General features: G+C 40.9%; 4 protein-coding genes across 6 annotated transcripts; 3 read left to right on the forward strand and 1 right to left on the reverse strand.

Annotated features, from left to right (window-relative positions):
• The first annotated feature begins 31,754 nt into the window (after positions 1 to 31,754).
• Positions 31,755 to 86,190, forward strand: nlk2 (nemo-like kinase, type 2). The gene is made up of 12 exons (XM_042338566.1): positions 31,755 to 32,088; positions 32,473 to 32,532; positions 56,357 to 56,486; positions 58,316 to 58,371; positions 70,426 to 70,532; positions 73,923 to 74,008; positions 76,095 to 76,304; positions 77,347 to 77,448; positions 81,717 to 81,803; positions 82,316 to 82,514; positions 83,185 to 83,278; positions 84,067 to 86,190. The coding sequence occupies exons 1-12, from the start codon at positions 31,877 to 31,879 to the stop codon at positions 84,119 to 84,121; spliced, it is 1,398 nt and encodes a 465-aa protein (XP_042194500.1). The 5' UTR covers positions 31,755 to 31,876; the 3' UTR covers positions 84,122 to 86,190.
• A 7,414-nt stretch (positions 86,191 to 93,604) lies between these two features.
• On the forward strand, positions 93,605 to 97,280 carry tmem97 (transmembrane protein 97). The gene is made up of 3 exons (XM_007900705.2): positions 93,605 to 93,809; positions 95,789 to 95,933; positions 96,712 to 97,280. The coding sequence occupies exons 1-3, from the start codon at positions 93,690 to 93,692 to the stop codon at positions 96,963 to 96,965; spliced, it is 519 nt and encodes a 172-aa protein (XP_007898896.1). The 5' UTR covers positions 93,605 to 93,689; the 3' UTR covers positions 96,966 to 97,280.
• Positions 97,281 to 97,550: 270 nt separating this feature from the next.
• ift20 (intraflagellar transport 20 homolog (Chlamydomonas)) lies at positions 97,551 to 103,877 on the reverse strand. Its single transcript, NM_001292838.1, is given in 4 exon segments — positions 97,551 to 97,962; positions 98,592 to 98,695; positions 99,568 to 99,653; positions 103,512 to 103,877. Coding segments are annotated over 4 exon segments (393 nt in total). The 5' UTR covers positions 103,633 to 103,877; the 3' UTR covers positions 97,551 to 97,880.
• Positions 103,878 to 105,209: 1,332 nt separating this feature from the next.
• Positions 105,210 to 114,989, forward strand: tnfaip1 (tumor necrosis factor, alpha-induced protein 1 (endothelial)). 3 transcript variants are annotated; one of them, NM_001292842.1, is given in 7 exon segments: positions 105,210 to 105,238; positions 109,224 to 109,568; positions 111,161 to 111,330; positions 112,038 to 112,127; positions 112,373 to 112,425; positions 113,293 to 113,488; positions 114,185 to 114,716. In NM_001292842.1, coding segments are annotated over 6 exon segments (960 nt in total). In that variant the 5' UTR covers positions 105,210 to 105,238; positions 109,224 to 109,354; the 3' UTR covers positions 114,422 to 114,716.
• The last annotated feature ends 7,015 nt before the right edge of the window (positions 114,990 to 122,004 follow it).

Genomic DNA, 122,004 nt, shown 5'->3' on the forward strand with positions numbered 1-122,004 from the left:
GAGTTTAAAAAAAAAAGTAAGAAGCCTCTTAAATTATACCTTGCAGCCAACGAGACCCTCTGATCCCTATGTAAATGGGTCAAATGCTGACTGAACCTGAAACGATATGAATTGGCCTTAATTTCTAACATGCCTGAACCAGGCTCGTTTGGATGACCTTTTCGGGACTGGCTGACTGGCTTCAACTCCTGGTTCCTGCGAAGCTTTGGGGATCGCTCGATCTGTCCATTGCTCTCATCGTTAATATCCACCTCATGTTGTGCAACAATAGGGGGGAGGGGGCAGCAAGAGCAGAGTGGGTGCGGGGGATCTCCCCTGTAGTTTCCGATGACTACTACCTTGGACTGAATTCACAGCAGAGCTGCAACTGCAGGAGGGAGCGAGTTTTTTTTGTTGAGTACATTACTCGGGAGGAATTGAAAAGTAAGTTCGTAAATCATTACAGAGGGAGGTTCGAACTTTAATACAACAAAACAGCCAAAGTTAGTAGCGATACAGCCACAAAGGGAGAAAAGAGCTGCGGCGATGTATATATTCTGTCTGTTTGCTGAGCATTGCAAATCCCATTACAACTACTGCTGACAAATCCACTTAACGTCAGAGGCCTGACTGCCATCCCAAGCCTGGGCCAAGCGCTGTTCAAATCATTTCTCTTTGGATCTCACGCTTGTCAGAATGTAATAGCTTCTAATACAACTGGCAGATTTCAGCTACATTGTGCGAGGGTTTTGCCAGTCTGGATATTTTAATATGGCTTCATTCCCCGGCTTGTCAATTTAATAATACTTAGCCCTGGCAAAGAGGATGTCTAGCGCTATTAAGCAAGACAGTCTTCATAATTTTATTCTATTTTATTGTACGATCATATTAAAAAAATCCAACATTACGTACCCTCATCAAAATGTGCACGAAGAGAGTTACTAACCTCAGTTCCTTTAAAGATTTCAGAGCCGTTTAAAAGAGAGCGGTGAGTTTTATAAATCATAGCTCTTTAATCCGTAAAGGCACCTTCAGGAAAGCTTTTATTTATCCCACAGATAAATAAATGTACAATGTGTGGTGCCTTTAAAGAATCCACCCCTCTCAAGCCTTTGTATTGTAATAATCAATGCTGACCTTATTGTTTCAGAGCAAGTAACAGATCCACATTATTCCCAGACGGAGAGTTCCATATATACCATTTGAAATATACAGTCAATTCACTTTACAGTCTATTCTGTGAAGCGCTTTGAGACGTCGAGAAGACGTGAAAAGCGCTATGTCAAATGCAAGGATTAATATTATTATTACACATGGAGATTCCCATGTTTGCAATTTGACATCGTTGTTCAATCTTCTTACATAAAATAAAAGGTGTTCTTTATCAAAGAAAAGAAAGTCATTTTTAATTCAAACTCTGGCCTTTCTCAATTTGGAATCGACCTAATGCCTTGGGATGTCCTCCCGACATGAAAGGCACTATACTAACGTCATTTGTTATTATTTGTTGTATAATGTCACAAAAACTGGCCATTTGGCCCATCGAGTCTGTGCCAGTATTTTTTTCTCTATGACCCACCTAGTCTGATCCCACTCTCCTGCTTGCTCTCCATATCCTTCAATGTGTTTTTTTCAAGCATCTCTATCTAATTCCCCTTTAAGTAATTTGAAACCTTCATTTTCAAGAACTTTTTGTGCCAGAGAATTTTCATTTCGGCAAGGTCCCAGGATTGATTTGGATGTAGAAAGACTCTTCGGCCATTCAATCTTATCCTTCCAGAAAACCTGGCCTATTATCCCCTCAGTAGCAAGCTGCTTTTTAATCCTTGCATTTGCATTTGATATAACATTTGATCACGTCGTTGAGACATCTTAATGCATTTCACAGAATATACTGTAAAGTGAATTGACTGTATATTTTCTGGGTGAAACTTGACAGCCAATTGTGCACAGCAATGTCCCACAAACAGTTGTGGATTGAGTGACCAAATTAATATTTTTTAAGGGATTATTACCCATGGAAAGTGATCCGCCAACAGACTAACAACCGGGTTCCTACTTACTGTTAGGTAAACAGAGGCATGTGGAGTTAGAAGACTTACCTGAGGTTTCACCCTGCCCGGGAATTGAACCTGGGGGTCTTCTCGCTTGTGAGGCGAGTGCACTATCCACTATGCTACAGGACTCCTCAATTTTTAAATGAATCCTTGTCCTCCTTTAAATGCTGCTGTGTAAAAAGAAGGGCAGGGTCGCTCGTCTGTATATGTTGCAAATAACTGATACCTGAAGTGAGCAATTCAGTGTTCAATGGAATCGTAAAGCACAGAGCAAAGTTTAAAGAGGTTTTCAACTGTTCGTGAGATCAGATTACAGCTCTAATGTCACTCCCCCGCTGCTATCTATAGACTTTTTGTTTATCGAGTTTATTCAGTCTTTCCTGTCTGCAGACTATCAATTTGAATGGAAGCTTGCTGTGACAATCCAAAAAAAGGTATCAAAGGGGATCATGTGTTATGCAGGCACTTCCACTCCACATTAAACTGCAGTGCCTTACTCAATAAAGAGAAGAAAGGGATTTTCTCCAATGTCCTGGCCAACAATCCTCCAGTTAAAATTGTTCGTTTTCTTCGTGGCAGTTTGGGGGACATTGCCGTGCGCAAATCGACTGCTGCGTCGCCTGCAAATGCACAGTCGCTACACTTCGCAGTCACATCCCGTCAAGTGCTCCGAGACACCTCGACAATGTACACTTGACAGGATTATTATTGTGTTCTCCCAATCATTTGCTTCTGAATTCGTTTTGCCATAAAGTTGGCTGCATTTTGACTCGGACGACAGTCCAGGAATGGAGCAAAACACACCGGTCCTTCCACAAAGGGGGGCAAGACGGTTAATCAGTTATTTTAATTTCCTCACCGTTTAAATTTTTTTTCAATGATCGACATGGACTGGATCCCCCTTTCAGTGGGTTCCAGCCCATGTCTCATTTTAAAGAAACAATCAAAAGATACTACATGCTGGTGCAATAGGGGGGTATGTGACTGGGGGTTGTTTTTTATCATGGCAGTGTAGGGAACGCCTTATAATGCACCTGACCCAATGCAGTAGATGGTCTGAGCTCTGTCAGTTATAGATAAAGTCAGTGGATGTCAAGAGGGGAAAGGGCTTGCTTTCCGCAGCAGTGTCAGTCCTCAATTTAATGATCGGAAATTCAGAGACTAAGAGCAGATAAAGAAGCCACACTACGAAGATCCTTGGGTTATGATATATCACCCATGAATGGGCTGACCTGATAACACCAGGCCATACACTCGGGATTGAGTTATCAGGTCAGTGTCACGAGTAGGATATCAATCACATTCCTCAGTATGTATTCTTGTTACACCGTAAATTATAAGTCACCCCAGTTTTNAAAAAATTGTTAGCTAACGTTAATTCCCCTTGACTTGCTCCCTCCTTTGTCTCCTTCAAGGAACGTCTCAAGAACCTTCTCTTCGACAGCGCCTTCGGCCACTCTCCTACCCTCCCTACCCTCCACCCACCCCAATCCCAACATCCTCCTCCTCGGGTCCAAATCTATGACTGTCCAGGGCCTTGGGACATCCTCCCGACATGAAAGGCGCTATACAAATGTAATATTGTATTGTAGTTAACAAGGTAACTCTGCGTGTTCCTTTGTGGCTGGGTTACTGGTCAGTGTCAGTCCCAGTTAGTCTCTTGTGTGCGACAAGGATGTTCAAAAAATGCTAAATATTTGTTTCAAAACTATATTTTCGAAGGAAAAAGAAATCGTTCCAATGATTCTAAGGTGGTGAACTCCATCGCACTCCTCTTGTAAAGGCATTGCTAAAACCATTTATAATTCATATTATGGGTGAGTTTTTTTAGCAACATAGCACCTCATTGTTATTCCTTATTAAGTATAGAACCATTTAATTGATAGAGGGGAAAATGTGCTTTTTTGCGGCAGCATTAAAGAATTCTTTTCAGGGTCAGTTCACATCACGATAATTGTTGTCAACGATTCAGAAGCATAGCCATAGTATAAAAATGGCAATCGGAATTTAGACCTGTGATGATGATGATAATAATCCTTGCATTTGAAATAGCACCTTATCACATCATAGGATTTTACTGTAAAGCGCAGTGGCTATGTATTTTGTAGCATTTTCGAACGTGACAGCCAATTTGCACACAGCAATGACCTATGATTAACTCTCAGGTAATAGAATGGGGCATGGAGAGATATTCGCTACAGCGCTCATAACTATGTTCAGAATAAAAACTGGTATGAAAGTGACACAAGAAGTGAGGATTACAGAGAATTACATCGAATTACATATTATATACAGCTCAGAAACAGGCCATTTGTCCCAAATGGTCTATGCGGTGTTTATGCCCCACAATGATTAATGGTATTCGGGTTTCAAGCTGGAATCCACATCCTCTATATTCAGTAAAAATGTGCTAATCATTTCATGATTGTGTGCTACATGTGTAATAATAATCCCTTGTATGTGGTAGAGTGTTTTATCACATCATCGAGACGTAAGGATTCACTTTACGGTATATTCTGTGAAGCTCTTTAAGACGTCTCAATGACATGATAAGGTGCTATATCAAATGCAAATGCAAGGATTAAAAAGCACCAAACACTGAAGTGTAATGAGTGTGCATTTGTAGGCAGACATAACGTTAGGACATATGAACTTAGCCCAAACAATTTCAGCGAGTGTAACTTAACTGGGGTTATATTCGCAGTAACCTATCCAGTAAGTGTCCAGCATTAGGAATCCCAGGATCTCTGAAACATCAAATGTGTTCAGACAGAGAGAGTCTCTCATAAATTTGAAAATCATTACGTGTGACTTGATCTTTTAAGTATACGTGCGGTATCTGAGCCAAGAGGATCTAGCCCTTCACTGGAAAGCCATTCATTATAGTACAGTGTTAACATGCAAGAAAAAGCAATTACTTGCAATCAATTTGTAATTGACCACCACCACCCCCTCCCCGCCCCTCACCCCCCCCCCCCCCCCCCACACACCTCCATTAAATTAACCAGGGGAGGATTTCACTAAAAACTTCAGAATTCCTATGGTATGTGCCATGCTGAAAGTATGGCTATTTTCAAAGCTGCGATCTGCACTTGTGGGAAATTGGATGGGTGGCCAGGATAGATCATTAATCTACTCCTAGCTCAATGTATTGTAGATAAAATTTGATGTATGCATGAGGGAGAAGGAAATAGAAGGGGATATGTGAAGAAAATCAGAGAGGTGGGAGTTCTTGTGGAATTTTGCTCAATTGGCTGCCACGTTTTGCCCATAAAATATACAGTCAATTCACTATACAGTATATTCTGAGAAGCTCTTTGAGACCTCTCAAAGATCAGGCGCTATATGCAAGGATTAATATTTATATTATAATTTAAACACTGGCACGGACTAGTTGAGCTAAATGGCCTGTTTCCGTGTCATGTCATTCTATGTAACTCAATGTAACCTCAAATCATTACAATGTTTAAATGGAGATAAAGATTGGGTGATAATAACTCAAGATGAGCTGTACAGGATTCATTAGGATAGGCAGCATCTTGTACAAGCCTTGTACAATCCTTATAATAATCCTTGCATTTGATATAGTGCCTTCTCATGTTGTCGAAATGCCTAAAGAGTTTCATGAGATTTACAGTAGGATGTAGTGACTGTCTATTTTTGTAGGTGAATCGAGCAGTTAGTCTGTGAGACAAGAATGTCTCACAAACGGCCATGGAGTGAATGACCAATTTTATCTGGGGGATTGTTAGCCAGGAGATAGTCCTTCTCTTTTGAAATAGTGGCATGGGATCCTTAACCTCCACCTGAATTGGCATCCATCCGAAGGGTGGAACCTCCAACAATACACAACCCAGCAATGCATTGGAGCATCAGCCTAAACTCCGAACTCAAAGTCATGATGTGGGGGTTTGAACTTACTCTGGCTCGGAGCTGAGAGTGCTACCAACTGAGCCAGGCTGACACACGGCTTACACCAGACTTGATTTCATTACAGTGAGTGTGGGAAAGAGCTGGTCGGACATTATTTATGAGAGAGGAAAAGAGCAGAAATTCAGAGGACCAGTGAGCATACCCAACATCAATACGATACGATTCAGAGAGTCGAGGCTAGCAGGCTTACCTATCAGGTGACATTCCTTATCTTCTATCCGTTCATGAATGGAAGAGCAGTTGCCAGAAAAGCCTCCCCAGATAGAGAAACTGTATTCAAGTAGCATCAAAGAATTCTTGCAGATTAGCAACAGGGAATGTCCTGCTGTTTCTAACTCTATGCTGACAGCTCCTTATGGCCTCTGTGTTCATGAGATGAATGTTGATAGCATCCAGTAAGATACTCTCCAGCGCTTTTCTCAACACTGATGTTGGACTAATATTGGTGATGAAACCTAAGCAACGCTTCACTGAACCATCCAGAAAATTCCTAAAATTTCTAAAGCAAGGAATAATATTCGGCCACTTCAACATCACAGGGTTTTGTGGCGAGCCTATTTAGTGTTCGCACTCCAATTCAATCTCACTAAAACTCCTAAATACAGGGTGACCAAAAAGTTGGGATACCTACCCTATTATCTAAAAATAAATCATGATTTCTTTAAGATACATTTCTGTAATGGTATCACGACTTTTTGGTCACCCTGTATTTATTGCCAAGATAATTAAGCGCCAATTTAAATTAAGTGCTCAAAGTTGTTATCCTGTGTGAAGGATACTATACAAATCCACTTTGTTGTGATTTTTTTTTGGGGGGGGTTGGGGGATGGTGGAAGGAAGGCTATATGAAAGTTTCCGGAACAGGTTGCCAGGAAGAATGATTGCAACCTGCCTTCACCTGCAAAAATACAGAGTCACTAGACTTTGCATTATATCCTGTGAAGCGCTTTGAGACATCCTTTGAGAAAGGAGCTATATTAAATGCACTTATTATCATTATTATTATTTATTATTATTAATTTATTATTATTTGAAGATTGAAGCATTTGTCCAGATGCCACTAAATAATGCTTTGTGTTCCTGCAGGTAAGATGTCTTGAAGCTCCTTGGGACGTCCTCCCGACATGAAAGACACTATATAAATGTAAGTTTGATGCTAATAATAATAATAATCATAATAATAATTCTTGCATTTGATACAGCGCCTTATCATGTCTTCGAGACGTCTCAAAGCGCTTCACAGAATATACTGTAAAGTGAAGCCAATTGCGCACAGCAGTGTCCCACAAACACTCGTGGATGTTGTTATTGTTTTGCATTGATCTTTACGTGTTCTTATGCTCTAAAGAACACGTTTAGCCTGTCAGTGAAAGAGAAACTCATTTTTTTTAAGACTTATTTTCTGTGCAACTTCGCAACCAAGTGACACCAGGCAGAGTAAGTGCCTGTGTGACAGTGGGAGGTTAATTCCTACATCTCTCTATTAGTTGCTGGCTCACCAAAGCTGTGTCCCTGTGTCACTGGCAGCGCTACTGTTTGACAACTCAGGGATTAGAGGCTGTAAAAAAAAAATAGACTTGCGTTATAATGTGCAGGAAATATCCCCCCAACCCCCAGGATAATCTACTTGGGATACAGCAGGATTAGCCAAAAATATTTGCACTTTGTCACTTCGCGCTCTGCTCTGTCAGTCATTGCTCTCGCTGTTGTGTCTCCTGTGCTGGGTTCCTTTCAGTGATCTGAACAATGTGCTTCTGCTGAGGTTTTACAACAGGAAAAGCCGTGAGGTGCAATCATGTGTCGAGGTTAATGGCAAAGCTTCTGGCTTGAAGAGAGATCGTTTAAACCCACAACAATTTACAAGCGTTGTCGTCATTCAACTCGAAAGAAAGCAAGAGTGTTAAACAAAGAATTCAGAGTACAGTACTGAATGTATTGATTATATATTATCGTTAGGATAGAGACTGAATTTGAGGTATTTGAATAATTCTGTGCCGCCTTAACATTTCAATGCACAATGGTGTTTGAGAATAAGACTAGGTAGAATTTTTGGGCCTCTCCTGGAGAACTAATAGCTGAAGAATAACCAGATGAAAATGCTCAGCTCAAACCACTCTGCCACCACCCTGCCCTAGAAATTAGCTGCAGTTGACTGTTTGGGTTTATTTACTGTTCGGAAGGGTGGTGATGTAGACACCGTTTCCTTTTTGACTTATGTTTATTTCCAGAATCCTATCTACAGCAAAGCTTTCCCCAAAACTTTACCCACTGCTTGTGAGGGAACCTCGCATTTCTCAACGTGTGTGATCTTTCTCATTATTCTTTCCCCTTTTAAGTAGGTGGTGAATTTGAATAGCTTCTTCCCAAACTATTGTATGTTACAATCAAAGTCAAAGCCCCTGACAGCATTTCCTCCCATGCTGTGTGTTTGCAACTTGGAAACAGTGTGAAAGGCGCAATATAAATCCAAGTTGTTGTTGTTGTACCATATTCAGATATTTTACCAATAGAGTTACAACGGAAGCATAAAGCCAGTTGAAGTACAATAATAATAACTATCCTTGCGTTTGAAAGAGCGCCTTATCACGTCTTCGAGGCGTCTCAAAGCGCTTCACAGAATATACTGCAAAGTGAAATGACGGTATATTTTGCGGGCGAAACTTTGCGATGTTAAATTAATTGTAAATTAAATAAAAAATTTACAATGCTGTTGGAGTAGATAGCTTGCTCGTAGATTTACAGTTAAACTGAAGTCAGGCACCGGTGTGCTGCTGTTTTGTATTCAGCTGGTTCACTGGTAAATTTCTAACTGCTGCAGGTTTGTGCTGTAAGCACTGCAGCTGCTGTAACAGATGGTTATAAAATGTTTTGATGTTACAACCTTGCTTTTCAACTTGTGTCCCCAGATTACTGCAAGTACAGAAAACCTCACATTAGTTGAATCAGTTGGGACCATACATTTAATAAGACTAATGCAAAATAGTCCATAGAACATAATATTAATCCTTGCATTTTGATACAGCGCCTTATCACATTTTCGGGTTGTCTCGAAGCGCTTCACAGAATATACTGTAAAGTGAATTGACGGTCTGTTTTGTGGACGAAATGTAGATGTCGGCAGATGTACGAACAAAGCGAGTATACAATTTATACAGATAACGACGACAACAACTTGCATTTATATATCTCGGAGCGCTTGAGATCAGACTAATGCAAGCTTTCCTATACCAGTTTGACACTGTCACCTGCTTTCAGATCACCGCACACGCACACTGTGAACTCTAATTCCTGCAGTCACGCAGCCTTTCAAACAGGGCGAAGGCGTACTTAAAACTTGTAGGTAAAAATACTGTAAGTTTGCTCACCAGCTCCGATGGGAATTGTCAGCTCTTTTCTAACATTAGAAACAAAGGTCATCCCTGTACTTTTTTTGTGTGTGTTTTACATTGAAAGAATTGGCTCCGCACCACTTTTTCTTAGACTACATTAGCAGCGAAGCTGAAGTAGATTGGACTTGCTTCCTGATCGTCTCGCAAGCCAACATCCTCGCGCGTAGGGCGGCCCCATCTGAACAAGTAACAACAACAATTAGCTCTTGCATTTTTTTTAACACTTCCACATAAGATAACATGTTTAAGTTCTTTACAGTGTTGAGGCCAGACAGCAAGCAAGCAAGGGAGGGGGGAACAGGAGGGAGGGGGAAGTGACTATAGCCGTGCTTAAAAAGTAGTTTTTTTTAAGGCAGCGCTTCAAGAGGAGGGGGGGTGCGGTGAGATGAGGGGGTAGAGGGAGGGACAGAATGGAGTCCTGTAGTTCAGTGGTTTGAGCACTTGCCTTGCAAGTGAGAGGACCTGGGGTTTGACTCCCGGGCAGGGCGAAACACTGGCCAAGTTTCCTTACTCCACACACCTCTGTTTACCTAGCAGTAAGTAGGAACACAGTTGTTAGTCGACTTTCTGGGGGTAATTATCCCTTGAAAAATAATAAAATTTGGTCACTCAATCCACGACTGTTTGTGGGGCACTGCCGTGCGCAATTGGCTGCCGCGTTCCGCCCACAAAATATACAGTCAATTCATTCTGTGAAGCGCTTTGGGACACCTCAAAGACATGATAAGTCGCTATATCAAATGCAGAAGGCAGGAAAAGGAGAAGGGGTGGGGGCTTGTGTGGAGTATAAGCACCAGAATGGACTAGTTGGGCCGAATGGCCTGTTTCCTGATCGCATCACTCTAAGTAACACTATGAACACACCGAGAATGATGCTATTCATAAGAGCATGCATTCAGCAGATGCGCTTCAAACAGGGGAGCTGCACTGAGGAAGCCAGAGAGATACAACTGAAGAACTTCACCCGATTCTGGTGTTCACATGGTGCCTGGGAGCTGGCCAGTGTCTAAACCCTGATCCTATTGAACCTGACTGTGTCTCTGTGCAAGCAGTAAAGACAAAGAGGTGACACTTGATTTGCTACCGAATCAAAGTTGATGAGTCGGTTGTCTGGCTGGATAATGCTCTTTTAAAAGTTATTTGTGGGAGGGTTTTCTTTTATTCTCTTTGTCCTTTTTTATATGGTTTCTCCATTAACGTTTCCTGTTCCCAGACGGGCACCTCATTTTCCAGGGGTGTAACAAGGCCACGGGGGCCATGGAGTGACCAATCTTATATTTGGGGAATTGTTGGCCAGGACACGGAGAGAGAGAAACTCCCTTCACTTTTTGAACACTGCCATGGGATCTTCAACATCCAACTGAACAAACACATGGGACCTCGGTTTACCGTCTCGCATGGAGGAAGGCACTTCCGACAATGCAACCCCCCCCCCCCGCCACTCCCCCCACCAGCACTGCATTGGAGAGTCATCTTAGACTACATGATTCCAGTCCCGATATAAGGCTTTTACCCTCAAGCTTCTGACTCAGAGGTGAGAGTGCTACCACTGAGCCTGAGCCTGGATGACACACTTCGTGGGATTGGGCACGACTGCACTACCAGCACCATTGTAGTTACGCCTCTGTGGTTCTCTGGTCGACTGCACAGAGGCGACCCGGGGGCAGTCGCGCTGCCCATTCTTCTTCCCTGCAGGAGAGCTACCTGACTTCCCACTTAGCTTCTCTCCACGACAGCACAGCTGGGATCGATTACCATGCGGGGATTTGCAGGCACGGATTTCCATCCCACCAATCTCCTTGTTTTCCAAAGCACGTGGCATAACCATTTCATATCATTCATAAACGTTCGCAACCCCACCCCCCTCTTTCTTCCCTCCTCTCTACCCCCCACGCCGCACCCCCACATACACACAAACACAGTACTTTTTATCATCAGCAATCGGCCATCAAGGAGAATCCAAATCTTTGTAGTGTACATCTGAAGTTCCAAATTTCTGTAAGCATTCAGCATTAGCAAAGCTATTTGCGAGAGTCTTCTGAATAAATAAGGAAGCCATGCCCTTTGGGATTAATTGTTTCCTTTTAATTAATATATTGTGCATGACATGAAATCACCAGTTTAAATATGGTTCTTCACTTGTGCATGTCTGGGGAAAGTTGGAAACCTCAGAACATCTGTCTTCTGCTCTACCGGCAAACAGCTACTCTGTGAATTAAAAAAAAATTATAATGCTTTGAGATCTGTTAAAATAATGAACAATATTGGGATACAAGTCAACCATGGTATGTGAATAAAATTGCCGTTCTACACAAATTAACATCTGCATTGAATTTAGTGATCATATAGTCTTTTTGGATGAGTCATTAAACTGAGAATCCATCTGCCCGTTCAGGTGAACGTGCAATATCCCATGGCACTATTCAAATAGAGAAAGGGATTTCTTCAGGTGCTCTGGCCAACAATCCCCCAGATAAAATTGGTCATTCACTTCATGTTTATTTGTGGGGCATTGCTGTGTGCAACTTGGCTATCGCGATCATTTGTAAATATACAGTCACTACACTTTACCGCATATCCTGCTTAAGAGTATCCAAACCAAGCTAAGAAGTCCATGCGTCCAACGTTACCCATGGAAATTCCAGAGATAGATTGTTGGAATGGAATGTGTACTCTCTCTCCCTGGAGGGACTCATCCTGCTTACATAATTCAGGAAAGTATTAGGCGCAGATTGGCAAGAGCCAAGGCTTGGGGACCCCAGAGTATGCGTTGGCGGTAACTGCTAAAACCATACAGCTTGCCATTGATAGCACTGTCTGGCAAGCTTTCCCGCTGCTTGTCCATCTAGGACCACTCTACCCGTTAGGCTTTGGCTTGCAGGGTTAATAGTGATGGAACCAATTCTGGCAAATGGAGTGCCCCAGACTGTCAATTGACTGCAGGCTGGAATTTATAGCATTCATGAAGGCATCAGTAGATCAGACCACTGCACCCTCCTGGCTGAAGGAATTAGAGTGACAGTGAGAGGCAGCAAACTGTAACAAAAACACAAGAGAAAGAGAATTGTATCTGGCGACTTTGAAATGCATATTATTTAGCTAAAAACCAAGTTGTACCAATCAGTTTGTGTGCGGTCCTGAATGTGAGGAAAAGAAATCAATAGTTGAATTAGCATGGATTTTGCACGCCGTGATGTGACACAAGAGCTGAACCTGTTCTCTCATTGGGGAAAAGCATAAGATGTGATCCAGGTCTTGGAAATGTTGAGAGGTGATTATGGACAGATGTGGGACTTGAGAGTACTACTGGATGGGGTGGGAGGGCATGGGCTTAACATTAAAAAGCCTCAAGTGGGTTGTGGGTCAAGAAGTGTTTTGTTGATTTGATTATTTTTGTGCTTTTGCAGAATCATGTAGAATTAAATTTGGCCTACTAGGCCGTGCCGATGGTGTTTATACTCCTCATCAGCCTCCGCTCACCGATTCCCCTCTCCAAGACTTCTCCCTCTTGTTGGCTGCCCCGTTTCACCCACAAAATACTCAGTTAATTCACCCAACAGAAGCGCTTTGGGGTAATAGAACTTTGAGAACACATTGTACTTCACAAAAGTCATGTAGCTATAGACAAAGCCACTTCACAAGAAATCTTTTAGCCCAACCCTGGTCTTTCAGTGTTCATTGTAAGTGAAGTTTGAGCCAGTGCCTTCAGAGTGAAGGACCTAAATCCAAATTAACGTCTGACATGCTCAAGTCTATTCACCTGGCAACTTCCATTTTTTTTTAATATGAATGAAGTCAGTTCCAACACCTAAGGGTTTAATAGCACTCTGCGAAAAGCTAACGTATATTAAACCTGTCACATTTGGCAACAGGATGTGCAAACACTTCTGCAGGACTCCAAGGGGATTTTTGTCCTACTTTTCTGCATTTATACTTCCAAACGTGGTGTGTAATGGGTTTCAATTAAAGACTGCTGAGGAGGAGAACTGTAGATGAGTCTGTACACTATGCTGGTAGCTAAGTCTCAATTTTGTATCAATACCTGAATGTTTGTGTGATATCTGCTTCATAGGAGGCATTTTGCACCTCTTCATAATAATAGTAATAATCCTTGCATTTGATATAGCGCTTTTCACGTCGGGAGGACGTCCCAAAGCGCTTCACAGAACACACTGTAAAGTGAATTGACTGTATATTTGTGGGCGAACGCGGCAGCCAATTGCGCACAGCAATGTCCCACAAACAGTCGTAGATTGAAAATGACCAATTTATTATTGCTTTGTTTTTTTTGGAGGGATTATTATTAGGCTCAGTGTGGAGTAAGGAAACTTACCCAAGGTTTCACCCTCTGCCTGGAATTGAACTCAGGTCTCTCACTTGCAAAGCGAGTGCTCTAACCACTGAGCTACAGGACTCCACATAGGTCTGTGTGTGTGTGTCAGACACCCGTCTTTCCCCCCCCCTCCCCCCCTTCAAAAAATGCTGTCATGTTCCACAACAGAACCTCATTTCAGATGTTTGCCTGGATTTACATTGTATTTTTAATACAGATTGACAAATGTTTGACGAAAATGGAACATTTCACACCTCAGTGAATGGAGGAGCTTTTACCGTAGCAAGTGAAGCATTTTTTGACAATACACCTACAATAACAACTTACATTTATATAGCGCCCTCCACTCAGGGTAGCGTCTCAGAGCGTGACTCCGAGCCTGAGGAGGTGGGGGAGTGGTGGGGGGACCATAAGCATGGAAGAAAAGGAAGGTTTTCAGGCAGGACGTTAAAAAGGGGAGAGAGGGGGCAAGACAGAGGGATTGAAGGAGAATGTTCCACAGTTTGGGGGCGTAGTGGCTGAAAGCACGACCTCTGATGGTGGGGCTGAGGGTGTGAGGGACGAGCAGGAGGCCGGTGCCAGTTGAGCGGAGGCACCGGGTGGTGGATTGGGGAGTGAGGAGGCCGGAGAGGTCGGGAGGTGCCAGGAAGTGAATGGATTTTAACATGAGTATGAGGATCTTGAAGTCGATCTGTTTGGTGATGGGGAGCCAGTGGAGCCTGGGCCAGAACTGGTGAGATGTGGGTACGGAATTTGGTCCGGGTCAGGATGCGGACGGCAGAGTTCTGAATGAGCCGTTTTTTTGAATAGTGGAGCTGGGGAGATCGGCGAGGAGTGCGTGTGAGTAGTAACAAACCCATGCACGAAGGTTTCAGCTGCATTTGGGGGTAAGATACGGTCGGAGGCTTCCGTCTTGACCACATTCAGCTGCAGGAAGTTTGCACTCATCCAGGCCCTGATGTCTGCCTAGAATACATCGCAGGAAGCGAAAGTGTTTCCTGTTACCTCCCCACCGAAGGGTGGTGAGTGTCTCCTTTACTCTGCACACCCAGTATTGTCACTGGCTGTCAGTCCTGCTTTGTCCTGCTTTCCGTACAGTGGGTCGGGTGAACTGGGTAATGTAAGGCTCTGTGTTGATCCCTCATCTTTGGTGATGCTGCAACCAAGTGGGTTCAAAGACCAGTCATAGGCCACTCTCTTTTTTGGGTGGGGGTGGGGGGAGGGTGGAAAATCGTTCTCTAATGTTTGGCTAACAGTTGTATAGAAATGGAGAGGAAGAGATTGAACATGATCCATCTCTAGACAGATCTATCTGCTAATTGTCTTGCCCTGAATCTTACTCCTGCAGAGCAGATCCTGCAGAGTTATCTTGGAAATAAAAATGCCTTGTAGATAGAATATAAGACGCTACCCCATGTGAAAGGCGCTATATAAATGCAGGTTGTTGTTCAATATTGAGGAATCCATCTCAGGACATGTTTCGGGCTAAGTACAGTACTTCCCCTCAGAGAAGCCATTAATGGTGTAATGGATTCATTTCTCAGCGAGTGAAATGATTACCACTTCAGGGGCAAAATGGCTGTTTGAGTTTCACTGTAGGTTCGTGTCAAGGCAGCAATTGTAAACAGAAACATTAAGACTTTGTGATATAGACCAGTTAGAAAGGTAGTATTTGCACTGGAGAAACCTGAAGTGACACCTTGCCTGTGGGCAACCATAAACAGTGATTGCATGTGAGATTCTACATCTCATCGGCTCAGAGCCTGTTGTGTTTGTCTCATTCCCGGGTTTGAAGAGAGACCAACTTTGTTTCCGTTAAGAAGCTGTGAGCAGTACTAAGATGAATATTTTTCTGATGTGGCCACACTCCGCAGAAGTGTGCGTGCGATATCTGTGCACTCTGGCTGACTTCAAAGCGAAATCACTAGAGACAATCAATCAGAAAGGAATGGTTACGAATTTGCAAACGATCTGCATTTATTCAACAACCGTATAAACTCAGAGAGAGAGAGAGAATACTGCATCTTTAATCTGACTGATTGCCTTTATATTTCCACCAAACACCTCTAAACCTTATTTGCATAATTTCATGATGAATTTATCACCTAACCCATTGGTGCCTGGCAATTTAGCTCAGTTTTGATGCAGGGCTTTGTGACTGAATGAAACTACTCCTTTAAAAGCCAGTGAACAATGAAGAGCAGCCAGTTCTGACACAACGTCAACCTGTACGCAGTTTAATAGCACGCTCTCATCGCATTTAGAAAAATAATCCCCACACTGTTTTAAGTACTAAACCTTGACATGAATAGGGTTTGACTTTACTGTTACTTGAACGTGTATGTGTGTGTGTGGTATATTCTGGTGTTTTATGGTTGTTATTCCGGTGTCACTTTACATGCAATTGTATCCTGCTGAAAATCCTTTTTGTGTTTGTGTGAGACTATGTACCTTTTAAGATTGTGTGTTAATCCCCTGAAAAAGGCGGAGATTTATTTTCAAAAGAGCGGGCTGTGTAAACTGTGTAAAGAAACGTGTTCTTGCAAAGTGGTGGATACCGGGCACTGAAACTGCAAGGAAATCAAGAAGTCATAAACAGCGACTCCTGATGGTAACAGGCCTCGCTCTACACCGGCCTATGGGAACCCCAGTGCACTCCAGTGCTGGGCGCCAGGCTTCGTATAAGACATCGATCTGCCTGTTAAACCTCCCGTGGCACTATTCTAAAAGAGAAGAGTTTTTCCAGGTGTCCTGGCCGACAATCCCCAGATAAAATTGGTCACTCGCATCATGGGTGTCTGCTCAATTACCTGTGCTCAAAGTGGCTGCCACATTTACACACAAACACACACTTTGCAGTAAGATCCTGTGAAGGGCTTTGGGATGTTTTGATGAGGTGCTATATCAAATGAAATGATTTTTAACAATCTATTGACCAGCAGGAGGTGCAATTTATGACCACCTGTAACGAACATTGTGTTTTAGATCCCGTTTAAAAACACTCCCCCTCTCACTCCAGGTCACGTGTGTGTTGGGGATCTTTAAACTACCCCTGTCTGTCTATCTGTCTTCTGACTGTAGAAAGATTTGTACACACAAACTTGTTATTACTGTGCTATCGTTTTGGTGGACTAATCCAATCAGAGTCTTAAGACCTCTCCCAGGAACGCTGTGACTGTCTGCACCTGCGATTTCCCCAGTCTGTCCTTGATGGATGCTGTGCTATCTCAACCTCCTAATAACGGCATTCCCTTGCTCTCTTTAGCTGGAGGGCAAGAAAAGGAGAGGGAACAGTATTGAATCCCAGTCCTGTTATCATCTCACAGATGGGCAAGCTGAGAATTGAAGCCCAGAGGCATGTGGGAGCAGCAAGTCTGCTGAGGGACACAGGTGTAGGGGAGGTGGGCTGCAAATAGCCTCCAGTCATCGTTGTGGCTGGGTAATTGTGGGCTGACATTATTGGCCCCTAGTGTATATAACAACAATGACCGTTATTGTCCTAGACAAAGACCATTGGGACCATCACATGGCAATTGGCAAAAATAGAGACTTTTGGGGGTTATTTGTTTAAAATGGAAATCCCACCACGTACAAGATTATTTTATGTAATTAACCCCTGATACACGCCATAATGAAATCAGGGAAAATTGTGTCAAAACATTCTTGATTTGGGTTTTAAATCTAAAAAAAATACTATTTCAAATAACAGTTTGCATTTGATGCAACACATTATCATGCCTCAGAATTTACTGTAGACTGCGTATTTGTAGGCAAATGTGGCCGCTAATTTGTGCAACAGGTCACCACATACAGCAATGAAACAACTGACCAATCTTTTTTCTTTATCTTGGAGACTGTTGGCCAGAGAAAGTCCCTTCTCTTTTCAAACAGCGCCCCAGGATCTTTAACATCCACCTGAACAGGCAGATGGGTCCCAAGTTGAATGTCTCAAACTGTTTTTTAGTAGGAAAGCCTGATCTACGTGTAAATGAGGTGTTGCTCATGGAAGGAAAGAAAAAGCAATCCCCCGTATCCCTGTAATGTGTAAAAACCCCTAACACACTTGTCACTTTTTCTACACTGTTACGCTCGTCACACAGCAGCTTTGCTGCTTGTTACTCAGCACAAATCCAAAAGAAGATTGGAGATGGAAAATACCAGCTGCCAGATCACCGACTTCTGTGAAATGAAAGGCAGAGCAATTCACCGGCTTATGTTTAATGTCAGTCTCCAATTCTTCATTCCTTTTTTTTTGTGTGGAGTCCTGTAGTGGTTAGAGCACTCGCCTCGCAAGCGAGAGGACCTGGGTTCGATTCACGGGCAGGCACGTTTCCTTATTCCACACGCCTCTGTTTACCTAGCAGTACATAGGAACCTGGATCGCTTTTCCGGGGGTAATAATCCCTTCAAAGAAAAAATAATTTAGCCACTCAATCTATCACTGCTGTGGGCATTGACTACCGCGTTTCACCCACAAAATATACAGCCAATTCACTTTACAGTATATTCCATGAAGCGCTTTGAGACGTCTCAAAGACGTGATAAGTTTCCACATCAAATGCAAGGATTATTATTATTATTGTCATTGTTATTTCATGAGTTTCTTTGACTTATTAATTCACAAAGAAAAGATCCAGGAACAAATTTCTTTTTTTCAGGGGAAATAAAATTGACATGAAGTCATTCGAACAGCCCCACAAATTTCCCGAGAAAGCAGGAAGGCTTGTCAATGTGAATCTGTAATACACTTAGATTGTGATTTGTTCCTGGAACCAAGGGAGATGAGATTTCCCCTATTGTACAAAACAGCTAGACTCGCATCTCGTGGTTCCCCTTGTAACGTGCATGAAATGTGTGCAAACCAGAAAGGGCTTTCCAGTCTTGCACATTTCTGAAAATCGAGCATCTCCTTAAGCAGTGATTCTGCTGATTCATTGTTCTCTATTACAGCCAAGTGTCCAACTTTATGACTGTAGCTGCTTTACTTATAGCATTCCCACTCAGTTGTACAAGTTCAGTAAGTCTTAATGAACAATGGGGATTACTGGGATCTGCTTAATCACATCCGGGGCAAATATGTTCAGAACCAGATTCTTCACCAAGTAGCTCAAACCCTTAAAAATGCTCTGAGATACTACCCTGCGGGGAGGGCGCTATTTAAGTGCAAGTTATTGTTATTGTTGTTATACGTAAATCTTATTGTTTAAAACCTCATTATACCTCGTAGAATTCTGCAACGCTACAGGACCATCTCTGCTTCGAGAGGTAGGATACAGGAATTTATTTACATAGTATTAATAATATGGCAGGCACTTCATCTGATGTTGGGCTTTAAATATATTTGTCGAATTTAAATTCAAAGATTGATTGCTGTATTATCAGGCTGCCTCTTTCTGCATAATTGTAACATATTTGATCACTCTCAACTTTCGGCAGATGTACATAGAAGGAACGAGGTTTGACTTTACTTAACTGAAGTGTACCTTGACAGAAACTTGTACCCAAACCACGAAAGAAATTGAATTAAATATCGACCATTTAAACAAAAACTTTGAAGGCGAACGAACGTTAATACAAAGAGAAGCAAGAATACATTGGGGAAAAAAACTAAACTGTTTTATTGTATTCCATTGTATTCTTGCTTCTCTCTCTCTCTCTCCATCTCTCTCTCTTGCTCTCTCCCCTCTTCTCTGTCCTTTGTTCTTATTTTATCTTTACTTTTATTCATTCTGCCTGTTCAGGTGGGCGTTAAAGATCTCATGGCTCAGTTTCTCCCAGTGTCCTGGTCAAAAATCCCCCAATTCAATTAACTTCATGGCTGTTTGCAAGACATTACTGTGCACACATTGGCTGCTGCATTCACCTACAAAATGCACTACACTTTATAAAGAATCCTGCAAAGCGCTTTGAGACGTCCTCGAAGTTAAAGGCGCTCTATCAAACGCAATTTCTTTTGTATATTTTACTCATATAAAATTGTTTTTAATCCTTGCTTCCAGTTCCCAGCCTTCATTTTGGAATGTGAGAAACTATTGGAAAAATAGTATATTTTTTGACGGACTGGAAAATTGTTTCACAGACATCGAAGGGGTCAGCAAGCACTAATGATTGATTTTCACATTAAAGGTTGATCTGGTCACATCGTTTGTGTTACTAGGTCAGTCTTTAATGCGAAAATTGCATGAGGAACAGGAAGAGGAAACGGTGAATGTGTAAACTGTGTGACAGCCCTCACAAAGCAATCGCATTTGGGTGAATTAACTCATTTGTGGCACTCTGAAAAGGTCAAGAGCTGACAACGGCCATTGTTAATATTTGTCTCCCTTCCAAAAACCCGCACCCCCAACCTGTAAATGTGTACTCCTTTAAACACTGTGTAAATGGACAACTCCAACAATCTATAAACCAGTATAAAATTCCTAAACATAATAAGAATTAACTCATGGAATATTTTTCAAGCAGTTTTATTTTACAAGTCTGGTGAAATTCTAATAGTGAACATTGTACATAATAATAATAACTTGCATCTGATAGAGTGTCTTATCGTGTCATTAAAACATGTCAAAGCGCTTCACAGAATAGACTGCAAACTGAATTGTCTGTATATTTTGTAGGCGAAACCTGGCAGCCAATTGCACGCAGCAGTAACCCACAAACAGTCATGGATTGAAAGATTTTTTTTTGAGGAATTATTACCCTCAGAAAAGCAATACCGCCTAGTTCCTAATTACTACTAAGTAAACAGAGGCGTGTGGGGTAAGGAATCTTGCCCACAGTTTGCCCTGCCCGGGAATTGAACCTGGGTCTTTTTGCTTGCGAGGCGAATACTCTAACTAATACGCTACAGGACTACATGGTCTGAACCCCTCGTCCAAAGGATGGCAATTCCAGCAATGCAGCATACCCCCAGTCCTACATTGGAGTTGTCAGCCTAGACTTGGTATATCTTGCATTACACTCAGCGTAACAATTAGTTCGGATGTCTAGAGAACGGGGTGTGCACTTCTAACTGGCTATTAACTGTAAAAGCACACACCCACACTGATTACATCCACACTGATTATATTCTAATATTGAAAGTCCCTGCGTGAGAAGTTCAATCCTGCCCTGAATCATTATTAAATATATGATGACACCTGCCTATAAATTCTAACTTTAATCCTTGCTAATGAGATTTTCAACCCCCAAAAAAGCCGACGTAATCTTCTCGAGAGAAGTGAAAGCTGTTTCACAAAATGAGATGGGAGGTTCTGAAGTGCCTTGTGCATTTACAATACCACACAGGCTGAAAAAAATATAACAGCGGGCACTCTTGTAATGATTCTTGTCTGTGGAATATACTGACGGGACATAACCAAGTTGCATTTGAATATTGCCCACCTATTTGTTCATGGGGATAAACCCCACATGTAACTTGTGAATCATACTTTGTGCCTCTGAGCTTTTCCTTACCGGGGGAGTGGTTGGGGTGAGGATGGTGAGCCATATTCAATTTGCATTTTATTTTATTAATTTTTTTTAATTAAAACTGGAAGCTTGGTACAGAAACATGGCTGCAGTCGTTTGTTAACTGTTCCAGTAATGATATTGCAGTAAAACTCGCATAGGTCTTATCTGTATAGATCGTAATTGTACATCTGTCCAAGTACTGTTCAAGATTTTATATTTTATGCAAGTTTGACATAACTCATACAAAGCATACATCATATCAAATGTATAGTCCCAACTGATACGACTTATGTGAGGTTTACTAACAAGTTACTATTGGAGCCCCGTAGAGTAGCGGTTAGTGCGCAAGCGAGAGGACCCAGGTTCGATTCCCGGGCAGGGGAAAACCTTAAGCAAGTTTCCTTACTCCACACACATCCGTTTACCTAGCAGTAAGTAGTAATTCAGTTGTTAGTCAATTGGCAGATCGCTTTCTGTGGATAATTAATCCCTTCCCCCCAAAAAAATGGTCACTTAATCCACGACTGTTTGTGGGACACTGCTGTTCGCAATCGGTCTTGCGTTTTGCCCACAAAGTACACAATCAATCCACTTTTACAGTCTATCCCGTGAAGCGCTATGAGATGTCTCAACAACGTGACAAGGCGCTTTATCGAATGCAACGATTACTATGACTGAGTTACCAAGTAACAGGCAGCGTTTGAAGTGATTATTTAGTAACTGAATTGTTGGCAAGGTCTGTGTTGTTTGGTTACCACCCACCCGGCAGAGGTGCTGTGAAGCCATAGAAGACCCTGCTATACCTCCCAACAAAGGCATCGTGTCTTAAATTGCTTGTCACTGAGCTCAATGCAGACAGCATTGCCACCAAGGTGGTCCATCCACAGACACCGAATAAAAGGAAATCTGCCGTCATAAATAGCACATTCTCTTCCACAGTTACAAGTCACCTCTTGTTTCAGAGCCAGGTAGAAAAGTGGAAGGACTTAAACACAACACGCACACACATTTATAATCCTACCCTAACCCCCCACTCCCCCACCACCCCATCCCCCCATATTACAACTCAATAAAACCGAGTTGAGGCCAGATTTTCTTTACATTGTTAAAGGCATTGTCGCCACCAGGGTTGCCTCAAGGCTTTTTTTGTTTGTCGGCGAAATTTAAGGTGAATTTCAGGTTTCACTGGAGTTACCGCTGCAATAATCCTTGCATTTGATATAGCGCTTTTCACGTCTTCTAGACATCTCAAAGCGCTTCACAGAATAGACTGTAAAGTGAATTGACTGTGTATTTGTGGGCGAAATGCGGCAGTTAATTGCGCACAGCAGCGTCCCACAGACAGTCGTGGGTTAAAGTGACCAATTTTATCATTGTTTTTTTTCTTGAGGGATTATTATCAGACATGTGGAGTAAGGAAACTTGCCCAAGATTTCGCCCTGCTGGGAATCGAACCCAGCTCTCACTTGCGAGTCAAGAGCTCTAACCGCTGAACTACAGGACACTAAGCCTCTTCGAACCGGGAACTGTGTATTTCTTCTACTTTTCAACTCTTTTTGCTGTGTTAAACTCAGGTGGTTGAAATTAAAGCAATGCAAAGCACAGACAGACATCAGTAAAAGAAATCTAAGACTCTCTAAATTGCTTCTCCCCCTTATATATAGAACGTCGCTCGCTTCACTGTTTGAACAAACAAGAAGGCTTAACAGGGCTTAATCTGTGAATATTGGATCACATCTTGTTCTAAAACAAACATGTTTTTAAAAACAAAACACAGTTTGGGGTAAGTATTTAAGATTCATGGCGTTTTTTCCACGTGGAGTTGTCATATGTCTTGAAAAAATGTCACACAGGCTATTTGCTCTTATTTTGTTGTTATACTGTATGAATGAGTATGATCCGAAACAGGACTGCTACACTGCTACAGAGTGGGATTATTGGCAGGGTCAGTGCCCAGGTGGGTATATTCAAAATGCAAAGTTTGCCACACACATAAATTGATCAGCATGTGTCTGGAAATAATAACTCAATAGCAATGGGACACAGTCGAGAATGTATTGCTGTTTGCAGACTGCTGCTGAACGTTGGTAGCACTAACCACTCCTGGTACCGGTGACACTGATGATGCCACTGCATATGTACATAAAATCTTACCCACCCTGTTCCTCATTCGTTTACCAATTCATGTCACGCGTCGCTTTTAACTCACCTGGACAATGCTAATGGGAGAGGTGAGGTGAAAAGCAAAATCCCGAATGCTGTTCTGTACGTTTGAAGTCAAAACGTACATTGGAGAAGCTCGGTGCACGTTTCTAAGCATCCAAAGGTTACTGTGAAGGAGTACCTGTCAGAAGGATCGGGATTACTTTAGTATAACTGCTAGTGGAGGAAGGGTAAGAAGTACATAGCTGTAAGAAGTACACAATACTGTTAGATTTACAGCTGACAAAAGAAGGTGTAAGACTGATCAAGTGTTAACTTTCTTTTACAGACCCTGCGAGGTTGGGTTGATTGACTAGAGTCGACTGGTTCTGTTGAGAATACAATATGATCATCAATCATGAATTGGATGTTGTAATTTTTTGGTCACAGTGACAGGAAAATGGATTCATTGACCTGCTAGTTGGGAGTTATCAATAGTCAAACATTCAAGACTTAAACTGGATCATTGTTAATGTTCATATGGACTGGAGAATGGGTTTGGAGTAAGACTGGCAAGTGGCCAATTTACCAGGAAAGGATTTGTGCATTGAGTTGGATTGGAGAGTGCAGTCAAATTCAAACTGAGCTAATTTAATCCGTGACCCTATCACCCCATCCTCGCCCGACTCCACTGGCTTCCCATCACTCAGAGGATACAGTTCAAAATCCTGGTCCTCACCTTCAAAGCCCTCCATGGCCTTGCTCACCCCCTACCTCTGCAACCTCCTAACTCCCTACCATCCTGTTTGCTCCTTCCGCTCAGCGGGATCCGGCCTGCTTCATGTCCCCCGCCACGCCTACCACCCCCATTGGTGGGCTGGACTTCTGCCACTCTGCCTCCACCCTCTGAAACACAATCCCGCAGTCCCTCCACCTCGGCCCCTCCATTGCCTCCTTCAAGACCCATCTCAAGACCCTCCTCTTCGACCATGCTTTCGATCACCCTTCTTCCCCTCTGCCCTCCACCCTCCCCAATCCCAGCTCGGGTCCGAAACACTGACTGTTCAGAGCCTTGGGACGTCCTCCCGACATGAAAGCTGCTATACAAATGTAGTGTTGTTGTTGTTGAATATTGTAAGTAAAACATAAGTAAAGAGGAAAAGTAACTCTCCTATATTCAGGTCTACAAGCTCAGCATCAGGGTGGTTCAGGTAATGCTGCTTTTGTCCAAAAAATATATAGTCAATTCACTTCCTAGTATATTCTATGAAGCGCTTTGAAATGCCTCGAAGACATGATAAGGTGCTATATCAAATGCAATGATTATTTTATTATAAGACAGTGTGTGCCACAGTTTCTCACAGTTATGTTAGCCACGTACAGGGCAGGAGCTGAGCTGAGGACAGTAACCTGTAATGGATTTGCTATATATTGCGAAGATGTTGAAGTTTAATATTGCAAAACTCAATGTCAGGGATAAGTGAATCACATGGGCTTGTGCTACTGACCTCTGTCACCTTTTCATGCGTTCATGTGAATCACACAGCCAGAGCTCGAGGCTGGAGAGCGGAGGTCAATGAGTTGAGTATACAGGTCACGCCGTGTTGAAACTGATCCCTTCCGTGAAAAAGAATGAATAGTGTTGAGTGGCTGAAAAAAAATGACAGGTGACTAAGCCTCTTTACTTTAGATGGCAACTTACATTTTGTAAGTGATAATAAATTAAATTAGCATTAAAATGCACTCATGTGGAGTATAAACAGCAGTCAGACACGATGGGCCAAATGGTCTGATTCTGTACTGCACCATCTATCAATCTCTGAAAATTGGTTCAATTAATGGGTTCATATTTGAACAGGAATTGGGGCAGTCCTTACTCATCATAACATGTTGGTTTAAGTTCAATAACTCCAATCTGTCACCTTCAGTTTTATCTTCACCAAACTTGGGTGTATCATGACAACAGCTGCTCACAAGAGGAGGGAAGAGCAAAGGAAATAAAAGGCGATGCTGATGGTCATATCTATTAGCTTCATTGTTCGGCTACAAGACATCACTGAAGTAGGGTCAGGTTGGGGCAGAGGGCAACCTGCCTGATAAGAACATGTATCCATGTGGAAAAAGGAATAATAAGTTCAATAACTCCAATGTTTGCATTTGATATAGCGCCTTATCACGTCTTCGAGGCGTCTCAAAGCGCTTCGCGGAATACACTGTAAAGTGAATTGACTGTGTATTTTGTGGGCGAAACACGGCAGCCAATTGCACACAACAGCGTCCCACAAACAGTCGTGGATTGAGTGACCAATTTATTGATTTTTTTGGGAAGGAATTATTACCCCCAGGAAAAGTGATCCGCCAATCAACTAACAACCGGGTTCCTACTTATTGCTGGGTAAACACGGACGCAGAGAGTAAGGAAACTTGCCTAACGATTTGTCCTGCCAGGAATAGAACTCAGGTCTCTCGTTTGTGAGGCAAACACTCTGAACACTGAGCTGCAGGACTCCACTCGAATATTCCGAAGAGATCAGTTCAAAATAGAGACTGCGCATTTTTCTCACACAGAGACGGTTGCAATGCCATCACAGACTAGCTGCTAATACATCTACGTTGATGAAGCAAGGCAGCCTTCATCAAATTATCACAATGGCAGTCGATTTTGAAAGCCCAGGCTACTCCTTTGACTTCAATCCAATAAAGAGCCCGTTCAAAAGGTTAAAGCATTAGCAAAATAACACAATACAAAAGCAGTTTGCTAATCTGGCCTGTGAGGTAGTCAACACTGCAGTGCCTAGTTCTCATTGTGTCATGTTTATTAGAAAGACGTTTTGAAATGTACACCACTGGAAAGCTGCAACACGCAGTAATGTCATTCAATTACAATACTAAGAGAAACTGAAATCTGAGCACTCTTATTTCATGCAACTCAGTTACTATTAATAACGTCAACAACAACTTGCACTTCTATAGCGCCCTCCACGCAGGGTTAGCATCTCAGAGCGCTTATAACAGTGGCGGAGCCTGACTCTGAGCCGGGGGTGGGAGGTGGGTGGCTTTCAGGCGGGACTTGAAAAAGGGGAGAGAGGTGGCAAAGCGGAGGGTTTGAGGGAGAGTGTTCCAGAGTGAAGATACTAAATATGTGCCCAGGGCTAGTCCAAATTGTGTTCCTTCTTACCAGCCATCCACACAGGTGCACTTTGCGGTCTGTGTGTGTGTTGTGTGTGTGTGTGTGTGTGGGGAGGGGGTGTCACTAATCAGAAAATGAAACTTTGGTTGAATTTATTTCACTTTGCAATCCCAGGGCACTGAAACCGAATGAAGTGCCCAAATAGGTAGCTGGTTACTCAGACCAAAGGTCGTAGCCTCAACTTTCCAATCTGTATATGCTGTTACCAAAGAGTTATCATCAGGGATACAAGGGTATGTATATTTCCATGTTGTTTTATCAATAAGGCTTGTACAGACAAAACTACTGTAATTACTATTACTTGTGCTCATTCTCCACTGAGCAACTGCTCTACAGCTTCTAAGCTTTCAACCACAAATCCAGCATTGGGTAAAATCACTGCAATTATCTTTCTTTTGCTTTCAATGTACCTACCCCCCTGCTGCCACACTTCCTCCATCAAACAAAGGGGAAGCGTGAACTTTTCTGGAGCTGCCTGTCATTACTACTCCATGACCTGCATTTGCATTGGGTGGTTCTGTTCAATTTCTGCTTCATATGAAAAGGAAGCCAGGTTGAGTACTGAAAAAATCATGTCCATTTGCACCTGTCTCAAAATCGATAAACACCCCTCAACATTTTGTGCGTGTGTGTGTGTGTGGAAAGTCTCCCCTTCTATTTCTGTGTCTATGGAGAAGAATCCCCCCTCCGCACACACACCATGTAGTTCAACATCAGAGTCTTTATTTAATTAAGCGTTGGATTATATGATTAGGTGTGATTAGGTGGTGAATTATGCAGCCACTTTGATTATTTTTAACCCGGTTGCTACTTTCGATGTCCCCCAAAATAGGGATATTGGGAATATAATTGTTCCCCTTGTGGGCAAATAAGTGTCCATTTCAGAGGTTTAATCATCTTTTGATCGACTTGGATCCAAAATATATTTTAATACTTCATTCCAGTACTGCATTCTTATTTTGATTGTCTATGATTATTTAGGGCTGAGAGCTTGCAAGATAATGCCACATCATATATCCAGTCTTCATCTCCATGTTCAAACTGTGTTTGTTAATAGAAATTTCACAATGTAAGATTATTTTTAAAAATGGAGCTACTTATCTGAAAAACTTACTCGTGTAGTACAGAAAAATATTTGACTGCAGAGCTCACATTGGGATGTGCCATTTTCACTTAATTAGCGAAACCTAAACAGTCAATTTGCTGAACTTCACAAAAATGTCAATTTCATCTATATTTTCTCACACTAAGGAAGTAAGATTAAGTAACAATAAACTTCCCCCTATACCAACCTGGGTATTGAGGAATATAGATTGATTACTACCAAACTACCTTTGCACAGGTGGTCAGGCACAAAAGGACCTGTTTTGACTATCAAAATGCATTTTTCTAAGTTAAATTAAATTAAACTAAGTTAAATGTATATACATCTTCCATCCATGACTGTTTGTGGGACACTGCTGTGCACAATTGGATGCCATGTTTATCCCACAAAATACCCAGTCAATTCACTTTAAAATATATTCTGTGAAGAGCTTTGAGACATCTCAAAGATATAACAAGGGGCTATATCAAATGCAAAGATTATTATTATCCCCCTCCACTTAGTTTTTTCCCCAATCTTTTTTACTGAAGGCACTGATTTTTTCTGGGGTTCAGTTCCACAGGCACTAACCAAGTGACTATTCTTGTGAAGTATTGTATGTGTCACCAGGGTGTTTCATGCTATAGGCTTCAAATCTGAGCCCAGTCATATCGTCGCTACATGTCGGCACATGTACACTTTCCAGTAACAGGTGTGCGTTCAGGAGTGGGAAACCTATCTTTTTTCTCCTCACTAGCCCAGTCTATTTTAAAAATATTTTAAGCGCTTATGATAATTTTGCAAAGAGGAATTTTGCATTGCTCTTTCCACAGGGGAAAAAAAGGTTTTTATATGAAAGATCAGTCAATGGACTTTTTTTCCCTTTTGTTCCCCCCAAATAAGTTAATTTTCACCCCAGGTGTTAATTTGACTTATTTGGTATGATGCCCAACTCTGGGTCAGAAACCACACGTCGGCATTTGAATTTATAATCTAGGCTGACACTTCAATGCCCTCCTGCGGAAGTATTGACTTGATGAATTCGCCACACCTTTTGGATAAGACATTAAACTAAGATTGGTTCCGCCTGTTCAAGTAGTTATGAAGAATCCAATGACACTTTTTAAAAGAGAAAGGAGTTTTTTTTTCCACCAATGTGCTGGTTGACAGATTAATTAGTCATCATCTCCTGGATGTTTGCTGGGTCTTGCTGCCACAAATGGCTGTGATATTTGTAAAGATAGTCACTACACTGCACATTTTAAAGTGATAAGGGATTATAATAATGTAAGCTATTTCTTCCTCTACAAGAAACCTTAACTACCCTCAGTCTATAACCCTCAGATCCACACAACCCGCTCAATGCACATTGCAATAAGCAATACCTTTTCAAACTTCCTACTGTAACAGGTCTAATGCTTCAGGCAAACATTTTGTTGCCAGGTTATCCTTGTGGATATTTATTCAGTTCTTAATCCCACTGCCACCTCCAGTAATCAGAATCAAGATATATTCCCTTTGGTAGATGCGGAGCTTCAGGCTGATAATTATTAGAAAAATATGAATCTCCAGCTGTTACAATCTGAAAAGTGAAGCTAAATATGTATCCCGTCAGTGAAATGTCATGGTGGCGAGGGAGTATGGGGCAACCTCAAATACAGATGTTGGAGATGTGATGTTGATACCTCTATTATATTCTTTTCAAGTGAGATGAAGGTTAGTGGTTGGGTGTAGAATTTTTAAAGGCATTTTTAGGAAAGGTTTTTTTCTTTTTTCTCTATGAACAAGTTATCAAACTTTCCTTCTCCCCTCCTTACCTTCTATATAACTTGATGCGTTCTCAATTGTAGATTTTTCTTTGATGTAAACAATTAAGAAAAACTACTGAGTCTGATTGCGAATAGATGAAATAATTGTACTAGCAATAACACTTTTCTAAAAAAGACTGCTCTATAATATTATTCCTTTATTTGCCATTGCACCTAAATGTACAACTATTTCAATTAGATATTTTACTACACAAAAACAATAACCTGTAGTATTCTGCTAGGGGTCATTTTGCATGTGGATAAGGTCAGTCCCACAGCTGTAGACTGGTGCCTACCTGTAGACTGACCCAGTTTCCCATGCAGCATATGGTACAGTGACAGGTGCAATCGTCAGCTGCCCTGAAAATAGAGTTGGAGGTCGGACTGGAACAGACTAAGGGGTTGATTCCTCAGTTGTTAACAGCGCCATGAGCGAAGCTAAGCTACATTTTCTAAAAACAAAATTTTCAAATGTATTTTTAACTTTTGTTGGTTGCACTTGGGTCAATATTTTGGAGCGTTATTCCAATAAATGTTACCTTAAACAATCCCAAGTTTAAAATGCATGGTTTTGAAAAGTTTAGAAGCATGCACTGACCCTTCGAAATGATGCTCTTGCACAAAGTATGTAAGGTAGATACCATCCATGTTCCCAAGTTTATGTTATGTTTTATTACAGTGTTTTAAAAATTGCGTTCTTTTTAAAAAAAGTGCAAAAAAATTAAAAAGTCTTCCAACAAGAGTGGAGACGGGAGGGGAGATTAATACATAATAACAATCCTTGCATTTGATACAGCGCCTTGTCGCGTCTTCGAGACATCTCTCAAATCGCTTCACAGAATACACTGTAAAGTGAATCGACTGTAGAGTTTGTGGGCAAAACGCGGCAGCCAATTGTGCAAAATCCATCCGAAAGACCCCTCCGCCCCCGTCCCCCCACCCCCGGTCCCTTTTTTCCACTTTGCGCTCTTTCTTACGTGATTCCCACAAGGTACCAGTCGAGGATCTCATTGATAACAAGGCGGTGACCTCTTTGTGCGTGTGTTTGTGTGTGTGTGTGTGAGGGTTGGTGGGAGCAGGTCCAGCTCACGTGTCCTTTGGCTGACGAACTCTCAAGCCGTCTCAGAAAAAAAAGTGTCGCTTGTCCTTTCCGTTAATAGTAATAATAATAATAATAATAATCATTGCCTTTGATATAGCGCTTATCCTATAGCCACTCCCCAGTCCTCCCCGGGCTCCGCCCCCTCCATCCCCAGGCCCCGCCCCCACCGCGACCCCGCCCCCTCCCGGGCCCCGCCCCCTCTCTCAGCCCCCGCCCCTCCCCCCCCCCCGGACCCCGCCCTTGCAGCACGCCCGAGTACCTGGACGCGGTGGACGCAGCGCGACTCCCCGCCCCCACGGCCCTCCGCCCGCCCACCTCTCCAATCCCTGCCCGCTCATAGGTCGGCGGCGCTGTCGGTCGAGCAGGGCGCGCCCCGCCGATTGGCTAGAGGTCGCTGTCAATCAGTCGGGGGGAGGGCGGGACAGACCCGGGGCTTCCGACCAGCAGGTTTGGTTTGCGTCCGGCAGAGCAGAGCGGGCGGGCGACAGACAGACAGAAAGAGAGCGGAGGGATAGTGGCGGCAGCGGGGATAGAGAGGGAGAGCGGAGGAGGGGTTCTCGCTTCCGAGGGTACCGTGTTGAGTTTCTCCGGCTCCAGCTGGGGAGGGAGTGGAAGGGAAGGGGCGGGAGGGGAGAGACTTTTCGGATGTCGGGGCTGCGGGGTCGTCAACCAAAGCGGCGAGAGAGAGGAGAGAGAGAGAGAGAGAGCAAGAGACTTTTTTTCCCCCCTCTTTCCCCCCCTCCCCTTCCCTCCCTCTCTCTCTCTCCCCTTTCCCCTCTTCCCCCCCCTCCCCCCACTCCTCTCTCCTTTCCCCTCTTCCCCCCATCCCTTCCCCCCCATCTCTCTTCCAGATATGTGAATATATATATATATTGACCCGACACCGATGCGCGGTGTAAGTGAAACTAGTGTGTGAGGTGGTTGTCGGGGGGTGGGAGAGGGGGGAGAGAGAGAGAGGTTTTTTTTTTTGTTTTAATTTTTTGTTTTTTTTTCAAAAAAAATTTTTAAAAAAAGAAAGAGGGAGAGAGAGAGAAAGAAAGAGAAGCTCTGCGCTTGGAGAAGAGTTTTTTTTTCGGCGGCGGTAAAGAAAAACCTCTCGAGGACGAGAGAGAGAGATTAAAAAAAAGAGGGACCGTCAGTTGCTCGCTCCGGTTTTCTTGGAAAAATGGTGTGAAGAAGAAAAAAAAAGGAGAGAGAGAGAGAGAAAAAATAGGAGGAAGAAGAAGGGTGAGTGAGAGAGAGAGAGAGAGTGTGAAAGAGAAAGAGAAGGAGGGGAGGAGGGGGTGGGGGGTGGGGGGGAAGAAAGAGAAGCGGCCGGAGGAGAGGAGACGCTGAGGAGACCGGTGAGGGGAGCTCGAGCGCCCGAGGCGGGAGGCGCGAAGCCCAGAGCGCGAGGCGCGACCGTTGGCCATGGCGTTGTGCGGCACCAGCGCGAGCCAACAGCATCAAAGCGCCGCCAAGCTGATGGCTTATAACGGTGCCGGGGCCCACCACAACCATCACCACCACCACCATCACCACCACGGCGGCGGCAGCAGCAACAGCCATCACCACCACCAGCCGCCGCCGCCGCCGCCCCATCATCACCACCACCCGCACCATCACCACCCGGCTCATCTGCACCCGGGAGCAGCCGCCGCCGTCGCCATCGCCGCCACCGTCGGCGTCGGCGGCGCTGGGGCAGGAGGCGGCGTCGGAGTCGTCGTCGGAGGCGGCGGCGGCGCCGTGGGAGCAGCGGGCGGCGGCGGGATCGGTACTGCAGTGCACCCGGTCCAGCATCACCATCACCCGGCCGTCGTGTCCGGTGTCGGCTCTGTCTCCTCCTCGTCGTCGTCGTCGTCTTCGGCGGCCGCCGCCGCCGCAGCAGCGGCAGCAGCAGCGGCCGCCGCTGCAGCCGCGGCGGCGATGTTGAACCCGGGTCAGGCGCCGTACTTCCCGTCCCCGGCGCCGGCCGCTGCCGCAGCCGCCGCCTCTGTGCAGATTCACGCCGCCGCCGCCGCTAAGGTGCATCAACTGGACATCGAGCCCGACAGACCCATCGGATACGGAGCCTTCGGAGTGGTCTGGTAAGTCCCCTTAGCAGAGTTTGGATTAAAGTTAGTCCGCACTAAGCTTTGTCGTCAGGAGTTTGTTATTTTTTTTTTGCCATCGATCCATCTGTAATGCTGCAATCCCTTTTTTTGTGTGTGTGTGTGTGTGTGTTTGTGTGTGTACGGTTTGGCAAATTGTGCGTCGCTTTCACGGGAGGAGGGATGCAGTTGTTTTAGGTTTTGAAAACGTGTGGTGGTGGTGGGTGGGCGGGTGGGGGTGAAACATGTTTTCTGTGAAGCTGACAAGTGCTACGCTTGAAGTTGGGCTGGAACCTGTCCTGTGGGTTTAGCTGCACTTGAAACTGCATTGAAGATCTCGGTGAAACTTTTATCAACACGTCGGGATGACAAGTTCAGCGTGTGTTGATGTGTCACTGCAAGTGGCTCTGCACCTATCGCTGCTACAATATTTCCCCCCCAGATACAGCGCAGAAAAGTATGCGGAGTTGCTTTTATCATAATATACATGATATCATAATATAATTTGCTTTTATCATATACATAATATCATAATATAATTTGCCCACAAATATACAGTCAATTCACTTTACAGTGTGTTCTGTGAAGCGCTTTGGGACGTCCTCCCGACGTGAAAAGCGCTATATCAAATGCAAGGATTATTATTATTATTATTATCATAAACCCGATCTTTTTAAGGAGTTTTGCTCGGTTACTGCAGAGGAAGCCCGAGCGTGTTTCCTCTTCGGTGTTTGAAGTAAGGAAACAACTTATTTCCAAGCACGTTTGGGAATTTGAAGCTCCTACTTTGAATCATGCATTACGTTTTTTTTTCAAAATAGGTGCATAAGCTTCTGTGTTGTAGAATGCCACATGAAGCAATCTGGTTTACAGTAGCTTAAGCTACTGTCCCCAGAGGATACTTAAACTCATTGAATATAGTGTTTGGACAAATCCTGCTTCCTCTTCCTTTAGCAGTTTGAAATTACTGCCAAAATTCCTAGACTAATTGGTAGAATTGATTTTACCATATGTATTTTGTAGCACCTGAATATAAATAGCCTTGAGTTACTAGAAATTTCTTTAAAGTTTGATTTTACTGCTTTTGCCAGCTCTAGGTACGAAGTATTTTTGTAGATGAATAATTGCCTTTTTTTTCTCGAATGCAATTTGTATTCTATGTTTCTCTATTACCCTTTGTAGAGTGTCCTCAGATCATAACCACTGTGTGATTGATCAGCATTAGATTTGAGGGTGGAAAGGGTAGGCATGTTTTTGCTCTTATGACTGCTACTAAAGTTCATATGTGAAAGGGAATTGACTTGCTAATCCTGTAGGTGTGAGTTTTGTTTCTCTTTCACATTGTAGAATCTTACAGCACAGAAGGAGGTTATTCAGCCCATCGTGGCTGTGCCGGCTCTTTGAAAGAGCTGCCAACTAGTCCCACTCCCCCACTTTTAACCCATAGCCCTGCAATTTTTTCCTTTTCAAGTACCTATCTAATTCCCTTTTGAAAGCTATTATCGAATCTGCTTCCACCAGCCTTTTGGGCAGTGCATACCAGACCATAATAACTCTCTGTGTGTGTAAAAAAGACACAGGTACAGTTTTTGTCACAATTTCCATTGTACATTTTTTAAGTACAAAAATAAGTATATAATGTTTCTATTAAGTGGTCTGTAGTAAAAAGTGGTTGTATAATTGTTCTGATTGGTAGATTTGTCCCAAGTACAAGACTTAGTTTTGGAGAAGCGCTAACTGCTGCTGTTAAACAAATTAGGTTGCTAGATGACTGGCAAGAAGGTGCAATGCAGTAATTCATTGGTTGAGGTAATTCAGCCTGTTGACTGAAAGTAAAGTGAGGACAGTTTATTAATATCAGCAGATCACTACAATTAAATTATTACCTTATTTTTCTTTGAATATTTTACTTAAATTATCATATCTTTGAATACACCAGTGAGTATGATCTGGTTTGAAATATCTTAAGATATACAAACTTCTTTCAGCAACAGTGGTTGGTTGCATTGAACTTTTGCTCTACAGCCATGGGTTTGAGAAGTCATCAATATCCCGTGATGGTATAGTTTTCCACTATTACTTTACATCGATGCATTTACAACTCAGGATGTAAAGATGCAAGATTTGACAGGTGACATTTGGTGAAAATAATGAGTGGATGAAAAAGTATAACAAATTGGATATTTGTCATGTATGCATTTTGTGGCAGGGTGATTCTATACTTTTTTAAAACTTTGTCAGGATAATTTCAGAAGGCGTTTTAATATACCAGCACCTAGGGATGTCCTCCCGACGTGAAAGGCACTATATAAATTTCATTTTGTTGTTGTTGTATACTTGTTGAAGCCTCGGGCGTGTGCTTCTTTGAGTCATGTTTTCTGAAATGCACTGCTGCCGCTGGGCACTAATTCAGTTTGGCTTTTCACATGTGCATCATCAATTTGGGTACTAATGAAAGTATCTTATTGAGTATATAGTTGAATGTGCCATGCAGATGAAAATTGGAAAGTACTAGAAAGGCATAACAAATGTTTGTTTATAGACTATTCTACATATGACTATTATTGTATTTAGATGGTTTTTAAATCAGACATATAAGCACCAAAGATTTGTTATATTGCCTCTGAAAGTTGTGCGGTCAAATCCCACCTTGGAACTCATGAGCTCATAGTCTAGGATAACAGTGCAATGGTGGAGGAGAGTTGCATTGTCAGAGGTGCTGACCTTCATCTGAGACATTACATCAAGATCCTGTCTGCCTATTCAGGTGGATGTTAAAGATTTCGTAGCAATATTCAAAAAGAGACTTTCTCCTGCCAACACTCCTCCAGTTAAAAGTGATTATTTACTTCACGGCTGTTTGTAGAAATTGATCCTCACCTGCAAATACATTCACTACATTGTACAATAGACTCCCGTGGAGCTTTTTGAGTCATTTCAGTGTGATATGGTATGATGCCAAATGCAAGGAATATTATTATTATTCCATGCCAGTAGCTGTTCTTTATACATGACATTGATTAGTAACCATTTGTGATTTTTTTACTGATGTGGTGGGGGTAATTGTATCTGAGCTTCACCCTTTTCTTCATTTGGAATATTTTTGTTTGTGCAAGCATTCGGCCAGTTTGGCTTTGTTATGGTGGCAACGCGGATGCCATTTGCAGTTTCCTCGCTGCTCTTTTGGTTGAGTTAAGCTAGTTTATCACAAGTCTAGCTTTGAACGTGGGATCTTACTGTTCTGTGTGGATTAGTGCCACTCCATGTAGTGCATTCACGTACTGAGCTCCCATGGGGGTCGTTGGGTAAGTGTATTTTAAAATTAGAAACGTGTTTCAAGGCAGTAGTTCAGATATCTAATTCTCTTGCGCTTCGCTGTTATAGTTTGGCTTTCTTTTAACCTTTGTGTTGTATCTTTTAAACAAACTCTAATGTAATGGGTATCTGATGTGAAATATTGTTTAATAATTTCCAGACTAATTCCCATTAATATCCTTTCCTGTTGAGTGATGCTATTGTAACAAGTACTTAATCTTGACATACAGTGACAGCCAGTTAGTGCTCCTGCTGCTAATTTCGGTCAGTTTTTCAACTCTATTAAGCTTCGGAGCTAGTTCACTATAATTTGAAAATCAAACAACATGCCATAAATTGTATATAGTTCATAGTGTAGAGAATAATAAAGTTTGTCGATTTGGCAGTATACTTGGAAAGGTCGGACGATGTGAGTTTGAGCCCCAAGCCTGAATGTGATGTTAACTATAAAGTATATGGAGTTCTGAGTTGTTGAAATTGAAATTATTTAGATGAAATATTAAATTAAGATTCTGTTGTCTTTTTTTTAGGTGGACATTAAAGTTCTAACGGCACTCTTGCTTAATTCAGATTCACCCTCAGGATATTATTGGCTACAATTTGAGCTTGGATGTAAATGTTGAAAAGTTAGGAATGGATTAGCAGCACAGTCCAGGTTATATGTTCACTGATTACTGATTCAGGAACAGTAACTTAGAGAGCAGTGCTTCAGTACAATTATGGTGTTGAGAATGATGACCTTGCTTCAGTTTGACATTGTCTCTTTATTCCTTGTGCTGTTTAGTATGGAGAAGGGTTTGAGTATAGTGTTTCATCTGGCAATTGCTACTAAATTCAATCAAGAATGGTAACATTTAAAAGAGAAGAAATTGAATTCACCTCAGATACCCAAAATGGAGGTAAATTGGATTTTTTAAAAATCACATATCCCGTGAGTATTGACAAGACTACAATTTAGTGACATGCACAATATTATCATTTTATTGTATGCCTGTCAATTTAAAATAAATCTGAAATAAATATAGAAAATGCACACCAGATGAAGGACCTACCCGACATTTATCCTTATACTTATCCTCTTTCAGATGCTGATTGATTTGCGATGCATTTCCATGATTTTTGTTTACTTTGTGTGCTATTTAGCATTGTAGTTAGTAGCCATCTTGCATTACATAAATATTTTAATAGCATTCTCAAAATTAAATGCACAAAAGCTAAATGAATACTGCAGAAATTAAATGAAAACTCCTGTCATGGAACTTTGGTTACAATTATGCACAAACATGAATTCTGAGGTTTCATATCTATACTTTGTATTTTGTAAGTACATATATGTTTGTGGAAACAATTTTTTCTTGTTCTAAGGACTGCCATTTTTGTTATACCTAGAATTCATAAAGGTGAATGGTTTGTGTAAAATACAAGTATGAAGATGTTATAAATGACTTGTAGAAGTTTAATTAACTGGTTCTGAGCTATCTGACCTTCATAAGAGTCTAGCTGGTTAGGTGGACAGTAAATCGCATGGCACTATTCAAGAGAACAGGGCTTCTCTTCCAGACTAGCAATCCATCAGCTAAAATTGGTCATTCCCTCCATGGACATTTGTGGGAAATTGCTGTGCACAATTGGCTACCACATTCACCCACAAAACACAGTTACACCACTTTACAGTATATCTTGTGAACTTTGGACTTTGTCATCACATGAAAGGCACTATACATATGAATATGAGAATTGTTATTGCTTACAATATAACAGACTTCTGATACTGCTTTCAGAATTAAAAAAAACTTATAAGAAGTTAGCTAGTAACTATGACAAAAGCTTAATCACAGATTTACTTGCTTGGGAAAAGGTGAAGAAGAATGGTACAAGTTATGACGATTCAATAGTTACAATATTTATTAGGGATAAATATATCAAAATTGGTTTGTAAAGGAGTCAGGTAGGGGTGATGGGTCACGGAGCATGGTGCGGAGAGGGCATGAGCTGCAGAGTTCTGGATGATCTGCAGCTTATGAAGGGAAGAGTTGGATAGGCTGACAAGCAGGGGGTTGACGTAGTTGAGCCTAGATGTGATGAATGCATGGATGAGGGCTTCGGTGGCCTGAGGGATGAGGCGATGTAAATGCATATTGTGTTGAGTAGGGCGCAGTTATATTTTGCTGTAGAAATGAGGTTATCAGTATGTTTGTTGCTGCTAAAACATTGTTAGCAGGCATAGTAGAGCAAACATCTATTTTGAAGTTCTTGAAGGTTGAATATTATTATAAGGTTGAATATGTAAAGAAATATGCAAAATTAATTGTTGCACCTCATTTGTGGCTCAAGATAGAATGGTGATTTTTAGCCTTGTGGCACAAAATAATTTTTTTTTAATCTTGTCCTAAAGGCAGTCATTAATGGCTGGATGCGTTTCCATAGGTGTCAGCAGACCTCACCAAAGTATTTCTTCATATGTGAGCCTAGATGGTGAGTTATTGACAGGATTATTAGGCATGGGAGTGGGGAGGAAAAATCTTGCCTAGTCATTCCCATCAATGCGCATGTGCATTTTGCATTAGTTGTCGCTAGATAATCTTTTAAGGACAAAAATGAGAGTTAATTTTAAACCCCAGCCCCTCTGACCCCATGGTGCTGAGGCCACTTGTTGTCCTATTGCCACCATGACTTGAGATCCTTTAAATCAGCACAGATTGGATTTGAACTAAACATGGCTTATGAGTAGATGATGTTACATTTTGTGTATTAGTCAACTCATTTATAACTTGTATGAATTCTTTTATAAATCACTTTGAACTAGTAGAGTGATGGCACTTTCAAATTAAAAGAGTTTTTTTTAAAAACAATCCTTGCATTTAATATAGTGCCTTTCAAGTTGGAAGGACAATTCAAAACACTTCATACAATTTATGATGTGATGAACTGTATTTTGTAAGTAAAATGCTTTTATTGAAATTTAGGATTTTTTCCATCAGTATTAAAAATCTGCCCTTGGTAAATTCACATGAATTTAATAGAAACATTTTACTAACCCTTAAATACATGTACAGTCTATTGTTAGGAATATTTAATGATTGAAATGCTTAACTCAGTAGTAAATGGTTAAATGTAGTCTATGGTATTGCACCATAAGGACCAAGTTACAAGTTTGATCCTTGGTCTGTGTTGAATTAACTGATATTGAACTAGGCTATAATAATAATCCTTGAATTTGATATAGCGCTTTTCACGTCTTCTAGATGTCTCAAAGCGCTTCACAGAATATACTGTAAAGTGAATTGACTGTATATTTGTGGGCGAACGCAGCAGCCAATTGCGCACAGCAATGTCCCACAAACAGTCGTAGATTGAAAATGACCAATTTATTATTGTTTTTAGTTTTTGGAGGGATTATTATCAGGCGTGTGGAGTAAGGAAACTTGCCCAAGGTTTCGCCCTGCCTGGAATTGAACTAGGACTCTCACTTGCAAAGCGAGTGCTCTAACCACTGAGCTACAGGACTCCACAGGCTAATCCATCTGAGCTTCGCACTCCTGGGTGAACAAGGGTAAAATTGGCCATGCTTCTTGATTGCCATCTAGCCACAACTTGTGAAAATACTACATGGGAGTAGGTTTCCTGATCGCCTTTGTGGTTGAATAATCTACTCAAACTCAATGCCCAGGATTGAATGTGAAGAATAGCCACCTGTCTGACAACTGTAGGCTCGTGGTACCTGTGGAATTGTATATGTACAAACAGCAAAAAAAATTACATTTGTAAAGCACCTTTCACGTTGGGAAGACGTCTTGACAATATGTATTGATTTTGTCAGGAAAAGAGGAAGAAAATTTGTTTTTGGTGGATTAGTGCATATAAATTTCCCAATATTTAATTACTGGAAACAAAGCACAATTTTACAAGTACAAGTACAAAAGCACAACTTTACTAATCTGATGTAATATCAGTTCTAAGTAATGAAACTAAAGAAAACAACAACAACAACAAGATTACATTTGTATAGCGCCTTTCACGTCGGGAGGACATCCCGACAGACAGACAGAGTACAGCAATTCAGAACCCGAGCTGAGGTCAGGGGGGGAGAAGGGAGGGTAATGGAAGGGGGGTGGCTGATGGCATGGCCAAAGAGGAGGGGTTTTGAGGCGCGACTTGAAGGAGGGGGCGAGGCAGAGTGACTGGGGGATGGAATTCCAGAGGTTGGGAGCAGAGTGGCTGAAGGCTCTCCCGCCAACAGTGGGTCGGGGATATGGAGCAGGCCAGAGCCGGCTGAGTGGAAGGAATGGGCGATTAAGAGGTCGCAGAGGTAGGGTGGAGCGAAGCCATGGAGGATGTGAGGACCAGGATCTTGAACTGGATCCTCTGAAGGATAGGGAGCCAGTGGAGTTGGGCGAAAGTGGGGGAGATGGGGTCACGGAGTTTGGTGCGGGAGAGGACATGGGCTGCAGAGTTCTGGCTTATCTGCAGCCTGTGGAGGGAGGAGTTGGGAAGGCCAACAGGGCATTTGCATTGTCGAGCCTGGAGGTGATGAAGGCATGAACAAGAGTTTCAGCAGCCTGAGGGGTGAGGTAGTGGCGGAGTTGGGCGATGTTACGGAGGTGAAAAAACCCCAACATATAAGCTGTTCAGATTCAGATTTTTCCTTGTTTGACTAATTTTAAAAGATGTGCTGAACATCTTGAATATTCTGTTTCATTTCGTAATCATAGATGGCTAAAGTTAGCACATTTACCATTTCCACTGCTCATTGTGTTGTATAGTGAAATCCCTTATTTATTCTGACAGCAACTTTAATATATACCAATTAATTTAAAAACTGTTTTTAAATGACAGCTTGGCGGTTGCTCTAACCTGCTATCAATTAAAAAAAGTACAATATCATTTTCAAAACTGAGGAATAAACCATCTTGTTAAATACTCAGTATGTACTGTCAGAATGTTAATTCCAAAACAACATTTTTTTTACCAGCTATTTAGCTGGAGTAGCAACTGTTAATTTTGGGGTATTTTTTATTTTATTTTCAATGCAGTACACTATTTATATTTTTATATATGTAATTATAATGTTGATTAATACCTTTTTGTGCGTACAAGCGTCTAATGATGTAATCGCATCAAAGATAAAATATCATTGAGTATGCGGAAAATTTGGAAAATCCTCTGCTTGACCATCCTTTTACCTAAGTACATGGAATGAGTGCAAAAATGACGTTGCTTGTTTGTGCATGTGAGGCAAGTGGTGTGCTTGTATGGGCAGGTGAACAAAAAATATACACATTGGAAGGTAATCCAGTTTCTGTATACCATGGTTGTGGAGTATAGTGCCTTTTGAGGCAGCTTGTTATTCATTTGCTTTTATCTCTGGATTGATAAAATTTGGCTGCAAGCAGTGGTGTTGTGGTAACTGAATGGGAGGTTATATTTCTATTCCTCTCACTGCTGCTATAAATTGCATCACTCAGTTATGTACAGTGGAACATCTACTTTGGGAAAGATCCTACTCTTATATGAAATTGATTTCAAAAAGTTTCTTTTTTTACTTTTTAGTATACAAATTTCACTTTGCAAATCGAAGAAACAGCTTAAAGATGGAATTGCGTTCAGTGGCTGTTAGAAGTAATTATAGTGGAAGCCGCTTTAGTTGGGCGCTGGTTAACCCCGGACGGTGGGTAAATTGGACAAAGCGATTCATTTACAGTGGAATCCGCTTTAGGCGGATGTCAGTTAATCTCTGGTGCCTCCATTCAGTCATGAGCGGCTCCAGGTTGTAGATGGGAGGAGTTTTAACATCGATTGACAGCAGACTCCAACCTTTCACAAGTGGTTGGAGTTTGGTTGCCAATCAGTGAGGGGGCGGGGGAATGGGGAAGAACAAGAGAGGAAATGGGAGGAGTCAAATCACAATTGATTGACACCTGCACTGCTTGTGACAGGGTGGAGCCCATCCATTCACAAGCTGCTGCAGCCTCAGCGCTGCCACTAATTGGTCTCCTTCCTGTCCAATGGGAATGGCAATGGGCGGGAGGAAGAGCTGCCATCGCTCATCTGATAGTTAATTTGCATTATTTTACTGAATTCTACAGGATTTTAACTTTGACTCCTAGGTTAAAATACTTGGTGTCCTATTTGATTAGTTAACATTGCTTCAAGTGAAACAACATTATTACATATTTTTATACGGAGTTGCCGCCGCTCCTCTAGAACTTTGGTTAACCCCAGGTGCGGCTCAAGATGGACAAAGCTCTCCCCATATCATAAATGGCCCTCAAATCTCCAGCATATGTTCTTGTGGAAAATCCTGCCTTATAATTACTAATAGTGGCAGGTTGCCATATGTTTGGCTTCTTGATCCTATTTGAAGGCTCACCTTGGGGTTTGACAAGGATTTGTTTTCTACAAATGACACAAACAAACAATTTTGGGGACCTTACCAAATGTATGAAAGAATTGTAGAAGGATCACGATAAGGTCACCAGCCAGTTTTTAGATGTGACTTGGAGGCATAATGTTCAGAAGATTTTTAGGCGCAGCAGATAGATTAGAAATGGGACAAGGAAAATAATCCTGAGTTTGCAGTGTGGTTGGATTGTCAGAGCTAATCATGCTATGAGGCCCTGATGGGCAAGTTTTTTTAAAAAATCTGGGACAGTTTAACTCTCTGAGAGACAGTTTGAAAAACAAGTATCAAACATTTGGTTTTATTTAGAAGAGCAAGGTTGAGTGAGAGGTAGGTATCTTTAAAATTTGATGTGTGAACTTGGCTTATTCTTAAATGCCCTTCAAAAGGATCCCTTTCCTTCAATCAATTGCAATTGGGATGAGTGAGATATAGATTTGAGACAAATGGGCTTTTCCATGTCAGTATATTAGTGTTGAGGAAATGTTCAATTTAGACAGCTGTTTTGTTCATGGTTTGTACAGTAACGGTTTGCTCTGGGGTGAGAAAAACTAACAATGAGTTTTTCATCTTAAATGGGACAATAAATTTAGTGAACAAATTCCTGGAGAAATACTGGATACTTTTTACTGTTAAATGCCCTTGTGTATAAATTGTATATTAGGAGGAAAAGAAACTAGTTTGATTTGGGCATTCGTAAGCTATGGTGATAGACCAAAAGAGAAAATTCCAATTTGTTTTATTTTTTATAACTTGGGAGTATATTGCTAAAATACTGTAATACCATCCCTGTGTATATGAAGATTCTTGTATTTTACATGCAGTTAAGGAAATTTGTTGAAGTGCAATGGGAATGTGATTGGTTTCATTTATAATCAGTTAACCGCCGGTGAGGATGATATGATGTAAAACAAGATTTGAGAGAGATTCCTGTACACTGCTGTGATCATACTGACATGCTGCCTCAACGATGTAGCTGGATGTTCTTTTATTTGTGAGATATAAATTAATATTTTAAAAAGTGTCTTTTTAAAAGCTGAAATATTTTGTACAGGATAAGGTAATTGCATTTGATTCTTTTCTATAGGTGTACTGTTTCAATTACATTTTTATTGTAGGTGTTTGAATTAATTTTCAATAGTAATAGTTTTCTTTTTGTTAAAGGCTGATATTTTGAGGCTCTAAGCTTGATCGATACTGACACTGTATCTCGCATGGTTACATTGATTAAGGTTAGAAGACTCAGCTAAGAAGTGTCAATAATTAGACTCGCAGTGCGATGTAAAGTCAGAATGAAATGTGAAATTTGTACCTGAACTGGAGATTAAACGGAAGCAGGCATGAGTGGCAATATCAACAACAACCACAACTTGGATTTATATAACGCCCTCCACGCCGGAGAGCGCTTTACAGTAACGGATCCCAGCACCGAGCCAGGGGGCGGGGGTGGAAGACTGACCAAAGGCGCGGTCGAAGAGAAAGGTCTTCAGCAGAGACCTGAAAATAGGAAGAAAGGGAGTGAGGAAGAGAACTCCAGAGCCTCGGGGCATAGTGGCTGAAGGCACGGCCGCCGAGGGTGGAAGTGAGGACTTGGGGGACGAAGAGGAGGCCAGACCTGGAGGAACAAAGACAACGGGTACTGTTTTGAGGAGAGAGGAGGTCAGAGAGGTAGGCAGGTATAGAGGAGTGGAGGGATTTGAATACAATCTTGAAGTCGATCCTCTTTGGGACAGGCAGCCAGTGCAGTCTGGCAAGGACTGGGGTGATCGGGGAGCGGAGTTTGGTGCGGGTGAGAATGCGGGCGGCAGAGTTTTGAATGATCTGGATTTTATGGATGGTAGTGGATGGGAGGCTGGCGAGGAGGACGTTAGAATAGTCCAGCCGAGAGGTGACAAAGACATGGACTAGGGTTTCAGTGGCTTTCGGAGAGAGGTATTGGCGGAGGCAGGCGATGCGTCGGAGGTGGAAGAAGGCAGTGCTTGTGAGGCATCGGATGTGGGGGAGGAAGGATAATTGGGGGTCGAACCTGACGCCTAGGTTGTGTACCGGTTCGGAGAGTTTTAGGGGGAGGTCGGATAGGTGGAGGAGGTGAGAGCTCTGAGATTTTAGACGTTGACGAGAGCTAAAGAGTATGGCTTCCGTCTTGTCAACGTTCAGCTGAAGGAAATTTGTGCCCATCCAGCCCCTGAGATCTGATCTATCAGGCAGGCTGATAGAACATCAGGGGACTGGGGGTCGCAAAGAGAGGTGGAAAAATAGAGTTGGGTGTCGTCTGGGTACATGTGGAAATGTACCCCATATCTCTACATGATGATATCCCCAAGAGGGAGCATGTAGATCAGATAGAGGAGAGGGCCAAGGATGGATCCTTGGGGTACCCCACAGATGACCGGATGAGAGCGGGAGGAGAAGCCGTTTGTGCAGAATTATTGCTGGTGTTTGTGAGTTAGGACTCGAATCAGGTGAGTGTGGTCCCACTGAGGTGGATGACAGAGGAAAGACGGTGGAGGAGGAGGCGTGGTCGACTGTGTCGAACGCCGCAGAGAGGTCCAGGAGGACAAGGAGGCAGGGGGAGCCCTGGTCACAAATAGAGAGGATGTCGTTTGTGACTTTCACAAGCGCAGTCTCTATACTGTGGGCAGTGCGGAAACCGGATTGGAGTGGCTCAAAGAGGGAGTGGCAGGAAAGGTATGCGTGAAGTTGTTTGGCAACAACACATTCTAGGACTTTTACAAGAAAGGGCAGGTTATAAATGGGGCGGTAATGGCTGGGGTTTGAGGGATCTAGGGAATCTTGAGGAAGGGGGTGATGACAGCAGTTTTGAGGGGGGCAGGGACTAATCCAGAGGAGAGGGACTGGTTGATGACGTGAGCCAGTAGTGGGCAGAGGAGGGGGAGCTGGCTGACCAGAAAGTTGGTGGGGCGGGGGTCGAGGCAGCGGGTGGTGGGTTTCATGGAGGTGATGGCGGGTGAGGGAGGACAGAGATGGGGAGGAAGGAATGTAGGATGGAGGTGGTGGTAGGAGCAGATGATGGGGAGGGTGAGGGGGATAGAGAGAGGGTTGTGGTGGGTGGCAAGAGGCAGGTGGATGAGGCTGCCTGGCGGATGTTGTGAATTTTAGATGAAAAGACGTTCATGACCTCCTCGCACTTGGCATTTGATATGAAGATTGAGGAGGCCTGAGTGGGGGCATGGAGGAGGTAATGGGTGGTGGGGAAAAAAGGATTTTAGGGTTTTGTTTAGCCTCCAAGATGATGTTGGAGTAGAAGGCCGTCGGTAGCTGTGGAGATGTTCGTACCACAGTTGGCGGTGGACTGTCAGGACAGTTTTCCGCCATCTGCGCTCGAGCAGCCGGGTTTGGGTTTTTAGACAGCGGAGATGGTTGTTGTACCAGTGGGATCGGGTGGGTTTAGAGATGGTCCTGGATTTCAGGACTACTAAGTAGCTGGCAGTATGTTAAATAATTGTTAATAGTGCTTGAAAAAATGGCCCAAAAGGCAACATGATCAAAATGCTGATTTCAGTATTACTTAGATCTAGTTTCTATGCTGTAAACTGTAAAGAATATAAAGTAGCTCACAAATGGTTCCAGCAGATAGTATAAAATATAAACAGCTATCTTGTAACAGCAATCATTGGTGCAGTAAGTGGTTCGGATACACCAATAGTGGTCAGAAACTCGAGATGTTTGGAGTAAGTCGGAATGGCACAGGACGGTTGATGTCTAGATCACCAGTGATATGGTTAATATCAAACCTGAAGTACACTTTGTATCACTTTGTTGATATGCAAAAAAAAAGAGGAATTAGCTTGATGCTAATTTAGGACCTGTTAGACTGCATATAAACTATTTGAATTTCATTCTTATACTCTAAATTTTATCCTTGTAACTCTTGTAATTTTCTATATTCACTGATGGAAATTTTACATTTGGCTCAACCAGCATAATTATTCTGCAGTATCTTAGTTGCAGTGAGCCTTCTGATTGATTTATATTCAGTCTAATGGAGTGTACCAAAAGCTACCATAGAATTTGCTGTGAGATCAAATACTGTATTTTGAAATATAGTTTTTTGAAGGATAAAAATTGATTATTCTTTATTCTTCACATTCCAGTAAAAGCAAATTTACACTTTTTTAAGAACATGATTCTGCCCAGGTCAGTACCAATGAAACAGGCTTTAGTAGAGCCAGTTGGCTATCTTCTTGAAATGTGTACCATAAGTACCTAAGCAGGATAAGACTATGGATTGCTTGCACATTAGAATATTAGTCTTTCTCAACTATTTTGAAGCTTGCAGCTTTGATGCTTTCTAATCCATAATCATCTTCTCTACTCTCAGAGATATACGTAGACTGTGCCTGAAATTTCCAATATTGACCAATACTGTATAAACCCATTCCATTAGAAACGTAAGGACCTAAAGTCACTTCCAGTCTCTATACTTTAATATTGAAAAGCTAGCAGCTTTTTACGGACACCAGTGCTCTTTTACTCATCTACAACAACTGAAATATCTTGCATCTTTGTAAAACCTTCAGGAATATCTGTAACGGAAGGTTTGACTAGCAGCTCAGTAAGGTCCAGAACTGATATCGCTCCAGTATCTGCAAAACTGATATAACCATTAGGTGGTGGTTTGCTTGAAGCAGACATAGCTTACTCACTTTCTTTTCTGTGGAATCAAATGACTGGAGTCTAAGTGGAGTACTGAAGCAATCTCATATTATCAAGATATTCTGTACTATTCTGCTTGTCGCGTGTTCCTTACAACATATCGGGTAGTTGGATCTTTAGAGTCTCAGTTCTGCCAGGTTACCATGCCATTTCCACTGTCTCATCAGATTCTCTATGGTTGGAAAGACGATTGGCCATGACCAATTTGATTCAAAATCTAGCAAGCATTTCAGGCATAGCTAATAAATAGCGCCGTCAGTGGCACAGCTCTAGAAAGCACCTGGGAGTCTGATCCAGGTTCCTTGAAAGGGAAGGAAATAGAGATTTTAGTCAATACTATTGATCAGTCTCTTGATCAGATGTATAAGATTGCTGATCCTTTTAATTGTAAAGCAGCTCTGTTGCAACTCCACATCTCCCTATTTAAGTAAAGCTACAGTATTCCAATTCTTATTTTCCCAGAGAAGGGTCTTTCTCTATTGATACAAGCCAAGAATATCCTTCAAGATTTATTTAGGCAACTAGCAATTTTACCTCAAACGCAAAGCTTACCAGATCCAATATACCTCTGAGGGATAAATCCACAATAATATTTTCAAGTATTACCTAGTTATGGAAGAAATATCGCTCCTATTCCCTATGAAAAGAAATCTGAATAATTGAAGTCTAAATGGATAAGTGTGTTTCTGCTCAAGGTTTTATACATTCAACTATATTAATATAATAATCCTTGCATTTGATATAGCGCATTATTACGTCTTCGAGATGTCTCAAAGCCTTCACAGAATATGCTATAAAGTGAATTGACTGTATATTTTGTGTGTGAAACGCAGCAGCCAATTGCGCACAGCAGTGTCCCACAAACAGTCTTGGATTGAAGTGACCAATTTATTTTTATTTTTTTAGAAGGAATTATTACTTCCAGAAACGCGATCCACCAATCGACTAACAACCCTGGGTTCCTACTTATTGCTAGGTAAACACAGGTGTGTGGAGTAAGGAAACTTGCCAAACATTTCACCCTGCTGGGAATCGAACCCTTGGTTCTCGCTTGCGAGGCGAGTGCTTTAACCACTGAGTTACAGATCTCCACGGTGGGATACAAATTAACTTTTGTGGCCATTGAGTCTGAATTATGCCCACACTCACTTGACTTTCTTTTCAACTGGCATGTTACCAAATGTATTAGCATCCGGTGCCAAGCCATTACTGTTAGGAGGCCTTGGGACTTTCTCCCTATGTGAAACGTGCTATGTAAATGTAAACTTGTATCAACTTGCGCCCAATTTCTTGCTCGAGCAGTTTAGGAACTCCTTTCAGAGTGACTCCTTTGACAATGCTCATCCCTGGGTAAGAGAGTAGGGCTTAAGTCTTGTGGTCATAGTCTCTAGACCAGTTTTCCAATGGTGGTTGTTCAAGAATATGTTGAAGATCTCATGATATATTGGAAAAGAGAAGGCAGTTTCTCCCACTAGCCTGGACCATAACCCTGCAGAAAAATTGATTATTCTCATCATGGTTCATTGAGAACTTGTTATGTGCAGAATGCCATACAAAAAAGTTGTTATGTGTGGCAATAATTATAGTGAGATGTTTTGAGACTTTTCTACATTATTGCTGCGATAAAAATGTAAGCTCTTAACTTGTGCAATCTGCCTTCCTACAGCAACTGCAATGCTTTCCTCAGGTCACAAGAGATCAAGAAGACTCTGGAAAAAAGATTGGTTTATTAAGTAGAAATTAAGAGTAATTATATAGGGGACCTAAAAGAGATTTAAGATGGGTACCTCCGGGATTAGTCTTGGTACCCTTTCCATTGTTTTTATTTCAGATTATTGTGCAAAATCTTCCAAATTTGCACAAATATGAAGAACATAGAATGAAGAATGCATTCAACTTCAGAAGGATTTGTACCTGTTGCATAACTAGTCTGATTAGTAGACAAGTGTAAGGTCATTTGGGGAGACAAGGAATGGAATGGATCCCGAGAAGAGATCTAGTGATTATTAATCAAAGCTTTGCCTAGAGATTATTACTGTTTAAAAACACAAATACCTGTAAAGTCTGAATTGCTTTAACAGAGAGAGAGCACAAAGTAAAGCAAGTTACAGTGATAATACTGGATCCAAAGACATTTTTGCTGCACAAAGCATTGATTAGCCTTTTCACCTCCCCATACCCACCAAAATAGTTCACATACTCTTAATAAGAATATTATCAGCTTGGAAAGACATGGGAGTAAACAGATAAGCATACAACAACAAATTGCATCTATATAGCGCCTTTCATGTTGCGAGGGATTCTCTTAAGCAAACCTTGTGTATGATATTTGAACTTTTGCTGGTGGCCACGCAATGTTTGTGCTGTTTGAACTTTTCAGCTGCCTTTGTTACTCAGTGTGAGAGACAGTGTACTAGGATCTGTTCCTACTCCTAAAACACTTACCATGGAGCCATGCAACAGACCCAACAATTACATTCAGGAGAGGAAGAAGAGTAAATCTACTTCTGTTTTCCAATGATCATTAGTTATCTTGTAAAAACAAATCCTAGACATGTTTTGTGAAATTTAAATGTTGTTGCTGTAACACATTTTGTTTCTACAACTAAGTACATTCTTCGTCTAGTGGGGCATTTTAAAATGTGATCTGTTAAGGTTTTATATAAAAGTTAGTTTATGTGTACTAACTTTATCTTTAATTTAAAAATCTTTCTTTGAAATCCGTTCAAGCTGATTACCTTGTGTAAGTAAAACTTGTGTTTTTTAATTGTGCAAAAACTGTTGTTTGATTTGATTTGAGTAACTTGGAGGCCTTTGCCCAATAGAAGTGATGTCAAAAAGATCTGGAAAGAATTCTTCAGATGACTTGGCCCAATTCTATTAGGTACTTCCTACTTTCAGGGCCATGAATTCTTTCATCTGGAACATGCAGTGACTTTTTTTACATACACACCTTCACTACATCGAGGCTCGACTATGCAAACTCACTGCTTGTTGGCCTCCCCTACTCCTCCCTCTACAGGTTGCAGATCATCCAGAACTCTGCAGCCCGTGTCCTCACCCGCACTAGGCTCTCCGACTCTATCACTCCCATCCTTGCCCAACTCAATTGGCTTCCCATCACACAGAAGATATAGTTCAAGATCTTGGTTCTCACTTTCAAAGCCCTCCATGGTCTTGCCCCCCCCCATCTCTCCGACCTCCTAACCCCCTACCACCCTGTTTGCTCTCTCCGCTCAGCGGGCTCTGGCCTGCTTCACGTTCCCTGCCTTTCTCGCCCCACTATCGGCGGCGGGCCTTCCGCCACTTTACACCCACCCTCTGGAACTACATCCCCAGTCCCTCCGTCTCACACCCTCCTTCGTCACCTTCAAAACCCGCCTCAAGACACTCTTCGGTCTCACTGCTTCTCCCCCGACCCTCAGCTCGGGTCCGTAACTCTGTCCAGCGCCTTTGTTACTCAGACGTCCTCCCGACGTGAAAGGTGCTATATAAATGTAATTTTTTTTCTCTCCTCATTGCTTCTCCTCTGCCATCTATTTTAGTTAACTATTCATACTTGGGTGTCTCCATATTGTATAATGTTAAAAAGTTTGTAGCACATTTCTTATTGGACGTCGTGGAAAAGGCATAATTAAATGTAATGCTTTAATACTTAAAAAAAACATTTTGTCCCAAAAGACTCAGGAGACGAGACTTTTTGGTCCTTTGCTCAAAGCATGTTGCTGTTCAGAGCCTGTTTGCTGTCTCAGTGAGTGACCCTTTATAGTGTGTCTATTCTCTTGGTACCATGTGACATCTTTGCAAATAGTTTGGATTAACTACATAACAGTGCATAAAACACATTGAGGCTACTGCTTCAATGATTGATATGATGGATCAGATCATCAATCTTCTGATGGCAAGGCAGTTGCAGCTCTATTGCAGCAAGATCAGTAGCATAAGTGGTATCTGTTTACAAAAGTTAGAGGGTAGGAATGCAAGTGAATATATAACAAATAGGAAGAAGCTGGTGCGGCAGAATAGTCTCATAGACTACGCTGGCAATTGGATATTACGTCGGAAGTGTTTTAACTGCAAATGTTTTAGAAATTAACCACTCGATTGATTGACAAAAAACAACAATTGTATATACGTTGAGCATGTACTTAATTTAGTTTATCCATTAATAAATTAAAATATTTTCACAAACGTTGCTACTTTATTGTAGTACTATTTTAGTTAACTGTTTGAACTTTCATTATAAAGCTAAATAAAAATTTAACTTGTTCATGTTTCAGTATGCTCACTTCTTTATATTGATGTTGCTTTTCAATAGTGTGTGAACTTTTAAGAGTAGGCAGGTTGTAGGTATTTGATTGGATTGACATTGTTGAGATACTTTTGTATAGTACATTTGCATTAATTGCTTTCTTTAGAAAATCATTAGCTTACATGATATAATGTTGTAGCTGGGAGACTATGGCAAAGCAGTAATCAAATTAAGATACTTAGAGTAATTTGTCCTGAACTGGATGAAGCTCAAGTCGATTATATTTAGAGAATTGGTATTCCCTTTAATTACTGGACAAAGATGCTGTATAATGCAAATCTTTCTTGAGTAGATTAATGCAAGTGCAATGTAAATCTTAAGAAATGTAGGCCTTGTGGTTGAATGAGCAAAAATCAGTTTTTCTCTTTCATCTCTCCAGCCTTCATACATTCTTCATATTTTTAAATGATTGTTGTATTCCATCAGTAACCCCTTACTTATTCTTACTAATATGCTACAATTATGATTTCTGTCCAGAACTTCTTGATGGAGAAAGCATTCTAAAAGTATAGCCTCCCAGTGACTTTAAACGTAGAATGGATCTGTTGTGTACTTTCATGATTAGAATGCAATAAATTCTACATGTAGTAATAATAATAATCCTTGCATTTGATATAGCCCCTTATCACGTCTTTGAGATGTCTCAAAGCACTTCACAGAATACACTGTAAAGTGAATTGATTGTATATTGTGTGGGCGAAACACGACAACCAATTGCGCACAGCAGTGTCCCACAAACAGTCATAGAATGTGACACATTAGCCAAATGAACTGCAGCTATGTCAGCTTAACATCAGTTGTACATTTTATAATAGAAAGTGGTCCACCTGCCTATGCAATCCCATTTGTGTACACATGGGATTGCATAGGTAGAAGGAGAACTAGAAAATGGATTGGAGAATGACGATCGATGATGAGCTGAAGCAAATAAAGGATTAATAATAATAATCCATGCATTTGATATAGCGCCTTATGATATCTTTGAGACGTCTCAAAGTGTTTCACAGAATATATTAAAGTGAATTGACTGTATTTTGTGTGTGAAATGCGGCAGCCAATTGCGCACAGTAATGTCCTACAAACAAATAATAATAATAAATATTAATATTTTTTGAAGGGTTTTACCCCCCGGAAAAGCGATCTACCGATCCAACAACAAAATTACATTTATAGAGTACCTTTTATGTTGGGAGAACGTCCCAAAGCGCTGAACAGTCAGGTGTCGGGGAGGGGTGGCGTAGGGGTGAGGGAAGGCAGAGATGGGAGGGAGACCAAAGGCACGGTCGAGGAGAAGGTTCTTGAGATCGGCCTTGAAGGAGGCAAGGGAGGAAGCGAAGCGCAGGGACCTTGGGATGAAGTTCCAGAGTGTGGGGGCATAGAGGCTGAAAGCCCGGCCACCGATGGTAGAGCGGGAGACATGGAGCAGGCTGGAGCCCGATGAAGCGGGCAGGTTGGTAGGTTCCTACTTATTGCTAAGTAAACAGAGGTATGTGGAGCAAGGAAACTTTCCCAACGTTTCACCCTGGCTGGGAATTGAACTCAGGTCCTCTTGCTTGCGAGGTGCATGCTCTGACCTGCAGGATCCCCCGAATTAGAAATATCTAGCAGTGAAATATTTCTAATTTATGGAGTCCTGTAGCTTCTAACTCCAAGAAACTGAATGTTAGAATATATAGCCAGAACAAATCTTTAGAGGTTGTGCTAAACCTCTAAAATGTACTGGTTAGACCACACTTGGCATGTTGTGTTCAGTTCAAATTACCAAGCCACAAAGAGACATTCAAGTATTGGACAAATTGCAGAGAAAAGCCATAACATTGATTTCCAACATCAAGGGGATAAGCTATAAACTAAAGAAGCTTCTGCAATAGTCAAGGAGACAATAGAGGGGAACCTCATTAAGGTGTATGAAAATATTAAGTACCAATGGAGAAAAATCCAAATTATTTCTTCCAACAGCACCAGGGAAAATAATTAAAAATGCTTAGTTTCAAAACTGATGGATAGAATTTTTTTTCCTTTGCAATGAGTTTGCAACATTCTGCCACCCAATGTAGTAGAACAAAACGCATTAGGAAACTGGATGAAATATTGGAATATCTCATTTCTATAAAGGTCCACTTCACCTAAGACTATGAAGTCAAACAACTTGTACAGTTCCTCTGGTTCATCAATCTTTTTAGTGGTGATGGTAACGGATCTTTGATAAATGTTTCTCAAATACTCATGTTTGTAGAGGATCTAGCAGTGAAATATTTCTAATTCAGTTTTTATCTTTTCATTGCTGGACCCTCAACTCTTGTTTGATTAAAAATGACTCCTGGTGTGATATGGAATCAACATGTTGACTGACTCCATAAGGGTCAAGAGTACATCATGCCTTTCTGCCCAGTGTTTGTATAAATATATCCCACTGAGATGTGGTGTTCTGCGTGTACATTATTAGTTGAATTTTTAAAATTAGAAATAGAGTATTTTTCATTCATGTTTGCTATGCAGGAGAAGCCTAACAGTTGCAAGCATTTTGCTGTAATTTACAATGCTGGGGGTCTTCAGTTTGTGGCTTTCAATCAACCTGATTTTGATCACATTTGTCATAAGGATAAACTAGAAGAAGTGAGAAGAATAAAAGTTAGATAACTTGTATGCTGTTCTAAATACAAATGCCTTTTCAGATGCATAAATAGCATTATTGACCATATTATATGTAGTTGGGTATCAGCTGAAGAAATGCCTTCTGCATTCTTTTTGCACTAAACTAAATCTTGCATTTTCTTGCACTGAGGTTCTGTACCTGCATTTAATATTTGGCATTCAAAGTCTATAGGGGTGGTCTGCAGATACTGTGGGATAGAAAGTACTATATTTAGCTTGATGCCAAGAACATTCATTGATCTTTGAGTAGGATGACATTAACCTTTTCACCCTAGGAACTCATGTTGGATTATTGGTTAAAATGTTGATTCTATTAATTTTGGGAGGAAAAACCTTATAGCAACTCCACTTTTGTAAATGAATGCCAACTGTTTTATAATCCCTGCACTTCAGCTGAGATCTATTGATAGTTTCTTCATTCAGCCATCTCCAGCTGTAAATGTATTACCATCGTCTATTTAAAAATAAAAGTGGGATATGAATCAACTTCAAAGGTTGATCAGAATTTACATTTCTTTGAGGTTGTATATTATATTTTAATGAGGAAATTAAAAAGGACTGATTCTGTTTGCGAATGGTCTTTTTAATTCCATGTAAAGAAGTATGTATTTCTTCCAGCAGAGATTTACATATGCTGAGATTTACATAAGCTAAATATAGTACTTTCTATCCCACAGTATCTGCAGACCACCCCTATAGAATTTGAATGCCAAATATTAAATGCAGGTACAGAACCTCAGTGCAAGAAAATGCAAGATTTAGTTTAGTGCAAAAAAATGCAGAAGGCATTTCAGGGTTTGATGTGTAACTTATTTCGATTCTCTCCCATGTCCACAGTTCTCCATCTGAGTGACAGGGAACTATGGTTCAGTAGTGAACTGCTGGTATGGAAGTGGACTGCTGGTATGCCAAGTTATTTGGCATTTTTTAAACTTTCAGTTTTCTGCACTTTACCCAGAATTCTTGTGTGAGAACTTATATAACATCTTATGTTTCTATGGTCATTTGTCACCTTAAAGATTTAGTTTATCATTATTTTTAAAAAATTCACCTGCAACTAGTTATCACTTGTGCTTCTTCAGAATAATTCTACAGGAAATTGCAAGTTTATATGTATTATGCAAGACCTAAACAACTTTAGTAGATCCATAAAATATGCTAGGTTTCCTTTAGTTAGGTTAATTTAATGTGTTTTAAACGTGTAAAAGTAAAACACATTTCCAAGTGAATGTCAATCGTGATAAACCTGCTTCAGTTCATAGAAATATCCAGAGGTTAATATGATGTATTTAACGGTCGGATTAAAGGCAGTGGATTTTACCAAAAATATAAAAGTTGGAGTAATTCTCTACAGATTGTTGTGAATTTGAAACTGTATATCACTGGTGACTTTGTGCAATGTAACTTTTGTCTTTACTAATCAGTACATCTGTCATCTTACAGCCATAATTTTCAGTCCTACACTAAGATTATTACTTATTTGCTGAGTTGAACAGCTGTAACAAAAATGTCCAAGCTATGTAATACTCTAACGCATTTCTCAATTTCTTGTGGGGAATCCTGTTTAACTGTCTAATAGTGCAGTGCAACTTTCTCATATTCTATTAGTTCAGCTTCATTTATTGTCACAATGTGCAGCACTTGTTTACAGAATGAATCTGGGTCTATTGGCCAGGCCACATGGAAAGAGTCATTTCAATGTAGATAACAGCAGCTGTGTATTATCTTTGAAAGCCTGAGATTCATTAGCCAGTGAAGATGAGATAACCAACTTGTCACAGCAACAGGAGAGCTCAGTCATTGAGTGTTTTAGGAACAAAGAAAATGAAAGCATTCCTGTGTTTCTGGCATCAGCCCTTATCTATGGTCACTGGTACTGTTTGTGCAGAACTAAAGCAGCTGTTGCTATGAGTTAAGGGGAACAAGCTCAACATGCCATGAAATTGCTGCTGTGTTTTTATGCTCATTAAAGAATTAAAACATTGCATGAAACAAGGTGTGTATCAGTGATGAAAAATGTTGCATCTCTCCAATTTCAACATAGAATGCAGGATTGGGAAAAGAATAGTACAATACAAACTTGTATTGTGTTTCTTTGAACAAGAAACAAATTACCATTTGATAGCTGATTGCATTTAGTACAGCCCTTATCACATTGAAATGTCTCAAAGTGCTCCACAGTACTGTTCCAGTATTTGCCCCACCCTCTGGAACTCCATCCTACAGTCCCTCTGCCTCGCCTCATCCCTTGTCCCTTTCAAGACCCGTCTCAAGACCCTCCTCTTCAACCATGCTACTCCTACCCTCCCTGCCCTCCTGATCCAAACCACCAGCTCGGGTGCGGTTCCCCGACTGTCTAGTGCCTTGCAAAGCCCTCCTAAAATGAAAGGCACTGTACAAATGTAATTTATAGTTGTTGTTTTCAGTTTATTAAAATAACTTTATTTCCCCCCACAATTCAGGTCAGTAACGGATCCCAGGGATGGAAAGAGAGTTGCACTCAAAAAGATGCCTAATGTCTTCCAGAATCTGGTTTCCTGTAAGAGAGTCTTCCGTGAGTTGAAGATGCTATGCTTCTTCAAACATGATAATGTAAGTAACTTGAAATCCAAAGGGGCTGGAAGTTGCACTGATATAGTGGTGATGCTTGAAGAGGAGGAATATTATGATATAGTGCCTATAATTGAAAAATCTCAACATACTTCATGGAAATTGTTGGCAATTGCAGTTCGAGACATATGTGCATGCGACTGCCAGGAAGGTAGAAGGCAAACTAGATGGACCTTGTTTTTTTTGCCTAGCTTTTCTTATCTAATAATTATAAGCAAATTTATGAGCCAATATGCATATAGCAGGATCCCACAAATAGTTATGAAGGGAATAAGTAATTCATATTCCAACTCCTCCCTCCACAGGCTGCAGATCATCCAGAGCTCTGCAGCCCATGTCCTCTCCCGCACTAGGCTCTGCGACCCTATCATCCCCATCCTTGCCCAACTCCACTGGCTTCCCATCACACAAAGTATACAGTTCAAGATCCTGATCCTCATCTTCAAAGCCCTCCATGGTCTGTGACCTCTCAACCATCCTGCTCACTCCCTCCGCTTAGCGGGTTCCGGCCTGCTTCACGTTCCCTGCCTCGCTCGCCCCACTATTGGTGGGCTGGCCTTCTGCTGCTCTGCCCCCACCCTCTGGAATTCCATCCCACAGTCCCTCCACCTCGGCCCTTCTCTTGCCACCTTCAAGACCCATCTCAAGACCCTCCTCTTCGACTGTGCCTTCGATCCCTGCTTCCACCCTGCCCTCCACCCACCCCGACCCTCAGCTCGAGTCCGAAACTCTTGTCTGTCCAGCACCTTGGGACATCCTCCCAACGTGAAAGGCGCTATACAAATGTAATTTTGTTGATATATAGAAGATAGTTGACAAGAACACCTGGAGAAATTTCTTTATCTTTTTGAATAGTGCTTTAACATATACAGTACATGAAAACGAGCAGATGGATCTCAGTTCATTGCCTCATCTGAAGGACTGCATAGATTATACAATTATACAGCACAGAAGGAGGCCATTCGGCCCATCGTGTCTGTGCCAGCTCTTTGAAAGAGCTGTCCAAATGAATCCCACTCTGCATGTCTGAAAATGTAGTTTTCCCCATTATTACACTGGAGTGTCAGCTGTAGACTATGAGCTCGGGTTCTCCCTTGAAGGTTAAACTCACAACTCTTTGAAGGATTAAGGTTGGGGAATATACCCACAATACATTCCAGATGCAATGTTCATCCAGTAACAAAGAAATTATTGCTTTCAAAAGAAAGTTTGCATTTCTTCAGAAGTCCTTTAAATAGCTGTGTGTGTTTTAGTTGAGCTCATGTGAATATCTCTAGATAAATTGGCTTTGTTTCCACATACTGCTACTGTTTACTGCAATTCTGAATACTTTGCCAAGCACAGTCATTTCTGGATTAGAAACCGATCATTTATTTTGGAAGGCTTGTCTGTAGCGGAATACAATGTGGGGAATCTTGTTTTAGTAGCAAAACTTTTGATTGTTTCTGTTTAGCTGTGCAACATAATTTATGACAACATTGTAATTTGAGCACTTCAAAAAATATTTATAAATTGTATTCTGTATATCTTATTTGTTTCCGACCCCCTCCAGAACTGACAATCATTCGAGATTTAAGGTTTTCAGACTTGAGAGTAGAACTTAGGTACTTTAAACTGGCTTGTCATAATTGAATTTGCAGCTCCATTACTAGACATCTTTTAAACTAGATATGAGCATTTTGTTTACAAAAAAGTTCACGAATTCCAAACAATGTACATATTTCTGGATTACGATTTTATTAAACTCTATGCCATAAATTATAGGCCACTAATGCAAACACTAACTCCTTTTTCTGATTTTCTTTTGTCAGGTGCTCTCTGCGCTTGATATGCTCCAGCCTCCTCATATTGACTACTTTGAGGAAATGTATCCTTCTAATCAAACGTAATATTTCTGAAGCAGTTGCTTACTGTAAGTGCGTCTATATCTAGATGGTTGTCCTGGGTCATAACAAAGTTATATGATGTACATCTGAGTTGGCTGCAAGTTGTACATTGTAGAACTTTGTTGAACAAAGTTAATTATGAATGGAAATCAGATCGAAGTTCTTAGTTTGACATGAGAGCTAGAAAATACACTTAATTTTAGTTTTGGAACCTTTGTAAAAAGATTGATCAAATACAATATTTCTTTATATAAACCCTTGGTACCCCTTGAGTAGAGTACCCCTTCAGAAATCCTTTAATAAATTGAGTTTGCCATTTGTGAAACAAAAATCGATGTTTTATTAAAGCAAATATTTTGTATTCTGTGACAGTATCCGAACAACCAGTGGCAGAGACAGATTTTGCAACCTGGGAGAGTGGGGCGGGCGATATGTAGAAGAAATAACAAATATTGAGATATTCTTAGTTATGATTAACCTCAGAAGTTCCCCTACCTTGATATAAATACTGTACTTCAGTATTCAGTCCCTAGTGTGCATTTTCCATGTTTGTAAACTGTTAAAGCTACGTTTAAATAGTTTTGATTCTTCATCTACTAACATTCAAACTTATTTAATTAGTACCATAACATATTAAGAGTAAAATTCTATATTTTAAGTACTAAATAAAAATATCAACTGCAATAGCTCAACACATAAGGAGGCCAGTCGGCCCATCGTGTCTGTGCTGACTCTTTGAAAAGAGCTATCCAAATCAATCCCATTCCCTCCCTCTCTCCCCATAGCCCTGCAAACTTGTCCTCCCCAAATAATCATCTACTTGTCTCTCAAAAGTTATTAGCGAATCGGCCTCCAGGCAATGCATTCCAGATCCGAACAACTCGCTCTGTGAAAAAAATTCTCCACCTCTTTCTTTTAACAACTATTTTAAATCTGTGTCCTTGGGTTACCGACCCTCCCGCCAGTGGAAATAGTTTCTCCTTGTTCACCCTATCGAATCCCCTCACAATTTAAAAACTTCTATTAAGTCTCCTCTTAACCTTCTGTGCTCCAAGGAGAATAATCCTAGCTGCTCTAGCCTCTCCTGATAACTGAAGTCCCTCATTTCTTGTACCATCCTGGTAAATCTCCTTTGTACACTCTCCAATGCCTTGACATCCTTCCTAAAGTGTGGTGCCCAGAGAACACTGAAGAGAACACAGTACTCTAGCTGAGACTTAACCAGTGTTTTATAAAGGTTCATCATAACTTCATGACTGGTATTCTATGCCTGGATTTATGAAGCCTAGTACCACGTATACTTCTTTTAACGGCTTTATCTAACTGTCTTGCCACATTCAAAGATTTACTTATATGAACCCCTAGGCCTCTCTGTTACTTCACCCCTTTAAGATTCTACCATCTAGCTTATATTTACTCATTCTAAAAGGATGCTGGATAAGTTTTTTTTCAAAGTCATAACAAGTGTCTTAGGTTTGATTGTAAGCACAGTGCATGAAATAAAGTGGAACTGCAGAACATACTATTGTATGTGCTTACCTTAGTTTCAAATAGACATAGTTAGAATTGCTGGTGTACAATTTGGAAAAAATACTGTTGATCTTTTGCCTACCAGATTAGATGTAAATTTTTGGATATGTGTTGCATGACTGCCTTACTGTTGATGCACTGTCCCATAGCAATAGGTTTATATACGCAAATTAGTTCTTGATCTAAACTGGGCCATTGGTTTGAAGTATTGTACATGATCATGACAAAGAAGGTAATAGAGGGCTAGCATCAATCATAAATATCTAATTCTTAGTAGTTCGAGCAACTTAAACTGTAATTGGAAAATAAGCTTTGAATCAGTAGAATATGATTGATATAATGCTTCTAATAGAATTATTTTGATGCAGAAATGCTAGTTTGTTTTCAAGGCGTTAAATGGTGACGCTCACAGATCTGTTACTCCAGAATTTGTTCATCAGTATTGCTCCTGATTACAGTGGGTAGTATAAAACAGATTGACTTGTAGTGTTTTCCCAAGTAGACGTCTTGGTACACAATATAGTGATGACTGCTGCTTTTTTTTATGTGGTGAAATTGCTGTTTGGGTGCGATTCTATCAGCTCTAGGCTATTATAAAGCCTCTGAGAGTGACTCCAGTAACATCCTGTATACCTTTCCCCTTTCTAATATGAAGAATACTGTTATGCTATTCATTACACGGAGAGTAATTTAAGTACATTTCTTAAAAGGATTTTGAAAAGTCTGTTTTGAATCAAAATCCAAACTGTGATTGTTTGAGCCATTTTATGCCAAATTTAATATTTTTTTTACCCTCCATTTTTGCCATTGAATATCACTTCTAGTCAGCAACAAACTAACTACTGCATTGAGTCATAGCTACACCATACTTATTTTGCATTTTATTAAACGTTGTGCTGTTGATGATCCTTAAGTTTAATTTGTGTTTTTTAAAACATTCGATTTTAGAACGCCCAAGTGTTCTTTAATTACTTTGACAGTTACCAGTTGTGGATACCCTTAGTTTTAGATGGAAGCAAAAGTCTTAACTGGCCTAATCAGATTACAATACTTAGATTCCTCTGGTGGATTGACTGTTTCTGCTTAAGTATAATATCGTCTGCTTCAGAATTTGGAATGACTGCTTTGCCAAGTAACAGAAATTTCAGTCTGTATGTGGAATTGTTATTAAGAGTTTTTAAATACTGCTTATGTAGCTGAGCAAAAAGATAACTTGTCTTCCATAAATTCTGTGAAATAAAAGTTGCCTTCCAGTTGTAAGGCATAGATAATAAAACAAAACATTTGGTAAACACTAACTAGGGCAGCTGTCAGTTGTTGATAATCGCCACTTGCAAAAGAATTTCAATTTTATGGTTGACATTTTTTTGGTGTCTTTAGTTTATTTCAATGCTGTACTTCAAGTCTCAAATAACTTGTCGTTATGCCAATGAAAAGTTCTGTTTTCTGAAATTAAAACTGGAGAGAGGGTGATGTTTAGATTCTAGGGCACTGCATTTTTGCACTGATATTGAACTGTACAACTAAAAGTGACTACATGGTTAGGTTTGATTCTACGGAGCTTTCTACTATGTTTATAGTTTGTTAATTTTGCAGCTTTTTTATTAATACAGAAGAGAAACAACTATGCAATTGGTAACTTCAGAAGCTGATCTATTTTTGTGCATCTTTTCCATGTTTACACAAATTGTAATGTTTAGTCATGATGTTCAAGGAAATTTGTGATTCCCAGATCTAAAACTAATATATAATGTCATTATATGTACATTTAGGACTTCATACAGAATTTAACAAACCTTCAGGGAGAGGAAGCAGGATAGAAGTAATGCCAAATCCCATAGAGAATGAGCTTTGTTTTCACAGTCCATTAAATTTGTTTCTAGAAATAAAATCTCAATATTTGGCTTAATGGGCCAAATGGTCTACTCCTGCTGATAAATTCTAAGTTTTCCACTCTGTAAAATCTTGGAGTTTGTGCATAATTACATCAGTATTTCTTACTAGACTTCAATTGTAGTTCATGTGTTAAATTTGAAGCTCTTCAAAGATGCAAGTAAGATTTTGAAGTAAATCTATATGGATTAAGTGCACAGGGTGTAGATGAAGACAATTGGAATGAAAATGGGGCTGTTTCATAAACTTGACCCTGGTAGTTGCTGACATCACAAAACCGCCCATGAGATAAGAGTACCGGGGTCTCAAAAGGTAAACCAGAGATTTCTAATAGACTAATGCATGCTGCAGCATCCCTGGTCACCAAATTACAGTTTATTTCGTATGAACATAGTTCACAGCAACAAACTATGGGAGAGGTTAGCATTGTGGAGTCCTGTAACTTAGTGGTTAGAGCACTTGCCTCACAAGCGAGAGGACTTGGGTTTGATTCCCAGGCAGGGTGAAACGTTGGCCAAGTTTCCTCACTCCACAAGCCTCTGTTTACCTAGCAGTAAGTAGGAACCCGATTGTTAGTCGATTGGTGGATCGCTTTTTCGGGGGTAATAATCTCTTTTTAAAAAGAATTTGGTCACTCAGTCCACAACTGCTTGTGTGCAATTGGCTGGAGTGTTTTGTCCACAAAATATCCAGTCCATTCACTATAGTATATATTCAGGATACTGTATAGTGTATATATCTATATATAGTATATCTGTGAAGAGCTTTGAGATGTCTAGAAGACGTGGTGAGGCACTATGTCAAATGCAAGGATTATTATTCATAAGTACTGGTTGTTGAAGCTTCACTGCTGATGTCACATGAGTACAGGATTTTGAGAAACAACTGCTATAGATCTTGTGTTCCTGACATAAGGAAAATATAATCTTAATTTTAGCATAACTTATTGTTTTAACTATGCTTTTTAAACAACATTTATTATTAAAATGTTCACTGCTTAGTTATTAACAGCAGCACGATCCATTTCAGTAATTTAATCTTGCATATTGGCAGGTAAAATACGTAGCCTACTCAAGAGACTGATGGCTTCCACTGTAAACTGTTTTTTGCTGCTTCTAGAGTTGTTTAGGAAATTATCTCTTCAGGTGGGTCTTGCCACTGCTTTCTGGGTTACTGTTGCTGTCAACATTGCAAGGTAAATATGGTATGACATAATATTAGATTATCCTTGCTTATACTTTGAACTGTGGGTTCAGAAAAAAAGATTTTCTATGGGGATATGTCAATTGCAACGTATATAAATGCTGATATGGACTTAATTCACTTAATAGATAGAATTTTTAGTCGATAGAATGCTTATATAATAATAATAATCCTTGCATTTTGATATAGCGCTTTTCACGTCGGGAGGACGTCCCAAAGCGCTTCACAGAATATACTGTAAAGTGAATTGACTGTATATTTGTGGGCGAACGCGGCAGCCAATTGCGCACAGCAACGTCCCACAAACAGTCGTAGATTGAAAATGACCAATTTATTATTGTTTTTGGTTTTGGAGGGATTATTATTAGGCTCTGTGTGGAGTAAGAAAACTTGCCCAAGGTTTCACCCTCTGCCTGGAATTGAACTCAGGTCTCTCGCTTGCAAAGCGAGTGCTCTAACCACTGAGCTACAGGACTCCTTAATTTATGATGGGATAATATACTCTGATCCAGTAAATGAATCCTCATGGAAGAGACTGGCATTGCTCTGTTTTTAATGGAAATTCTACTCAATAATTGTTGTATTTCCCTATTACATGCAACATTAAAATGAATAATAATCATTTGGTCACCCAATCCACAACTGTTTGTCGGACACTGCTATGCGCAATTGGCTGCCATGATTCGCAAAAAAATAGTCATCTCACTTTACAGTATATTCTGTGAAGGGTTTTGAGACGTCTTGAAGAAGTAGTAAGCCTCTACATCAAATGTAAGGATTATTATTATAGTGGCTTAGGGGAGCAGTGGGTGATTTCTTTTGGATAGAAATTATAGTTTCTGCAAGTCTTCAAAATTGAGAATATTTCAAAAACAAATGCATTTAATTCCAGATTTAATTTCTGGTAGATACTAAGTATACAGAACATAAAATGTTCTCCTCTTTCTTCTATCCCGTGCCACCTGTGAAGTATTTTCCTCTTCTCTCCACCCATCACCACGTTTTGAACTGATGTATGCTGACAGTCCACTTCATATTAATGGGAACGTTAATTCAAAAGTCATTCATCTGCAGTTCACTTTGAAAACCAATAAAAAGGTTTTTCTTTGGTAATTGTTTATTTGTAGTGATTTGGTTCTCCTTGATATTGAAAATGCACCTATTTAAGCTTTAAATTGGCTGATTAAACTTGGTCTTTATGCAGATTTAAATGGTATTGATGGTAAATGGAGTCCTGTAGCTCAGTGGTTAGAGCACTTGCCTCGCAAGCGAATATACAATCAATTCACTTTACAGCATATTCTGTGAAGCGCTTTGAGATGTGTTGAAGACGTGAAAAACGCTATATCAAATGCAAGTATTATTATTAAATACCACATGCCTTTTTTTCCCCCTAGTATTGCACTTCTCAGTGTAGACTTCCACTGATAGAAAAATCTGCTTAAATCCTTATTTTAGTTGCATTTTACTACAGAGGGAATAGAGTAGTGGATTAGTTCAAGTCAAACTCTCCAAAGAATCTTGTTGCTCAAATTTATAATGAATGGATATTTTCAAAAAGTTTATTTAAATAGGCAGGACATGTTGCCTCTGAGAACAGTGATAATGTTCAGTATTCGCTGAACCAAACCTAAGTGCTGGAAGTGACGAGATGCAGAATTGCTGATGGTAAAGATATAAAAAATTAGATCAACAAACCAAACGTATCATAGCATTCTCGTTACATTTCGGAAATCCAAATGTACCGACTAGCTTATTAATGGATTGGCAATGTTATTTTTAAAAAAACTCGCTTAATGTTGTGAGACGTGTAATAGAGTGCTTTTGTGCTGACAGTAAGTCATGTGGAATCCTGCTTCCTATAATTGATACCAAGCAAGAACTATTAACTCGACTAGAGATTAATATTGTATCAGCTACAGAAAAACATGGTACAAATTATAGGTTAGTACTAGATCCAACCCTTTAGAACTGAGGCAGCACTCTATCTCGTCTGCTGTTATCTATGTCTGCAAATCTACATTCTATTATTCTCCACCATGCAGCAGCATAGCAAATATTTTTCAGTTGTAGAGCTATGTTTTGTAAATGTGCCTTTGCTGAGATCTTAGTGAAAAAAAGCTTGATTATTTACCTAAAGAAATTTCTAAACATCAAAATGTCTAACATAAACAGTTAGTATACAGTAGTTTCAAATTGAGACAGCTTTCCCAAATGCTTGGAGGTCATTATTCAAATTGTTCTAAACGTTTGGGAAATCAGTCAATATTTTATTAACAACGAAACAACAACAACAAAATTACATTTGTGTAGCGCCTTTCACATTGGCAGGACATCCCAAAGCGCTGAACAGACAAGAGTTTTGGCCCCAAGCTAGGGGAGGCAAGATTGGGGAGGTTGGAAGGCATGGGGGGAAGCAGGGTGATCGAAAGCACAGTCGAAGAGGAGGATCTTGAGACGGGTTTTGAAGGGGGCGAGGCGGAGGGACTGTGAGATTGAGTTCCAAAGGGTGGGAGCAGAGTGGTAGAAGACCCGCCTGCCAACAGTGGGGTGAGGGAGGTGGGGACGTGAGGCAGGCCGGAGCCCGCTAAGCGGAGGGAGTGAGCAGGATGGTAAGGGGTTAGGAGGTCACGGAGGTAGTGGGGAGCAAGACCATGGAGGGCTTTGACAGTGAGGACCAGGATCTTGAACTGTAGCCTCTGTGTGATGGGAAGCCAGTGGAGTCCGGCGAGGATGGGGGTGTATCACCTTATCATTTATTATTATTTTATTTATTATTTATTTATCGTTTATCAGTAACAACAACAAAATTACATTTATAGAGCGCCTTTCACGTCAGGAGGATGTCCTAAGGTTTGTTTATTAACTGCAAATAAAGAATATTTCAGGCAAAGTCTAGATATCAAAATGTTGATAATTTATGGGTAACGCTGTTTGGGTCAAATAGATACAATATAGGAACTATGAAATCAGTATATCTGATGGTAACATCCAGTAACCATAAAACTTCATTTTGGGTAAATAATTTTTTTTTGAAAATGTCTTAAAAAATGTATGGTTAACCAGGTGTCTGACGCACACGGAAACCCATCACAACACTTCACAACAAACATTCTACATATCTCATCAGGAGGAAGTCTCGAAGAACCTCACAGGATTTATTGTAATTGTAGTGACTGTCCAATAGGGGACATATTGTTGACTTTTATCTGCTATTTCACGAGGTAGCTGTAGACACCTAATCCACTTACAAAGTGGATGATCCTTCATGCCTTTGCATTAACTTATTTATCTTTCAAAACTAACTTCATTTTTTATTGCATATCGTAAAAATTGCTACTGGAGCATTTTCACAATAAAGATAATCTTAATGTTCCAGAGTTGAGTACACAACGTGTAATTTCAGGTGTATACCTTTTCAAGTTCAATAGTTCAAATGACATGAAGGGCACTATACAAATGTAATTTTGTTGTTGTTGTTCAAATACAATGACACCCACCACTAATGTTTCACCAGACAGCCAATATTTCTTTACAGGTTTATAATTAATTTCTTCACCCAAATCTACCAAGCCAAAATAATTGCCATCAGCCAAAATACAGTAGAATTGCCTGTTTTCCCAATCATAAGGTCGGTAGCATTTTGAAGTTCATCAAACCACTGCCTATTGTCCTGCAATGAACCTCACTTTGTGTTTTCTTGTTCCTCTGCTTCTGAATATTTCTTATTTGTTCTTTTTTCTGTATCTTGGCATTTTTATGCATCCGTTTTTGTAAAATGATTTTGTTCCTGTTTTTTCTGTTCCTCTTGTTGGTTATCATTAAGATTGCTGTTGTAGGCTGAACAGTCACAAAGATGTATAGCGGAAGATGAAGCTTGATCTGTGATTGAGAAAGTACACCCAGAACAGTACTTTCAAATATACCAAGGCAATAGAACATGGGGTCAGGGTTATAAAGGACAATTTCAGGACGCATCAGGAATTATTTCTTTCAACAGAAGGTAATTAAAACAACAACAAAAATTACATTTGTATAGTGCCTTTCACATCAGGAGGACGTTCCTAGGTGCTGTTAATGACAGACACGCTGTTTACATCCTTCCAATCTTAAGAAAAATCCATTTACTTCTACCATTCTTTTTATCCTTCAGCCAACTTCCTAACTGCATTACCACAATAATATCATAAGCCTTAATCTGTTAATATTATACGCTTTAATTTTTTCAATAAGCCAATTTAATTAGTTTCAGTTCAGATCATTGTATTGGAAAACAATTTTCTGGAAATAATTTCTGCTTTCATTCAGAGGAATGTGAGTTAACATTTCTTTCTCACTTTCCCAATGTTAAGGGGCTGTCAAACTAAAGTGAACGTTTACTTCTTGAGAGCATTGTGTAACATTTCTGTGGTTCACTCGTATTCTAAAAGAAAATATGTTCAATTATGATTTGTGGTAAGTTTGACATATCAGTCGGTCAGTGCTTAATACAGTACAGAAAATAAATCCTCTGGTCCCAGTCACCTGGAGAGCTCCATCCTTGGCTCTCTTCTTTTCCTTATCTATATGCTCCCTCTGCACAATGTCATCCGCAGAAATAGGGTAAACTTCCACATGTATGCGGAAGACATACAAATCTATTTTGCCTCCTTCAGTATCAACTCCAGGTCCGCCGATATTCTATCAGCTTGTCTGGCAGACATCAAGACCTCGATAAGTGTAAACTTCCTGCAGCTGAATATGGACAAGATGGACCATACTCCTTGGCTCCTGCCAACGTCTTCACTGTTGCAGATCTAAACTCCTCAACCTTCCTGGGCTTTCCCTCAGACTCACCAAATCAGTGTGCAACCTAGGCGTCAGATTTGACCCCCAGTTGTTCTTCCTCCCCCACATCTGGTCGCTGACCAGGACCACCTTCTTCCACCTCCACCACATTGCCCACCTCCGACCGTACCTTACCGCAAATGCAGCTGAAACTCTTATACATGCGTTTGTCACCTCCCGCTTGGATTACTGCAAAGCGCTCCTTGCCGGTCTCCCCAGCTCCACCATTCACAAGATCCAGCTCATTCAAAACTCTGCCGCTCGCATACTGACCCAGACCAAACTCCGTACCCACATCTCACCAGTTCTGGCCAGGCTTCACTGGATCCCCATCACCGAACAGATGTACTTCAAGATCCTCATACCTGTGTTCAAATCCATTCACTCCTTGGCACCTCCCTACTTCTCCAACCTCCTCAGTCCACCACCCAGTGTCTCCGCTCAACTAGAACCAGCCTCCTGTTCGTCCCTCGAGACCTCCGCCCCAACTTTAGAGGTCGTGCTTTCAGCCATTACACTCCAAAAGTCTGAAACACTCCCTCAAATCGCTCCTCCTTGCCTCCCCTCTCTTTTAAGTCCCGCCTGAAAACTTTTCTCTTCAACTGTGGTTATGGCCACCTCCCCCCTACCCCTGGCTTGGAGTCAGGCTCCGCCAGTGTTAAGTGCTCAGAGGCTCTACCCTGCGTGGAGGGCGCTAAATAAGTGCTTGTTGTTGGTATTGTTGGTGAGAATATGTTCAATTTGGGCCACTTCAATCTAAACTCGCTCTAAACTACAGAAGCGTAAAAATTGGACTCTATTAGGCACCATCTGTTCAAGATTGGTGCATATCAGGCATGGGGAAATAAGTGCTGGCTATCACTCCAAACTCCCATCTTCTCATTAAATTATCTAGAGACAGTAATCGGGTATCTGCTGTTCAGATTAATGGCACCTTCGAGCCAATGTGGAGCTTTTCAGTTAATGTGTAGCAGTCCCCTATTTAGACTCAGAGCAGTGCATATGCCTTTCAACCCACATTGAATTTAAGCTGCTTTATTGTCATGACAACTAGTTGAGATATCTGGGATACATTATGCTATAAATGCAAATTCTTTGTAGGATTTTCAATCTTTATAAAATGTAATCGCTAATTGAAGTTTTCAGTAATGGATTGTTTTGAAATAAATGAATAATTCCACCATATATCCTTTGGGGGTCAATGTATGTCTTTGATTTTTGAAGCTGTTGAAATCAAATTCATATAATTGTTTTGGCAATAATGTGTTTACAGTACTCGGCATACATGTCTGAATGCATGAAAGGATTTATTCTATTTTCCTCAAATGACTGAACACAAGTTTATCAGGACACAAGAAAAGTTGAGTTATGGGAAAACCTGTGTCAAACTTATAATATGTTTCTCTCCAGATAATGAATATAAAAAGGCTTACCTGCATTTCAACCAAATATTACAGTACTGTCCTAGGCTTGTGTGTTTTCAGTTTGTCCGCTGTTGGTTGGGGTACGTTTAGTCCAGTTATAGCTGACAAATCAATGGAGCATCACAGATTTGGTGGGGGGCCTCGCATTTGAAATCAAAGCCATAACGGTCTTGACTTTCCATCTCGTGTTGGATGACCATGAAGCATTATTGATTATTGCAGAAAGAAGAGTAGTTGTATTCGTTAGCATCCATCAACATTATGATTCATTTTGTTCTGTGGGCATTTGTTTAACTTTAATTGTGGATACAAGTCTGGATCAGCTGATATGTACTAAACCACAGCAATAGTGTGTGACCGTTAGTATTTTTTTACTGTGTAGTCCAGTTTGTCCTTTGTTTCTCTTATGCCATTAATTAACAAAGGTTCAGCAGATTTGTGAAAAATAGGTTTCTGTGATTGATATTTGAGAAGAAATTTGTCAAGTTTGTTAAAAACTTGCAATAAATGTTGTAGATGTCTCATACTGGAATAGTATTTCTGCCATCTTGTCATATGGAAATCTGATTTAGCAGGGACATTTTTCATTAATCATATATACTAGATTCCAAAAGTTTCAAGAATTTTGCAAGAAAATCTGAAAAATGTAAAATGGTTCATTAACTAATTTAATGTTTCTTCTAGAATCTTGTAAGGGCACAGGCATTCATTTACAAAAACAAGATTGTAGAGATTAAACCACATTCCTAAATATTATTGCAAACAAAGCCCTCCGGCACTATTTCACTGGTTACTGAGATGAACTGTCATTGATGTAATTAGAGATTTGTTTTAATTTTTCTTTATTATCCTTTACTAATCAGATTATTAAACCTTGTAATTAAATATTGTACCATTCCAAATAATTTTTGCTTCGATCCTAAATATTATGATATACTATTTTAAATGGAAATTATACAGTTTATTCAAAAGCAGCATGTCATAGTCTTCTATAATATGTGTCTTTGCTCAATATTGTACACTCTATGTTAATCTATGAAACTGTCAACTCAATTAATGGAACCCAAAGCACTCGTAACACAAAAGGCTGCAGTTTCTAACATTGGGATTGGTTTGCAAGACTGCGTTTTTTTCCCTTGACTTTGTTTCCTTCCTCAGTTATGTTGTCACGGAGCTAATGCAAAGTGACCTTCACAAGATCATCGTGTCCCCACAACCGTTGAGTTCAGATCATGTCAAAGTTTTCCTCTACCAGATTTTAAGAGGTGAGTATGTTTAGGATGCAGAATCATCCTCTACATGTTGTCAAAGTTGCAGTTATATACCAAATCTTGTTTTATTCCATAACCCTTCCACATATGTTAGCAATTTACCTGAAAATTGCAATCATTTGCAATCTGAAAGTTTTTAATTTGCTCAACTTCTTGAGACCTCTTGCACTATAGGTAGCAACATTTTTATAGAAAGCACACCTAAGGTCATTTGGCAATTTTTAAGCTCTCTGGTATTGTGTGTGTGTGTGTGATTTTAAGCAACTTTGAATAATCTTAGTGCAAGTAACATGAAGATATTTCCTTGAGTTGGTCGTTCATTGGAGCTCTGAAGCACAGTTGCCAGAGTGTTATATAGTTACATGTCTGCAGATCATGTGTGCTCAGTCCTTGAGTTTAGCTATGTTTATAGGAAGGTGTCGAGTAGAAGCCATTCATATCTATTCATTGAAGGACAGTTGGAGAGGACCATTCTCACACCCCTCCTTGTGCTGTCATGTGACATTGGTAGTAGTCTGGAGAAAAATGTCGTAGTAACTTAAAAGCAGTTCTAGATTTAGTATTTTTCTGAACAACTTTTTGTGCGTAGAGGGGATGATCATTTATTTTTCTTGATAGTAGATTTTACGATGCTCGGAATTTTAGCATTGCCTTAAGTGCTGCTTGATTCTCTCACTGGCTCTCGGAACCAAATAGATTGGTTCCGAGAGCCAGACAATGGCTCATTGGTCAGACAATTAAGAATGCAAGACAATTTCCTGATGCAAACGTTTACAAACTCAACTTTCTTTTCCTTGAGGCTTGTAATTCTGAAGAATCACAAGACTGTTTTGCTCCATAACTCAGGACAAGCTGTATACCACTATCCTGATATACTTCCCAGGAAGCAATGAAGACTTGAAGCATTGAAAGAGATGAGCCACTTGAGTTCTTTTGTTTTCAGTAAGCTGCCCTTGCCAGCCTTTTCAGTCGAGCTGTTTGTTTTGGCCAGAACATGCCTCAATCAAACTATTTATCGAGCATATGGGTCGTCTCTCAAACAGTGTGGGAGCCTCTTTATTTTTCTCTTAAATTTGCTAGTACTTCTATATCCTAATGAAAAGCCATCTGATAAATTTACCGTTTCCCTTGTAAAGCATTAATTTCCTCCTTTCTATCGGGACAATATAGGCTGGATTTACACAATCAAACTGCTGTTGATAAAGGAGTTCGATCCATTGTTGTATTGGGTAATTTGTTCTTACTATTTTGTTCCTATTTTCCTTTTTCAACCTCCTTTTTAAGGTACAACTGTGCCAATGTGCCCAATGTCATGAATGTTCTGTTGTGAAGGACAAAAGAAAAAAAAGTGGCTTGTGTTGCCTTGAGTGTAGAAATTTGCATACTATGGTTCACACTATTGACATATCTGGTATCTAACACATCAATCAGACAAATGCACGTATACATCGTGAGAGCTATAAGCATGTCTATAAATTAAAATTGTTGCCTGGTGTGCTGTTGAATAACCTCATTTGGATACAGAGTAAAGCAAAGATTTGCGTAGACAAAAAAAATATTTTCTACTTTGACTTGGTATTTGTAATTTTCAGAATTCAGATATATTCTGTAATTTATTCTCAATGTATTGAAAATTGCTTCAAATAGTTCATTGTATCATCGGTTGCTGAACTGTACCATCCATTTTGATTTCTGATGATCAAGGGATAGTTGAGATGGCTTTAAGAGGTGCTGCATAGATTAATGCTTTGATTTGTATTGAATTTAAACATTGCACACTTGTTACTTTGGGTAATCTGTTTTGGCTGTTTTTTAACCCTCCTTATTAAGGTGCAGCTTTGCTGGTATGCCCAATATTGTGGATGTTCTATGAAGAAAAAAGGGTTACCTGTAAAAGTTTGAAATGTGTTCCCTCATCCAGTTCTGTAACTGACTGGTAAGAAATGTGCACATGGCATTGTGTGCTGATTCAACATTTTTTGCATTTTTTTGCTGGAATTGTCAGTCTGGCTCAGTTGATAGTACTCTATTTGGGTCAATAGCTTGTGGGTTCAAGCTCAACAGTGGGGCTTTGAGCTTGTAGTCTAGGCCACAGAGTAGAGGTTTCCATAGGGAATGAGGCAATAAGTGAACTATCACGATATTTTGCACATTTCTTAGCAGTCAGTTACAGAACAATAACAGGGAACAAATATATTTCAAATTGCTATGGCAAACAAGCATCTAATCTTTCCAGGTTACGATTTAATTCAAGTGTTGAAATACCACATTCATTCACTGAGAATACCAGGAACTGGGAGGCTAAACTTTAACTATAGGCTGGAGATGTACATCCTACAACTGAGGATTCAATTAAGGTATTCAAGATTATGAAGGGAATCAACAAAATAAATGGTAGCAGTTTTTCCCCTATTGTATCCATCAATTACTAGATGATACAACCTTCAAATGAGGCTGAATGGGTTAGGACTGGGACAAAAATGATTTTTACTGCTTGTTGAAAACCATACATCTAAAGTGAATTGAGGATTTCATGAAGGAGATTATACTCTGGAAGTCAAAATATTGTATTAGTGGCTAGAATGCTGTGCAGTGAAATTACAGGAGGTTATAGTAGATTCCCAAGTAATTAGTCTATAATGGAACAGGCTCAATGGGCTGCATGTCCTTCTCTTCTGTTTCTAAGTGTGTATGCAATTCTATATTCAAAGTAGAAGAGAGTTAGCTTTCTTAGAAAATGTTTTTGCAATGCTTAAGGACCATTAAAATAGTTGGGGGGTGAAGATTCTCACTGATAAGTACCTGTTGTTTTTGATAAAAGTTGTTTTTTAAAAAAACATCTATTTTCACCTGAATTTAATTTATGAACGCCAAATTTGCCAATTATTGTTGTTTTATACACACATTCCTGGAATCAGCATTGAACCAGGTGGGTTTCAGAGGGCGCACGTTAAATTAATTTTGCATAAAATTAACCCAGGGATTTTGTTTTGCTAAATTTTCTCTCCTCTCTTTCCCCCACCCCTCCCCGTGATTTGATAGAAAATTAGATCCCATTCGTGGGTTTTTATTGTTAGAAATGATTTCATGGTCCTTATTTAATTTAAACAAATATTTTAGAAGAACTCAGAATATTTTGACTTGTATTAATGGAGTTACACTAGCACAGTAATTAATGTAATTAAATTGCAGTGTTTGTTGTCAACCACAAGAATTTTATTTTGAGTGACTAAGAAAACTGGAAAAGCACATTTAGACTTGATTCTGTGATTACATTTCGTGAGATCCTATAAGTAAGATGGTTGCTAGATTATTGTGGAAATTTTCAACCCAACATGAGACCAATTTGTGCAGTTTTAAATTCCTTTGTTCTTTATATTTTAGGGCTGAAGTATTTACATTCGGCTGGCATATTACATCGGGACATTAAACCAGGGAACCTTCTTGTGAACAGCAATTGTGTCCTCAAGGTTAGTTTAGCAAGTTTTGTACACTGATTAATGTATTAGCATGTTAACATACGTTCGGATGCACAATAAAATGAGTGCTTTATTGCTGCTTTATCTTTCAAAGCCTGTTTATAAAAGTGTTCATGACCTGAAAATTGTTATAAGGCAGAGTGACTTGCAAAGTATTACTGAATTAATATTTTAATAAAGGAAGGTTAAGGTTGCATATATTATTAATGCAAAGTAGAACATAAGTGCTTTAGTATTACTAATATTATACAGAGATAGAGATCTAAAGCGCTGTTCATTCTAGCACATCCTGATAATTGCAAACCTCTACTTAATACAATACAAATTCCTAGTGTTCTACTGTTGGTGTGGACCATAGAGTTCCAGAACATTTTCAACAAAAGTTGCTCATTTGTGTTTATAAGCACCTTATCGTTGTTTCTAAACTAAAATTATTTACTTTTTTGTATCAACTAACATAGAAAATGAATGACACTTGTGTTAAACTAGTTCAGGTATAAATAACACCAAACATAATGCTGACAGAATGGAGTGCAGTTAATTATGTCTTAAGTTGACATTCTTAGTATACTTAGACTACCAATCTGTGTTTGTCGGTTACATTTGATATCACCGTAATCTAATGCCTTTTGGTACAATTCTATAAATCCATTAATTCCACTGTCAGGCCTTAGAGAATTTTGTGACTTTGGAAAGTTGCAAGTGAGATTAGATTGCATATATTTAGGGTAGTGAAGATGGATTGTTAACTAATAGTAGAATATCAAATTCCCACATGGATATGCTCCATCTCAAACTGAACTGACACCTGACATCTCAACGCAGCTGACCTAATTAGGTCAGTTTCACCTGGTTCTCAGCTGCGTTCGAAGTGTGCTGCTTATGCAGCTTCCACTAAAAGATTTACAGTGGCAACAAGAAGCAGCAAGTTGGAGCTAAAAGAAACACAAGGAATAAAAACAGCAATAAATGTTAACCTTTAACTTATCAAAAGTCAACCTTGAGACCACAGGGCAATCGTATTACAAGGGGTGCCTTAAAACAGGATTACACTACATTTAAAAATATATATATTATGCTTTCTCGTGTTGTAGTAAAAGTTACGGTTTTCAGTTCTGCTTCCAGTATTTGAATCATTAGTCAATTCACTTTACAGTATATTCTGTGAAACGCTTTGAGACGTCCAGAAGACATGAAAAGCGCTATATCAAATACAAAGATTATTTGGTTCTTCATGTTGCATTCTGTTCTTGGAAACGCTAATATATCTGTACGGCATTTATGTAGGTTACCCCACAACCCAACTGATGTGGTGGTGTGGCTCTCATCTCCAGGTCTTCTCTGGGTCTTTCTCTTTATTCCTCCGGATCCTTCCTCTTTTAGCAGAGCTTTTAGATCTGAATAATCCTGCAGATTATTCAGAACTCTGTTGTTCAGGTCCTCTCCTGCACAAAGCTTTGTGAGGCGATCACCCACATCCTTGCATGGCTTCACTGGCATCCCCATCCCCCAGTGGATCAAGTTCAAGATTCTTGTCCTCGCCTTTAAAGTCCCTCACTGTCTTGCTCCATCCTACTTCTGCAACCTATTAAAACCTCACCAACCCGTTCGCTCCCTCGCTCTGCAGGTCGTGGACTGCTCCATGTCCCGCACCCTGCCCGTTCCACTATTGGCAGTATAGCCTTCAGCTTTTCTACCCTTACCCTCTGGAACTCCATCCCGGAGCCCCTCCCCCTCGTCCCCTCCCATGCCTCCTACCCATATCAAGACCTTCCTTTTCAACCGACCATGAGTCATCCTCCCTTCTCCACTCCCCTTGCCCTCCACCCCTCTATGAACCCAACCAGCGGCTGGGTTTCAAACTCCTCTTTGTCCAGCGCCTCGCGACTTCCTCCTGATGAAAGGTGCTATATAAATGCAATTTGTTGTTAAGTATATCGGATTGTACAGTAATGTTTTACTTGATGTTGCACCCTGCAGAAATAGTCTTTGCTTAGGACATTTGTATTTTAAGACTTAAAAAAAAAAGTGTTAAAACAAAAGTGTTTCCTGAAAATTCTTGTCTGTTTCCATACAGATCTGTGACTTTGGTCTCGCCAGAGTAGAAGAACTTGATGAATCTCGGCACATGACCCAGGAAGTTGTCACTCAGTATTACCGGGCACCAGAGATCCTAATGGGTAGTCGACATTACACTAATGCCATTGACATCTGGTCTGTAGGATGCATCTTTGCAGAGCTTTTAGGCCGGAGAATTTTATTCCAAGCCCAAAGTCCAATTCAACAGGTATGGAAATGGCGGCAAAGTAGATTGCAGCAAAAGTTGCATTTCGTTTTAGGTGTATAAAGTCACTAAGTGTCTTGATTCCTCAATTGTGTATCTTGATTTGAAATTGCTTGATTCATACTTCAAGTCATAACGAAATGTTGATTATATTCATGATCCATCAGATTTTTATTTGCAGTTCAGTTTGTACAAAAACAATCTTTTGGAAGAGCATAACATCAGTCCAAATAGTAGCTTTGGTTTCAACCAGTTTGTAAGTCACATTTCTACAAAACAATCAAGTCAACGCTGAAGGTGGTGACTATATATTTGCATAAAATTCAAATGTAAATTCTAGTAGCTAATAATATTGGTATATATTGAGCCATGCTGAATTTACAAGAGAAACATTGATTCTGGGAACATAGTCACATCGTAAATATTAGGATTGAAGGAAAGTTCATTGGAGCCGGTTGGAAGTTGCATCTGAAGCTGGAAACTTGAGTTTTATAAATATGTAGCCTCTTTCTTGAAACTAACATTAACACTAGTGTCCCATCTAGAGTAAATTTTATTTCACTTTCCATTATCCCTATTGTCAGATTTTCTAAAGGAAGCCATTACAATTCAGTCCTTTTCCTAGCAACTCTTTAACCTCTTTGCAGTAATCAATAAGGCAATAAATTGAAGATATTAATTTTTACATTAAATAAATACTGCAGCATTAAAATTATTGGTGTGAAAGATTTGCTATTATTTATCAAATGGTTCAATAGTAAGCTTTCGATTTTGTTTTTTAAAAAAATCAATGATCTGAAATACACACAAAAAAATGAGTGGTGTAATATGCTTTAATCTTGCAGTTAGGAATAGTCATATAATTCCCGATTGCTCTAGGCACCAGTGAAAGTCTCTCATACAAAACAAAAGGCAGATTAACATACATTCATTTACATAAAATCACTGAGTAACTTAAACTTGTTAAATATCAAGCCATAATTTTAGGAAAAAATTGACTGTTTTGGTTTTCTCAGATTTCATTAATTCTTTCTGTGTTGGGCAGTTGGATCTAATCACAGACCTATTGGGAACTCCATCACTAGAAGCAATGCGAACAGCTTGTGAAGGTGCTAAGGCTCACATACTCAGGGGACCTCATAAACAGGTAAGGTGTCTTGCAGCAAATTTTTGGCTGTAAGCAGTACCACTTTGTGAGTACATCACTAAGAAGGTAATCTGAAATTCGGTGGGGGTTTGGCCTTAACAACTTTAGCAGCACAATGGTATTTAATGACAGTTCTTAATACCCCGTAACTTGTGAATATTTGATGTATCTAGTGTACATTATATTTATTGAAGAACAGAAAAGTATAAAGTGTTGGAGCATGTACAATACAACCATTTACATAATCGCGTTCAAAAGAAAGCACTTGATTATTCCTGTAATGCAGTACATTTTTTTAAAAAAATTACTTTCTCTTTCACCCCCTTCCCCCAGATTTTTCTATTCCCTCACTGCTGAAGCTCTAACTTATCCTGGAATAAAGTTCCACAGCCATTGGCGACTTTTCCATACCTCATCCAAGAAGCTATTGTTTATATGAGCTAGACAGTGAGTGCCAGCAGGCTGTTTGACCATAGGCCATCACAGCTGAGCCAAATCCTGTCCACTGAATGCCTACACATTTTTTCTTGTAGAGATCACAGAATAGCATTGGCTAATGGCTGATATTCACCCTCCTCTCTCCACTGTAGTGACACTGAAGCCTCGCCAATTGTACTACTGCACTTGCTGAGATCAGATGGCTCAGGCTAATGATTGAATGTGAATCTTTGCTATATACCATATGGCGTATTTATTCACTGAACCATTGGGGACACTTGCCAAAAAATATGATACTCCTCTAGGTCTATGCCATTGAAAGAAGTAAAACTGTTAACATTTTGTTCTAAATACAAGCCCCCTCCCAACCCCCACGCAATGTTTTATAATTGTATTTGAGAAATAGTCATTTTCTTCCACATAATTAAACATACGTTACTGTATGTTCTAATTGCTATAATAACATTAATATGTCCAAATTTTAAACACTATTTAGAGCATTTTCCGTGGCCCCAAGACACAACATTGTGCCAGCCCATTACTCTGGGCGTCTCTAGCTCTTTCAGACTTTTTCTCTCTCGCTCTCTTCTCTCTTATATATAAATATATGTTGTGTATGTATAATATATGATTCTCTCCCCCTCACTAACTAAAAGCTGATACAGTTATAACTTGTTGGTAGTTGATGTCCATAAAGTCAGACCCAGCATTATAATGGGGCTTGCTTAATAAATGGCAGCAGCACAAGAAGCCAGCAACTACCCTTATATAAATGCAAGTTGTTGTTCACTGTTAATACAATATACTTTTGTACTGCCAGCAAAAGAACTCCAGTTGCATCCAACTAATTTGTTTTGCTGGTATCTTGTAGTGTTTCTGGTTTGGTGTGTTGGCTAAGTATATAAGGCGAGTAGAAATTTTGAAACTTAATGGGAGGGTTGTTTGCAGTTGTGTTATATACACAAATATCTTTCTAGGCATCATTACAATACGAAAGGTTGTTTTAGCTGTTTGGAGCAATTACAGTAGTTTGTCACATGGCTGTTGCACTACAAAGGCTTTAAACAGTGCAGAGTTACTGATGCTGAGTTTAGCCTATGCTGCGTCCTGCACTGAATTTGGATTAATATTTTTTATTTATAAAGCAGTTTTACCTTGCTGTGAATTGAGAACATTTCCTCTGAGAATGAACAGAAGAAGGCCTGTAGAGTTTTTTTCACCATTTTATTAAATCATGGCAGATCGTTTAATCTCATTTTCCTGCCTTTTCTCCAGATCCCTTAATACCCTTCCTTCCAAAGCATCAATCTAGTCCCTTGTGATTCTTGCAAAAAACTTAGCTGTAATGTCCAGGAAAGCAGCAGACTGAAAGAAAGCTAAAACAACCTTTCCGTATTGTAATGATGCCTAGAAAGATATTTGTTTCTTAGATGGGTACATGGGGATTTCTTATTTGCAAACTGGGTCATATAAAGACCATCTCTGAGCAACTTGTGTCGTCAGTGACCTTCTGCAAATGGAGAGCTATACTGTATTTGTTATCGACAAATAACAAACAGAACCCTAAGTGGGAGTCGCCTTTTGGCTTAACTGGAGGGAGTTGTATTGTCCAAATTATATATAGCCATGTCTGGATCACAAAAAGGTTGTTTTTATACAACACAACTGCAAGCAATATGTGTTGAAATTTTGAATATTTTAAAATCTTTTTGAATTAAGGATTTTGGCCACAGATGGGGAAATTAATCTGTGACCAATTGATCTGTATGATTTAGTGCTTCAGGTTGGTTGTGCTTTACTCCGTCTACCATCAAGAGTTTTTTGTAAAATAAAATCTTAGTTTTTCTTTTTAAACTAAATGTTGGAATCCATATGAAACTTAATACAAAGTTTTTCATTCACTTTTTTTCTCTAAAAATCCACTTGTCTTGACCTTAGAAGATAGATAATGGTGAAAGTAATGCACAGACTTAATGGCATCATCACTAATGTAAAAGGCAGCGTGGAATGATTGAAAATCAATGCTGGACAGAGTCTGCAAAGTTACAGCTAAGGGTTTAGATTTCTTTTGGTCTGAAAAATCTTCAAAGTTCTGGTACACAATATTACAGGATTTACATTGTTGAATTTTCTGAAACTAAAGTGTCTTGGCGACAATTGAGCAAGCCTAAGATAATGTATTAAGCAACTGTGATATATAAGCTAGGTGTAAGGTTATTTTCAAGCAGATCCCCAAAACAACAACAACAACAAGATTCCATTTATAAAGCGCCTTTCACGTCAGGAGGACGTCCCAAGGCGCTGCACAGTTGGGTCATGACCCGAGCAGGGGGGAAATGGTCAGGGTGAGGGGAGGGAGGGAGCGAGGAGGGGGGAAATGGTCAGGGTGAGGGGAGGGATGGGAGGGAGCGAGAAGGGGGAAGAGAGTCGAGAGGGGAGCTGAAGGCTCGGTCAAAGAGAATGCAGGGGAAGAGAAGAAAGGCTTGAGGCACAAAGTACTCCTGCTGTGTGTGCATTGTATTTGTGCACGCGCTGGAGTAATATCCCTGTGCTGCTTCAGTTTTAATGACACCATGCAGTGGTTGCAAGCAAGTACAATGTTCTAAGTACTAAATAAGCTTGTCAGTATTCAACCACTGAAAGAATCATACTGTTGCCCTATTGCATCTTTGCTTTTATTTTCTCTGAGGCCATTTGACTCCTTAATGTGCAGAAAAACAAGCTTGAACTTGTCAGTTCAATTGAATGATGCTGAGTTTTAACTTGAGAATTCTGAGTGAACAAATTGAAAGTGAGGTGCTGCTTAGGTAGAACAGATTACAGTTCTCTCTGAGAATACCAAGGTGACTATGAAATAATCAAATCTGATGCTTTTGTTTGTGAAATTAAATAGATCACTTTCTTGGCAATATCCCTTAAACCTGTTCAGATGGATGTTAAAGATCACCATTTGAAAAGAGATGGGATGCCCGAATTTTTAACCATAAGAATTTTATGGCAGTTAAGTATCCTAGGAAGCACAGAGGTCTCTGATCAAAGAAATAATAAATATTGAAAAGTATTGACAAGATAATTGTCTTACACTTTTTAATGTCTTTATGATTGAATTTTAGACCTTTCTATGTCATTCTTGAATCAGTCTCAATGAGCTAAGAGAAGGTTAGCTCATCCTCTAACTATCCTTAATGTTCTTTCCTGAGTAAGTGCCTGCTTTCCCTAAATTGTTCTAGAATATCTAAATGTTATGAACTAGCTGTGTGGGCAGTCATGGAACCAAAGCTACAATCTAGGGCTGGGTAGTACAGCAATCCCTACTAAGACTATTCAAGCTGTGCCAATACTATAATTTTATTGGGTATTTCAACTAAATGCAACAGCTGCAAGGCATTCTGTAAATATTGAATGAAGCCAGCAAAGCCTTTCAGCTCCCTTGAGATTTTATTTTAAACAGTGTGATACCACAATAATTTTTATCGGTTTCACAAAAAATGTGTTTAAACTTTGCAAAATAAATGGCAGAAAACGTAGTTTCTTATAATAAAATTGTGATTTTTTAAAAAATTGTCACCATTTGTTAAACTGTTTGTGCTCTGCTGGATATGAAAATGTCCAAATAGCCAATGAATAACAGGTGGCCTTAAACACAATAAACAGTATTGTTTTATTGATTAGACCACAAAACAAGGTCATATTTGAATTTTTTTTAGAGACAATTTGCCAATGTGATGTTTGTGGCTTTATTGCCACTACAATATTTACTAGTTATCGTACATTGTGGCAGTCTCCATAGAACAGACTTGAAGAGATCCTTTCTTTTTTTCCCCCCACAGCCATCACTTCCAGTTCTGTACACACTGTCCAGCCAGGCTACCCATGAAGCAGTCCACCTTCTTTGCAGAATGTTAGTTTTTGACCCTGTAAGTACACATACAAATTGTACTGCAAAGCTCATGTTATACATGAGCCTATAGAACTTCCTAATACCTATTCTGTTACCTTGTAGTACTGAGTGATTTTTTTATCTTGATAAAAAATGTTCTAACCATTAACTGATTTCTTAATGGAAATCAGTTAGTTAATCTGTAGGTTAATTTTCCTATGTTTTCCATAACGTTGGAACAAGATACATTAGAATTCATTGAAATGTATATTATCTAGCTGTTCATTTAGTAATTGTATTTTTCTAGTTGACCTTGCTGATAAATTCTGATTTGATAAAAGCATTTTAAACCTGTTTGCAGGTTAGATCAAGCAGTTTTATTATAGACTGTAGTTAATGATTTAAGATGGAAAATACTGTAATATTTTGAACTGACCGCAGAATTACAATGGATCTTAATTTAATTTTACGGAAATCTGAAGTGAAATTTTTGTAGAAATTTCGAATCAGCATTATTATCCCATGTATAATATTTCTTATACTTGATAGTCAAAAAGAATCTCTGCAAAGGATGCCCTGGCTCATCCGTACTTGGATGAAGGACGGCTTAGATACCACACGTGTATGTGCAAATGCTGTTATACCACCTCTACGGGACGAGTTTACACCAATGATTTTGAGCCCATCACCAACCCCAAATTTGATGACGGATTTGAAAAAAATCTGACTTCTGTCCGACAGGTTAAAGGTCAGTGTGACTTTGGTACATATGGACCAATCTATTTCTCAGTAACCTTTTGTGAAGGGCAAGAAATAAACACTTGTTTCCTATTTTAAGACCAAACAACTTTGAAGATAAAATGCTGTTTTTACATATTGCATTGATCAGCATTAAACATTAATCTGCAATTTTTGTTGGGGGAACTTTCAACCAGTAAAAATTTGAAACATCATTCTTGCAAGCATACTGAGTGCAAGTACTGATGAGCAGGTCTCAGGTTCAGTCCCTAATCTGTTTCTGATAGCTGATTTGAGTCGGGGCATGAGTGGAGATATTACCTCAGCGTTCAATGGCTAGAGTGAGGCAAAATTAGCCAAGGGTTTTGTTCTTGATTACCATCTGGTTGACCCTTGTAGAAATGCATGTCTAAGTGCTTGCAAGAACGGTATCAAGTTCATTTATGATGACCTCCACATTCGAATGGCTCGCAGGCATCTGCTATCCAGACTCACAGTGGCCACTTGAGGGAAAATACCAAAGCGCTGCTGTCCTCTTTCAGAGTCTGAAAGCAGGAGGTTACCATTCCAGGTGTGACCCTTCATCAGAACAAAGTGTGGAACTAATACTTAAACTACAGGAAGCCATTGTGTTATAATATTTCTGGTTATTATTTAAATGTTCAATTTCTGTCCAGCAGAGCTCATTCATCAATTCATTCTGGAGCAGCAGAAAGGAAATAGGGTTCCACTATGTATCAACCCACAATCTGCTGCATTTAAAAGCTTTATCAGGTAGGCTGTTGCATAATTTATTTGCTATTTTTTGATAAATTATGTAGTGTTTATGTTATTTTGTAATTTTAATAACTAAAAAATCTGGTTCAGTGAAAGTAAGTATTAGTTACCAAGCGCTCCTCACAGGAAAAGTATTTACTTTCTGAACAGGGTAGAGCACAGTAATCAGTAAACTAGATTGCTGTCTTTTTTTAAAATGTAATGTTGCTATAATTTAGCTTTATGTTCCATACAGCCTTCAGACCTCCTACATCCCTTAAAAAGGACACTTGTAGAATCCTTTTTTTAAAAGGGAAAAAAAGGACCTTTCCCTATCTTTGACTGCTGTTTGCTTTTAGGTAAATTTATTGCCATTATCCATTCACTTAAATATCTGAGTGCTTTTTTTTTAAACAAACATTTCTGTCTATGTAGCCCTCCCAGCTACTTGTGGCTGAGTTCAGTGTCTATGTACACAAATGCAACTGAAAAATCACCCATTGGTAAATGTGGCTGGCCATATCTGCCTGCGACATTTATTTTAATTTAAATACGGTGAAATTAATTTACATTGGAACAATGTTCAGTTATAGTGGCAGAACTTGATAACATTAATTATCTAATTTTCTTGAATTGTAGGTAAGTAAAGTTTAGGCACTTTACATTGATCCCTAACTTAGTCCATTTAGTAGTGTAGGATACTATATAGTTTGTAATTAAACCGCTGAATTTGCAAAGTACCCTGTAATAAGTAAAATTATATGAAAATGATTGTTCTAATTGTTTTATTGTTTGCTCCTTACTAGCTCCACAGTAGCTCAGCCCTCTGAGATGCCCCCATCTCCATTGGTATGGGAGTAAGTGGAAGAAACTACTGATGACAAACATTTTAGATTCTCACTGGAGTCTAAAATATGCAGTATCAGTTTCGTCGGGACAAGTGTGTAATTTTACTTATAAATTTTTTAAAGTTAAACCACTGATCATTGTAAAGAATATACTTTTAGGAATATGCTGGACTTGTATTTTTTAGAAAACAAATTGGTGGTTGTGCTTTGAAATAAAGCAGCTTTAGCAGAAGCTGCAGTTTGTATGTATTTATGGAACCACGTGCAGCCTTCGCTTTTTGGCTTTGAAAAAAAAGAAAAGTTGCCCTAAAATGAACTAGGTGATATGAATTGAAGTGGAGCAAGCACGTGCAGGATCTCTGAAAGGAATCAATGCTGAGCCAATCCTGAAGACACTTTTTACTGAGGCTGACTGAGAATACAAAGAAGCTTATGGCGACCAATCATGCAGTGATGTCAGTTGACAAGGTTTTGTAATAAAGTGAGCATGTCACCTGACATTTCAGTTCTATAGCTTCTCTTCAGACCTGTGATGGTGGTGTGCTGTTTGTAAAACATTGTGATTAGAAAGAGGCTGAGTTGAGTGTGGGATTATCATTAGTAGAAAGTAACTTATGTTTTCCCTGGCCCCTAATTATATTGAACCATTTTTTTTAGGAGCATTGATTTTATTTTTGAAGTCCAAAAACCTCAAAGCATGTGCATCATCCACATCACTTGTGTATATAAGTCCAGTATTGGGTAGATTTTGAAAGTCTTGACATTATTACTGTATAGAGGAATTAGCTTGCACATTTTAGGTCTGTGAAATATTCTGTGGAAGTTATTTTCTGCACTGGACAGTGTAACAGGAAAAAAAGCAGCACATAGGCGATTATGTTAATTGTGTCTTGTGTCTTTAGACAGAACTGTGGAAGTGTTGATCTGAAACGTCACAGTAGTGCAGAGTTTTAATATCCTTTGACAAATCCTTATCTACTGGAACACTGAACTATTCTGTGTATATGTGTATATATGAACAGAATTTGAAGGCTCTACCTCCAGGAGTATACAACTTGGTTTGTTTACTTCCACGTTTTTTAAAAAAAAACACACACAATTCAGCGTGGGGATTAAAAACTTGAATGTCCCTTCCAGCTTTTATATTTAAGAAAAAAGAAAAAAGTTTTTCACATGTACGAAGGAAACATTATGGATCGTCTTAAATGCGCAATTGTGTTCAAAGCTGAGAAATGACCCCAGAATTGGTCATCGATACTTGACTGTTAAGAAACTGTAGTTCATATCTGTATTTAGCATTGGACTCTTGATATGAGTGACCCAGAGCAAAGGTGTGCACAGATTTCAAATAAATTCCTAATATTTTATTCTTTTAAAAAATATTTAATTTAAATGAAGTATGGCTTGCTTTGGCAAAGAAAAACTCTTACATGCTGGAAACTGCATCTATTTACAATTAGGAACAATGAAATTATTTTATGACTAAAACGATAATGCTTTGGATTTTTGGTAAGCCTTTAGAGCTTTAACAAGAAGTGAAGTTTTAGAACGGCTTGTATTCGGAAAATCTCTGTGTTCAGTAAACGGGGGCAAAAGGTCTGAGAGCCTGCTGAGAAACCGGTTTCAAAATATCACTTGAGGTTCATCGTCCTATGTGACACATTGCTGGTCACTTTGTACAATGTAGATTTGAAGTACAGTGGTGGAAACTCATTAAATGTGACATTTNAAAAAGAATTTTGTGTACTGCTGATCAATGTGTGTTGCATTACTTTTAGAAGTAAGGTTTTGTATTTTCTAGTTTTGTGATGGTCTTTCTGTGTTTCACACGAAGACAGCTTAAGTAAAATCATGTTTCTCACTTTTCTCCTTGTAGCAGACAATCCTATCCAGTAAATATGTATGAAACAAGATTTCCCTGCCTTTATTCTAAGATTGTACATTTTTATATATTCTCTGTGAAAGGGATTTTATTTCAAGCATGTTTAGAAGAGAATCAATGAAATCTTCCCATTATGACTCACCTGGATAGGATTGAACTAATTAAATATTTTTTTTATAACATGAAAGCAGTTTGTTTTCTATGAACCGGACAGATTTTCCAGAAAATTCAAAGTATTTCATTTCTGTAATGATTTTGATGCATGGAACTCTGGATACTCTAAAGCATGGTGATGGAGTTTGGCATGTGTCACCCACCTGATTGACCACAAAATCACTGAAAGAATGGTATGCTGAAATATGTTTGACAACTTGCTATTGGCTTTTCTTTACAGCAGTGCTTTTCCAACAACCGGTGTCAACCAACCTATGTCCATTCAAAACTATAGTATTTACAAATGAGAGCATTAAAAAAATTGGCCATTGTATAAGAAGATTTAGGTGGGAGATTGGCACCCAATGTAGCATTCTCGCAATCAGTGTTGGAACTATTTGGACAGCTTGGAGATTGTGCCTCCTGTGTGAATTAACCTTGCATCCTAATTTGACTCCTGTGTGAATGGCCTCCTTCTGTGCTGTATATCCTTACACTTATGTTCAAATCCCTTCACTCTCTGGCACCTCCCCACCTCTCCGACCTCCTCACTCCCCAATCCACCACCTGGCACCTCCGCTCGACTGGCACGGGCCTCCTGCTCGTCCCTCACACCCTCCACCCCAAAATCGGAGGTCATGCTTTCATGCTCCGAATCTCTGGAACACTCTCCCTCAATCCATCCGACTTTGCCCCTCCCATTTTTCAAGTCCCTGCCTGAAGATCTTCCTCTTCAACTGTCCTTATGGCCACCATCTCCCCCCTACAACCCCCCCACCTCCCCCTGACTTGGAGTCAGGCTCCACCACTGTTAAACACTCTTGAGACGCTACCCTGCGTGGAGGGCGCTATATAAATGAAAGTTGTTGTATGATTCTATAGCGGGGATAGCACTTTCAAAGAGCTAGTACAGGCAAGATTGGCTGAATGGCCGCCACCTGTGCTGTAAGAATCCATGATTCTAGGTGAACTCAATTTGCAATATTGCAACAGATGTTTTGGACTTTGTTCATCCTTTTCATTCAAACCATCTGTAAATAAGGGTGGCAGTTGATTTATGTAGAACTGTTTTAATGTGCCAACAATTTACAATGTTGAATTGCCATATGTTTCTCCTCCCTTTCATTGCAGGTACTAGTTCATGCTGGACTATGGACAATTCTTCTTAGCGGTGTAGCTGAGATTGGAAATGTAATGACAGGATGGAGGGAGGGGGAGGAATGAGTTTATATTGAAACAACTTCCTACTTCGTAATAATTTTCTCGTAAGTGGGTTGGGTTGCATATGCAAAATTGGGGAATTGCTGTATTGGAGTTTTATGCAATAAAATGGTTCGCTCAGTAAAATTTATACTGGCAATAAACTTTAAATGTACAATTCTACTTTCCATAATCACTGATCAAAACAACCCACAAATATATGTTGTTCATGCATATGTTTCTCTACTGTATTCTTCCATCTGACTGGAGCAATCCAACAAAGTCCATTTCTCTGATATCAATTAAAGATTTTTTAAATTCAGGTTAATCTACCACAAAACTTTTTTAAATAATACTTTATCACTGGGAGAGGGGAAGTTAAGGTGGTAACTAATTGAACCACAGCTATTTTCTAAAGTAGCAATTGTTATTATAAATTGAGAAGGAACTATACTATTAAGTAATACCCATCACTTATTTTACTTTGAAAAACACTCAACCTGTAGTCATTTAGTTGTATAAAGTATCCCTGTAGTCTGAATATTTTTAACCATCTCATGTCAATCTTTTTAACGTTTGATTTTTTGCTTTTTAATAATTCCTGATTTTATATTAGCAACTGATGCTTTCATGTAACTGTTAGATCTTCCTGTATAGGTTGCCTCAGATCTCTAATTTGCAGGTTTCGATCTTATAAATGGGTAAAGATGAAAGATCAGTTAATTATGCTTGAAAACGGGCTGCTTGGAGAAAATACAGTGATATCAATGTATAATACAGGCTTGTCAGAACAATTGTTGTGAGGGCACTTAGTCTTTTTGATGTGTTGAGTGCCTCCTGCTGGGAGACTCTCAAGGGTCTTTGAACCCCTTGCCAAATTTTAGATCCAGATTATATGCCTATGCCACAGTGGCGGTTACTCTGTTGTCAAATAGTTCTATTTGTTATAAAGGGAATAGAAAGCCTGATCCTCTTCTTTAGATCCAGGCACTGAAATAATTGATAGTTAAAATGCATCGAGGACAAGATGTGCAATAATATAATGGCAGTGTTTGCCACACTGCAGAGGACAGCAACCATAATATCAGCGGCAATTTAGCGAAAATGAGATGAAGCCAATGACTCCGAAGAGTCGCGCAGAGATCTGGATTGCCTGAACACCTCTGAAGATGGACAGAATGGCAAAGTAAGGAGAAAGTGGGTTGCCATCGGAAGTAGAGTTGGCCATGTATTTCTGGCCTCCTGTGGAGTTAACATCTTTAAAGACGGGTGAAGTTGTTTTGCACTTGCTAGACTTGGTGCCTTTACCATCCATTCGGGAAGTACAGTATCCAGAAGCTATCGTCAACCGCAACTCAAACACGACTTTGCATGCTCGGTCTTACTTTCATGTTCAGGCTCCAGTGGAATGTGCCCTAAATATAAATAGTGCAGTTCTGCTGCATCATAATCCTGAAGCAATAGTACAGAACAGCATATTGATACTTTCGCTATTTAAAAATACCTTAAGTTTGACTGGAATTGTGTAGGTTCAACATTTTTTTTAAAAACGTTGGCATTCATCAAAGGAGCATCATCGCTTGTGATTGTAATACACATGCAAAAAAAAGCCTCCAAAGTACAATGTCTCTGTCTGCAGGTCCTTCCCTAATGGGGAAAGTGTGCCCAATCTGGGCTGACATTCCAGGGCAATGCTGGGGGTGGGGCGGAGGAGAAGCTGGAATGGCTGAGGTGCCTTTCTTTGGATGAGACTTTAAAACAAGGTGCCTGTTCAGGTTGACAAGACACTATTGGAAAAGAAGAATTTCTCCCAGTGACCTGGCCAGCAATCCTCCTGATAAATCGGTCTTTCATTTCATGGCTGCTTGTGGGAACATCGCTGTGGGCAATTTAGCCGCTGCATTTGCCGACCAAATACAGTTGCTACACTTCACAGAAACTTCATTAACTAATTGCTTTGAAACTTTCTGAATGTAGGTTGCTTGCTATCAAATGTGAGTATTATAATTAGAAGCCTGTGAGAGCTATAACATAAATGTACCATAAGACCTATTGGCTTGAGCCAAAGACCTATTGTGAACTGGGGATTGTTAACTGTTAAGTACTTTATCTGTAATTGTAGAAAGCTTTTGTTTAACATTTGGGTGCTTGGCCTGTGATTGATTATGTTGTTTGTGCATTATGTATCATGAGGCTTAATTTTAGGTAATACAAATAGGGGACCCCTTCTTGTATACATAGAACTTCCTGAGGAAAAACACAAAATTGCTATGTCTTCCTGTTTGAAATCAAAATATTTTCCTGTTTGAAACCAAAATGTTACCAACACTTTCTATTAAAATTCAGATTCCAGGGCCTTGCAATTCAGCTCCATTCGAACTCGATAGGCCTTTTGCAGATTGATAAGTTTTATCTATGATTTGTGCCAATGAGCAACTTTGACTACCAGGGGCAAGTGGATATTTGAACAGAGAAACTCATAGCCAGCTCCCAGCGACTGGGTTGTTTGCATTTCTCATCATAAACACTGGTTGTCCCCTTTAGTTTGGTTCTGATAAGTCATCATGAATGTGAAGTGATGGTAAAGATAGTTAATTTCAAGAAGCGTTTGAGTTATAGTTTTGAAAAACTGGTATGTTATGCAATGTGGCTGCTTAGCAGATACTCGTTTACCGAACCACTGATCCTATGTGGAGAAATTCCTGAAGAACACCATCCCAGACCCCCGCGCAATCACCGAGTGGTCCACATGGCAGGTAGTCGAAACAATTTGAAAGGGGGAGAGGGCAGACTCGATTGGGATGTACACTGCGGCGACAGCCAGCTACGTCTTTAAAACACCTCATCACCGGCCCTCACCAACAACCATAGGACATGGCCTGGCTGGCGATGAAAGGGGCCCAACCCCACTTGGGGCTTTCAGGGACGGTCGAGGACTGGGCCAGTCAGCACGTTGCCCTCGGGCCGGTTGCAGAGGCCAGGAGACTGGACTATGTTTTCCTGAAGTTTGGTTTTGCAAAGGCGGTTTGGAAAAAGATGGAATGGATTCTCGCGGTTCGTCCCTGGGGAGTCGCTGTCACGGCACTTGGTGCTGTACAGCCTCTTCCCGGGCACTCACAGAGAAACCCACATCAAGTGTGTCTGGAGGATCATAAACTTGGTAAAGGAGGCCCTTCGGCACTCCCGAAACCAGGTGTTCTGGCAGAACGAGGGGACGGAGAGGGCCTGTCTCAGGCTCGCGCACGCTAGGATCAGGGACTGTGCTGAGGGACAAGCTGAAGTTCGGCTCAACCACGGCAAAGGCCAGATGGGGCCTGACCCCGGCAGGAGCTGAACCGGCACAACCCACTTAAGGTGCACGCACCGGGTAGCCCACGAGCGCACCCAAAACCGCCCGAGGTAAAGGTACAGAAGGATGCTCGAGATGTAACCAAAGAGCGTCCTGAAAAATGTATGTACGGTAAATGTGTGTGTGTGGTGCACATCGGGGCACCTTACCAGGGTATGCGTGGGCGTACACATGGATGTGGTGTACACAGGGGCGACTCCCGAATGTGTTGAAGTGAGTGTCCCAAAAAACGTGTGCACAACCTATGTGTGGTGAAGGAATGTCCAGTAAACAACGGAATGTTTTTTGTATCAGGAGAGAAGGGAACAATTGCAACAGAAGATGTTGTGTTTGTTTTGGATTTCTATACTAAATATATTAAATAAATATTTTAAAAAAAGATATTCATTTATGCTGAATACTTGCATTTCAAGAGCTTTTGAAAGAGTGTTCCAAGCTCCCAGTTGCAGGTAATTTATAAAACTATAGGATGGAAGTGCTTCACGTGGGGGAATGCCAGCTAACTACTTGGCAGTTTATTCAAATCGAGCTTATCCTAACCCAGAACCTTAGTGGACGATTGGAAATAATGTATGCAATTTGATTTCAGGATTTGAACAAATCAAACTGGTTTGCTATATTGTGATTTAGGCTTTGAATGTCATCTCAATCTTAGTCTAATGTGATTATGCAGAAAATGCAATCACTTTTCTTGTTTAGAGAAACCCGCAGACTTGTATTTGATTGCTCTGACCAAATATGGTAACTACTGGTTCATGAATTGTAAAAATTGTTGGGAGTTTGGCTGAACAATTTTCATTCTCAATCTTTGCCCACAAAACATAGTCAATTCACTTAACTGTATATTTCGTGAGCCGTCTCAATAACGTGAAAAGGCGCTATATCAAATGCAACGAATATTATAATTTGAATATGAGTAAAAAGGTTCACTGGTTGCAACATATGCTGTTACTCCACTACTATCATTTTAACATGTATAAACCAAAAGCTTCAGATACCAAATAACTTCTATTTAATTAAGCCCAGATCTAATCTAGCACCAATTTATTTCTGTCGTGCTGTGCTGCTTTGCTTCTGTCAACAGCTAGTTGTGTTTATTATAGGGCCAGACACGCAAAGAAATGTCTCGAATGCTTGACAATAGAAGGAGTACGCAATGGGGCAAGAAGTGAGAGGAATTTAGATGTGATGAAAGGCACAACTGAAAGATTTTTTTAAAAGCCAGGAGAAAGGTGGCAAGGTAAAGTGGCTTTGATTAAGAATTCCAGAGGTGATGGCTGTTGTGGCTGAAGGCTCAGTCTCCTTGATTGGAACAGAGGAAGTGCGCATGAGCAATAAACTAATCAACTGATCCAGGAGAATTTGTTCCATGAATGGTGCAGGTCTGTAGGAACTAGTATTTCCAAGTACCAATTGTTTGTTACTATCATTCCTGGTAGCGTTATTTAGCCCATTGTTGAAGAATTATCAAATGCTATCTAACAAAATAAAATGTTACTGTAGTAACTGATCGTTTCCAAGTTTGGGGAATTTAATTTGCTAACTTCCTTGCAGTGAAGGCTTTAGGCACAACTTTCTGTCTGTTTTATACTTGATGCTTTTAAATGGATTGATGGTCTACGATTGATTTTTTTTAAAACAACGGCTAGGAATTTAATCCAGTTTATAGGAGAGATCTGAACTGGATAATTTAGTGAATAAGCGATAATGTGGAATGTTAGCTACCCCTACTGGTTATTATGAGATTCAACTCTTGTATCAACAATAAACTGATCTATTAACTGTTAATAACTATTATCTATTAATAATATATATTATTCATATACATAAGTATTTTCGGGGAATAAAGAGAAATTGCAAGGGTAAATACCAACAACAACAACTTGCATTTATGCAGCGCTCTCCACGCAAGGCGGAGTCCAAGAACGCTAAATAACCTGGTTAAAAATTCAGGTAACTATCATGAAAGCAGTTTGATCTGAAACCTGCTTCACAATGCTTCCCCGGTACCTTCCTTTATGTTTATGGAAGCTGCCTGTTCCGGTGGATGTTGATCCCATAGCACTATTTGAAAAAAAAGGTAATTTCTCCCCGTGTCCTGGCCAAAAATCCCCCAAATAAAATTGGTCACTCTATGGCTGTTTGTCGGATAATGTTGAGCGCAACTGGCTACGCACTTTGCCCACAAACCACAATCAATCCACTTTATAGTATATCCTATGAAGTGCTTTGAGACGTCTCAATGACGTGATAAGGTGCTAATACTGTCTATACAATTTTGAGCCGACTTAAGTAATAGCTATAATCCTACCTTTGGTATAACGCACTTTCACATCCAAAAGTGCTTCAAGGGATACACTGTAAAGCGCAGTGACTGTGTTTCGTGGGGAATCTTCTTGTACAGAAGTGAGACTCATGGAGACCACGTTGAGCCTGTGATGCTTGATCCGATTCCCATCTGCCACACTTTTATCTTATGCTCACGTTGGCCGTGTTGGCCGGTAAAATTCAACGCTACAAATTTACAGTAAACCCTGTGAAACGCTTTTAAGACGGTGTCCCCCGCGTGGGAAGGTGCCATAAACCCGCCGCAAGTATTCCTTTTCAAAAAATGGTTGCCACCGAACCGGAGAAACCTGAACTACGCTTAACTTTATTGGACCCGAACGATTCTATTCCGTTCGTTTCGAGCGGCGGAGGCGGGCGGGGCGGGCGGGGCGGGGAGCGGGGAGGGCGGACGGGTTAGCGGGATCGCATTTGGGACGGCTCTTTCCAAAGAGCCTTGGGAGACGGGCACCGCGTCCCGGACGGCCTCCGCCCGCGCTGTAGGATCCTGTGAATTCTTTCAATGATTTCCCAGAGAACTGCGGATCTCCTCCCTGAGAGCTGGTGAACCAATCCCAGTCGCACGTCAGGACGAGCTGATGTGGAAAGGGCCAACTCTGCACCAATCCCCACACCAAACGGCTCCAATTAAGCCCCATCTGAGCAGAGGCCATGGCGTTCTGTGTGCGGCTCCTGGAGTGGATCTTCTTCTTCTACTTCTTCACCCACATCCCCATCACTCTGGCCATCGACCTGCAGGCGCTGCTCCCACAGTGGGTCTACCCGTCCAGTGTGAGTGTCGGCACCAGAGGGAGGGAGGGAGGAGGGAGGGAGGGGACTGTTCAGCTGCAACGATAGATGGGAGTATAAGGCACCCGACCCCTGTCTGTCTGTCTCTGTCTCTGTCTCTCTCTGTCTGTGTCTCTTTTTTTCTCTCTCTCTCTCTCTCTCTCTTTCGTCCATTTCCTTCCCTTCTCGGAGTGTGTGGGGGTCTGTGCACTAATTGTGGGGACTGATTTGGCAAAAGGAACACGACCCGAATCTGATGTCACTGATCACCAAGTGACTGTGACTTGAGTTTGTCTGTGGAGCCTCACCCGGTGGGTGGGGAGGGAGAGAGGGAGGGAGAGAGAGAGAGAGGGAGGGAGAGAGAGAGAGGGAGGGGGGAGAGAGAGAGAGAGGGAGGGAGAGAGAGGGGAGGGAGAGAGAGAGGGGAGGGAGAGAGAGAGAGAGGGGGTGGATGTGTGTGTTCGTGCGAGCAATGACCTGACACAAGTCCATATGAAACTGTAGCCTTGAGATCCCCCCTCTGACCTTTGTGCTGATCGTTTTCTATTCAAACGCAGATTCTTTGTAAAACTATTCATGGAGACTGTTCAATGTGTGTGTGGGGGGGTAGTGCGGGGTGGGGGGGGTAGTGGGGGGTGGGGGGGTAGTGGGGGGTGGGGGGGTAGTGGGGGGACTGAGGACAGGGAAGATTCTGGTATGAATACAAACACAACACTTCGACATCAACCCCAAGTATTTTGTGTCCACAGTGTTCCCATCGACATCTGAGCCATTCGTGTTGGTGTGGTGTTAATCTTAGGTTGTGCCTTGTGATTAAGGTGGAATAATCCCTCCCAAGAAGCGGAACAATAATAAATTGGTCATTTTCAATCCACGGCTGTTTGTGGGACACTGCTGTGCGCAATTGGCCGCCGCGTTTCGCCCACAAATGTGCAGTTAATTCACTTTACAGTATATTCTGTGAAGCGCTTTGAGACATCTCGAAGACGTGAAAAGTGCTATATCAAATGCAACGATTATTATATTATTATTATTATTTAAAGGAGCCCCTTAACAGTTACAGCTATGTGGCTTTCTCCTGGTTATCCATGTTTGTAACAGTTGTTTATAACAGTATTTCCTGCCTTGATCCAAATGTCAATTGAATGGTCTGTTTGCTCATCTCATGGCTTGTGGGATGTCAGATGAGCCGCCACATTTGCTGTCGTTCCGTAGTATAAAAGTTTTTAAGAATATGAGCTAACTGGCTTTGTTAAGTACTTGGGAGTCACTATTTTTGTGTCAAAAATGAAGTCCTTTTGCCACTGCCAATGGGAGTCTAAAGGACAGAGCACTCATACCCCCTATTGAGTGGAGATGCACTTTCATAGATAGCAGTGCAAGCTGCCAACCAATGAATTTCTGTATCTGCATCTGTGCAAAAGCAAAGCAGATAAACTTAAGAGAGATTAGTAGATTCTGCGTACAAGAGCTTAAAAAGATTTGAATTGTGTTCATTCAGAATCAAGCGGATTTCTGGGCTTGAGACAGGGTAGCACTCACATTTCGTCTTTTTTTAATACTCACATCTGTTTTATGTAGAATAAAAAGCCATGTGAATTGGGAACACTGTTACTACTGTCACACTGTACACCACAACATCAGGAAGTCTCATCGGCAATAGAACACTTAATGATATTTGAATAATTTAAGACGCCAGTGTCTTTTTAGTAGCAGAATTATGTCAATGTTTTAGATTGATTACAACATTTAAGAGTGTTCAGCGCTGAAAACAACCTTATTGTCGCACACAATGCCGAATGATATTGGTGGAATCAAAAATGGTGACTGAACATTGTACAAATGAATTTCCTCAAACACTTGAAAATATTACTGGGAAAGCAGCAAAAAAGGTAACCTTAGCTTAACGTAGAAAGTTGTTATTTTTATAAAAATAAAAATTGCACTTTTTTATACTTGTGTTCCTATGCTTCTTTCCTTAGCTGCAAGATTTGTTAAAATGGTACGCCACCCAGTTCAAAGACCCGATGATGTTGGATCCGCCGGCGTGGTTCAAGTCGTATATATTTTGTGAGGCTCTATTACAACTGCCTTTCTTTCCTGTTGCAGCTTATGCTTTCTACAAAGGTCAGTAAACTTATTTACTTATGTAAGTTGCCTTAATTCTCACTTGACTCCTTGGGAGCCTTGGACCACCCTCCCACCATTCCCCAGCTGAGTTAGTGAGCAGGAAGCAGACGACTTGCTACCAGGTGTCCACCAATCCTGCTCCAAATCTGACGAACAGGCAGCGCGTTACTCTGACTGGCCATCCATTTTGCCAGTAACACACTTTGTTTTGCGATAATCATCCTTGCATTTGATATAGTGCCTTGTCACGTCTTCGAGACATCTTGCGAAACGCCCACAAAATATACAGTCCCACTCCACATTCAATGTTGCTTAACTCATTTTTAAAATGAGAATTATAATGTGGCTAAATGTGAGGTCCAACAAACTTCTTGTCTGCCACTCTATTTCCTTCCTGAAGCCTCTCTGTGCCCTTCCCCACAGAGCACAGGATGGAGCACACTGCAGGTGTGACATTGGCTCCTACATTAATTGTGAGACTCAAGACATTCCTTGCTATAAGTAAGGCTAAGTAAGCTCAGCCTCAAAAAAACTCACCATGTGGGGAATTGTTGACTGAGAATCGCATCCCACCATCCTATAGCGGCCCCAGCAAAAACAACTGAGGGCAACTATCATTCTTCTGCTTTAGGAACACTGACCCCAAATAATTGTTTCACGCGAGGCAACATTTATACTAATTATCGTTGCAAAGTGCATGCCTGAAATAAAACGTCTTAATGCATGTTTGAATGATGATGTGACATTTTTTATATATATATATATATATTTATAGGAAATTGCCAGTGGATAAGAACACCTGCTATTGTATATTCCACCCATGTGGCAACAACTCTTGTTTCCATCCTTGCACATATCCTGTTCAACGATTTCTCAACATCTGTGTATCCAGGACCATCGACAATGTCACAACGTTTATCTCTTGTAGCTCTATATGCCCCCTATCTATTAATACCAGTTATGCTTTTGTTGGCTATGCTGTTCAGCGTAAAATACAATCCTGTTGAGGAAAAGAAGAAAAAGAAGTAACGAGGTTTCACCGAAGTATAACAAAGGAGTATTTACCTGCACAGGAGAGCCGTAATCTGCTTTATTGAGGGGTATTTTCAAATAAAATGAAGTTGTCCTAAATAGACTGCTCATGATTCTCATGCCAATTCAAGGACTGTTTTCTACCGATCAGGAAATGGAAGATTTTTAAATAGCTCACTTGTGTGGCCTCACAGCCACAAGGTGCCTGAGAGAAGATAACTACATACTGTATTCTTTACATTTTTACAAGAGTCGGTCATCCACCCCTGAATCCTGTTCAGTGAATCCAATAAACAAGATTTGCTTTCTCTACCCTGTATTTGGTGAAATATTTCCTTGCATTAATGATGGTTGGATTTTTTTTACTATCACAAGAGAATTTAAGAAAAGAAACACATAACCTGATGGTGTAAGTAGGCCCATAGAATATAAGTATAAGCAAATCTTGTGATCTTGTGCTAACATCCAAGGCAAGTGTTAAAACAATAACTTTCTCAATACTGCTCCAAGGATATTCTGCAACTAATCAGAATGTGAGAAATGGTAGTCTGCTAAATGTGCAAAAACCTTCTCTCACCAGTTGAAAGAAACATTTATTCAGGGTATAATCTATACAAAAGTTGACAAAATATTTACATGTGTACCATGCACATTTTCTTATACTTGAAAGAGCACAGTAAATACCTTAGTATTAAATACTTGTTATAATTTGTTTATATGCAGTCCAAACAATCACACTGAGACAGACATTGTAATAATCACTGCTTGATGTATATTCATTGAAATGTCAAAATGCAATGCAAAAATACACCTGGGGTAAAACCATTGCCTTGATGGAATGTGGTATAAAGGAATAACTGTCCATTGCAGAAAACGTCAATGATGTGTAGTTAGAAAATGCTTTTCTTGGTTTCATTTCTGAAGAATGAACTGATCAATGAACTCGTTTTGCTCGGCTTCAACCTTTGACAGCGATTCATACTCTATCCGATACCTGCAAAAAGAGCAGTCTGTTTTATACATCATGTGCAGAAACGCTTACACTAGTCTAGATTCATTAAACAACAACAACTTGGATTTATATAGCGCCTTCCACCCTGGATGGCGTCTCAAGAGCGCTTCACAGGAACCTATCCCCATATTTTCAATTCATCCACTTCTAAAACTTCATGTGCTTTATGCCATCGTAAATGATTACCATAGATCCCATTTCTCCTCTCCCTGTGTCTTACTAGGTTCTTACCATGCGAGCATAGATTTTTTTTATTTCTGCTAACAAAGTGAATCTCTTCACATTTCTCTAATGTCGAACTTCTGCTCCCTGTCTTTCCATTCTGCTAGTCTGTTTATGCCTCCTTGATCGTTTTGCAATCCTCTTGATTATTTACCAAACTCTCCAGGTTGGTGACATCTGATAATAATTGTTATCATCAAAAATAATAATTTGGTCACTCAATCCACGACTGTTGCACAATTGTGTGCTGCGTTCCACCCACAATATCTCCACAACTTTTCATTCAGCATAGCTCATGTTGTACTTGAGAGAAAAATAGTAATGTGATATACAGTGTGCTGGATTGCCTAGTTGATCCTATCTGATTTCAGACACAAGACTTGACAAACCTTTCAAGCTGCATTTTCTTTTCAGTTATTAAAGCTTGGAGCTGCTGCTGTTGGGCTTCTCTTTGCTTAGCAACTGACTTCAGAAGATTTCTAGCCCCTATTGCCTGTTGAGAGAAAAATTAATTATAACCATTTTTAAACTCTTCCCTCCCGCTCCCCCTCCCCCCCACTCCTCCCACCAATCACTAATTTCCTTTTGCCTCATTCAATAATAAATATTCATTTTTGCATTTGGTATAGCGCTTTTCACGTCTTCTGAACGTCTCAAAGCACTTCACAGAATAGACTGTAAATTTCTGGGCAAAATGGTCCCACAAACAGTTGTGGTTTGAAGTGATCCAATTTATTATTGTTTCTTGAGGGATTATTATCAGGCGTGTGGAATAAGGAAATTCATATCAAGGTTTCACCCTGCCAGGAATCGAACCCAGGTCTCTCGCTTGCGAGGTGAGTGCTCTAACCACTGAGCTACAGGACTCCACAATGCCCCAATGACTCCCCATTCTTTCCATCCTCTTCCCCAACATACCATTGCCAATCAGATGTAATTAAAACTGTTAAACAAATAGGTCAATTCAGTATTAAGTGGAAGTGCTCCCAGAAGGGCACTATAAAAATGCAAGTTGTTTTGTTGCTATTGCTGTAAATAATTTTAAAGCACTTTACCAACATACTGATTTATTTGTAATTAACGTAATCTAGATAATTAATATACTTTCTCAACAGTTTGAATATTTAAAAAACTCTGGCAATGTCTCATTTATAAGAGCTAGTTTTTCTTTTTGAGTTATTGATCCTGTCATAATGACTTAATGACTTAAGCCTTTCTACGTTTCAAAGACACGATCCTACAGTTAGTATCAGTAATGCAGCATTGCAGCATTTCTCAATGCAGCACCAACATTTCCTTCTGTTTTAACAGCAGTCGCCCACTTTCACCGAGAAACATTAACCATTATATCCCAAGGCATCGTACCTTCATTTTCTCATTTTCAGCTTCTTTAGCAAGTTGATCAACTATTTCAATTAAGCCGCCGACTATCTTCTGGAATTGTCCTATTTCTGAAAAAGAAGAGAACATTCTTTGTGCAGCTCAGATACATCCTATATTTACAACAAGGTCATCAGCTTTGATACAGTGTTTAAGAACAGCGAGAACAAAGATCGCTGACGAATACAACTTTTTTTTTCCTCGCTCAAGTCAAAATACTTAGAAAGAACAAATAAGGTACAGCACGCACCGCAAGACAAAACTTCCTCCATATCAACTGAATGGTGGACCATCCAACCCTCTTGCCCCTCACTCCCATAATGTAACATTTTTATCCATATTCTTTTTCCTGATGTAATGTCTGGTTCCTTACCTTGACTCTAGTGTACTTTTAAATTTTGGTCCAGTTTATAGTTAATAATAATAATAATAATAATCCTTGCATTTGATGTAGCACTTTATCACATCGCCGAGATGTCTCGAAGCTCTTCACAGGGTATACTGTAATGTTGCCACGCACAAAATCCTTTTGCTCCCTCCACTTGTCTGCACGGTGCCGTGACTTCACAGGGTAGTACTTGTGTGTTGTACCAACTTAGTGTGTTCCACTAAAAAGCAATTGCAAGACTACCATGTTGCGGAGGCTCTGATATCACTACTCTCGACTTAGTGTTGTATTAAAAGTGTCACGATCATAGTAACTCGAATCCAGCATTAAAGTTACAGTATAGATCAGTTACTCTATTCACAAGCAAATTAGTAAAATTACAAATTTAATACCAATTAGTTCTTAATCTGATCTGATAGCCGATTAGTTCAATAAAAAAACTGCTCAGAAATTACATCAAAATATATATGATCTGTCAACACTATAACTTCCCCCAAAAATGTACTTGCTGACATTTGGATATGCTGCTGTGGGTTTGAGTCACGGTCTTAAACTTAGTAAATTCTTGGAGGTCAGACCCTTCCAAAATGAGAGGTTGTTTCTTTTAAAAGACTATCCATGTCTGCTGGAGAGAGACTGCCAGAAATATTTACCTTAAGACAATGAGCTAACTATTAATGAGTAAGGAGAATTGCTTTACTTGTCTAGACTGGCTTGAAATTTAGTCAATTTGGTGTGAACCATGCACACGCCACATCCTTCCTGTATTTCACTCTATTCACAGAAGGTGATGCCGTTGATCTTTATCTTAGTAATAAAATATTACCCCAAATTAAGGGATTTTTAAAAAATAATTGATATGTGCAAATTGGTGCCGTGTTTGCCTACAAAAACAGTTACCACAATTTACTGTAAATGGCGTAAAATGCTTTGAGCTGTTGTCCTGATGTAAAAGATATTATATGAAATTCAAGAATTATAATTCCTGAACCAATGCATTACAAAATAAAACTAACTTATATGCTTTAAGAAAGTGGTAGGTTTCAATCCAGGATCCTTTAGTTTGCCGTCAAAGGGATTTTTGCTCCTCCTTTGATGCGTATGTGGACCATGACCCTGACACGGACATTGTCTGGCTTTCCATCAATAAACATAGTTGAAATAACTTGGGAGATTGATTCCATGTGTTGCAATAAAGTAGCTTGACGTCACACACAGATACAGAAGTAAACTTGAAACTCAAGCAGATATTTTCAGTTCAAAATGCCAATAGAATAAGTTGTCATATTTGGAAATAATTTTGAAATGTTCATTCAGCACTTTGAGCAATGGGTCTTATTACAGATCAAAAACTCTGTTCTAGGAATGCAACTGACATTATTCTGCAATCCAGCAACTAGTAATTTGAAATGAATCCAAGTCCTAATTTTAATGATCCTTCATCACCTTTCACATTGGGAAATGTCTGAAAGCACTTCAAGATTAACTGTAAAGTGCAGTGACTGTATTTTGAGGCTGAATGTGGCAACCAATATACACACAACAATGTGCCACAAAAAGCCATGAATTAATTGTTTGGAAAAAAATCCTACATTTCGAGGCTCTTAGTACTTTTGCAAAGACAATCTCCTTCCAGCAGATCTGCTGTTAGGCAAACTGTTGCCGTGGGTCAGTCTTGCCTCAAGTATTATTTAAACACACTAATGTTTGTATATACACATTTATAATCAACATCCATCGAACAGGTTCCATTTTTGAAGCTCAAATGAGTGCTGCGCTCCTTTCACAACACCGTGCCAGGACAGAGTCTGGGGGCTACCAATAGAAATTGATACATAATAATACCAATCATAATAACGATCCTAATTTTAAATAAAAATCCTTTGCATTTGACATAGAACATTATCACATTGTTAACATGTCTCAAAAGAGCTTCACAGAATTTTACTGTAAAGTGCAGTGACTGCAGTCTCTGGAGGAAAAATGCGGCAGCTAAACATGCGCGCGTCAATGTACCCAAACTAGTCATGAAGTCGACGACCGATTTTATCCGGGGGATTGCTGACCAGGGAGAAACTCCCTTCTCTTTTCGGGTAGTATCAAGGGATCTTTAACATCCACTCGAACTTTAATGTCCACAACTTGAATTTATATATACAATAATAAATTGGTCATTTTCAACCCACGACTGTTTGTGGGGACATTGCTGTGCGCAATTGGCTGCCGCGTTTCGCCCACAAATATACGGTCAATTCACTTTACAGTCTATTCTGTGAAGCGCTTTGAGACGTCGAGAAGACGTGAAATGCGCTGTATCGAATGCCAGGATAGCGCCCTTCACGTGGGGCAGCATCTTGGGAGTGCTTAACAGTGGCGGAGCCTGATACCGAGTCGGGGGGGGAGGGAGGGAGGAAGGAGGTGACCGCCAGCACGGTCGAAGACGAAGGTCTCCAGGCGTGATCTGAAAATGGGGAAAGAGGGGTCAGGGCAGAGGGACTGAGGGAGAGAATTCCCAAGTTTGGGAGCCTTGTGGCTGAAAGCGCGGCCGCCGATGGTGAAGCGGAGGGAACGAGGGATGAGCGGGAGGCCGGAGCCAGGCGAGCGGAGCGGCTGCCATGTTTCGCCCACCGCCTCGAAGCGCTTGACAGGATATGCCTGTCGCGTAAAGTGTAGTGACTGTGTACTTTGCGGGCGAAGCGCGGCCGCCAGTCGCGCCCGGCGACGTCCCCACAAACAGCCGCGGATTGAAATGACCAGATTATTGTTATTTTTTTGAAAGGATTATGACCGTACAAAAGGGAGGAGGGGGGGGGGGGGCAGAGGGGGAGAGGGGGGGGGGCAGAGGGGGAGGGGGGGAGAGGGGAGGGGGGGGAGAGGTGGAGAGGGGGGCAGAGGGGAGAGGGGGGGGCAGAGGGAGAGGGGCAGAGGGGAGAGGGGGGGGCAGAGGGGAGAGGGGGGGCAGAGGGTTGAGAGGGGGGGGCAGAGGTGGAGAGGGGGGGCAGAGGTGGAGAGGGGGGGGCAGAGGTGGAGAGGGGGGGGCAGAGGGGAGAGGGGGGGCAGAGGGGAGAGGGGGGGCAGAGGGGAGAGGGGGGGCAGAGGGGAGAGGGGGGGGCAGAGGTGGAGAGGGGGGGCAGAGGTGGAGAGGGGGGGCAGAGGGGGAGGGGGGGCAGAGGTGGAGAGGGGGGCAGAGGGTAGCCCCCCCTCTGTTCTGGCCGGCGCTCCCATTATGATGGATAATAATAATAATACCCCCACTCTCCCTCCCCACCCAATCTTCTTCCACCCATCCTCCCCCCCCCCCTCCCTCCCCTCCCCCCCCTCCCTCACTCCCCCCCCCCCTCCTCCCCCCCTCCCCCTCCCCTCACTCCCCCCTCCCCTCACTCCCCCCCCTCCCCCCCTCACTCCCCCCCTCACTCCCCCCCTCCCCCCTCCCTCACTCCCCCTCCCTCCCCCCCTCCCTCCTCCCCCCCTCCCCCCTCACTCACTCCCCCCTCACTCCCCCTCCCCCCCTCCCCCCCCCCCGGTGCCCGGGGTTACCCACTCTCCACGAACTCCTTGCACTCCTCCTTCAGTTCGGTGGTGTTGTGCGCTATCTCGGGGTCCAGGACCCTCAGTTTGTTCAGCTCGTCGAAGTGCAGTCCGGCCTCCCCGAGCGAGTCCATGGCCGCTGCCACGGCGACGGCACGTGACTGACCCCGCGGCGTCCGGCGTTGGAGCCCCAAAGTCGCCCCCAAACCCCCCCAAAAAATAGCCCAAATCTCCCGGTTCCCTCCTGTGACGCCTATGTCCACACACACACGTAACTGTCAGAAGAAAGGCGTCGAAGTTGAGAGCGGAAAGAAAAAAAAAAAAAATTTACTTGGACCGGTTTTCGTCGCACGGTTTTTTTTTCGAAAAAAAAACACACGCCCAACGGCGCAAGCGAACCCGCCCGATCGGGGCGCGAACCCGCCCAATCCCGTGACGTGCGACACGTTGTCCAGGACGACAATGACGTCGACGAGGGAGGGAGGGAGGGAGGGGGAGGGGGGAGCGTCCGCCTCTGCGGATACGCGTCTCTCCGCCCGGGGGCGCTCGCGCGCGAGTTCAGGGGAAACGGCGCATGCGTCTTAAAGGCTTCTTGTGTGGAAGGCAACCGACACACCTGAACGCCCCCCCTCCAGGTGAAAAGTCATCACTGAAATAATCTTAACCCTCATCACCGTAACACAATCCCCGGTCGACCTTCTGACCGTCTTGAATTCGCCTCCGCCGCTCCCCCGAGTAACGGCTGCGCTCGCAACCCGTCGGACTCCGTTTCGCCCACAAACACACAGTCGGTTCACTTTACAGCCTCTGCCGGGTTCAGCGCTTTGAGACGTCTGGAAGACACCCGAAGAGCCGCTGTATCGAATGCAAGGACTATTTTTTATCCTGTGTTGAAAAGGCCAGGATACAGGACTCCTCGGGATAGGATCCAGGATGGGAGTAGTGAACACCGGTCGCACCGGGTGGGCTCTGAATAACAATAATGATTTGCATTTGATATCGCGCTTTTTCACGTCTTTGAGACGTCTCAGAATAGACGGTACAGTGAATTGACTGTGGGTTTTGCGGGCGAAACGCGGCGGCCGATTGCGCCCAGCAGCGTCCCCACAAACAGTCGTGGATTGAAGCGACCAATTTTATGATTTTTTTTTGGGGGGGGGGGGAACAGATTACGATCAGGGCGTGCGTGAGTGCGTGCGCGCGGAGTAAGGAAACTCGCGCAAGGTTCGGCCCCCGGCCGGGAATCGAACCCAGGTCCCTCTCGCTTGCGAGGCGAGCGCTCAAACCTCCTGAGCTGCGGGACTCCTACAATAGCCTGTCTCCGAGCTGAACCTGCCAATAAATTATCATCAGATTATTATTATTATATCATTCATATGGATCGTGGAGTCCTGTAGCTCAGTGGTTAGAGCACTCGCTTTGCAAGTGAGAGACCTGAGTTCAATTCCAGGCAGAGGGTGAAACCTTGGGCAAGTTTCCTTACTCCACACAGAGCCTAATAATAATCCCTCCAAAAACCCAAAACAATAATTAAATTGGTCATTTTCAATCTACGACTGTTTGTGGGACATTACTGTGCGCAATTGGCTGCCGCGTTCGTCCACAAATATACAGTCAATTCACTTTACAGTGTGTTCTGTGAAGCGCTTTGGGACGTCCTCCCGACGTGATAAGCGCTATATCAAATGCAAGGATTATTATTATTATTATTATTATTATATCTGTGCCAAATCTGGGCAGGTGAGTGAGACAGGGCACATCGCGCCTGCGCAGTAGCGTCACGCACAAGTGTGGGGGGAGGGAGGGAGGAGCGGGACGTAAAGCGGAGGCCAGTGCGCTTGCGCGGAGTGGGGTTCCGGTCCTGGCGGGAGGTGACGCCTGCGCTCGGTGTGCGGCCGAGAGGCGCGAGCGGCGGGGAGTCGGTGAGAAAAGCAGCGACCTAACGTTTTGGGGGGACGGGGGACGGCCCCCGGGGGTGAAGCTGATCGGGAGAGAGAGTGAGAGGGGGTGTAAAGCGGGTAACCCGGCAACGCGAGCGGCGGGGGCGGTCGCGGTCGGTTAGGCCCCGGGAGAGCGCGCGCGCGGCGGGAGAGGAGGCGGGAGGCGTCCGAGGCCCCGAGTGCAGGTTCCCCCCGGTCGCCCTGAGGGGAGCCGCGGCTGCAGGGCAGGCGGGCAATCCCGCCGCGTCTCCCGAGGCCTTCTCCGCAGCGCCTTGGGACGACCGTCCGACGTGAAAGGGCCCTTTTTTTGTTCATATCGGTGTTTTATAACGTCGTCGTCGTCGTTGTTCTAGAATCAGAGAATAATAATAATAATCCCAGCATTTGGTATGGCGCCTTATTACATCTTCGAGACGGCTTTCGAAGCCCTGTATGGAATATACCCATATTATACAATGTGATATAATAATAATAATAATAATAATCCTACAGCACAGAAGGAGGCCATTCGGTCCATGGTGCCTGTGCGGGCTCTTTGGGAGAGCTAACCCGATCAGTCCCACTTCCCTCCCATCCCCCCCCAACCCCCCGCTCTTTCTTCACACCCGTGCAATTTATTTTCTTTTTCAAGTACCTCTCAACAACTGAAAGGCTCAAAGAAACTGAACAGACTGAAGACATGCCCCCCTCCCCCACCCTCCCCTTTCCCATTATCTCATTGACTGCGTACAATTGTGTTTCGCCCGCAAAATATGCAGTCAATTCACTTTACAGTATATCCTGTGAAGCGCTTTGAGACGTCTCGAAGACTTGATAAACCGCTATATCAAATGCAAGTGTTATTATTTTTTATTGTCTCCAAACATTGAGCTATAGTTGTAGAGTGAAAGCTATGGACCAGGCCTGAGACACCTGCGTAATCTCAGCTCGAATTTTGGGATTTGACTTTAATGAATCCCCACTTTTAAATCTGGTCAGTGCAGGCGCATACCTCTTCAAGCGAGTCAGCAAACTCCTCGTGGAGGCCGTCTACAGCCCACGCATCTCATGAGGGAGAAGGGAATAATAATAATCGTGTCGTTGAGATGACTCAAAGTGTTTCACAGAATATACTGTAAAGTGCATTGACTGTATTTTGTGGCTGAAATGGAATAGAAGGGATTAGGAGGATAGGTGGATACTAATGTATACACTGGTGTGGACTCGTTGTCTTATTTTTGGTGCTGCACTATAAATAATTCTATCTGAAATTTCTTCCCATTCCCTTTCGATGTTGATAACGTCTTTCTGCATTCATTGGGTCTAGATGTTAACAGTGATATCGCAGGATTGAGTTTGTTAGTTCAAACCTTGTCAGTGACTTGCATACCAATGCTTTGAAGGTAATCCTCTCAAAATGGGATGGATAGATAAATTAGATTACTACAATAGGTTTGGGCTAGATGGGAAAGGTATAGTGGAGATTTTGATTACCTTTAGAAGATTATAAAGTGCAGCTGATCATTGGCTATTTTAATGTAGAATATTATCAACATCTTGTGTTGTGTTGAAGACATAAAATGCGCATTAATCTAATTTGTCTAATGGAGTTTTAGGGTAAGGAAGATTATGTGGTAATATGCCTAGGGTGGTTATTGCCAAATTCTACTTGATATCTATACTTTTGGATGTATCCACTAAGGAGTGTTGTGTCTAGTTTATCGGACCTGAAGTGTTAATTAGTTTTTTTCAGAATGGGGAGTGACTTGACTTATTTTTATCTGCCATTAAGTTATCTGATGTCACATGTCAGTTCTTTTTACTTATGACTAGAGTAGGTGGTGGTGCTGCTCAAAATCAGATTGTCAACAATCGTCCAGATACAATTGAACATTCACCTTCGTAGCTATTTGTGGAACATTGCTGTGAACTCCTGCGCCAGGCTCCGTGAACCTATCACTCACATCCTCACCCGCCTCCACTGGTTCCCATCACACAAAGGATACAGTTCAAGATCATGGTTCTCACCTTCAAAGCCCTCCATAGTCCTGCTCCTCCTACCTCTGAGACCTCCTAAACCCATAGCATCCTGCCTGCTCCCTCCATTTAGTGGGCTCTGACCTGCTTCACTTCTCCCACCTCGCTTGCCCCACCATTGGCGGGCAACCTTCTGTCACTCTGCCCCCATCCTCTGGAACTCCATCCCACAGTCCCTCAGCCTCGCCCCCGCCTTTACCTCCTTCAAAACACATCTCGAGACCCACCTTTTCGACGGTGCGTTCGATCACCCTGCTTCCCCCCCTGTCCTCCACCCTCCCCGATCCCGACCCTCAGCTCGGGTCCGAAACTCTTGACTGTCCAGCGCCTTGGGACATCCTCCCAACGTGAAAGGCGCTGTACAAATGCAATTTTGTTGTGTGCAAACTGTCTGCTACTTTTGTCTACAGAATAGACAGTCACTACACTTTACAGTGAAATCCTCTGAAGCACTTTGAGAGACCTTGACGATTGTGATATGGTGCTATATAAAACGCGGGGATTATTAAATTGAATTAAACTTTGAGGCTTAAATATGTTATAGCCTTGAAAAAGCTTTTTGAGCTGTTCTGATGCCGTGACCCAGTGGTTGCAAACAGGGTAATTCTTCACACGGGACAGTTACTAATTGCTTTTTTTATTTAACTTAATTGTAAATCTAATTTCATGATTGAAAGCATTGTGTCAGTTATGTAATTTGCCTACCCAATAGTCACAAACAAAGAATTTAGTGAAAGCCATCTGATTGCATGACATCATCCTTTTAACAAGTTATTTTTTAACCACAATCTCATGGTACCATCAACAACTCTGCTTGGAAATTTTGTCATTTCTTTTCAAAGAGATACTGTAGTTTTATTTGTTTCAGGGTCAGCCCCACCCTTGGTGATGGGTAATCCCATGGTTCTGGTGAAGGGAAGTAACCATTTAATTTTGTTTGTAACTGAAGAATTTTTCTGCGCATGTTTTTATTGTTTGTGCAAGTATCTAAAGAGGTTTCCTATCCCAGTATTTGCGAGCACAATGTGGTCATTTTTAAGCATTCACAATACCATACAATACAAATTTACATTTATTATAGTGCCTTTCATGTTGGGAGGACGTTGTAAGACATTTAAAATACTGGTTTATTCGCTGCCTGTATACTCGCCCTCTCTAAACTTGGTACGGCCATCACACCAGTCTTCAGCAGGCTGCACTGGCTCCCGATCACAGAATGGATTGACTTCAAGATCCTCATACTTGTCTACAAATCACTTCATGTCCAGGCACCTCCCTACCTCTCCAATCTGCTTACTCCCCACTCCACCATCCCCTGCTGGCTCTGGCCTCTTACATACCCCTCGTCCCTCTGCTCCACCATCGGCGTCCGTGTTTTCAGATCGTACACCTCAAAACTTGGGAACCTTTTTCCCTCAGTCCCTCTCCCTTGCCTTCACATTCCCCCATTTTCAGATCAAAGCTGAAAACCTTCCTCTTCGACTGTACGTTTGGTCCCCTCCTCCCTCCCCCTGGCTCAGCATCATTCTCCGCCACTGTTAAGCCCTCCAAGATCCTTCCCTGGGTGAAGGGCTCTATATAAATAAATGCAAGTTGTTGGTTTGACCCCCATATTCATTTGCAGATTTCCTGTGTCCATTGCAGTGAAAGGGAGGTTTAAATGTGTGTCTTTAAATAGGGCTGCCTAGTGTGTTATGTTTCCATTGTGTTGCATATGTGCTAAAAATGAAAGTTTTCTCTTTCTCTCTTGCCCTCCCCACCCATTTTAGCATTCCAGAGGTTATGAACACTTGTCAACGTGACCAGAAGTTATTTCCTTTTATCAGCCTTGCACACAACCACCACGGCGGGACAGATTAAGCCAACTGTGTGCAGAGTCACCATTTACTTGCAGAGAGACATGTCTGGGGATACCTGCTTAATGTCGCTGTGCCCTGCGTCTGGTGCCAAACCCAAGACCTGTAGCTTTAAAGTAGGAAGCATGGGGAACAAATACGTCCGGTTAAACGTTGGAGGAGTCCTGTATTACACCACTGTTCAGATTTTAACAAGACATGATACCATGCTAAAGGCAATGTTCAGTGGAAGAATGGAAGTCCTCACTGACAAAGAAGGTACGTTTAATAAAATGATGCAATAATCATTTTTAATAAAATGATCCAATAATCAATAAAATGATTACTTTTCCTTTTGTATATACTTTCAATCTAAAACGGTAGAACTCTTGTCTTCAACATGAAGTTTGACCTCCACTTATGTTACGAGGATAACGAGCTGTGCTTGAAAGCTACAAAGTTTACAATGTAACTGTCAGTCACTTCTCAAAGCAATCTGATATGAGAAATGTAATTTAAATGTAATTTCCAATTCTATTTGATTGCTGTGATGTACTGCAGTTAATCTTGTTTCATATTCACGGCAGCCATTTCTGACAACATTATTAGCCATTTTAATGTCAATCCAGAAACAATTGGCTGGTTTGCACTCCATACCTTTTATTGCACTATCAGTAATTGAAGGGATTAGGAATTCTATCGTGTTTCAAGTTAGGTTGTGCAGCTTTAATGAGAAAGTTGCCTGATAATAATAATGTTATTATTAATATTAGATTATTTAATATTACTCATAATAATACAGCCTAAAGTTGTAATCCTGATAATAATAATTATCCTTACATTTTATATAGTGCATTTCACCTTGGGAAGGATGTTTGAAAGCACTTCACAGGATATACTGTAAAGTGTTTTCTGGGCGAAAAATGAACTTCTGAAAGATCCATTCGAAAGCTTTTCAATGGCTGAGCCTGTAGAATAGTGTTAGATGTTTAACCTACAAAAAAGCATTTCCATAACTAAATATCACTATTCATGCCCTTTTGTCAAATTATTGGTAGACAGACTTTACAGAACATTTAGTTCCTTGCCAGTCGCTACGAATATAAACAGCAATGTCATTATTTAAACTGTGTAAATGGAAAAGTGAATTTGCATGACAAATACTCAATGCCAAAATTTACAGCCTGGACTTGCGTTGAGATGTTTGCAGGACCAGTGCTTCTGGCTGGTCTGTGATAAGAACATAACAAGAAAAACCTATTTGTTTGCCCTGGTCCAATATCAGGCCTTTGTTTGCATTGTATAAATTATGTAAAGGAGCGAGCTACATCTATTGTTACATTTGTACATGCAGCCATAATTTGTGGTCGGTTAATGACTATAGTGGGGGGATTGGTAGCTTTCCAAAGGTCAATCTGCATAATATATTTGAGCAGAAAACACAAAAAATACATGCTTAAAGATACAATAACTCAGTTGAGGTAGATAAAGATTTATGTGTGGTTATTTACTATCCACTGACCGTATTCAGCTAATGCAAATTTGTTGTCAAAATTAGGATAGGTCTCGAGGGTTGTTTTTGATCATAGATTGGAGAAAGTTATTCTAATCTTATGTAGGTAGTTGGCAAGGACCAGATTTGGAGTGGTGTACAGTTTAGGGCAGGCATCCTGCTCCTTCTAATGGTTTTCTTTAAAGAATGTGCTGTTCTTTTTACAAATGTTTTAATATATATATGCTTAAAATATATATTTAGAGTTGTATGTGCGATTTTGCACATCCCATCTTCAAAAGGATGTTATGGAGAAGAGTAACTGAGATTTTCTTGAAATACGCCCACTAACTGTGATGTATGCTGTTTCTTCAAACAGGGTGGATCCTTATTGACCGCTGTGGAAAACATTTTGGGACAGTTTTAAACTACCTGAGGGACGATTCAGTTATAATTCCAAAGAGTGGAAGAGAAGTAAAGGAACTGCTTGCAGAAGCTAAATATTACCTGATTCAGGGCCTAGTTGATGTCTGTCAAGCAGCTTTGCAGGTAACATGCAGATATGTTGTTTTGTAATCTGTGAAAATTAAATAGTGTGCATCGCTTTGGTGGAAGGAAAAAAAGATTATTTTCTTGAAACAAAGTCATGGTAGTGACAAAAATGCCCCTTCTGAAAAGCACAACATGGCCAGTGTCTCAGATCTAATAGAAGGCATCAAATGTAGTTTCCAAGTTTATTAAGATGTCTGCAACAGATGTCTGATTCTGCACCAGGTTCTTTTCAGTTTCACACAATGTGTGCTTTCATCAGTGAACTCTGCTCGTCACAGAAATAAATTCCAATCCACTGTTTTGCCTAGTGCAGAACTCTACAGTGAATTGTTCTTATGATAGTTTTTGAATTGGTGAGGTTGACAGACTCCATGCAGCTGGCTTACTTGCCGTTTGGGCTGGGGAGGGGTGTGGGGGTGGGGGAGATGGAAAGGGAAACACTCCACGGGGCAGTGGATGTGACCTATGAAACAAATATAACTCTTCACTTGACTGTCTCCCTTGTGTTGAAGAAATATTTTTCACATTTGTCATTCGGCACAAATTGAGTAAGCTGCAATTACCATGGCAACTGCATGCCATTCGCCGTAGCCATTTTCTGAGCTGGTGCCTTGTGAAAAGATGTGTTCTGTGAGTTTTCTCTGTTCATTGTTGGTGGCTTCTTTGCATTTTTAAACATGCACTGTGTTTTTTTTAAAAAAAAGGAAAAGAAAGAATGCTGTGAAGTTGCGTGCACAATCCCCATGATAACCTCGCCAAAAGAGGAAGAACGGCTAATCCAAGCGTGCAGAAAGGTCACAAGACTTATCTATTATATATAATAAAGCCTTACATTCATATAGAGCATTTTACATTGGGAGGATGTCTCAAAGTGCTTCTTGGGGTATATTGCAAAGTGGAGGGACTGTATTTTATAGATAAATATAATATATTATATATTTATATAATCTATTTGTGTAAGTTGCAGGAGTGAATTCTCATTTGCTGGGTTTTCCAATTTTTTTGTTGCATTAGAGCTAACAGTCTCTTTTGTTAACAGCCAGTTGTGAAACTGCTACACAACAGAAGCAACAACAAGTATTCCTACACCAGGTAAGGCACGACTTCTAATAAAGTTTGGCACCTCTTAAGTTTGGCTTGTGCATTTTGTGTGTTTTTAATATATTAGCTTTACAATCAATTATAAGGATCATTTTGTTCCTTTCCAACTGCACCCTGTACAAAGCAGATGCAGATTTGTGCGAAACTTAACAAAAGTGAAGCTGTTTGAGTGGAAAGAGGAAGGACAGGCCTTTTCTACATAAAACAGAAGTTGCTCGGAACATTCAGCTGGTCAGGCAGCATCTATGGAGAGAGGAAAGTGAGTTCTGACGAAAGGTCATCGACTTGAAACTTTCCTCTCTCCATAGATGCTGCCTGACCTGCTGAGTGTTCCGGGCGACTTCTGTTTTTATTTCAGATTTACAGCATCTTAGTATTTTGCCTTTTCTATATTTTTAAAAAAATCTTTGCATTAAAAAACAAGTGGTTCATTTGAATGTAAAAATTGTAGTGAAAAAACTGTACCGAGCATAACGAACAATGGAGCAAATTTGCAGATGCTACAGCACAGGTGAAGTTGGCAGTGTTATAGGATATATAACAATGGATATAACAATGGTGTTATAGGATAGAGTAGATAGATTGATTTCTGTTGATGTCTCCCTTCTCTGTGAGATAGACTGATGCTTTTGCTTTGAATTAGCCAATAGAAGCTACGTAACTGGAGACTTTGGCAAATGCCCATTTTAATTCCCACTTTTTCCTGTACCTGACATTGGCTCAATATAGCTGTCACCCTTCAAAATTATTGAAACATATTTTGTAGCACAAATGTCAGAAATGCATTTTTGGGCAATGTGTCATTCCCGTCGCTAAGGAGCCATTTAATATTTGGTTTTATGTTTTTTTTCCCCGCAGCAACTCTGATGATAACCTGTTGAAGAACATTGAACTGTTTGACAAACTGTCTTTGCGATTTAACGGAAGAGTGCTATTTATCAAGGATGTCTTGGGAGATGAGATATGCTGCTGGTCATTCTATGGACAGCGCCGCAAACTTGCAGAAGTGTGTTGCACTTCAATAGTGTATGCAACGGAAAAGAAGCAAACCAAGGTATGTGCGAATCACAAGCGGGATACTCTACTGGTGCATTTTTTTGTGCATGTAGTGATAATAATAATAATCCTTGCATTTGATATAGCGCCTTATCACATCTTTGAGATGTCTCAAAGCGCTTCACGGAATATACTGTAAAGTATATTTTGTGGGTGAAACACGGCAGCCAATTGCGAACAGCAGATAGGGTGGATGGACACAGTGAGAGGATAGAAATCTCCTCTCACTTCCTGAGTGCTAAGTTCAACTCACTCCAGATCTGACAATCTCCTCTCTGTTAACTTTTGTGGCTTCTCATGGGGTCTTTCATTTGGGACACCACACGCCACTTGTATCAATGCTATATTAATAGTGTCACTCGGGTCACATTAGGGCAACTGTTGGAAAAATAAGTTTGTCAAATTTGTGCAGAACAGGCTGCTCCTGTGATGTTTGGATCACGACATTCTGGCACTACTGAAACTGGATGTAGAAAACGTTCTTTTCTTTAGTACTGATGTGTTGCTTTAATATTGCATTAGATATAAATTGATGTGTGTGAAGCTATCTTAATAATAACAATAATCTTTGCATTTGATATAGCGCCTTTTCACGTCTTCCAAAGCGCTTCACAGAATATACTGTAAAGTGTAGTGACTGTATAGTTTGTGGGCGAATCTTGTTCGTTATTGGCACCGTTTATTTTCCCCTCAGGTTGAATTTCCAGAAGCAAGAATTTACGAGGAAACTTTGAACGTCCTGCTCTATGAAACGCCACGTGTACCCGATAACCTACTATTGGAGGCTACGAGCCGCCCGCCTGGTAACGGGTCACACAGCGAAGACGACGAGGGGCTGGAAGTTCGGGATCGTGTGCGTAGAATACACGTGAAAAGATACAGCTCCTACGATGACCGACCTCTTGGACACTCGTCTGCTTATAGAGACTAAATCTGTAATGTTGTTGACAGTATTTACTTTTTAACACTTTAATCCACTGCCGGTCACTGATTTACAACTAACTTCCCGAAATATGAAGATGACTGACTTTAGAAAAGAGCCTGCGTGCTTCTAAATGTTCTTTAACTTCTTGTGTGTTGATTTTTTTAAAAAAAAACCTTTTGAAAGAACCTTGCACATTGAACTGAGACACCGGTTTGAATATTGTCTCTTTAATCTACAAATTTGCCTTAACTCCTCACAGGTAATATTTCTAGGAAGCCGATGTGTTTTGGGGCAGGTTTTCAAAAAAAAAAAAAAAAAAAATCCTGGTTTATCGCAACCTGTTTTGCATCACGTGCCTCAAGGCAGTGAATGTGAAATTTGCCCCCAAGTCCCTGGGTTACCGGTCTTGACCTGGCCACGAGCCAGGCACCTTCCCTCAAAGGGTTGTCTTGGGCTACTGCTACTTTCCTTGGGGCTCAGTGGCACTGGGCTGTGATCTGAGCTCACAGCCACCTCTCCTGTTACCGTGTAGCTTTAGGAGTAAATGTAGGGATTACGTCCTCAAAAAAAAAAAGACAACAACCAAAACAGATCCGACTGTTGGCCGTAAGCAGCGGCCGTGAAGGACAGACTTAAACGAGTGCATTTGTGTATTATTGGTTACTTCATGTGGCATTAAATCGTCAAACAGTGTCTTAGTCATGTGGAGGCTAGCCAAGATACTTCTAGGAATCTAGGATATTGTACTGCTGTTTTTTGTGTGGGTGAGGTGGGGAAATGAGAGATGTCGTCACCCCTTCCTGTCTCCCAAGTCAATTACCTCTGTCTTCACAGGATTCCAAAGATTGTAACATGGGCTTTACTGAACACATTGTGGGGGAATTTTCCAACATCCCATCCCATTTCACTGCAGCACATAAAAACTCTCCACCCTTATTTATGAGCCTAACTGGACCCTGCCCCTCAACTTGTTAAAACATGCAAAAGCTATTTGTGAGGGTGGTTTATTATTATTTACTACGTCATTTAGTGCAAATCATTCTTTTTTTTATTTTTTACAGAGTGTGTGGCAGAGAAGGCTTGTTTGTGTTACCTTTTTCCTTCAAAAGCTTGTGCTTAGATGGATTTTGTTTTAATTTAAAAATCCCTTTTGCATTTGTACAGTTTGGGATTTGTAGTTCAGTTGTTTGCTACCAGGAGTTTGAACCTGGATTTGGTGATGGTGTGCACTGTTGAGGTGGACGTGTAACAATTTGGTTATGAACATTCTCTTCCGAGAGGAGCTGGTTTCTTCTGCACTAACGGGGATCAATGGTTATTTGCTTTTGACCTGAATCTTGTGTTATGCGACTCAGTTCGTAAACTAGCTTCAGAAGTTCACTTTTTTTTTTAAACGAAACGTAGGTAGAGTATGGTCACGGATTATATTTTTGAGTCTGCACTACATCAGGCAAACTATTGTAGGATGGGAAATCACATTCCAATTGTTATGATCCTGTTAACTTTACGCGTGAGAGAGACTACACCAAATGTAGCCTTTGGGGTACATGAAAATAATTTACAAAGCGAATAGCATTTCATTCGGAAAGTCGTGTTGATGTATCCAAGATGTTTTTTTTCATCATTGGCATTTAATTACTGATGCCAAATTTCACTTTGTTTTCCCCTTCACTCCCTCTGGTCCATCGCCTCCGTGGCCATTATTAACCAGTTAGCCTTGCCTGTCGGTGCAGGTTAGCAGGTTGTTCAGTTACAAGGTGTGTCACAGCTGCGCATGGTCCTGTCCTGAACCAGCATCCACTGGTGGTCTCCCAGCTAATGGCACTGTATAGAGATCCGAAGTGGTGGGCTGGCGGTTTCCTGTTTTTTTAAAAATCCCCCTTCCCACCCTGAAGTTCAAAGATCAGGGGAAGAATCTGGAACCAGCTGCTCACTGAATATATTTACTAAGCTTTTGGAGGAATCGCTCCTAGTTATTTGTTGTGCCCATTTGCGAAATGCTCCATTCATTTCTATACTGTCTTCATTATTGCATTGGTGCAAAAGCTATTAAGCCATCTGCCTAGTGCAGTGATTGATGTTCTGCTGTCCACCTTATTTAGCTGTAAAATTGGTTACTGTGAAATGCTTAATTTAACTCTAGGTGCTGGTCACTTACAGGCAGACCAGCTAGCTCAAACCCTGGAATTTTAAAGCTACATAACCACTGTCTGTAAAGTAAATTTGCTGAAAATTCAATAACGCTGTGATGGATTTTCATAGTTGCACATGTTTAAAGTAGGGCCTACTTGTAAGGAATGATATTTTTTTTCCAGTAATGTAGACGATTTAGAATTTTGGTAACGTTCCTTTTTTTAAAATGTTGTACCTTTTTTTAAATGTTATGGAAATCTTTACTAAACCTCAAAATAAAATCTTTTGACTGTTGCTGTTAACCATGGAATGAGAGTTAACATTCAGCTGCCTGATCTTCTCCCGTATAAATTCAACACACCTGCCACGGTTGTTGCAAAGGACATTTTTTAAAATCTAAATTGAAGTGAAATAAAGGCTATGTGTTTAACGTAGCCCATTCCCCCCGGTCTTACCCCATGTGGAGTCCTGTAGCTCAGTGGTTAGAGCACTCGCTTTCCAAGTGAGAGACCTGAGTTCAGGCAGGGCGAAACCTTGGGCAAGTTTCCTTACTCCACACCCCTGATAATAATCCCTCCAAAAACTAAAAACAATAATAAATTGGTCATTTTCAGTCCATGACTGTTTGTGGGACATTGCTGTGCGCAATTGGCTGCTGTGTTCGCCCACAAATATACGGTCAATTCACTTTACAGTCTGTTCTGTGAAGCGCTTTGAGACGTCTCGAAGACGTGAAAAGTGCTATATCAAATGCCAGGATTTTTATTAATTGCAATGTAAGTCTATTGCTTAAGCCCATTTTGGAGAGAAAGGAAGAGGACAGGACTGGATTGGAACCCAGGCTAAACTGGTCAAAGAACTTTGCTAAAACTATTCCCCTGTTGGATCCTCCTTTAAAATCAAACAATATTCCCTTAAATTTCCAAACGGTAAAATTCTAACTGAACTGTAAACTATTATATGAAATGCTGCATTTTAAAGAGTTTCCTCTTGTTTTTATATATTTAGAGGGTTACTTTTAAAACCCAAATGTTGCTTTTTGCAGTGTATGGTGCTGTAAAGCGTTCCGAAACACTAACCGATGTGAGGGATGCTATACAAATGCAAGTCGTTGTTGCACATGGATTCACATCTGCAGTTGACTACATTAAAGTCCTGATAACTCAACACCCCATGGGGAAAAAGCCCAGGGACAAATTACCTGGAATGGTGAGTCAGGCATATGTATAAAGCCATAAATAAATGATATTGATCTGCATGATGATTTAAGTGGTAATGACAAGTTATGCCAGGGTCGAGTTATCAGGCGTGTACTACATTTCTCTTCCCCCCAATTCCCATCCCACCAATGAGGCGTTCTATAAGAGCTTAATGTTTTAGAAGGTATTACAGAATGATTGTATTAGACTACAACATTTTAGGTGCATGAAAAAAAAATTGTACTTTAATCAAATCCGTTCTACAGTGCAAGGGCTGAGTGAGTGTTCAATACGACTCACGTTTGCAACTTAACCAATTCTGGATGAGTATTGGTTGGGTGGTAAGTACAGCGCATGTTTTTCCTGTTTTAGATGGCCATACGATAGTTAAAGTGATTGCTCAATGTTGATGTACTGTTATATCATGGTTCTTACCTGAGGAACCTGTACAATAGGACATTGATTCAAGATAATTGGCAAAAGAATCAGATGGGAGATGAGGAGAATCTTCTTTACACAGAGTTATTATGGTCTGGAATGCACTGCCTGAAAGGCTGGTGGAAACAGATTCAATAACAACTTTCAAAAGGGAATTAAATAGGTAAAAGGAAAATTTTCAGGGGTATGGGCAAAGAGCGGGGAAGTGTGACTGATTGGGTAGCTCTTCCAAAGAGCTACCACAGGCATGATGGGCCGAATGGCCTCCTTCTGTGCTGTAATATTCTATGATTCTAATGTTCAATTTGCTGCTCTCTGAATAGTGCAGAAAAAAAATGCAACTAAATATGATAGAGAGGCTGCCTTTTGAAGGAAGGGCTTCTCATTTGTAAAATGAATGGTTGAAGTATCGGGTAAAAAATGCGAAGAAAATCAGGGTGGAAAACCTTTCAGAAATTACTGTGGAGCTGGAGAATATTTGCAAATGTTGTATTCTGAGCACCCACCGGGAGGTGTGCAAGAGCAGCCTGGAGCGAGTAGATGGCCTGGGTTTCATATAATGTTCCTCTAATGGCACAGCTATAGAATTTGTTATGTGAGAATTTTCTACGTCTCGCCCACAAAATACACCNAAAAAAATTATATTTATATAGCGCCTTTCCCGTTGGGACGATGTCCCAAGGCGCTGGACAGTCGGTGGTATTTTTCGGGATCGGGATTGGGGAGGGTGGAAGGAGGGTGACCGAAGGCACAGTCGAAGAGGGACTGTGGGATGGAGCTCCACAGGGTGGGGGCAGTGTGGCAGAAGGCCCCCCCCCTGCCAATGGTGGGGCGTGCGAGGCGGAGGACGTGAAGCAGGCACTAGCTCACTGAGCGGGGCAGGTTGGTAGGCGGTTAGGAGGTTGCAGAGGTAGGGGGAGCAAGGCCATGGAGGGCTTTGAAGGTAAGGACCAGGATCTTGAACTGTATCCTCTATGTGATGGGAAGCCAGCGGAGTCAGTTCCCATAACAGTCAATTCCCTTTACAGTATATTCTGTGAGATGTCTTGAAGGCGCTGTATCAAATACAAGGGTTATTATTAATTACAAGGCTTATAGGTGCAGACATAGCGCTAATCCTTGGTACTCACACAGACTGCCCATATTTTACATTCACCCTTGACAAAATAATAGCACTGTTTCTGTCCAAAAGCACACACAATTGACTGCTTTGTAATGATTCCGAGGTAATCCTTATTTTCGGTCTAGTCTCTGCTTTATAGCCAATGATTTGCGCACAGACACATTGATGGCATCAGCTTTGTGCTTTTAACCGGCATCTGTTGCAAGAAAGTACTAATTAGATTCGGGCAGCTAGGTGTATCTAATTTAATATTCCAAGAATAATAATAGATCCAATAATCTAAGTAGTCATATTTGTCTCCCGAGTCTGTGTGTTTTGTATTTAATGCAACAATTAGGAAATGTTTACTTACATTGGAATTCTGAGGTTAAAAAAAAAATAATGCTTGCATTTCAAACAGCGCCTTCCACGTCAGGAGGACGTCTCAAAAACACTGCACAGGGTATGCCGTAAAGTGTAGTGACTGTACTTTTTGTAGGTGAACGCGGCAACCAATTTGCGCACAGCAATGTCAATGCAATTAAACACTGCAATACAAACAACAAGTAGGATATGTCAGTCCAATTCAGTTGATGGCCATCCAGGCTTTGCTCACAGGCTAAGGCTGGCTCTCCAACCACAACAACAAGATTGAATTTAAAGAGCGCCTTTCACGTCGGGAGGACGTCCCAAGGCGCTAGCCAGTTGGGTGGGTACCCGAGCAGGGGGGAAATGGTCAGGGTGAGGGGAGGACAGGGGGGAACTTGCATTTATACAGCTCCCTTGAATGCGTTTGGAGCTATAGCTGAGCTAAGCTGCCTTGTTGATTATTTTTTTTTAAACCACACAAATTTTTTTGGGGTGGTTTCTACGTTGCATGGACGCAAATGAAAATGTACATAAAAGATGGTAAGTCGCATCAGGTCGCAACTCGATCATCATTAACATCTTGGAAACATTATTTTTTTAAAAAACTTGACATAACTTTTTTTTTAAAAAAAAGAAAAAAAAAGGAACAAAGCGACACTTCGCTTCCCAAACTGCAAATATTAATAAGGATTTTGGAAGATGTGTGCTTTTTCTATGTCAAAGGAGTAATATTTTTATATGGAACGACGTTGAATTATTCAGTCATGGAAAATGAATGACTGTACAGATGTATTGCAGTCCTTTGAAAACAAACATTCGTGTTAAGGAGGGAGTCCTTTCCAAGTAGAAGATGAAACCAGGATAGATTCCGATCAAGGTCTCTGTTGGGCAGTGGGGGTCAGTGTTTCAGCAATTTACTGATGGAGTGAAAGCGCCTGTTTACTTTTCCATCCCGACTTGCACTTCCCATAACGTTTCTCCAGATAATATTAATGCAGAAAAAAATCTACTCCAGCGGAGCAGAGGGTTGCAGGAAAAATGAATGACGTGTTGATAATTTTCCGCTCAAGGATAGCCTGTTACTTTACGAAAAGATAAGTCTGGGACAGAACGAAATTCTTTGGGGGTGGAGGGGGATATTGGACGAGGGGAAGGGTCACTGTCATCCCCAAAATGTCCTAATAACCTCCTATCCTCGCAAGGTGTGAGGTTGTAAAGTTCCAATGGAATACGCAATTGCAATGTTAGGGTGAATCCTGCTTAATTTGCTCTAATAAACAAGCTACAGATGACTGCAATATAGCCCAACCCTGTAATATTTTATAGCTGTTTGCTTCCTCTCTCAAATGCAGATCTGGTGTGTTGATGGGATTCCTTGGATTGTCGCCAAACTATATTGGAGTAGATGTTACTGGGTGTGTCCGGATCCAGCTTTGCTGGCTGATGATCAGCTGTCAAAAACTTGGTTTCGGGGTCAATTGTGAGTCATGGAACTGAGGCTATGTTAATTATAATCCTTGCATTTGCTATAGCACCTTGTCACGTCATCGAGACGTCTCAAAACGCTTCACAGGAATTGTTGTAAAGTGCAGTGACTGTGTGTTTGCGGGCGAAAGGTAGAAGCTCTTCGCACGAAGCAATGTCCCACAAACAGCCATGAAGTCAGTGACCAGGACACTGGGAGAGAGAAACTCTCTTCTCTCTTCAAATAGTATCAAGGGATCTTTAACATCCACCTGAAGAGGTAGACGGGGCTGGGTTTAAAATGATTGGCTTCCAAATGAAAGACTGGATTCAAGAGTTTTTCCATAATTCTGTGTCTTCCTAAATTTTAAGACTTTAAATGGTTTCACGGGCTAAGACAAGATGGACCTTTGGGCTCTGGATTATTGCTATTCTGACTATTTGTCCGACACGCTCCTGGATGAGCCCTGAATATCTGCAGCTGAATGTCAGTAAGATTGAAGCCGAGTTGTTTCTCGCCAGCCTTTGACTTTCGGTCCGTCAACTTCTCTGCTTACCTCAGACTGGTAACTGCTATTGAAACCCTCACCCATGGTTCCATCACCTCAAAAATAAACACTGCAACCTCATTTGTCCCTGCACAAGAATATCCTTCCCCCATTACTCCAATCATTGCAAAGCTCCTTTGGTTCACAGAACCTCAGAGGATCAAATCTGAGATCCTTATCTTGGTCTTTACAACCTTCCATGGTCTCACCTCACCCTACCTTCACAGCTTGGTTCCAGCACACACCCTCCACTCTTGTGATGTTGCTCTCTTGCTATCTCCCCATTAAACATTACTTCATCACGTCTCTGACTCTGGTTCTCTTCAATAATACGTT

This window comes from Callorhinchus milii, unplaced genomic scaffold, assembly GCF_018977255.1.
Source record: "Callorhinchus milii isolate IMCB2004 unplaced genomic scaffold, IMCB_Cmil_1.0 Scaffold10, whole genome shotgun sequence".
Classification (NCBI taxonomy): domain Eukaryota; kingdom Metazoa; phylum Chordata; class Chondrichthyes; order Chimaeriformes; family Callorhinchidae; genus Callorhinchus; species Callorhinchus milii.

Coding starts and splice junctions, on each gene's coding strand:
- nlk2 (XM_042338566.1), top strand. CDS start 31,877: ATGGCGTTGTGCGGCACCAGCGCGAGCCAACAGCATCAAAGCGCCGCC. Junction 32,533..56,356: donor GGAGCCTTCGGAGTGGTCTG/GTAAGTCCCCTT, acceptor CCCACAATTCAG/GTCAGTAACGGATCCCAGGG. Junction 76,305..77,346: donor CCCAAAGTCCAATTCAACAG/GTATGGAAATGG, acceptor TGTGTTGGGCAG/TTGGATCTAATCACAGACCT.
- tmem97 (XM_007900705.2), top strand. CDS start 93,690: ATGGCGTTCTGTGTGCGGCTCCTGGAGTGGATCTTCTTCTTCTACTTC. Junction 93,810..95,788: donor AGTGGGTCTACCCGTCCAGT/GTGAGTGTCGGC, acceptor TTCTTTCCTTAG/CTGCAAGATTTGTTAAAATG. Junction 95,934..96,711: donor AGCTTATGCTTTCTACAAAG/GTCAGTAAACTT, acceptor ATATATTTATAG/GAAATTGCCAGTGGATAAGA.
- tnfaip1 (XM_007900707.2), top strand. CDS start 109,355: ATGTCTGGGGATACCTGCTTAATGTCGCTGTGCCCTGCGTCTGGTGCC. Junction 109,569..111,160: donor AGTCCTCACTGACAAAGAAG/GTACGTTTAATA, acceptor TTCTTCAAACAG/GGTGGATCCTTATTGACCGC. Junction 113,489..114,184: donor CGGAAAAGAAGCAAACCAAG/GTATGTGCGAAT, acceptor TTTTCCCCTCAG/GTTGAATTTCCAGAAGCAAG.